This window comes from Lissotriton vulgaris, unplaced genomic scaffold (assembly GCF_964263255.1).
Source record: "Lissotriton vulgaris unplaced genomic scaffold, aLisVul1.2 SCAFFOLD_1389, whole genome shotgun sequence".
NCBI classification, from domain to species: Eukaryota; Metazoa; Chordata; class Amphibia; order Caudata; family Salamandridae; genus Lissotriton; species Lissotriton vulgaris.
In genome coordinates, this window is record NW_028240620.1 from 338,871 (window position 1) to 483,049 (window position 144,179).

General features: G+C 46.8%; 1 pseudogene; it reads right to left on the reverse strand.

The window, feature by feature from the left end:
• Window positions 1-3,052: 3,052 nt before the first annotated feature.
• LOC147672937 (uncharacterized) lies at window positions 3,053-105,442 on the reverse strand (annotated as a pseudogene).
• Between the last annotated feature and the right edge of the window lie 38,737 nt (window positions 105,443-144,179).

Consider the following 144,179-nt stretch of genomic DNA (forward strand, 5'->3'; position numbering starts at 1 on the left):
CAGGAGACCTAATTCTTGCGTGGTTGCACAAATCATAAATGCGCTCAGTAGACGCTGGTATCGGCGACGCCGGACGCGACCCCTGTTTCAATTTCTGCTTCCCCTGATTTTTATTCTTCCAATTCTGTTTTGGAAAATGTGGTTGGTTGTCTTTAGTAGACTTTGCTATCTGAGTCTGCAGTTGAGTTGCCATTTTAGCAAAAGGCTTAACACCCAAACTAGTGCAGCCAATGGTCTTATAAGCCTCCGCAATAATTCACGGTAACGCTCGGGGTTTGTCGACGTCTTGGACAAGGCGCAAAGCATTCAACACCTGAAAGTTAACCGCATCTTCCTTTACATTACAAAAGATGAGATCAGTAACTACGTCAAACACTCCAATGAGCCTCATTCTCAACTCGACAGCCGCCGCCTCACTGTGCTCATCCGGAACATGCTTGATCACAGAGGGCAAGACATTCATAGACGGCGTGCAGAAACACTTCGCATATTCTGCTGCAAATACTTTACCCCAAATCTCACAATCTGTTACCTCTGGCAATAAGTCTTTCTGTAAACTAATTGTGAGAATAATGTGTTTTTCCACAGGAGTGGTATTAGGAAACACTGCTTCAAGTTGGTCAAATTTCTCAGCAAGCAAATAAGGCATATCGTACTTAGTTTGAGGGTGCTTGCCCATTACCGAATTAACCGAATTAACCATGACTGGACTAATCTACATCCCGGCCAGTCCAACTTGTTCCGCTGCAAGAAACATATTGAACTAAGCCCTATGTACCCCAACAAAAGAGGTATAAAGTTGACACAAGTCGTCAATCAGGGCATTGAGATAACGTGGATATGGTGTGAACCCGGCTAAGACTGGTCAAGTGGCCCCAGGAATTGACAAGGGACCTAACCGAACCGGAGTTACGGTGTGGGGGAGGGTGCCATTAAACCAAACACGATGCTGCCATGCTGAAATTGGAATCTCTTGTGTCCTATATGGAGTATAGTTCATAGGAATCGCAGAGTGAGTGTATGTATGAATCCTATCCTCACCCGCATTTATTGCAGGAAACGTGACCCAAGAGTAGAAAAGCTCAAAGGGGAATCAGCACTCACCACAAAGATAACAGACATACCATCGTCTGGTACTCCAAACTGCGTCAGATGACGCCGGAGCGCTGCTCAACTATGCTGAGCTATGTCAATATCACTCATGAGGACATAGAGAAGAAAAACAATTTATATAAATTGCAGTACAACAAAGGGTAGTAATTCAAAATGTGAACCTTTTTATAAATCTCATGCTTGAATTAACCTATAACACATTCGTGTAGGTAGGTTCATCCGTCACGCCTCTTAACCGGAAAAGGTGTTGAGGGTATTGTGGACAGATACGAGCACTAATCAAGACTTTGGGCGCCATGTTGCAGGAATTCTGCTCATGCACAGAACTATGCGCAGGAAACCAGGACCTCAGTGTATTGTGGTGTAAATCCACCTCAGTGCCCAGAACCCCTATCCGACTAGCAACAGTGTCTCATTCATTCTCCGTACTACAGCGAAGCTACCAATGAACAAGCAACTTTGGGACCTCTCAGAAATAGTGGGAATCAAGAACACTCTTTTGTTTTTATTCTCATAAATGTCCACAACGTGAGCAATCAGAGACACTGTATTGTTTAAAATGTTTATTTTAACTACGTGCTCTAAGATGCAGTATCTTTGCTAACATAAGTAAAAAGATGCATAAAATCAATACAATCAACATTGTTACAATTCCATAAAATACAAAGGGAGAAATCATATCATAATGATAGTGGAACCAGATCTATTGTGCCTTGTGTACCACCCTCCCCTTGCTAGGAGCTAGGTATTATAATAATAGAAGATCTCTAGGTTAAAACCGGGAACCCCATACCTTCAATGTCAGGTGAAGTGAATCACATCCCAGATCAGCACAGCTCTTTGTCGATTGAAAGGTTTTTTCCAAGTGCTAGACTCATGCATGCAGTGCAATATTAAAAGCACCTGAGTTTCAGAAATGAGCAGCTGTGTTTGTGTTGTGTCTAGAGCGTGGGCCGATCAACCTGCATCAACAGCACACATTGTTATTTTAACCTTGAACACTTTGTGCAGACTTGAGGTCGCAGTGTGAGTCTAGAGATATGAAAAACAGACCACTCTCATGTGAAGGAAAAGCAAGCAGTTTGTCTTTATAAAAACAGAGACATGTAGTGACATGTGCAAAAGCAGCAATATGGCGTTCTCGCAACTAACTCACTTATGCTAATATAGCAATGTGTGCAGGCAGAATCATATTCATCTCTACACTTTTACGGGTAGCATGAACAGGAACACTTGGATGTTTTTCTTTGTAACTCTTCATCGCCAAATACAAACCACCAGTGTTTCTTTTCTTTTATTCCACATTGAGCTAGTCTCCCAGTGGATTTCCTGTTAAATCACGTTGTTTTTTCTATGTGTACCGAAGTGAACAATCACTGGGAACAGACACTTTCAATATTCTAAAAATCTTTGATTTTTTTCTTTTCTTCTAGTCGAGTCTTCATTCATCTGGTATTTGAATAACCCACATAATTATATACTTGCTCCTGTAATTCCTTCATCTCACAATAACAGCACTGTTCTGCTCCTGTCTATGTCCTCAGATAGGTCAATATTATTGTTATTGTTCTTAAGTTCTTTTTGAATTCACTGTATCACAAGGATTATTTCTAAGTGAGTTAAATGAAGGTGTGTGTTCGCTGAGGCTATGTAGGATCAGAAATTGACAAAAGCTCGTCACACTTTTAGTGCAATTGTAAGGTTTACCCCAGGTGTGTTCGTAATTGGCAAAATCACTTCTGACATTCATTGCAATGCTCATTTTTACTCTGTGTGTGTTAGTTGATGTATCCGTAGGTTTAATAACTGACAGAAGATATTCACACATTCACTGCACCTGAAAGGATTTTCTCTGTGAGCATTAACTGACGAATCCTTAATGCGAAAGATTTCCTAAAGGTACTTCTACACTCACTACAGTTGTATGGTATTTACAGAGTGTGTGCAAGCTGATGTCTACATAGGTTTGATAATTGACTACATTTCTTCACACATTCATTGCACTTGAAGGCTTTTCTTCTGCGTTTGTTCGCTGATGCCTGTTTAGGATTGATAATGGACTTCAGCTTTTCAAGCATTCATGGCATTTAAAAGATTTGTTTGCCCTTTGTGAGCTCGCTGATGATTTCTTAATGCTGAAGAGTAAGTAAAACTACTGCCACATTCACTGCAATGGTAGGGTTTTTCCCCAGTGTGTATTCGCTGATGTCTCTGGAGGTTTGATTGTACCCTAAAACTACTTCCACATTCATTGCAATTGTATGGTTTTTTCTCAGTGTGTATTCGCTGATGTCTCTGGAGGTTTTTTAACTGACTGAAGCTCTTTATACATTCACTGCACTGGTACAGTTTTTCCCCTGTGTGTGTTTTCTGATGTGTGTGGAGGTGTGATAGTACTCTAAAACTACTTCCACATTCACTGCAATTGTATGGTTTTTCCCCAGTGTGTATTCGCTGATGTCTCTGGAGGGCTGTTAACTGACTAAAGTTCTTTACACATTCACTGCACTGGTATGGTTTTTCCCCTGTGTGCATTCTCTGATGTCTATGGAGGTTTGATTGTACCCTAAAACTACTTCCACATTCACTGCAATTGTATGGTTTTTCCCCAGTGTGTATTCGCTGATGTCTCTGGAGGGCTGTTAACTGACTGAAGTTCTTTACACATTCACTGCACTGGTATGGTTTTTCCCCTGTGTGCATTCTCCGATGTCTATGGAGGTTTGATAATTGATTGAAGCTCTTTACACATTCCTTGCAATGGTATGGTTTTTCCCCTGTGTGGGTTCGCTGATGTTTTTGGAGTTCTTGTAACCGACAGAAGCTCTTTACACATTCACTGCAATGGTATGGTTTTTCCCCTGTGTGTATTCTCTGATGTGTGTGGAGGTTTGAAATTTGACTGAAGCTCTTTACAAATTCATTGCAATGGTATGGTTTTTCCCCTGTTTGTATTCGCTGATGCTCTTTTATGGTTTCTAATTGGCTAAAGTTCTTGACATATTCAGTGGAAATGCACGATTTTTTTCCTGACCGTGTTTCCTGAAGGGTCAGCATAGTTAACAAACCACTTGCGTTATTTTCACATTCCCTGTATGTGTGTGATATTGTGGACGCTTGATTTCCGATTTAACAATAAAATACAAGACTCACTAAATACCTGCCACATTCATAATATCAGTTATGGCTTCCTTGAGGGTGATTGAATCTTTAGATTGGATAATGGCTTCACATGCTTGCGGGTAAAGCTTAATCTTCGTTCCGGTAAGTGCAACTTGGGACAATACTCTGTACTTTAGAGAGCAGAACTCCCCTTTCCTTCAGCCTTCCGTTGTTAGGCTCCACTTTGTTGTGCATTTCCCTGGTGCCTGTGGTTTGGCTAGAAAGAGTTAACAATACACCTAGAGCACTGAATGCTGGTCTGTTGCCAGTTTCGATAGCGAAGCACTACTCTAGCCACATCATGATGGTGAAGAGACTTGTAATGTGTACAGCTACTCCAAAGAGTGTCCTGGGGCCAAGCACAGGTCAGAAAAGAAAGTAAATCAGTTTGTTTCAAACATGGACAAAAAGCCAAGTTTTCAACCTTTTTTAAACATTATCATGTTGCTAACAGCTCAAAGCTGAAGAGGGAGTTTGTTCCAAGCTATGGATCCCAAATAGACACGAGACCTTCCTCCAACTCTCATACCAGCCTCATGATCAAAGCTGGTGTTGGACGCTTGTTTATACAGCAGGTGGTTTGTCAGTTTTGTTGTCTTGGTTTTGTTGAGGTCATTTCTTCGTCTTGGGGTGTCGAGGTGCAGAGCTCAGACTCGTACACTCACTGAATTGCCTTTGACTGCGTCTTCCTGGATCGTCCTCTGCCTCTGATTGCACTGATGTTTTTGGAGCTCCTTATGTTTGACAATTTGTGCTGGTTTGATGTGTTATCTTCATTATTCATAATCATTTAAGACTTATTTTCTGTTGGATGTAAAGAAATGCAATATTACTAAATGTAAATGTAAAGAATGTGAATACACAATATTTAACCAGCTGTAGAAGACATCTCTTCTCTACCATATTTGAAATTTAGTAAGGAACATTTTACCATACATGGATATTTCATTAAAACTGTGGTTGAACATGTCACATTGTACTTACTTCTGAAAAGGCGGTGATTTTACCATTATTCACAGAGTAACTTACTAAAGAAAGGGCAGCTACAGAGCACTCGTGCTACAGGTAGAGTTTTAGGTAGATGTACATGGACAAGATTTCATTTAAACAGAACAGATTGTGGAAAAAGAGAGGAATCAGGAAGCGCTGCCGTTAATTCAGTTTCAGAAAGAAGTTACCAAAGGTAGCTCTTCAGTAAGTGTATAACAAAGGTAACTCTTCAGGAAGTATTTAACCAAGGTAACTCTTCAGGAAGTGTATGACAAATGTAACTCTTTAGGAAGTGTATAACAAAGGTAACTCTTCAGGAAGTATACATGACAAAGGTAACTCCAGACACCTTTTTCCACAATGCTTTCCTGTTCACACTGGATCAGCTCCAATGTCAACTCCCGTCTTTACCTAGCAGCTTATTAAGAGTCTTTCTATAAGTGCGACGGTCCTCATGATCGCGGTACTCGCGGTTGCAGACCAACTGCCACCATCCAGGCGAACTGACCGCCGTATTATGAGTGTGGTGGTGGGACCGCGCCCCCGCCAGGATCAAGGATCCTGCTGTGGAAGCGGTCTGCAAACACCCCAAATATGTTGGCAGTGCCGATTCCGACATCGCCGATCATATTACGGTCTGCATATCCACCGTCCTTTTCCCTGGCGGGGACCCCGCCATGAAAAGGATAAAGGACATGCAGGTAAGGGGGCCCTCACAGGGCCCCGGCCGATTCTGCTCCTGGGGTTGCATGCGGGGGGCACGTGTTGTGCCACCCCATGGAATTGCGCCCTTGTTACTGCACAGTATGGCATGCATGACATGGTGCGGGAACGTGCTGCAGGCACTCTTAAGGTGGTGGTATGCTGTTTATACTCTCCAATGAGCCTAATACAGCCGCCGCGAGAGCGCTGCTGCACCGCCCACCCACTCTGGATTTAGGTCATAATCCGGCGGCGGGCTCTCAATGGTCTTGTCAGTCTGCCTGGTACCTCCGCTGTGGTAGTCCCATTGGAAGACCGCCACACTCGAAATAAGCCCCTAAGTCCCCTTCAACACATTTTACAGCCCTCCTACTTCAAGCATTTCTGGATCCTTTAACCTGGAAGACTGGAGCATTATCCCGAGTTGAGGTGGATTTTCTATCAGCATAATATATATCCATCTCCCTTGAACTAGTGCCTGATTCTGCCCTGAAAGACAACTTAAAAAGTGAGTCTTTAGTTCTTCCTAAAGTAGGTAAAGTTAAGATCCTATGGTATTTCAATCAGCAGCTCCTTCCAGGGTTTTTTGTAAAATAGAATGAGGGGTTATTCTAATGGCCCGACTTTATGTTGCGCACACAGATTTGGCAGACAAACATTAAATCATGTAATTTATTATTCAACGATATCAGTCATTTATTCCTTACAGAGAATCCATCACAACCAATAATTTAACTGAAATATCAAGCATCCAACAGATGTGTGCATATTAATAATTGTTTCTGTTTTTCAACATGTACAAGATATTTGACTTATTGTTGTCTGTCTGAAGGCCAGGATGCTACTTTGTGATTCATCAGGGCTTTGGTAGAGCGGGAGGAGGTGTCTGATGTCCACACGTGAAGTCTCATGTCTCCATTCCCATCTTTCTTTTATCCAGGTTTACCTCATTTCATGTCCTTCAGCTCCCTAATCCCCTCGGTCTGTGTACTCACTCAACAGGGTTCATTGTTAGCTGTGGTAGGGGACACACTTAAAGCATGCACACAGCAGATGTCTGATAATGGCCTGATAGAGAAGAGGCCATGGTTGGCAGTATGGAGCTCACAAGCTTCATTTCAGAAGCTCGCCTGGGAGGTACTAACTGAGGAGGTGCACAGGAAGGGGCCTATTAGCTATAAACAGAGAGAGTGCACAGGTGGGTGCTTGTGAGGTATAAACAGATGAGGTGCACATATAGGTACCTATGAGGTACAAACAGAGCAGGCACACAGGTAGGTGCTAATGAGGTATAAACAGAGGAAGTGAACAGGTAGGTGCTTCGGTGACTCGGGGACTATATCTGCTTCTAGGCCCTCTTCCTATAATGCTGGCTCTTGCTCCTTCTACAACACTTGCTGCAGACATGGGGCCTGATTTAGAGTTTATCGGACAGGTTATTGCTTCAAACATGACAGATCCCGTCCGATTATTACAAATGACACAGGATATAATGCACTTTTATTAGGTTGGACGGGACACCTGCCACAGTTATGACGGAATAAACCATCCGCCTAAATATAAATCGGGCCCTTGGCGGACATTGTGTCCAGTGTCCTCTCAGTGTTGGAAAGCATCCATTTTATTAATGGCACAGTATTATCTCACCACTGCTGTGGCTTGCAGTCATAAGGCCATTATGAATGGTCTATGTTAAGTGCCAGAATGCCTGTGAATAGTTGAGCAAGAATGTTTAGGAGGGAGATGGGTCTGTATGATGAGCAGGACTAGGGGGCTTTCCAGGGCCTGTGAATAAGTGTTATTACTGTTTCTCTCTTGGTGTCAGTGGGCTTATCTGTGTCCCAAGATGAGTTGTTTACAGCTTATCTTATTTATGCACAAAGATTTGTAGTTTTTAGGATTCAGCAACTCATTTTACAATGTTTGAAAACAAAACTAGTCAGATGATCGCTGCCAGGTGTACATGTTTTGCATGTGTACAATCACACACTAGTAAATGCAGAGCACGCATGCTTCGCAGTGCCTGTTTGTGAATGAACCCTAACTTGTGAGTAAGTGAGCATTCACAGACGCCAATCTGACACTTTCTGACACTGGAAACAGTTAGAGTTTCACTTCAACAAAATGCGGGAGTAACTCTCCTTCCAGGGTAGGAAGAGAAATGGATCACCCTCTAAACGTGGTGGGAAGTAGTGCTATAAGGTTCATAGCACCATTTATCCGGGCACAACTGGGGAAATGGTACAATGCACTGGGAAAACGGCATGTGATGACAATGTGACATGACATTCCTGCACATGTTTTTACACTTTTTTTGGGCTGTCTGTGTCCAGTTTATCAAGGCTCAGGGTTTAGTTTCAAGTCAAGAGTCATACATTCCAACAAATGCCTTTACCACGTATGCCTTTACCACGTAACACCTTTACCACGCAAGTCTTTAGCATGCATATACCTTAACCATGCATGATGATTTACAACAATGGCTCTGCGATAAACCACCTCAAAACAACTTCATTCAAAGGACGATCCGCCGCACTCTCACTCTGTGTCCCACGAAGACGACACCCCATTGTCCAAGCGCTCACTACTGTTTTATTAATTCTCTAATGCAGCAACACTCAACACACAATGCCTACGCGTTTCGACTCACGCCTTCAACCGAGCAACCCAGTGTACGACAACCACAGTGTTTTTAATAGTTAGTAATTCCTCATTTCGTCCACATTTTCACACAGAAATGTTGACAGTTTTCAGTGTTAAAGTATATAGATGCTCTGTATTTCCAGATTTCATATTTACGTGGGGAAGATAACTGCTTTTACCAGCCCCATCCGAACTAAAGAGATTAAACGTAATAAGGGTTACACGCTGGCTGACCTCCAGACTGCCCTTGGGCTTGACTTTATGGCTGCTCCACCTTCAAGTCTCTGTGGTTCGCAAGTAGCCATCCCCAACGGACAGGGCTCTTAATGCCTTAATATCTCAGCGGGATGGTGTACTTGCTTGCAGCACATACAGGAGATCACCATATCTAATTAAGTTGGCCAAACTTTATGACAAGGCCTAGAACACAAGCAAAGGTAATGCGCTGGGCAGCTTCCCCTACTTAGCTGTGTTCACATTCAGTCCTGTTAGGCACTGCCATGCTCCCCGATGGAACTTCCTGCCACTGACGGGCTGATATTCATTTCCAACTCTAAAGCTGAGGTATTTCACGAATAGAACAATATCCAACGAGTCTTTACTATTTCATACAGCATCCCTCTCGCAAATAACATTTGTTCTCCAGCAAAGCTAGGTGACAGCAGTAGCCAGTGTGTCAGGGGCTCTAAACCAAGAAAGAAATTCCCTCTTTGACCCTTGTTAAACTGTGAAATACAGCAATAATTAGGAGTTCAGTGGGCCCTGGTGCCACTGCACCTGCTGCTCAAATGGAAGCTACGCCTCTAGTTTGAAAGTAGGAATGTAGGAAAAACGATCCGTGTTTGGGATAAATGTGATTGTGAATACATCGAAAATTGCGGGTGTGCTAATGTCATTTAATGTGTTTTTTGTCGGTCAGTCAGTCATAAGCTTTTATTCGATATGCAAGATATCTTATAAGCACATTTAGAATACAAACATTACAGTTTTCAAAAAAAACATTGCTACAAGAAGCCAGTATAAAACTCATTAGAAAAGATAAAAGGACATGAAGTGCCCTTTAATAAATTAGCTAAAAAAAGAATTAAACAGCTACTGACAATCTCTTACAACAAATAAGCCAAAACTGCTTTAAAAATTTTGCTGTTCCACACACTACAGGGGGGGAAGTGTCCGTGGTTAGGATACGCAAGGCTACTAGGTGGTTACGTGTGCCCATATTTCGACAAAGAGGTTTCAGCCAAGAGCTCCTAGGCCTTGCATAATCCGGGCATTCAAATAGGACATGCGCAATGGACTCAACCCTGCTCGGGCAACATGCACAGTTAGGGGAAGTCCAATAAATAAAGGGCTCGGTCAAGGGGGAGGGTGATCATGTCCAGGTAGGGTTCAAAGGCCACAGTATCTTTAATTTGTAAAAAGGCAACAGTGGATTTGCAGTGGTTAGAGTTTGTAATTAGACGCTCTGCAGTCCATTTCCAGTAAAGCGCCTTGACAACTTCTTTTGGAGGGGCTGAAAGTGATGACCAGCAGTCTCCTAGTCCGATCTTCTCCAGAAGCTTTTTAGTTTCTCTTAACCATCTTATCTTAGCCCAACCCCCCAGACTCATTATTTCCCCCAGGGCATCAGCATAGGATTTTAGTTCTTCACCCCTCTAGATTCGTGTCCATAGCAGGAGCGGGCGAAGCTGGGCCTGGTCTTTGATATTTTTACAACCCGTGTCCAACCACACTGGTACAGATGGTGTGCTCAGTGGAATGGAGATAATGGATTTCAGTAGCTTGCTCTCCGCTGTCACTAGGGCGTCCATTCGGCAGTGGCCCCACAGTTCTGCCCCATACAAGGCTGATGTCACTACTTTGGCCTTGTAGATATCAATTACTGGGGTAAGTGATCTCCTAGGTGAGGCCCTGAACTCCCTCATGAGAGCTCCTCCTACTCTCCTATGGTTGAGGACCATTTTGTCAATATGATTTGCCCAGGACATCCTATCCGTGATCCGAATACCGAGGTAATCGAATTTGGCTACTTTCTCTAAGGGGATCGAGTTAAGTGTAGGTGGGCGGCCCAGTTTCTTAGGAGGATTTAGGACTAGGTATTTTGTTTTGTCCACATTTATTATTAAGCCTTTTGCAGCACAGAACTCCTGGAATCGCGTTAGCAATTTCTGCAGGCCTTGTGGGGTCTTCGAGATCAGGAGTGTGTCGTCCGCAAAGAGTAGGGTGGGGATGCGGACTCCTCCGAGACAGGGGGCGTCGGCTGGTTCTTGCTGAAGATGTTTTACCACCCCGTTCACATATAATGAGAAAAGGGTGGGAGCCAAGACACAGCCCTGTCTTACGCCCCTGGAGACTGGTATCTTCTCAGTGAGCTCTCCGTTTTTACCCCAGCGGACCTGTGCATAGGTATGGGTATGAAGGCTAATGAGAAGGGACAAGATGTAAGGGGGTAGTCCCAACTCATAGAGTACCCTCCAAAGCTCTTCCCGGGGGACCAGGTCAAAGGCAGTCTTCAGGTCTATAAAGGCCAAATAAAGACTACCCTTGCCTAGTTCCACCACCTTCCACCCCAGTAGTGCCAGCCTAAACACCTGCTCTATTGTCCCCATACCAGCCCGAAAACCTGCCTGAAAGTCTGATAAGATTTTATTCTCCTCCACCCAATGGAGAATCCTTCCGAGGATAGATTTGCCAGCTATCTTTTGGGTGGAGTCTATCAGACTTATAGGGCGGTAGTTCCCCGGTGTTTCCCTGCACCCTTTTTTGTAAATCGGAACCACCACTGCCCCTTTCCAGGATTCTGGCACTGCCCCTCCCATCATGATATCGTTTAGGAGAGCTGCTATGACCCTTGCCCACTCCGCTGGGAATGTCCTCATAAGGTCCCCCGGAAGGCCGTCTGGGCCCGCTGCCTTACGAGGCGCTACCCAACCTATAACCCCCTCAATCTCTAAGGGAGTGAAGAGATCATAGGCATGAGGTTCAATTTCTCGTGTAAGGTCCATTCCCACGTTCAGTTCCCCGTCTAGAGGGAGGTATAGGGTCCCAAAGTGTTTTACCCAGTTTTGGGGCGGGATGTTGCAGGGTCTCACAGATGCATCGGGTTTATTCCGTGTGCTTATGAGATTCCAAAAGGCCCTTGAATCCCTGATTTTACTAGCCTGGAACAGGTCATCCCAGAATTTGTCTTCCCACTCCCTCCTAGCAAGTTTAAGGGATTTATTATAGGCCTTCCTTGCTTCCTGTATCACACTTCGGGACTTGAGTTTAATCGCCTCAACTAGTCTTGCCTTGTGAACCCTACAAGTTTGGGTATACCAACCATCGACTGGTTTTTTTAATTCTTTGTTACCCGACTTGTTTGGGTACATGGTAAACACGTTAGTTAAGGCTTCTACCAGGGAGACAAAAAGCCCACTCGCTCTACTCACCCCTTCTAGGGAGGTTCCGAGGGTTGTTACCGCTTGGTTTAAAAGGGATTGAATTTCCCCTACCTTTGCCTCGGATAAGACCAGTTTCGCCCATTTTATTCGTCTACCACACGGGGAGACTTCAGACTCATCCGGGGGTGCGGCTACCAGGTTAATATTGTCCCTCTTTAAAGTGCGCCACCACTGGACCATACTTAAGGAGAGTGAATTGTGGTCACTTTCAGTCGAGGGGACCACCTGCATGTCCCTTACATAAGGCCATAAGAATACATCTATTAGGAAATAATCTAGCCTAGAGGTGTGTCCTGGTCTATTGTATGTGTGGGCACCCCCCTATCCGAGGGTGTCCTCCCATTAGCTGCCCTTAAGTTAAATTCAAGGCTCAGTGAGTATATCTGGAGCGCCACTTCTGTCCACCTTCTGATCGGTGGGATTTCTAGTACCGGGATCCCCATCCTGGAATCCTCCTCGTCTTGGTCGAGGGAGACGTCCGAGCCCAAAGGCTCGAACGTACAGTTCATATCACCTGCAACCAATGTACGTGTTTTGTGAGGGGTATTATTTAGCAAGGTCTCGAGGAGAGATATTACAGGAGACTTTCTCCCACCCTTGGTTCCCCGGGCATAAACATTATAAACATTTAAGACAATTCTTCCCCTTTGATCTATTAGGGTGATGTTTTGTATGTCCGGGGAACCTCTGGGAAACTCCACTACTCTGCAGTCTAAAGAAGCCGCGACCCAGATGAGAAGGCCGCCCGAAGGTCACCCTCTCCCTGTTTCCGAGACTTGCGCAGGGGAGGAATAGGAAGAAAATCCCACCCTATGGACCGGGACCAGGCTCCATGTCTCTTGGAAGAGGCACAAGGAGTGCTCATCAACCCAGGCAGTAAAATCCGGTAGAGCCAGTTTTCTTGCAATCCCTGCGACATTCCAGCTGAAAACCTTAAGGGCTAGGTCCGTCACAGCTGGAGTGTCGTTGGGCGCTATAATGCCCCTATCTATGGACCTCCTCGGAGGCATCTGTGGGGAGGCTATAGAGACTCCTATTTCACTTGTGAGGTTTGTTTGGGTGAGTGGTACTCCTGCTGGCTCTACTCTGCTCCCAGTTTCCAGTCAGTGAGGCCCTAATGTCCACAATTGATTCTCCCTGGTACCCCCCGAGACCCCAGCCCAGTTTTGACCAAAAAAAGGGAACCTAAACTTCCTTCAGTTGGGCTAACAATTTGCCTGGGGTAAAAATAAGAAAGATCTACCACCTTAACCCCCGGAGCCCCCATACTTTTAATAGGAGTACAAATCGATGGAACTACTCTTGGGTCTTGGAAGTTTATGATTATACAATCCCCCTCCTGCGTTTTTCTCCCCTGCCCTACCCCACCCACTCTGCAGACACTTAGAATGATACCATCCACACCCAGCGGGATTGGCTTGTTTGCCTTCAGCCAGTGGATACACTTGTTCTTGAGTGATTGGTGATTTTCCACCTGGCCATCCTTTAAAGGAGGTACGTTAACCATGACAGCAACGAAAGGTTGACAGTCTGGTGGGAGGTTTACTGGGGGGATCCGTCGCGCTGGATTACTGGGGACCGTTGAGGGGGTAAAGGGGGCAGTAGATTGGGATGCAGACCTAGGGGCTTTCCCTGACGCTAGCCCGTGTGGTATGCTGCGTGCCCCTGGTTTTTGGGAGTCTTCCGTTTTACCACTAGCTGTCTGTGGCTGCTTTTGTAAAAGAGGCTTAGGCTTATTTTTGTCAGGCTCTAAGTGTGTTGAAGGTCCCTTGTGTTTTGGCCCTGATTTGGGACGGGGAGGAGATTTAAGAGCTGGAATTAATGGACTATTAGGGACAACTTTTTTTAGACATATTGGGGGCTTAGGGTCTCTCTGAGGTGGTGGTTCATTCCCCTTTGCGCCCAAGTCCTTATTTTCAGTCACTCTGGTTATTTGTTTAAATGTTGTTTTGAGTGAGTGAAACCCATCAAGGGTTGATTGCTCTAATTTGTCTATCCTCTCTCCTAGACCCTTGACTTGTGATAGTAACGGTTTCAAGAGGCTGTAAACCTTCTCAAGGATGTTTTCAACTGTTACTAAGTCAGAGAGTTTAGAGACCTTGGCAGTGTTAACGTCTGGGTGTAGCCCCTTGGGAGAGATCTGAACATCCCCGTCTATGTCAATTTCATTCACTATAGGCGTACCCTTATGGTTCTCGTACCCGTTCCAGAACGATTTCTTGCTCTTTGATAAAGAGCGGCCTGTCTCACTAGCCTACCCCTTTTGCGTTTACGTGGTTTTTTGCTTAAGGGCCTATTCTCCTGCCTAGTGTCGGAAGTTTGAGTGTTGGGGGACGCCCTAACTGACTCCCCTTCTAATATAACTATGGAGGGAGTGAGCGGGTTTGGGGACTCAGGATCACTGATAGCTTCGCTTGGGAGATTGGGTGATAATGGTGTGGACAGCTTACTGAGGCCACCATCTTCCACTGTAACTATAGGGAGAAGAGCGGCCAGATTTTCCAGCCTATCTATATTTTGCTCTATGCCAGCCAACTGAGGGGGGTCTGTGAAAACACCAGGCACACTAGGTGGGGAAACAGATTGGACCCGGATACTGGCCGGTGTAAGCGACTGAGCGGCAGCCCCCAGAGATGAACGTCTTGAGGGGAGGTAAACCTCAGATAAACGTCGCTCAGACATGGCGATCTCCTTTTCAATCACCGCCGCCACCCTGGTGATGAACCGGTCCATAGTTCCTATAACAGGGCTCGCGGCATTTGACCCCTTTTCGGCTTCGCTCCTAAGAAGCTTTCCAGAGTGTGTAGACATGGTTTCGGGAAACAGAACGGGCGGACACAACGGGCGTATGTACTCACTGTTAACAGAAGGAAAGGGACGTGGCCCAGCCCAGTCTTGACAGCCCCTGACTGCCACAGACTGCCCGCCCTTTGCTCGGGCTTCGCTCGGCGTCCCGCTCGCGTCCCGCGGAGCGCCTGCCAGAGCGTTAATCAGAGAGTGTTGCAGGTGGGGGGCGTGGCTGGTGGTGGGCGCGTCCGCTCGCGCACCTGTGAGAGCAGGGACTCCTGGATCTTCGAGTCCCTGCTACAACGCCAACGCCAGTTCGATGTTACCCCCAGCGCCTCCTGGAGCCCAGTGCCTAGAAGCAGCTTTCAGCGCCCTGAATCCGCGAAGCGGCACCCGCGGAGCGGGTGCGGCGAGGGGCAGCGGCTGGAACACAGAGGACAGTCCTGGGACGTGCAAAGGCTCCCAACACAGCGCAACTCCACTGCAAACTCACAGGTAGGTGTGTTTTTTAATTTGTAAGGTAGGCTTGGGGAATGCCTAATTAAAAGAGGCTTTCTATCTTCTACGGCAGAAAAGGGTGTACCTACAAAGAAATACACATACAAAGGTTTGCACAGGTCCACAAACACACACACAAAATATGAACACACAGATAAGAGTGGGCGTAGTTGGCGGAGTACCACTACACCGAATTCTGTGGAATTGATCAAAAACTCAGTGAATTCTGCTCCGCAACTCCATTCCGTCTCACCGCAATTAAGAAAACAGAATCCTCACATACCCTTGGGAAAACGACAAGTAACATTATTACATGCTAAAATGTATATAATCATCTCACAAAAGAGAAAATGAAAATACAGCAAGCAGTGAGAGAAGTGATGATTTTGTGGTCCAAGCAGAATCCTTGAACACAAACAGCACACGATGCTGAAATGATTTGGTGGTGGTCCCATCCTCCTAGGACCACCCCAAGCACAGGTATGGGCAAAAATACAATCCCAACCAAAAGGCCCGGCAAAGCATTATGGGACAAAATTCTAAAGTGCAGTGAATATTATAGTATCCAATATCAAAACCCTCCTCAGGGGGCAGGCTCTCAGGCTCAGCTGAGAGCTAATACAATAATATTCACTAAACTCTAGAATCTTGCCCCATAATGCCCTGCTTTCAGCAAGCAAGAGCATTTTTTCTGCTCTTGCTTGTTAGAAGTGGAACACAGTTTGCTGTGGCTTGGCCGGAGCGGTATAGCTCCGGCCAAGCCACAACAAACAGCTATGTCCAAGGGGTGGGCACCCCGGGAAATAGCAGGAGTCTGGCCTGGGGTGCCCAAGGCCATTATTGGCTGCAAGTTCATATTTTCCCCAGGGCTGCAGAGGGGCCATATGTCCCCTGCAATACATTTAACAAAAAAGAGGTGGCAGTCCCTGGGGTTGCAGGGGGGTCTATGTGGCCCCCACACATCAATTAAAATAAAGCCCTTGAGAGGTGGTCCCTGGGTCTCCGGGAAGACCACGCTGCCCCCCCCTTCCAAATTGACAAAAGGCTCAGGGAGGTGGCAGGGGTTCTGTGTGGCCCCCCGCATTATTTAAAATTAAATCCCTGAGAAGGTGGCAGCCCCCAGGTTGGAGGAAGGGGGGTCCGCGCGACCCACGCTTTGTGTAAAGAGAAAGCCCCATGGAGGTGGCGGACACCTGGGCAGGTGGGGAGTCAAGGAGACTTCAGGGAGGTGATGGTTCCTGGGCAGTGGGGGAGGATGTACAGGGCTCGACAAATCCACTCGCCCGCTCGCATTTGAGAGGGAGAATTGATTAGGACGAGCTATTTTCAGGTCCTACTCGCCCTTTCTGACGAGTAGGAAGACAAACTAAACTTTGTACTCTGTCTTTGAAAACGGAGCAAAAGTGACAATATAACAAGATTTAAAGGCATTTTTATTGCTCACAAAGGGAATGAGCAACAAAGATGCCTTTAAATCTTGTTATCTTGTCACTTTTGCTCTGTTTTCAGAGGCGGAGGTGAAGTAGGTTACAGTCAGGTCGATGGGATTTTCCAAGGTACTAGACCTGCAGGACTAGTACAATTTTTCGGATTTTTCAAGCCCTGCTGTGCACGCCTCCCCAACTTTCATTTTTAAAGAAGCCCCGGGTAGGTGATGGACCCTGGGGCAATATTCAGCTTCATGGAGGGGACCTGTGTGCCCCTCACTCTATTATTTTTAGAAATGCCCTCAGGACCTGGCCCACCTGGGCCCAACACAGGAGACCACGCTTTGTTTAACAACAAAAAATTCGGCAGGGTCCACGGATCCTGCTTAAATTATTTTTTTTAATGCTTTTTTGGTCATGCGAGGTCCTTGTGGGACTCCCTTGAAGAGACCATGGGGGTCAGGGTGTTTCTACCCGACACCATTTTCTTTTTTTTAATGTTTTTTTCTGTGACTTGCATCAAGCAGAGTCACAAGATGCCTTCCAACACTTCCTGGTTTGAAGTGTTGGTAGCCAATCAGATCACAGTACGAGATTGGGAGGTGTTGGGGGTCCTCTGTGTCCCCAAGGTATTTCTTTAAATAATTCTGGAACTACTGTACATATTTAAAGAAATCACTAAAAGGCACTTCCCAGAATCAATATCCATTTTCCTGCCAAATCTGGTGTCATTCTGTTAAGCAGGTCAGGGCTGTAGCCATGTCTAAATTTCCTATGGAAATTAACACAGGGAAAAAGCGTTTTGGGGCCCCCCCTTTTTTCTAAGCCCCCGCTTGACAGATCACCCCGGAAAAAAGACAGCAGCTAAAGTGAGTTGCAAACTACTTTTAAAAATTTCACGAGGATAAATGACACCAAAGTTATTGGCAAATGAAAAAACGCTCTTCCTATGTAAACTACATCCTAACTAGAACTACCTATTGGCAGCCGCCTGTAGGTGATACATACACACACATCTGATATATATACTTGGCATTTTGTTGTAAAGGCATGCGGGGAAAACAGTCCAAAGTGAGCATATTATAATATGTTATCAGATGATGTTGTGCCAGTTACTTTGTCTTTAACGACCGCTGTTCTTCCTGTAAGATAGCATTTGTGACCGGGGGGTAGGTTTGAAAAGATCTTTGTGGCGAGCCCGGCAGGATGAAACAAAAGCATGGCTGCTAACTTCAATATTAAGTGGTGTGTGCAGAATAGGAAGGCATGACCGCTACTACGAAAGAATGTGAAAAAGTGAATGAGAGGTGTGGCACACACAAGTCACCACATGTTCAACATACCTACAGATGGTATATGCATGTATATATACTCAAATGTACACAATAAAATTAAACAAAAGAAAACATGTATGCACTCTACTAATCTATTATAGCATACCGGGAGGGCAAGGGTGATAAAGCGGGTAGTCCTGTTCAGAACACTGCTGGCCGGTGACTGCCTGTCTGCATTCTTCTGTGTACCTGCTTCTACCTGGGTGTGAGGTGCCTGTTCTGCAGCACTACACACACACATCTGTGTTGCACTGTTTATTCAGCGTTCAACATTACGTCGTTTGGGTTTTACTAGTATTATGACCTTCTCTCCTGCACAACACTTCATTTAGCAAACAAAATCTTAGGTGCGAGAAAGGGAGCAGGAGAACAAGTCCGTCACAGGGGCAGGGGAAGTAAACAAAAGAAGACAAACATCTGTACCCAGTACACTTGCTGCGCCCTCAGTAGGCACATAATATGGTGTTACTTTCACTATTAGATTAGTTTTATACCAGTTTTTAACTGCACAGTGTTCTTCCCTTTTAAGGCGCTGCCTCGCACCTAAATCAGCCCTAAATTAGTTTTTTTTTAAACTGTATCGTTTTGCACATATCTTATAAAAATGTTTGTTCTGCCTATGTACTGTGTACCAGCAGTAGAGGGCAGGAGGGCAGGATACCGACATGTATCTTCAGCGGTAAACTGGAAGCTACCGGCAGCGGCGTGAGGAAGGAGCTACAATCCTAACCACGCCACACCACAACACGCAGCGACAAATAGAATGCTGTCCGTTCACAAGCTGGTAAATAGAAGCAGATGACGTATGCACATGTCCTGTCCGGGCGCGTGCACATCTCCTGTACCCCTTCCAAAATGAAATTGACGACAATAGATCTCGCCAAGTGAGCAGCAAAAGCGCTGCATCGCTAGGCGAGACCTAAAAAGGACAGTACATCACCCACCCTAAATAAGGTGGGTAGTGTAATGCCCCTCCTTTGATGACACCTACTCTGTTGGCTGTCAGAGGAAGCTTGAAACCCTTAAGGTCTGCCATCCAGGCAGTTTATTCGTTTGTGTTTGCAAAGGATTACCCAAACTCTAAATCAGGTCATAAAAGTCTAGGGGACTGTGCTCTTGTTTGGATAACACCCAGGATTCCAGCCCGGCCCCTGCACAGGCACAGTTCTTTTACCCTTCCGGGAGGAGCTTCAAATGAGTCAAGATGATAACCTTCAGGCCGGCCTCAACCTTCTAGATCCGACGGCCACTTTAGACACTGTTGAACAATGACTTCTCGTTTTGAATGTCCTTCGGTTGGAGGCACCAAGGGCCGCTCTACAATCGTTCTGCTTCTTCAGCGAGGGTGTTTAAACACTGTTGTTCTTCTGCTCGTCTGCTCAGCAACGTTGGCAATAGTTTATGGAGGAATCCAATGGATGTAATATCTCACCCTTTCTCTTTAATCCGGATGTGACACCACTGAGGGGTTAGTCCACTCCTTTGGTCTGAAAGTATTATCCTTTGCTGATGACACACAGCTGTTCCTTAGGCTGAACAGGGATTCTGACAATTCCATCAGCCGTCTGAGGGTTTGCTTGACAGCCATTTACTTCCTGATGACTACTAAATGTATAAATATGAAAAGAGTTCAAACTGAAGTTCTTCTTATTGCTAGAGGACTCTCAACAGGAAAGCCAGAGCTTTGTCCCACACCAGTTGAGCCTGAATAGGTTAAAAACCTTGGAAGTACATTTGACAGCGATGTCTGATTTCTTCCTCAAATTCAAAACATTTGGTCTTCTTGAGTTTTACAACAGGATTACTGGAATGATTCAACAAAACAACTACCCACTTCTGAAAGAGTTGAGGGGGTAAGTGATACTTTTTCTCTCTTGGCTGGACTACCTACCTCAACTTGTGGAAGGCTGCACGGGGAAGACAGCTAAACTTTCAGAATATGCTGTTCAGAATATCCTGGCAAGGATAGAGTTAGGGTGCAGAACTATCATCATATCCTATCACTGCCTCCTTGACGAAAAACAGGTCAACTTCAAACTCCTCTGTCTCAATCTTCAGACGTCTTACAAAGTACAAAGGTGGTCCAACCTCCAGGCCTGACTTGTTAGTGCCCGCACACAACTCCGACACGACTTCTAAGACCCATCGTCTGGGTCCTAAATCATATTCCTCTCGCCCAGAGGGCTGGGTAGGGGTGGAAACCTTCAGTGATATGAGGTTTCAACTATTGTCCTCGCTTATAGAGGGCTGGATGGGGGTGGAGGACCTTCAGTGACCTGAGGCCTCACCTATTGTCCTCTCTTCCAGAGGGCTGGATGAGGGTGAAGGACCTTCAGTGAACTGAGGCATCACCTACTGTCCTCACTTCCGGAGGGCTGAATGGGGGTGGAGGACCTTCAGCGAGTGCAGGTATCACAAACTGAATTTCTTCTTTTTGTCCCTCGACTCAACCCTTCCCTCAGTAAAGTCATAGTGGCCTCAGGAACGACTTGACAACATACTTATTCCGCTGATGTGATGTTCTGTTAGCTTGTACTTTGTCTGCCTGTTTTAATTCTGTCAGTCTATTCTTGGTTCCCCCAGTGCTATGATCACTGTGTCAAACGTACGCTCTGCTGGTAACGTGTTACTACAGCTCCAGGGCCCTGGATCAAGTTTGTTGTTGCTTTGGTGACTGTGGCCAGCTGGGCTTGAAGGATCGTGTGGTTTGTGGGTCACTCACTGCTTTGAGGCCACCGCCAGCAAGGACTTCTGTCAGCCGTGCCTTGTGCAGATCCTCCTTCCAGGCTGAGACTTCTGTCAGCCATGCCTTGTGCAGATCTTCCTTCCAGGCTAAGACTTCTGTCAGCCGTGCCTTGTGCAGATCTTCCTTCCAGGCTGAGACTTCTGTCAGCCGTGCCTTGTGCAGATCTTCCTTCCAGACTGAGACTTCTGTCAGCCGTGCCTTGTGCAGATCTTCTTTCCATGCTGAGACTTCTGTCAGCCGTGCCTTGTGCAGATCTTCCTTCCAGGCTGAGACTTCTGTCAGCCGTGCCTTGTGCAGTTCTTCCTTCCAGGCTGAGACTTCTGTCAGCGGTGCCTTGTGCAGATCTTCCTTCCAGGCTGAGACTTCTGTCAGCCGTGCCTTGTGCAGATCTTCTTTTCATGCTGAGACTTCTGTCAGCCGTGCCTTGTGCAGATCTTCCTTCCAGGCTGAGACTTCTGTCAGCCGTGCCTTGTGCAGATCTTCGATCCAGGCTGAGACTTCTGTCAGCCGTGCCTTGTGCAGATCTTCCTTCCAGGCTGAGACTTCTGTCAGCCGTGCCTTGTGGAGATCTTCCTTCCAGGCTGAGACTTCTGTCAGTTGTGCCTTGTGCAGATCTTCCTTCCAGGCAGGGGCTTCTTTAGTCAATGATCAGTTCAAAGGTCGGGTGAGGTACAACTGGCCTAGGTCACCTTCTTTATTGCAATTCTACTGGTCAATCCACAGGGCTCAAGCTGTGAGATGAAGGACAATCTGGATTTTCTAAGCTCCGTGGTAAATTGAGAGAGTTCTACGCATCAACCACATACTGCGAGACTCCAAGAGCTGAAGCTAGAAATACAATTCCAAGGATGAATCCAACCACTCTTTCCGAACATCCCCTTGAAAATGGCAACTAGTAAACATATTGACTGTACCAGCACAGTGCAGAGAGCTTTTCAAGAACCTCAAGGTACATTGACTTTCCCTATCTGTTGTAACAGAAGATTTTGATCCTTGGTAACATCAAAGCTCTTTGGCCAAGGTCATACATTTTGCAATAAGAATCGAATTAATCCTGCCCAGACATACACCCTCAAGTCAATATTGCATGAAGCTTGGCGGTCTTAGTCCTCAGCAAGCCCTCTGCAAATTGCTGAAATTGTCTTAGACCTCCTGGACAGCTGTGCCAACACAAAGACCAACTAAACACCCTCCAGGAGCTACCAATCGATCTACCAGCACTTGGTAGTCCAATCCAGACTCCAATCTTTAAAACCATCTACCAGCATCCAGGCTCAAATCTATCAACGTTCTCTGTTACCATCTTTGGAACTGCCTGTCTCTGAGATTTATGGAAGCTCCACGCTCAAAGTTAGTTCGTAAAATCCCAATAGACTGGAAGACAAGAACAAATAATGACACACTGCACAGAACTGTATATTATTCAACCATTTTTTCATAACATGTACCATTGTCTCACTTCTGTTGTTTCAACATGGGCGTTTTGCTGTCTGGTTGTCACAACAGCTCCGTTATTTAAAACCTGACTTACCAGTTTGTTTTACATCATACCTACCTAGCTGTTACTATGTTGGACTTGGCTCTTTTTCCCCAAAAATGTTCGCTTTTCGCCCCCCTAATTTAAGGATGTCTCCCCCATGGTAAAGGTTACTGTATAGGCCATGTGTGGTGTGAGACGCCATGTTAATGTGATAATGTGATGCAATGGTGTGCACGTATTTTCCCCCCATTGTGTAAAATGCACCCTGATGAAATGTCGCATTTAAGATGGATGCCATGGCTGTGCGTTGTGCCACCTGATTGCAGTCTAGTCGTTAGGTACCCAGCCATCCCTGCTTTTGGAGGGAAAGCCTGGCACCCAGGGTGCTCTACTCCTCCCCCTGAGCCAGTTTAAACCAGCTTGCCTGAGAATTCTAGAAGGTTTTGGCACTGTCTGGTAGGTGGGGTGTGGGGGTTATAAATAAGGGGAATGTGCTACCATGTGCAGAGACAGAGCTGGGACAGAAACGTGAGGGGACCTGCTGCCAGGGGAGACCGCCACTTGGGCCTGTGTGCTGGACCCTGCAGCCATCTATCACCCCTCTACTGTCCCCAGGGCTAGTGGAAGCCTCACTGCAGGAGTTTAGACTGCTGTTCAGGAGGAGGGCCACGCTGCAGTGGAGGATGGTGTCAGCCTACCGCCCTGTTTTGATGAAGCCCCCACTGGCTGTTGACCTGGCCCAGTAGTGCCTACTGCTCTGTCCCCCGGTCCCCTGAAGAAGGAGGGCCCTCCTAGGTCCCTGAAGTTCCGGGAACCTGTGCCACGCAAGCGCTGCGCCCAGAAGCGCCTAGAATGGAAGGAGCATCTTGGACCCCCCTAGGAGGTGAGGAGTGTTACCCTGGGGCTTGCTGCTGGGACTGTCCGCCCCCCCTTGCGCTACAATCCTCAAGCACCGTGCCTAGAAGAAGCATTGTGGGCCGGGAGAGTTGCTGCCTTTGGTGCACCTGTCAATCGCTATACTGCCTGGAACAGCAAGAAGCATTCAGCCTCCAAGCGCTGGGGCTGGAGAAGCTGTCTGCCCCCTAAGCGCCACAATCCTAAGCGCTGTGTGTGTGGAAGCGCTATTATTTCCCAGAGCGCCGTGACCGGGACTGCCTTGCTGCCCTTCTAAGCGATGTTGCCCCCTTCATAGCGCTGTGCCAAAGTCGCGCTGCAGGCCCTACTCACCGCCGCAGCCCGGGGCCAGGACGAACTGTGGGCTCAAAAGAGCCACGGGTGCCTACCCCGCGTGTGGCTCGAACAACTACCCCCGCTTCATAAATAATTAATCAGCGGGTGCCTACCCCGCACTGGCGCCAAAGCCAAACTCACCACCGCAGCCCCTTGGGCCGTCTGAAGAAGCGCTGTCCCTGGGATCACCGCCACGACCTCGGGGTCGCTGATCAAGGGAGTGCAGCTAGTGACTGGACTCTCGCAGCGGCCCCCGGAGCCAGGAGAGGGCCGCTGCGGCATTGAGGAAGCCGCGCTGACCCTCGCAGAAGCCGGGACGGGCGACATCACGTGGCTGGGGGCGCCGGTGACGGCACCGGCCGCACCCCCCAGCCGCCGCACACATATTGGCTGTTGATGGCACACCCCCTGGAAGTCGCGTGCCGATTGGCTGAGAGGCAAGAAAGAAGCCGGAAAAGAAGCTGACCCTAAGCCCCGGGTCCCCGTGAGGGAGGGGGAACCCAGGTGAGGCCGGAAGTGAGCGGCGACGTTGCGGGGCTCCCGGAATCTCGAGGGTGCCCTGTGGAGAGCGACCGGAGCGGGAGCCAACCCCGCCGGTCTGTGCCCCACAAGAGGAAGCCGCCGGAACGAGCCGAAGTGCTGTTGGGGCCCTGCGGTGGATGGAGAGCCCTGAGTGCTGCCGCGAGTCCAGTGCTGTGCTGCAGGGGCCTGAGTGAGGCCTCGTGGGCCCCGTGTGGCCCGCATAGATCCCAGGAGCTGCCCGGGGCTCTCATGCTCTTAGGAGAGCCCCGCAGAACCCCGCAAGGACATCAGGAGCCCGGTGAGTGGGGGCTCCATTAGACTGTGGTGGGGGTGTCGGGGCACAGGGTCGGTGTCCGCCCCCGGGGACCATCATTTATTCAGGGAGCCCCAGAAGAGGGACTCCCTCGTGCCACCCACACAGGACTGCCTTCGCACCACCGCCCCGCTGGACAGAAGGTAATGGCAGCGATTGGGGGCATTAATAATTTAAGGGTCACCCCATGTAGGACGCCTGACCTGTTAGGAAGGGGGCTATGTTGGAAATGCCTCAATGCTTTACGCCCCGGGATAGGGTTGTGCCGGCAGTAAAGAGTTTGCCTGATCCCATGCCGAAAGTGGAGGTCAGGCTATGACGTTTATTTGCAGAAGGTCCTGCCTAAGGTTTTGATGCCTAGGGTTTTCGTGTTACCACTGATGTACCTAATGTGCTTTTCTTGAGGCTTTTCGTGAGGCAAAAAACCTGGGGGTATGGTTTGATGCGGGTCTCACCTTTGGGCCCCAAATCAACCATGTGGTGGGTATGTGCTTCGGAGTCTTAAAAAGGCTGAGGAAAATTCTGGAACTGCTGCCCACGGAGGCCCGTAAAACCCTGGTACATGCACTGGTGACCGCAAGGTTGGATTATGCGAACCTGCTATGCCTGGGGGCACCTGGGAAGAGTTTTGTTTGCCTTCAAGTGCTGCAGAACGCGGCCGCACGCCTGATCCTCAGGCTGCCCAATAGGGCGCCCTTGAGGGAGGCCTTGCAGAGGCTACACTGGCTCCCCGTGAGGAGCAGAGTAGAGTACAAGGCCCTTTGCACCTGCCATCGTATCTTGAATGGCAGGGCACCTCGGCCACTGCAGAGCCTGATTGAGCCCTATGAACCTGCTCAAGCACTAAGATCTGCGGGTGGGGGACTGTTAAAAATCCCCAAGGTGAAGAAAGCCCGCATGGGTGGTAGATCCTTCAGGTATTTAGAACAAACTTCCGGTGGAGCTACGACTAGAACCGGCAGAAACTAGGTTCCGTGCTAAATTAAAAACATACCCCTCAGTTAAAATCCCAGCTTCCACCTCTCTCACCATAGCGCGGGGACACGCCGGTGTGCGTAACTCAGCGTTTTACAAAATGCCCCTATAATTATTATTATTAATAAGGGTGAGGCCAGATGTTAAGTTGATGCCCCATGTTAAAGGTGATTCTGCCTGCCTAGGCCAGATGGTAGTATTGCGTGCCTGTTGTTCCCTTTTGCAGCAGGTGCTAATAAAAAGTCAAGCTGGGTTTATTCCTAATGTTTTATTTTACGCTTACAGCCTACTGCTAAGGTGATGCCAAGGATTAATGCCTGTGTTTGCCCTGCTATACTGACCCTATGTTTCATGCCAATTGATAACGTTCTTTTTATTTCAGCCTGGAAACTAATGGACTCACCCTTTCCTTGCTTTGGCCTTTTTCCCTGTAAATTATCCCCCTGGTATCCATTGCCCTGGCGCCCGTTGGCGCCCTATTGTGATTACTGTGCATTACTGAGTTTTACCTTTGCAGGTTGGACCTAATACAAAAGTTATTCTTTTTCCAACCAGAAGCGGTGTTGTGTCTCTTTTGTGGTGTGCCTGGTGTGTCATCTGTGCATACTGCGTGGATGCTTCACACATGTCCTCAGAAGTTTGGCCTGGCCGCTCTGCTCCATGCTACCCCCGTAGAATTGGTAACCCCATTTCTAACATACTATTTCTGACCTAAAGAAATCTCCTGTAGACATGTTGTGCTGCCTGTTTCTACATAAATAGTTAATGGACTACTGCTGCAGGAACTGTGCAGTATCCTTGCAGTAAGATACACTTTATTGGGAGCGGGTCGAGCAGATTTGGCTCCCCCCTTTTTCCTCCTCCCCTCAGCTGGTCACCACTGGAGTCCCGCAGGGTTCCTCCCTTAGCCCGCTCCTCTTTAAAATGTATGTTACGCCACTGATATATCTGGCAGAGGAGCTTGGGGCTAAGGTGATGGCCTATGCGGGCGATACGCAGCAGCTGTTTACCTGGGACAAAACATCGGACTCCGTTTCAGCGGCGCAACAGTGCCTATTTTCCATCTTTAAATGGCTGGGCGATGCACAGCTTAAGTGCAACAAACAAAAATCTGAGATCTTGCTTTATGGCAAGTTTTCAGGTGACTTCCGCGAGCAGCTGTGGCCACCTGACTCCCCGCTTCCCCTCTCATCGAGACAGCCCGCAAAAAATCTGGGAGTGTGGTTTGACGAGAGTCTTTCTTTTACAACTCTCATCAAGAAACTGGCAGGATGTTGTTTCGGCCTCCTTAAGACTCTGAGGACTTTCTTTCTGCTTCTCCCTCAAGCGGCAAGAGAAACTGTTACATGTGCCCTGATTTTATCTCGCTTGGATCATGCCAATGCCCTCAATGCTGGCACCCCTGGCTATCTGCTTAAAAAGCTCCAGGTGGTCCAGAATGCGGCCGCCAGACTACTATTGGGCATTTTGGTGAGGAACAGTGTGAGTCTCCAGTTATGATCTCTTCACTGGCTTCCTGTCGCTGACAGGGTCGGTTCAAATCTTTGGTTTTGGCCCACCGTGCTCTCCATGGCTTTGGCCCCCTCTATCTTCAGAGGCGCTTCTCCTTCTACTTTCCGTCTTGTGTGCTCCGATCTATGTCCCTGTGCCTGGCTCGGGTTCTACGCTTTAAGCTTCAGAAGGTGGGCGGTAGCTCTTTTGTGGTGAAGGCTAGCGCAGCTTGGAATGCCCTCCTCCTTGCTTTGGGGTCTATTCAGAACACAGCTGTGTTCAAAAGGAAACTTAAGACTCACTTCTTTGTTTGTTAGCCTCTCCTCGTACCCCTCTGGCATCGCGCCGGGACACTCACGAGTATCCGTGCGTGCTGCAAGTGGATATAACATAAAAAAACATAAAAGGTACTTTGTTAGAAAAGCTGCAACTACTAGAATAATAACATAACAAATGCAGAGCACACAGTGCAACAACACAGACCAGGCACTAGGAGAATCTGATGCAAACAATGCAATAATACAGGTCACACATTAGGAGAATCTGGTGCAAACAAGGCAATAACACAGGCCAGGCACTGGGGAATGTCACACAAACAATTCAATAACACAGGCCAGGCACTAGGAGAATGTGACACAAACAATGCAATAATACAGGCTGTGTACTAGAAGAATCTGATGTATACCATGCAATAACACAGGCCAGGCGCTAGGGGAATCTGATGCAAACAATACAACAACAAGGACCATGCACTAAGAGAATGTGACGCAAACAATGCAATAACAAGGGCCAGGCACTAGGAGAATATGACACAAACAATGCAATAACAAGGACCAGGCACTAGGAGAATGTGACACAAACAATGCAATAACACAGGCTGTTTAATAGAAGAATCTGATGTATATCATGCAATAACACAGGCCAGGCACTAGGGAAATCTGAAGCAAACAATGCAATAACAAGGGTCAGGCACTAAGAGAATGTGACGCAAACAATGCAATAACACAGGCTGTGTATTAGAAAAATCTGATGTATACCATGCAATAACACAGGTCATGCACAAGGAGAATCTAATGCAAACAATGCAATAACAAGGGTCAGACACTAGGAGAATGTGATGCAAACAATGCAATAACACAGACCAGGCACTAGTAGAATCTGATGGACACAATGCGATAACACAGACCAGGCACTAGGAAAACCTGATGCAAACAAAGCAATAACACAGGCCAGGCTCTAGGAAAATCTGATGCAAACAATGCAATAACACAGGCCAGGCACTAAGAGAATCTGATGCAAACAATGCAATAACAACTGCCAGGCACCGGGAGAATGTGACGCAAACAATGCAATAACACAGGCCAGGCACTAGGGGAATCTCATGAAATAATGCAATAACAGAAGCAGTGTACTAGGAGAATCTCATGCAAACAATGCAATAACAACTGCCTGGCACTAGGAGAATGTGACCCAAACAATGCAATAACAAAGGCCAGGCACTAGGGGAATCTGATGCAAACAATGCAATAACACAGTCCTGGCACTAGGAGAATCTGATGAACCCAATGCAATAAAACCGGCCAGACACTAGGAGAATCTGATGCAAACTATGGAATAACACAGGCCAGGAACTAGGAGAATCTGATGCAAACAATGCAATAACACAGGCCAGGCACTAGATGAATGTGAAGCAAACTATGGAATAACACAGGCCAGGCACTAGAAGAATCTGATGCAAACTATGGAATAACACAGGCCAGGCACTAGGGGAATGTGACACAAACTATGGAATAACACAGGCCAGGCACTAGGAGAATCTGATGCAAACAAAGCAATAACATTGGCCGTGTTCTCGGAGAATCTGATTTAAACAATGCAATAACACAGACCAGGCACTAGGATAATCTGATTCAAACTATGCAATAACACAGGCCAGGCACTAGGAGAATCTGATGCAAACAATGCTGTTAGAACCCAGAGTCTCTAATTGGCAACAGTATGCACCTTTGTCAAGTAGGGACCCTTTGTCTACCTCAGAGCAAGGGCGTTTACACGCTGTAGATAACCCCAGCTCACCCCCTTGGTACAAGCAGACAGGCTTATCTCAGAGGCAGTGTGTTAAGCATTTGTGAACACATACAGTAATATAGATGAACCACTACAAACGGACACCACACCGGGATGTATCAACAAGCATTGGAAATGCAATAGGGCTCGCATTAGGAAAGTTTGAGCTATTGGTCTTATAATTTTTTTTTTAATGTATGTGTTATTTTTTCAAATAGTTAAATTATTAGCTTTGTCATTTACAATGCCAATAGTTATAACTTTCGCAAATGTGACACCTATAGCATTTGTAATGCAACATGTTTTGTATTTACGTGACTTAGATTTATTTATATTACAGATAACAATGCTTTTAATTTAATGCACAGCTGACAAATTTGGAATTCGACAATCCACTGCTAACGGACAGGGGGTTAAATGAGATAAAAAGGTATAATTGGCGGGTCAAACTAAAGGACCAAAGAAATAAATAATATTTGTGCAGGAATGTGGACATTGAGAGTCCTTGCGTTTGTGCATTCTCAGTATTATATTATTCTAAAGCACGGGAGACCCTTTGTATCGGTGGTCAGCTCCTGAATGGTTTGAAAGCTGTGAGCAAAAAAAAGGGGAATTCCGATCACAAAGAGCTCCGAGCTGGCAAGCATCTGAGCTAAATCCACCGCTAACTTTTAGTTATGCAGCACAGGCGGATACAAACAGGAGATCCTGGTCTGCGGAAGTCTCTTACCCTTCAATGGCACTGCACAAACGCCGCAGGCGTGACCCTCTGTGCTTTATTTGAAGTGTCAATAAAATGTACAGCAGTGGTATTACTGCACTGTATATACTAAAGTAGATGGCTGCCGGATGTGCACGCGACAACTTTACATATGCAACTGTGTGTGGGCTGCTGTGCTTCTGAAATTTGGTGAACAAGACACAGGTCACTTCCTACGCCTCGCTGAATGCCTGTTCCAAACTAAAAATCACGAGATAACGAAAAAAATACAGGACGGGCGCCGCTGGCTTGTTTGAAGAGCCATGTGTGGATGAGTTTCACAACACGAACATGAGCCATTGTTAGCCAGAAGTCACACATCCTTTCATAAATAAACACAGGGCACAGGCGATCGTGTATACCATGTCCGCTCTGAAAGAAAAGCACTGCACCCCACACGGTTAAATAAATGCAACACCGACAACCGCTTCACTCCCACGGAGGACACACAATGTTAGCAAGCCTCTACTTTTCAAGAGCTCCTCTGTGTCGAGTCGCTGAGTTTCAAGAAGCCCACATGATCACAGCACAAACACCTACATCCTGCAGCAAGCATGGGTTGCCATGGCAGTGTTTCCATTTAGTGCTCTGTGCCTATATTACCGTCAAATGACGGTTGAAATGCAAAGCTCTATATAGGATTTTAACTACTACAGCATGCACGTTTTTGTGCCGATTAGAGGTTTTTCCTATTGCGGGGCTCCCTGTAGAAGGCTACAGATTGAGACCTTACAGCAAGATAGCTTTGAGTGCGTTCAGTGCATCAATGTTTCAGACTTGACATGTTCAGCGTTTCCCTTTCCAATTCCTACTTTCCTGGCCCAGTATGTGCATCAGAGGACACCCTTCCCTTGACGCAACTAAGCTACTGGTTCTCATACTGACATTTGTTTTGGAAAGTAGAGAGTCACAACAATAAGAAACACCAGTGTCCGCTATAACTGATACAAATTCATTACAAACGTTGGTGAAAGAAAATTCATGCAAAAAAAATATTTAACTGATGCAAATGTAAAACAAGCATTGGCGCAGCGCGGCAGAAACGAGAGACACGGCCTAGCGGCCGTGAAACTGAAAGCACAGCCGGCCGGCCGTGAAAAAGCCTTTGATGCAGCAGGGGGCAATTAGGGGAGGAGAATGGCTGGGCTGAGGCAGAGCGCAAAGCCTTTGATGCAGCAGGGGGCGGAGTGGGAAGAGCTGCTGGCGGCACCAAGCTGACGATTTGATGCTGTGCACGCGCATTTTAACTCATTACGCTTGCGCAATGAGTTAAAAAGCACATGCACTGCATGGAATCGCCAGTGGAATCGCCAGTGGTTAAACTCTGGATAAGCCCCTATAGAGCTTCCCCAGCTATGCGCAAGCGCATCAGCAGGCGAGCCCTAAAAATAGGTAAGCTTTATATTATTAACACAAGACCTTAACGGCAAAAATCCACAGTACGAATATGCTTTACGGTTTACTTAAAAATAGGTTCTTAGTTTCAAGTATCTCTGGCAACAGATAATCCCAACAGGAGCTATCGCTTCAACGCATAAAAGAGTTCTCAGGGTACAGTCTGCCTGCGAGGAGCACAAAGTTGTGCCCAGAGTCACAACTAGACTCTCAGTACCTTTAAGAAAACAAACAAAGGCTCTCCTCGGCATCAGGGAGCTGTGATGTCGTGTGGCACGTTGGTAGAGTCGGTTCCTTGCTTCGGGGGAAAGTGATGTGATGGGACCCTAGCTGCGGATACAGGCAGGGGGCGGCTTCGGTCCTTACCGGAGAGGAGGTGGCATTATGGCAGCGCCGGCACAACAAGTTGTTGCTGATGTCGTTGAGTCAGTGAGTGCTTGGTCACTCTTGTCGATGATCAGCTCTGCCCAGATGGCGATCTCAGAGCTGGTTGCTGCCCAGCGGCAGGCGTCGGTCTACGGTGCAAGTCGGAGAAGCGCATACGGTCTCGTGGCCGATGGCGGCAAAGTTAGCTGGCTTGAGTTGCAGAGTTCTTCTGTAGCGGCTGAAACAACAGTTCCATCTTTGCTCAAACAGAAGAGGTGAAGTTGTTGGTATCACTGCGTCTTCAAACAGGAGGCTAGCTCAACTCTATCCCCCAGGGAATAATCGGCAAGATGATTAAAGTTTCTTCCTTGGTCCTTTCTACCTCTTCTTGGCACGAGAGACACCACCACAGGCCAACCCACTACAGCCCTCTGGCAGAGGGGCAGTACATCTCCTGTGGTCTCCAGGTGCTCTTCCTTGGAAGAGGGTTGTCTTGTTCGTTCCAGAGGGATTCCAAAAACCTGGGGTCTGGGCCCCAGTATTTTTACCCATAAATCTGTTGTTCTCTGAGGGCAGAGGGTGCTTTGCCTGGTCAAAACCAGTTTCAGATGCATTCTATCAGTGTGTGTCTTCTTCCTTTGTCGGGGTAGGCCAGTGTCTTCAGACTCACCACAGGAAGTGGAGCCAACATTGTGGAAGATGGCCCAGCTCTATTCAGACCCAGGTGCCTTCTCCTCCCACCACTCTCAGGACAATCAGTCAAGTGCTTAGTGCTGTCACGCCCTACCTCCTGGAGTCCCCCAGCCCTGTCACTCACAAACCCAGACACACAATACGCACGCTAGCAGAAGCAGGCTGGATAGTTAAGCAAGAAAATACCGTCTTTCTAAAAGTGGTATTTTCAAACACAGAATGGTAAAACCAACTTTACTAAAAGATGCATCTTATCATTCTGAGTTCAGGCATACTCATTCATTCATTCATTAATAACTTTATTTCGGTCGATTGACCATAAAAGTGCACATAAAATACATCAGCACGATCAATAAAACAATAAATAATCGTAAAATGTTAAAACAGCATTAAACTAGAAGTTATCAGGATACAAGGATAAAAGCAGTAAATACAACAATTGATTTAATGTAAAAAAAATTGTCTCCTGCGCCACATGCTTAAAAGATAACGTGAGACCGCAAACACAATCGGAGGATGGGTGTCATAGGTTAATATCCTGCAAGCCTGTGTAAAGTGCAAAAATACCAAGTTCACACAAATAGGGGTCAGCCAACATTTCCTAATGGCAGAATAGACAGGACAAAAAAACAGTACATGGGTTACATTCTCTGTTTTATAGTTACATGCAGGGCAAACTTCGATGTTATATTTTGCCCACTTAGATGTAAAAGATCCGATAGGTAGAGTACCATGCCTTAACTGAAGATATAGTTTTCGAGCAAACGGGGGTTCAATTGTGTCCAAGAATTCCTCAATTTTGGATTCAAGTATCACTTGGAGGAATTCAGAAGTTAACCTACCCAATGGTGCAGAGCTCGCTAGCATTTGAGCACTATGCTTGCTTATATGAGAAAGAAGTTCCTTCTTTGATATCCCTGGGCAATAAGTCTCTGGGTTTTCCCACAGATCCGAAAGGCCTAGCCCGGTACTAACCACACGAATGTGCTGAAGCCAAGGGGTCTTTTTGTGTATAAGAAGAGACAAAATCTCAGAGAACTCTGCTCTATACGCGGCCAGTTCGGGAACTGACCACAGCCTCTTCCAGTACATGATTGGTCTTGCACTCTTCTAATGGGACCATGATCAGATCAAGCCTAAGAGGAATCATAGGCATACTGGGCGGTATCCCAACTAGATTTCTCAGAAAAAACTGTTCTGCCTTTTTGAGGTTTGTTGTCTGCTTGTGCCCCCAAAGTTCAGCCCCGTAAATTGCTGCCATTCTCGCCTGGCAGCAATATTTTTCCAGAGCTGGGGACACCGGCCTAAATGTTGACTCCCTAAAGAATTTGCTTATACCCCCAGTGAGCTGGGATAGCTTGAGTGTGGATTTGGCAATCTGGGTGTTCCAATCAAAGTTCTCAGTTAAAGTAACACCCAGATAAACAAATGTTTTTACCCTTTCAAGGGGGGTACCATGTAGGACTGGGTTTGGGCGTACTCGCTTAGGGGGATTAAAAATCATAAACGTAGTTTTTCCCAGATTGATTTCCAATCCCCGGAGCTCACAGAACTCAACAAATCCATCAAGAGTTTTTTGAATGCCAGATGATGTTCTAGACAACAACAATGTGTTGTCTGCGAACATCAGAGCGGGCACTCTACCCGTGACCAGTATAGGGGCATCGTTGTTAACCACACCATTCAAATGTTCCACAAGGCCATTAATGTAAAGGCTAAAAAGTGTGGGTGCCAGCACGCACCCGTGGCGAACTCCTTTTTGGACTGAAAACTGATCTGTGAGTTCGCCATGCCTACCACACCTGACTTGGGCAAAATGATTTATATGTAGCCTAGCTAGTACATTTAGTAAGTATGGGGGGAGTCCCAGGTCTGCCAACACCTTCCACAATTTGACGTGCGGAACCAGATCAAATGCCGCCCGCAGGTCCACAAACACAAGGTAGAGGCTGCTACCCTCCACCTTTACTGTTTTCCAGTACAGGACCTGCAGGCGAAATATCTGGTCTAGGGTAGATGTTCCGGACCTGAACCCTGCCTGCAGTATAGAAAGGATCCCTTTATCTTCGATCCACCCAAGGATCCTATCAAGGTTCACCCTCCCCGTCAGCTTTTGTGAAGTGTCAATTAGACGGATGGGTCTATAATTAGAAGGGATAAGCGGGCAGCCCTTTTTTAGAATAGGGACAATTTCTGCTCCTAGCCAAGTAGGGGGCGGGTCTTCCCCCTGCACAATGCCATTAAATAAAACGACCAGATAGGGAGCCCAAATTTTCGGTTGCCCCCTAAACAATTCCCCCGGCAGTTTATCCAGTCCTGGGGCCTTGTTGGGGAGCAATTTGCCTATGGCTGTCTCAACCTCTGTTAGGGTGAAAGGTTCCACCGAAACGCGGGGCGTAGGGGCTTCAGTCAACTATCCACATTCCTCAGTCCCATTGACGCCCTGCATTTGCTGGGGTTCTACAGAGCTACGAGGCAAGGCGTCAGGCTCCAAAGTGCCATAAAAAGCAGCAAAGTGGTCTTCCCAGATGGAGGGGGCAATATTAGGGGCAAGCGCCTGGGTGTGCCCACTAATGCCAGTGGCGACAATGGACCAGAATAGTTTGGAGTCCTTACTCCTGAGTGCCGATCCCAACTCTTCCCACATTGCGGCTTCCCATTCCCTTTTAGCCTCACGAATTCGCTTTTTATATGTAATGCGATGTGTCCTAATGACCTCGCTATCATTGGTTTTTAATACTGTAAGCAAAGCCTTTTTGGCCTTCCTACAGGAACTATTAAACCATTGAGAAATTGTGGTCCGTATATTATTTGCCCTTCTTACTGGGTACAAGATATCTTTTAGTGTAGCAACCAATTGGTTATGTATTTGAGTTGCCCTACGCAGAGGCCCAGATTTCCCCATCTCTTCGATGAACGGAATAATGGTTTCATACAGTTCTGCAAGTTTGGTGGTCGATGCTTGTAGATCTGCCCATTTAACCCTACGTCTACAGTTTTGTATTATTAGTGGCACAGTATCGGAATAATTAATCATAGTTGGGCCCTTCAACCCGAAACTCCCTGGTTTAAGGGACAGAACTAGGGCATTATGGTCACTGTCAAACCTTTCAATGACCCTAAATTCAGACAATCTATCCCAATGTTTAGCCTCAATAAAAATATAATCGATTATTGAGGTCTGATTTGATCGATTAAACGTGGCTCTCCCTGGCCTGTCAGGCTCCACCCTCCCATTGCATGCTCTTAGCGAAGTAGCTAGCACAAACGACTGAATCTGCAAAACAAGGGGTGTCCATGCCTTGACCTGAGGGGTCAGTGGTGCTGGGATAGCCCAAAGTAGATCTACATCATCCGGATCACCAAAGTTCGGGTCCATAAGGGGCTCAAAATGACAGTTAAAATCACCACCCAAAATTAATACAGTAGAGGGGTCAATCGATTGTATGAGGGTTAACAATGTTTCAATAGTTTTTGACTCAAGACCCCACCTAACTGGCCTTGAATATACATTAATGAAAGCGATGTTTGGCCCATTTGGCAAGATCAACAAAACACACTGAACATCCATTGAGTTAGTTGGAATTGGTGTTACATTTACTCCCAAGTGCGTGCCAACACATATAGAGAATCCTCCCGAGGGTCTGCCCCTGGCACCCAGGCTTGCCAAAATATCGTATGTTGCAAAACCCTGGACTACGCTTTCTTTTAGCGCGCAAGTTTCTTGCAACATACAAATATCATGCAAAGCCATTAGGGAGCCCCACTCTGGAATGAGCAATTTACTCTTAAGACCCGCCACATTCCAGGATAAGATTTTAACTGGAGCTTCAGCCAAATCTTGCTTAGTTAGTTCACAATCCAAAGGACCAGAGAGATTATTGGAAGGAGGGGGGCTAACTTCTACACCTTGGTCAGGCTCACGATTCACCAGCGGCCGTTCGTCAGAAAAAGAGACAGTTGCAGGTAGAATAGTTTGTACTGGTTTCAAGTTTTTTATTAATGGGCAAGTTTTTGCTTTACCAAGTGGGTTGTCAGTAGTGGGTAGCATGATATTAAGGGGCTCCGTCTGTCAATCGCAGTCATCGAAGCCTGAAAAGGCGTTGAATCTATTTGCGACTTCCAGCGGGGTAAACGGCAACAAGAGGTCCATCCTCCCATTTCTATTTCTATGTCTCTTAGATGGTACTGTATCCCACCTGGATAAGTTTTCGAAATTCACAGGGTTGAATACATGCGTCCTATACAGTTTGTTAAGATGTATAGGAAGGTTGGTCTGCGGGAAAGATAGGGACCCGGGCATGTTATAGGGGTCACTAGAGGTCTTGGCTAAAAATATGTCAATTCACAGGGAGCAATTGAATTTCCAGTATTCCCTGGAGACCAATTTAGAATATACCTAACCGCTCTGGGATCTCTAAAATTGATAACAATTAAGTCCCCCTTTATGTCTTTTACTCTGCTTCCCAGCCATTGAAGTCACCGAACATGCAGGATTTCACCATTAATGTTGTAAGGGAGTGATCGATTTGACTAAGCCAATGCATAGTTTTGTTTTTTAACTGGAAAAACCCTTCCCTTTTCCCATCTGGTAATATAGGGACTCCCGTAAGGACAACCACAAAGAGTTCCGCTTCAGGGGATAATTCTACTTGACGGCCCCTGTGGTTACCTACTGAGACGGGGCTAGCACTTCCCCTATCGCCTCGACTTTCTCCGTTATAGGACTTTTTCTTGTCTAACTTCTGTGCTACACTAACACCAAGATATGCCGATTTTTGGACTGGTTTGGGGGGTATTGCCCTATGCTGTTCAGAATTTGTAGGCTTATTGGTTTTATTTACACCTTTATGGGCAATGGGAGTGGGAGATAGCACTATTGCTGGAGAGGATAGTGCCGGCTTCGCAAGGTTCTTAGTTAACCCAGCAGTATTACCAATAGCCAGCTCTAAGTTCTCCAACCGTTGCTCAACCCTCTTCAACCTCTCTATTACAGGTAGAATAAAAGACCTAATCATGTGTTTCAGACTTTCCAAAGGAGCAAGAGACAGTGCTTCCCTTGGCGGACAATGTGGAGAAATGACTAAGCCTGGTGACGTTGGTACAGTAATTATATCAACTTTTGGGGTCGATACAGTTGAAATACGGTCCTTTAAAGCTGGCCCAGTTGTTACAGTGCCCTTCGAAGGTTTACCAAAGTCAGAATGGCTAATCTTCATTCTTTACGGGTCATCACCCCTTTTTCTTCTTTTACTAGGTGGTGGGCCAAAGACTTTAGGCGTCACAGAATTCTTGGTCCTCTTCTTGGCAGTCCCAACTACTGGTATCGATGGCTTGATTGTCACATCAGATCCCATGGAAGAATTACTACCAGGGAGAGATATGACATTCGTATGTAGATCATTGGACACATTGGGTAAAGAAGAAGATGTGTCGCGCAAAAGTATTGGAACACTGGTCCCATGCAAGAAAGTTGAGAAAAATAACATATAGACAGAGTCAATCTATATTAGGAGTGACATGTCCAGCAGGACAGAGGTCTTCCAAAGTTTACTCAATTTACACGTAGTTATATCACACAGAGTACCTTCCACAAGTTAGCCAGTGTGGAACGCAAGCCTGTGCCCAGCACTCACAGAGCGGGTACAGAAGGTGAGTATAGAGAGCAAAGAAGGGCTTTATAAGGCTGTCACGAAGCCGAACTCCCTGACTTGGATGAGCTCCCTGACTCGGACGGACGGGGTGTACCTGCTAACGTTTCTTCCTTTCCACCCCGTCCGCAGGATCCTTTGGACGTTTCCTGGGTTTCCCCGGCTTTGCCTCCAGTACATCTGTCACTGTATCCACCTTCTGTGATGCTGGGGGCGTGTTCTTCGGCATCTCCAGCAGACGACCAATCAGGTGACCGGACGTCATCTGCAACTGTCCAATCGGACGAGCTGGGGGCGTTTAAGGAAGCCCCGTCTTGGATTGGCGGCGCAGAACCTCTGGGACGCCAGCCGAAGCACGAGGAGGACGCCAAGCACGAGGAGGACGCTACGGACGAAGAAGGAGGAAGTACCGTGGAACCGCTTCTGGGATCCCTGGAGCAGAGACTCGACAAGCCAGGAGGCCAACGTTACCACGAGCCGCCCGCCACACTTCCAGGTGAGAAGTGTGGCTCCACAAGGTACGAGGGCGTTTTCAGGGATTGTTTAAATCACGGGGTGGGACGGGGTAGCCTGAGGGTGGTCACTGTCGCGTACCTTGCCGTCCGTCTACACTTACAGACTGCTATAGATGGTGGAAGCACCCTGGTGATCCCTCACTACCCTACCCTCCTCTCACCTGTTGTACATATCGACCCCAGCCCCTAACGTGGCTGCTTTTCTTTTCCTTTTTCCCGAGCTTATCTCCGGACCAGCGACCCTCTCTGGTTGAGTCAAGACAGGGACCGAAGACCCCGGAAGTTCCCCAACGGAGAGATTCCAAGCTTGTGTTGTGTACCCTACTGGACATTGTGTTCTTGAACCCCCTTTTGAGACTACCCCGATACTGTCAAACCGAATAAAAACGGATAAAGATAGACTCCAATTCGTGGCGACTCTCATTCTCCCGACCCCGCTCCCCACAAATGGTGCCGTGACTCGGATCAACCAGTGAACCACGCCATCCGATACAGAATGGAAAATATACTAACCCAAATGGAAGCAGACAGGACTGCGTTTTCCCAAGCCATTCAGACCCAGTCAAATAACATACTAAAATTGGCAGAGGGTCAAACACAACTAATGACTGTGTTAGGACAAGGAAGGGCTACAGCCCCACCTCCAGGCACTGTTGTTCCGCTACAGAAATTTAGTCCAGGAGAGGACCCCCTTGCTTTCTTTTTGAACTTTGAGAGAGCTGCAAGAGCCAGTTCCTGGCCTGGGGATAGGTGGCCTTTCTATTTGGCGCCTTTGTTAGTTGGTGAGGCCCAGGCAGCGTATCAGACAGTGAACCGGGATGGAACCACTGCTTATGCGGTCATGAAACAGTATATCCTCGATAGGTTGGGGGTAGACGAGGAAACACATCGACTTCGGTTTCGTCAAGAAAAAGGGTCTCCCGGGGATTTACCTAAAACCTTGTTTTTCAAGTTAAAGGAGTCTGCGGACTTATGGCTAAAGCCCCATGAAGGAAACATAGATGCCATTATGAACAAAGTGTATCTTGAACAGTTCATCGAGTCCCTTCCCTATAGCACGCAGAGGTGGCTTAAACAACATGCGGGTTTAACGTTTGAGCATGCTATAGAAATGGCGACTTGTTACGCCCGGGCTCAGGGTAAGCCTTACATGAGGGAACCTGAGAAACCCACTAAAGTCTTGCCACCTGTCAAACCTGACAAAAAGTTCCAAAAACCAATACCAGAACCACCAAAGTTGCGGTTCCAACGACCTGAACTTCCAAAATCAGGACCTCAATGTTATGACTGCGGAGAGTGGGGTCATATTGCTCGGTTCTGTAGGAAAAAGAAAGAAAGAGAAGATGAACCCATGGACGTGAGCTATGCCCCGAGGTCCATCCTATATGCTCAAGAAACCGGAACCACTTTCTATGTACGGGTCTCTCTGAACGGTACTAGTATAAGAGCATTGTTGGATTCCGGCTGCAAACATTCAGTTATAAGAGAAGAGCTGGTAGACCAAAGCTCTCTCATTGCGGGGAGACGGGTCAGTATCCGTTGTGTCCATGGGGACGTTAAGGAGTATCCTGTAGCCAAAGTCACGTTGTACACACCTTCAGGGAAAAGCATGGAAGTTGTCGTAGGGGTTATGGCTGGTCTACCCGAACCCATAATCATAGGGACAGATAACCCTTCCTTTAGCACTTTGTTGTTAGATACACTTCACCACTTGTCCCTTCCCCGTGACACCTTGTTAGCCGCAGAACCCTGGGCCAGGGACACCCATTTCAGGACTGCCCAATTGAACGATGCAAGTCTCACAAACGCATGGCAGGTTGCACGAAACGGACAAGATCCGTCCACCAGCAGTTATCTCACTTTTATTGAAAAGAATGGCCTACTTTATAGACTCGCCAAAGCTGACGCTGAACCTCAACTGCTGGTCCCGAATGATTTTCTTGATCAGATATTGTTTTTGGTCATGCTCATCTGTTAGCTGGCCACTCTGGGGTGGAAAAAACGGGTCAGTCCATATTGCGACATTTCTTTTGGCCAGGTATTTACGCCCAAGTCCAAAAATATTGTTCGGAGTGTAGAATATGCCAGAAACAGACCCCCTACACTCCTCCTCCTGTCCCTTTGGTACCCATGCCTATTATAGGGGTCCCATTTGATCGTATAGGAATGGACTTAATCGGCCCTTTGCCGAAATCCTCACGAGGACACCAGTACGCCCTGGTCTTAGTTGATTACGCCACGAGATATCCCAAGGCTTTTCCTCTTAAAGCAGCCACTTCAGCAGCGATAGCCCAGAGGTTAGTTGAGGTATTCTCTCGTATGGGTTTTCCAAGGGAGATTGTTACCGATCAGGGCACCCCTTTTGTTTCCCGTTTGATGCAACAGGTATGCGTACAATTAAACATCAAACACATTAAGACATCTGTGTATCACCCCCAAACAGACGGCTTGGTTGAGCGATACAACGGCTCCCTTAAGCTAACATTAAAGAAATTGTTGTCTGGTGATGGGAAGAACTGGGACCAGTTACTGCCTCTGGCCCTCTTTGTGCTCCGTAGTCAGAAACAGTCTAGTCTAGGGACCTCTCCATTTGAATTGTTGTTTGGGAGACCCCCTAGAACGCTTCTTGAAATCACTAAAGATAGTTGGGAGACTGAGGGAGCACAGGAAGCTGAGGCCCTATTGGATTACACCAGGCAACTACGGAGCAGGCTACACAAACTTAGGACACTTGCTCACGAGCATTTAGCAGTGGCTCAAACCAAACAGAAAACCCTTTATGATTGTGGTACGAAGTGGAGGGTATTGGATGTAGGCGCTTGGGTTTTGATTCTATTACCCTCCTCTACACATAAAATGAGGAAGGAGTGGCAGGGACCCTTCAAAATTCTGAGGAAAATAGGACGCACTACCTACTTGGTACAGTTAGGAAGAGGCAAAACCCAAATGTATCATGTCAACATACTTAAAAAATGGTTAGGGAAACCCCCCCAGACAGCCAATGTAGCATCTCCTGTACCCGATACAAACCATACAGTCAGTGCTGCTCCTATCAATCCTGATCTGTCTGCTACCCAGCAACAAGAAGTTAAAGACCTACTTTTGTCTCATACAGAAGTCTTCTCGGATCAACCGGGCCGTACACACTTGGCGGAACACAGTATTCCTACTCTCCCCAATACAGTGGTAAAACAAAAGCCCTACCGAATCCCAGAGGCAAGACGCTTAGCATTCCAGGCCGAGGTAGACAGTATGCTGAAATCCGGAATCATAGTTCCTTCCCACAGTAACTGGTGCTCACCGGTGGTCTTGGTACCGAAGCCTGACGGTAGTATCCGCTTTTGTATCGACTTCAGGGCCGTTAACCGGGTGTCTAAACAAGACGCATACCCCTTACCTAGGGTCGATGAACTACTGGAACGCCTTCGGGAGGCTCGGTACATCACCACCATAGACCTCACTAAGGGATATTGGCAGATACCCCTTGCTCCTAAAGACATGGAAAATACGGCCTTCTCAACCCCTTCTGGTCATTACCACTTCACGGTACTTCCCTTTGGGTTGCATGGGGCGCCAGCAACGTTTCAGAGGGTCATGGATACACTACTGGCACCTCACTTACACTATGCGTCGGCCTATCTAGACGACATTGCAGTGTTTAGCAAGACATGGGATGACCATTTGAAACACCTTGGGAATATACTGACAAGTCTAAAGGATGCCAATCTACACATTAATGCAAAAAAATTCCGATTTGCTTTCCAGCAGGTCAAGTATCTCGGGTACCTTTTAGGGGACGGTCAGATTAAACCCCAGACCGAGAAACTAGAAGCCATCAAAGGATTACCCTACCCCTCTACAAAAAAAGAACTCAGGGCCTTCTTGGGATTGGTGGGTTACTACCGCCGATTCATTGCTCAGTTTGCTAGTCTGGCCGGTCCTCTCACTGACCTCCTCGGGAAGAACATTAAGTCTGCTGCACTTCCCACTCCTTCTGTTGTGCAGACTTCGGCCTTCCAGGCTTTGAAGGACGCTTTGACTTCTTCCTCTGTTCTCATTTCTCCTGACTTCCTCAAACCGTTCATCCTCCAGACGGACGCTTCTGGGGTTGGTATTGGAGCGGTTCTTTCCCAGGAGGATGAGAAAGGGGCTGAAAGACCTGTGCTCTTTATCAGTCGCAAGCTGTTTCCTAGGGGGCAGGCGTATTCTAGGATTGAAAAGAAATGCCTGGCTGTCCGTTGGGGAGTGGAAAAGTTGAGATACTATCTCGAAGGGAGGCCGTTTGTGTTGTATACGGATCATGCTCCCTTGACCTGGCTCCAACGTAACAGAGGGAACAATGATCGCATCCTGCGTTGGTTCTTGGCCCTGCAGCCTTTCCAGATTGAGGTCCGTCACCGAAAGGGTTCTTTGCAGGGGAATGTTGACTTTCTGTCCCATTATCCGATTCCCCCCGATCGGGTCAATCCTGGGGTGAGATGTGTCACGAAGCCGAGCTCCCTGACTTGGATGAGCTCCCTGACTCGGACGGACGGGGTGTACCTGCTAACGTTTCTTCCTTTCCACCCCGTCTGCAGGATCCTTTGGACGTTTCCTGGGTTTCCCCGGCTCTGCCTCCAGTACATCCGTCACTGTATCCACCTTCTGTAACGCTGGGGGCGTGTTCTTCGGCATCTCCAGCAGTCAACCAATCACGTGACCGGACGTCATCTGCAACTGTCCAATCGGACGAGCTGGGGGCGTTTAAGGAAGCCCCGTCTTGGATTGTCACGCGGAACCTGTGGGACGCCAGCCGAAGCACGAGGAGGACGCCAAGCACGAGGAGGACGCCACGGACGAAGAAGGAGGAAGTACCGCGGAACCGCTTCTGGGATCCCTGGAGCAGAGACTCAACAAGCCAGGAGGCCAACGTTACCACGAGCCGCCCCGCCACACTTCCAGGGGAGAAGTGTGGCTCCACAAGGTACGAGGGTGTTTTCAGGGATTGTTTAAATCACGGGGTGGGACGGGGTAGCCTGAGGGTGGTCACTGTCGCCGTACCTTTCCGTCCGTCTACACTTACAGACTGCTATAGATGGTGGTAGCACCCTGGTGATCCCTCACTACCCTACCCTCCTCTCACCTGTTGTACATATCGACCACAGCCCCTAACGTGGCTGCTTTTCTTTTCCTTTTTCCCGAGCTTATCTCCGGACCAGCGACCCTCTCTGGTTGAGTCAAGACAGGGACCGAAGACCCCGGAAGTTCCCCAACGGAGAGATTCCAAGCTTGTGTTGTGTACCCTACTGGACATTGTGTTCTTGAACCCCCTTTTGAGACTACCCCGATACTGTCAAACCGAATAAAAACGGTTAAAGATAGACTCCAATTCGTGGCGACTCTCATTCTCCCGACCCCGCTCCCCACAAAGGCAAAGCACGTTTTTCTGTTATGAATACAATTGTGCAGAACATTTAAACAAAGCACCATTGAAACACATAGTAATCACGTTTTCGTTTTTTGGTACTTTAAAGGTCGACGGCGTTTCGGACCCCTAGTAAATCATGGGGATGTTGCAACTATTACAATTAGTAAACGTTTTCAATACATTTCTCACATCTTTATAGACAAATTCCTTACCATCTAATGAGTAATCACAAACAACACACGTACCACATCTAGAATGGCCTCGGAGTGGTGGTAGTTGCCAATGGTCATGGAGAGTAACATTTCTCATTGTTGGTAATGCCGCCCTTACTAGCTGATCTTTAAGGTTTTTGTTTTTCTTGAAGGCAAAGAGGGGAGTATCCCAGTTCAAAGGGCCCGAGTTCAGTATGTGCCAGTTCTTTTTAATGCACTGCTTGACATGGTTTGAGATGGGTGAGTAGGTGGTTACACATACCAATTTGTCAGATGGTTGTTTAGGTTTGGGCTCAAGGAGAGTTTCGCGAGGACAGTACAAAGCTCTTTTCATAGAGTTCTTAATCAAGCGTCTTGGGTAGCCTCTTGCTCTAAGTTTCCCAGATAGGGTATTAGCCTCACAGAAGTAATCCTCTTTCTTGAAACAATTCCTTCTCAGTCTTAAAAACTGAAAATATGGCAGGCTATCCCGCAGGACCCTGGGGTGACAGCTGTCATAGCTCAGTAGGGTATTTCTTTCCGTAGGTTTACGGAACAATGAAGTATATAGAGTGCCATCTTGATGTTGAATATTAAGGTCTAAGAATGAGATATTATGCTTATTGTGGGATAGGGTGAACATAAGGCCATGACAGTTATTATTTAGCCAGTGTAACAAACCCCGAAGCTCGTCCAAGGCCCCACCCCAGATAAGAAAAATATCGTCTATATATCTTTTCCAAGTATGCAACCCTTGGTGGAATGGGTTGCTAGGGGACAAGATGGTATTGGTCCCCAGCCAGTCCATGTAGAGGATCGCCAGGGTTGGGGCAAAAATAGCACCCATAGATGTACCCTGCACCTGCTGATAGTATTGTGAATCATACATGAAAAAGTTTTGGGTGAGACAAATCTCCAGAAGCTGTACAATGAACAAAGTGGGAACACGGTGGGGGCTGGGCCGGGTATTGAGGATGCTTTCCAGCACGAGCAAGGAGTCTCTATGGGGTATATTAGTATAAAGAGACTCAACGTCTAGTGTACAAAGAGTCTCAATTTCGGGATCATATGCATGATTTTCAATGAGGTTGATCATATGCATGCTGTCCCTAATGTAGCATTGGGTTACTGGCACAAAGTCCCTTAAGAAATAGTTGACGTACTGTATTGACAGGCTTTTTGGTCCTATTTGGGAGTGATAAAGACTTTAATCTTGCTCACATCTAGGATATGTATTCCTAGCTTGTGTTGGCCCTATTAAGCCCTTTCTTCCAGACCTAGAAGAGGCCATCTATTGCCTATTGGCTTTGGCCTGTCATTTTTGCTTATAGTAGAGGTTGGATCCTGTGGTCCTGACTTTATATTACACATTGGTATGGTTTATGTAGGTACTCTGACAGAGCTAAGGGTTATTTCATCCTTCTCAGGCCTACAAGGCCCAGAACTAGAGAGACTCCATTTTGATGGAGCTGAGAGGCTTCAAGGGAAAAGGTAATATTTTGGTTTTGAGCTGTTGTTCGCCCTAAGCGAACCGGAGAGAACCGGCCAGAGCTGAATCTAATCAGGAAGTGTCTCTGGGCTCAGGTCTCTAGACGAAACAAGCAGCTGGTCACTGTGGGAGCATCTAGCGCAAGTGACCTGGTACATGGGATCGGTGGGAGGAAGCTGCTGGCTGGAACTTTCCATGAGGAGACAGCCTTCTATATTAGTGAAGTGCAGAGGCGGAGTCAGTTAGTTGAGTTGGAGGAGCGGAGTCGAGTTGAGCTGGAGTGGTAGAAGCAGTGGAGTTGAATTGGAGGAGCAGAGAGTGTTGGTAGAGTTGGAGGAGTGGAATTGCAGGAGGAGAAGAGACAGAAAATGCTTGGAACAGAGAGAAGACAAACAGACAGTCAGTGAGCTGGAACTCAAGGAAGCAGTCAGAAGCAGTTACTTATCAGGAGGAGTTGTGAATAGCTGGAGTCTGAAGTAATGCCTTTTAGAAGAGACTGAAGTTATATCGTGGATTAACCTGTGGGAGCAGCTGGAGTTAATTGGACATTTACCCAGAGTGAACAAGCTAGTGGAATGAACAGTTATCAGAGCGGCAGAAACCATTAGATTGAAGTTGGAAGGTGGAGAGAGTCCGTGGGGGAGAGAAATCCAGTGCAAAGTGATCAGCGCAGAGGTGAGTATTCTTAGTATCCCTATAGATTTAGTGGTGTTTCTGATGATATGAGCTTGTATAATGCGAGTTCCCCATCCTCAGGTAGGTACCCAGGTGCCTGGATAGATGGTCCTGAGGAGGGAGGTGGTTACGTTCCGGTTGGGTTGGAGGGGCTCTCAGGAGTTGATCCCATCTGGTCCAAAAATCCAGTCGTTACATCTGGCGTAGTCGGCTGCTTACGAAGCCTGTGTGACCTGGCCATGTGCTTGGATAGTTTCCCATAAGTTGTGGGGGAGTGCCCTAAGCGCCAGTTCCATCTGGCGTAGTCTTGCAGTTTACGAGGCCTGTGTGACCTATGGGCTTGAACAGTTGCAGTGTGAGGAGATTGCAGTACATCATGGCATTTGACTTATGCAGGGTGGAAGAAATGCTTTTCATCTTGGTGTTTGAACTGTAAGGCTTGAAGGGTAACTGTACATGAGGGAGCCAATAACATCTTTGTGATGATCCAATTGTACAAATGTGTGTGAAAAATGCTTTTAAATTGCCCATTATATTGCTTGCTGCGTCTGCTTATGCTGTGCAATGTGAAATGTGTTCAATGTAATATGACTTGTGGAGTTCCTTGTAAATAGCTCCTTGTAAATATGGCTTGTAAATAGCGCCATGTTAATGTGGCTTGTGAGGAGCATGTTCTCATTTTGACTTGCTGTGTTCCTTGTGAATTGCGCCTTGAATATATTCCTTGTGAAGAGCTTGTCATTTTTTGAACTTATTGACTTTCTTGTAAATATGGCTTGTGAATAGCGCCATGTGGTTATGGCTTGGACAGAGCACGTTATTGTTGCGTTAGGTAGGAGAGAGCTGGATCTCTTTCAAATGCTTGGGGGAGTTGTTTTGTAGATGTGCGTACGTGTTATGTGAAAACGTGGAGAGATGAGTTCTTGAATTTCCCATGTACTGCAGTCATCTGGGAATGATTGTGCTTGAGCTGCCAAAGGGTTAATATCTTGTATTGAGATGGCAGGATTTATTTTAACGTGCTGTTTAACATGCATGGTTATGTGAGCTGACACTAAAAGTCAGTGAGTGTTTTGATGAATGATGGTTTGATTTGACTTTCATTGGTTGCTGGGTTCTGCCTATGTGGTTTGTCAGCTTGCTGACGGAATGGTAACATCTTGCGCTGAGAGTAGAGCTGTGTTCATTTAACATTCTTTTTGAAATGCGTCTACGAATTTGTGTGGGTTTGCCTTGGAACTGATGTTTCATGTGTCTGACTCTTAGAGGTCGGTAAGTTATAAATCAACCAGTCGGATTGAGATAAGGGTTTGCATGGAGGGAGCTGTGTTCTTTTAAATGTGCTACTTAATATGTATCCACAGACGTGTGGAGAATTATTTTTGAATGCATGATTTAAAATGAGTGAAATATTAATAAGATGGCCCAGTTAGAGTGCACGCTACGGGCTGTTTTCATTAATTATTTCGTAGAGGGTTTTCCAACTAGAAAGAAATATGCCAACCGGTGTTTTGGAATGATCACAGATTGTGAATAATTACTCTTGCCCAACAGTGCACGGTAACATGTGCTTTTAATTAGTGAAATGCAACCGTGTGTTTTTAAAACAAACGTGTTCTCATTATTATTTTTCCAATGCAAGCTGAACCTTTTTCAAATGCAAATGTTTCTGATATGTAGCAGACCATTGTGTGAGTGTGCCCACATCAGTTAGAAAAATGACTATTTGAAAAAACTGATGAATCTGGCCTGCAGTGCAAAATTATGGTGTTTCACATGTTATTTTCCAATACTAAACTGTAATGTATCTGCTAATATTTTTTCCTTTGCAGCTAGTAGCAGTACTGTATTATTTTAAAATGCTAGCATGTCACTTAATTACGAAAAATATATGCCCTTATTAATTATTAATATTAGGATGCTTTTCGTCAAGTTTTCAATTTAATTTAGTTAGTTCGAGAACAGTGGTTCTTGTTTTGAGTTCCAGGGAATGTGTTTTTTGACCTTGAATTCGCCTGGCTCTCAGAGAAAAGCTGTTTTGTGAAGGGAGGGCCCTTTCCCTCTTGGAGCGCAGAGCAGTGCCTGTCTTGTTATCATTGGCCAACCTCCAATTTCTTTCCACGAACAAATGTTTATGGAAGGGAGGGGTCAAGTCGCTCTTCCTTGCTGTCGGCACAGACAGCTTCATTGCCTTCAGATAAGGGATCCTTGTGCATGCAGAATAATTGGCAATTGGCAGACGCTTGGCCCTTGGAGTTAGATAGATACAGAAGGCCTGGGTGAGCTTCCCTGACTAGAGATTAGAGATGCTTGGACCGAGTGCTTGGCAGCAGCCTTGCTCCTGCAATGAGATCAGCACTTGGCAGTGATTCAAATTACATCACACTGTAGCCTGGCTTCTGCGTATTTTTTTGGAGCGGATTCAAAACTCTGAGCACGAACATCTTTCTGAAGGGAGGGGCTGTCTCACAGAGGATTAGGGTGTTGCTAGGCCCCAGCCCTTCTGGCTGTGTATGAAAAAATTGGATTTTGCCCAAACAAATTTAAATGTATATGATTTTAATTATTTCTTGACTTCAGAATAATGTTTTTTATTAATTAGGATGTTTCTTTCGACAATGAAAAGCACTTGGGGTGCTTTTTAAATGGAAAATGTATTCTTGCTAGATTAATGATACTGGTTTTCTCGTTCTAGGTTGTTGGGTTTTGGTGTTTGGTGTGTGCATCGGCCCACCCCCTCCCACTCCCTTTATTATTTTACTTTTTTGTTTTCATTTTTTTTATGTTAGTTTGTTATTTTTGGAAGATGGAACCAGACCAGACCGGATTGGTGGTGGATGAACGGCGGAGGTTGATGACTGGATCGGAGGAAGTGCTTCCTTGGTACCGGATACAGATGAAGATGCAGGGTGGTGACCTACACTGATGTACCCACAATTGACTGCCTTGAACCCCCAAATTATGCTAATAGAACTCTTATTTTAACTGACCTTTATAGTTGGCTGCCTCAGCGGTCAGGTTCAAACCCCATACAATATCTTTGGATATTTTTTTGACAAAGCCAATAGTAATCTTTTAAAAAAAAAAATTCTAAAAGAACCCCTTTTTTATTAGGTTGTGATAATGTTTCCCACAAAAGGAATTTGTTATGTAATTCCTTGGCCTGCATTATTCCCATGTTTTTCTTTGCAATCACCACGAACAGGCCCCATATGAAAAGATTACCGTCCTGTTCATGTTTTAATGTTTATGCAGTGCCACATGACTGAACTGTTTTATATATATTTTGATCTTAGTCTTCTATGCTATTTTATATTGGTTTATCTTTTACCTATTATAGTTTTCCTGTTTTCTGCAAAACAGTTTTTGCCGATGAAAGATCGATACAGTAAGATTGTAATTTTTGTAAATGGTGCTGCACCCATGTGTTCCACAGTGTGATACAGTGAGAAACTAGGTGCTAACTGTTTTGTGCTTTTATGTATGCACCACATTTAGATAAATTTCTTTGATTCATTACCTGATATGCATAGTGCTACACCAGCTATTTTGTAGGAATGGGGTTATCTTTATTTTCCTGTTATTACACTTTCACTTTTATTGATCCAAGGGTGGTTACCCTAGACTTTCAGTTGTCCTGGGAGGTGTGTCTTTTAGTATGGTTATGTCCTACATTTATTATTAATGTTTGCCCAGACCCTGAGAACCGTTTGTCATGTTTATTTCTCGGATTTCACCAAATTTTTTCTTAAATTGACCAATGTAGGTAGGCCTCATTTAGGCCCATTGTTATTTTCATTCCACATACATGGCCCTACACCAATAGATTTCATGAGTTATCATTAGCTAAAGTTGACCATAGTAGGTAGGCCTCATTTAGGCCCTTTGTTGTTTTATCATTAGAAGTTGAAGCACGTTTAGTTCTTAAGTTGACCGACGTAGGTAGGCCCCATTTAGGCCCCTTGTTGTTTTCATTCAACAAATACGTCCCTACATCAATGGATTTCATCAGTTATCACTAGAAGTTGAGGCACATTTAGTTTGAGGATGCTTTGGTTAGTTTCTGTTGTTATCAGATCAAATCTTAGATATGTTTCAGCATTCAGGTCAAGGGTGCTTTGATTTGTTTTCAGTTGGTTGTTAGATTTGTATTCCCTACATTGAGTTTCAGGTGGAATTTCCTTAAGTTGTCATTCATTTTAGAGAGTTTTTTTGGTTTTTGGATTTGTTGATAGCTTATGTTGATGTTTGTTTACTTGGATGTTGTTGTTTATAGATGTTCGCAAAATAAAGTCTAAGGGTGGAATGTATTGACAGGCTTTTTGGCCCTATTTGGGAGTGATAAAGACTTTAATCTTGCTCACATCTAGGATATGTATTCCTAGCGTGTGCTGGCCCTTTTAAGCCCTTTCTTCCAGACCTAGAAGAGGCCATCTATTGCCTATTGGCTTTGGCCTGTCATTTTTGCTCATAGTAGAGGTTGGATCCTGTGGTCCTGACTTTATATTACACATTGGTATGGTTTATGTAGGTACTCTGACAGAGCTAAGGGTTATTTCATCCTTCTCAGGCCTACAAGGCCCAGAACTAGAGAGACTCCATTTTGATGGAGCTGAGAGGCTTCAAGGGAAAAGGTAATATTTTGGTTTTGAGCTGTTGTTCGCCCTAAGCGAACCGGAGAGAACCGGCCAGAGCTGAATCTAATCAGGAAGTGTCTCTGGGCTCAGGTCTCTAGACGAAACAAGCAGCTGGTCACTGTGGGAGCGTCTAGCGCAAGGAGCCTGGTACATGGGATCGGTGGGAGGAAGCTGCTGGCTGGAACTTTCCATGAGGAGACAGCATTCTATATTAGTGAAGTGCAGAGGCGGAGTCAGTTAGTGGAGTTGGAGGAGCGGAGTCGAGTTGAGCTGGAGTGGTAGAAGCAGTGGAGTTGAATTGGAGGAGCAGAGAGTGTTGGTAGAGTTGGAGGAGTGGAATTGCAGGAGGAGAAGAGACAGAAAATGCTTGGAACAGAGAGAAGACAAACAGACAGTCAGTGAGCTGGAACTGAAGGAAGCAGTCAGAAGCAGTTACTTATCAGGAGGAGTTGTGAATAACTGGAGTCTGAAGTAATGCCTTTTAGAAGAGACTGAAGTTATATCGTGGATTAACCTGTGGGAGCAGCTGGAGTTAATTGGACATTGGCACAGAGACTTTACCCAGAGTGAACAAGCTAGTGGAATGAACAGTTATCAGAGCGGCAGAAACCATTAGATTGAAGTTGGAAGGTGGAGAGAGTCCGTGGGGGAGAGAAATCCAGTGCAAAGTGATCAGCGCAGAGGTGTGTCCAAGAGTGCAGGAGAGAATCTAAGACGAGCTAAGGCACAGACGAGAGAGGAACCCAGATGACAGTTAGAGCAAGACTTCATACCCCTCAGGTGATATCCTTCTGTATTTACAAACCTTAACATTGTCCCTGTATGTCTAATCCTTTTCTTTCAGCGGTGTGTTAAAGTTCCTGTTAGTCATAGAGACCCCGCAGATTTGTGTATGTGTATTTTATGTTTATTGTAATAAAAGATACTCCAGTTCTTAGTGAACTAGTGTGCATGTATTATTCTTATGATAAAGCTAACCTTTCTTCTAACCAGTTGCTGTTGAGCAACTGAAGGATCAAAAGGGAGTAGGAGCGCTTAAATCAGGGAATAACTCTTACACATAGTGTGTATATCTTTTGTCCCCATACAGTGGAGGTAACCTTGTCTCCTAGTCAGGTATTACTGTTTGAACAGATGTTACCCCTGATCAGGTAAGTGATAGTTGAATAATTAGGGAGAGAGGAGACCTGCAACTAAGGGATAAAGTATATAATAAGTGATTCGGCCATCCCATAATATTATTGTAGTAGCAAACCCTTAGTGAATAGTGAGAGAGACTTCCCTACATAGAGACAGAGAGCTGAAGGTATCCATAGGAAAGTGGTCGTCATTGGTAAGTGGCGTTAGTGAGAGCACTGATTGTGGTCAGTGTGTAGATCTGCCGGATTGTGGATCGTGTGTGAATGAGAGCACCGGAAGGACACGGTGTGGAGATCTGCCGGATTGTGGATCGTGTGTGAATGAGAGCACTGGGACTGCAGGCCCGTGTGTAGACACGCCGGATTGCGTGTCGAGTGAGCACTGAGGGAGATCAGTGTGTAAGAGTACATAATCAGAACGGCCCCAGGGTAGATTAGTCTGGACCCATGTGGTCGCGAGACTATGAGGTATGAGTGTGGTGTAGGGCATGGATGTCCTTAGTAATCAGTGAGTATTCTTAGTATCCCTATAGATTTTGTGGTGTTTCTGATGATATGAGCTTGTATAATGCGAGTTCCCCATCCTCAGGTAGGTACCCAGGTGCCTGGATAGATGGTCCTGAGGAGGGAGGTGGTTACGTTCCGGTTGGGGTGGAGGGGCTCTCAGGAGCTGATCCCATCTGGTCCAAAAATCCAGTCGTTACATCTGGCGTAGTCGGCTGCTTACGAAGCCTGTGTGACCTGGCCATGTGCTTGGATAGTTTCCCATAAGTTGTGGGGGAGTTCCCTAAGCGAGGTGGTTACGTTCCGGCTGGGTTGGAGGGGCTCTCAGGAGCTGATCCCATCTGGTCCAAAAATCCAGTCGTTACACGTACACAGCGGCATAAATTACCTCTCGGCGGATGCGCACCGGCACCTATCCAACCCCTGTGGCTAGATTACGAGGCCGAGCTCAATCTCGTACATGCGTACTAGTCTAGACACTTTTGTCTTTACTGTATTTTCCGCATATCTCACGGAATCGCTTCACCATCGACAACGTACGGTCATAGCTGGACCTCCGCAATTCCACCAGCATGCTCGCCCGAATCACCTTATTTTTTACGTCTCTTCTTGAAATCCACACGCTCCTATAGCGGAGATGATCACTATTCACGACCCCCATGGTCTGATAGCAGCATAACTTCACGCAAAGTACCATCCATGCATGGAATCAGTTGGACTACCGCAGTCTTCACCCACACGTCGTGTCTTCACAATTGTCCTTGAATGCCACTTGGTTCTTCACTACGCCTCATCATGGTAACTACAAATCACTTGTTCTGGGAATCCTAGTTTATGTAATGAAATGCTTATATTTTCCTTCCCTTCCTTCTAGGCATTTAGAGGCTATATTATTGTTAAGGCTTTCACTGAAAATGTCCTGATGATGATCCCCATGATTTACTAGGGGTCCAAAATGCCGTCGACCTTTAAAGTACCAAAAAACGAAAACGTGATTACTATGTTTCAATGGTGCTTTGTTTAAATGTTCTGCACAATTGTATTCATAACAGAAAAACGTGCTTTGCCTTATAAAGCCCTTCTTTGCTCTCTATACTCACCTTCTGTACCCGCTCTGTGAGTGCTGGGCACAGGCTTGTGTTCCACACTGGCTGACTTGTGGAAGGTACTCTGTGTGATATAACTATGTGTAAATTGAGTAAACTTTGGAAGACCTCTGTCCGGCTGGACATGTCACTCCTAATATAGATTGACTCTGTCTATATGTTATTTTTCTCAGCTTTCTTGCATGGGACCAATGTTGCATGTACAAAGTATGTTCCCCGAGGTCCCTGCTGACTAATTTGGGGCCCCTTGTTGTTGTAAAATTAGCGCAAAAGTATTGGGACGTTATCAGTAGAAAGAGGATCATCAAAGTCAGTGCGAGAGCTCACATCAGGTGAGGAAGTATGTTTTGAAAGATCCACGGGAGGTCTCTTTTTCATACCTTCGACAGACCGTCGCCGTTAAACGCGGCGCTCGGTCAATACACTCTCCTTATCGAAATCTTGGGCAACCTTAGAAAAATAATTGTCTAGAATACCTTTACTGGTTCCTCCGGCCTTCACAGGTAAGGTTTTTTCAATATTCAGGGCCATGGTCCCACAATCCAAGGATATAAATCAATAGTCCTCACAAAAATGTTAGGGGATAAGCCCAGCCCAGCGTCTTCTGGCCTCTGACGGGCTTGTCCCGGGCTTCTCCCGGCGCTCCCGCGCAGCGTGGTACTGGACCAAACAAATGGAAAATATGGCATTCTGGGGGCGGGGCTCACAGGGTGCGCAGGCCAGGTGTCTACGGCCATGCAGGGACTCCTGGGAGAGTGAGTCCCTGCAGCGCGATGCTCCTCCCCTGTTTTTCCGCCCAACAGCCTCACCGGGACAGCGTCACTACCATCACCGGCAGCGCGATGCGGCACCCGCGAAGCGGGTGCGGCGAGGAGTGGGGGTGGCAGCAAAGCCCACGAGTCTACAGGGCCAAAGAGTCCGCAAGGCCAATACAGGGAAATGCGGCGTCCTCAGGTCAGGTCAGTGTGCAGCAATTGTCCACGCCCACAAAGGAAATGTCCCCGCATACTAAACTCGACTCTCCACCTGGTTCCCTGAGTCAGTTAGAAGTGTAGGATGCTATAACCAAACTGCTCATTCTGGCCTAAGGGGAACAGGTTGCCTTACAATAGTAAAAAACGCGCTCAGGGTGATTCACTACTAGGTGATGTCACACACTCAAGGGCATGACCAGCCTTCTACATACAACGCACCCTGCTCGCAGGTCTTCATTAGGTGTAACCAGCATGCAGTGAAGAGAAGGTTAACAGACCGGTGAATGGTTGCACTCGCCGAGTCACACAGCAGCACCAGGCTGCGTAAGGCACTCCACAGTGGCAGGCCTGAGTCATACTTTACAAGTTGCTCCGGCGGGTGGCACAATTGGTGCTGCAAGCTCACCAGCAGCATTTGATTTACAAGCCCGGGCACCCCGGTACACGATACTAAGGCCTGACAGTAAATAAAATACACCAATCATGGAATCACAAATTAAACACCAAGATTTCAAGGAGCACTTGCACTGCAGCACTGAATGGCAGTGGTGCAGTGCCCAAAGCGTCTAAACCAGCAAACATCAAAAACAGAGGAGGCAATCCATCAAAAAGAGGAAGGGAGGCCCACGCCAATGGTACTAGGTCTAACAAATGCAATAACACAGGCCGTGTAATAGAATAATCTAATGCAATCAATGCCATAACGCAGGCCAGGTACTAGGATTGAAGCAAACAATACAATAACACAGGCCAAGCACTGGGAGAATCTGACGCAAACAATGCAATAACACAGGCCAGGCACTAGGAGAATCTGATGCAAACAATGCAATAACAAGGGCCAGCCACTAGGTGAATCTGATGCAAACAATGCAATAACAAGGGCCAGGCACTAGGAGGATCTGATGCAAACAATGCAATAACACAGGCCAGGCACTGGGAGAATCTGATGCAAACAATGCAATAACAAGGGCCAGCCACTAGGAGAATCTGATGCAAACAATGCAATAACAAGGGCAGGCGCTTGGAGATTCTGACACAAACAATGCAATAACAAGGGCCAGCCACTAGGAGAATCTGATGCAAACAATGCAATAACAAGGGCCAGGCACTTGGAGATTCTGACGCAAACAATGCAATAACAAGGGCCAGGCACTAGGAGAATCTGACGCAAACAATGCAATAACAAGGGCCAGGCACTAGGAGGATCTGACGCAAACAATGTAATAACAAGGGCCAGGCACTAGGAGAATCTGACGCAAGCAATGCAATAACAAGGGCCAGGCACTAGGAGAATCTGACGCAAACAATGCAAAAACAAGGGCCAGGCACTAGGAGAATCTGACGCAAACAATGCAATAACAAGGGCCAGGCACTAGAAGAATCCTATGCAAACAATGCAATAACAAGGGCCAGGCACTAGGAAAATCTGGCGCAAACAATGCAATAACAAGGGCCAGGCACTGGGAGGATCTGACGCAAACAATGTAATTTCAGGTGCAGAGGCTAGCTCTGTATAGTATAGGTACAGATTCAAACCAAGCCATGGTATCTTTGCATAGTTTAAGCCAACACGTTTTCTGCTCCACTAGACTGTAGGTCTTACAGACTCTACTGTGACGGGCATTAGATGACACATGGCACAGGTTCACTGGGTCACAAAGGATGCCTCTGCTCAGGGCTCAAATGGGTTCTTCCTCTCAGACGTTCACAAGATAAACGAGGTTCTGAGTCACTCACATTGAAGCATTCAGCACCGGTGAGTCTGGAAACCTTTGGTGGGAATATAGAAAACCAGCCTAGTGTTTGTAGAAGGGAATATATGCAAAGTGAATCTCCAGAAGCCAGCAGTTTGGTAATAGTCTGTGTAACAGAAAGACTAGATTTCAGAATGAATCCAGATCTAACCGAGATTATTCATGTCCTTGTTTCCCTTCCACTGTCAGTAAAAAGCAGTGCCAGGTGCAGAGGTTACTTCTGCAAACGCCTCCTTAAAGAGAAGTAAAGTCAAAGTAGCACAGAGTAGCAATGTTGACTCTCCCAATCCTTACAGTGTGAGTAAAACGCAGTGCAATGTGCACAGATTCCCTTGTTTAATTAAAACCCATGGGTGTCAGTAATAAGTGGTGCAGTTTATAAATGTTCCCACATTAAATGCCCCTCGTAGTGTGAGTAAAAAGCTGCACACGTATATTCTGTACTTTAAACACTTCTCGAAGTGTACGTAAACATCCATGCACCTTACAGATCGATAGGTACCCCTTATAATATAGTGAAAAGCAGTGCTTTGGACACAGATTTCCTCTTTTGTAAACACCCCTCATTGTGTTTCCTCTGTAAATGTCCCTGGTAGTGTAATACACAGCAGTGCACTGCACACAGCTTTCCTCCTGTTACTGCCGCTCACAGTACAGGTAAAAGCAGTGCAGTACTGACAGATTCTCTCTGTAAAGGCGCCTCAAAGTGTCAGTGAACTGCAGTGCAGAGTGCACAGATCTACTCTTTTTAATACACTCCTCGTTCTGCTGTAAAATAGATTTCCTCCTGTGGTCCTAACACTGCTTCGAGTGCAGTGCTCAGACTTCCTCTTCTGTAAACGCCCCTCGTGATGTAGTAAAGAACAAAGCAACGCGCACAGGTCATCTCTTCTAAAAATACCACACTTAGGGGCCGCCCTTGAGCCACACAATGAAGCGCAAGAGAGACGCAATTCTTAAGTTATATTTATCAAGCCACGCAAGGCCACCTTGCATGGCCCTGCACGGCCCATGCAATGGAACGCAAGAGAGACGCAACTCTTAAGTTATATTTATCAAGCCACGCAAGCCCACCTTGCATGGCCCTGTGTGGCGTCATATGCAGCGCAAATCGCTGTGTTGCGTTATCTGTCCCACTGACGGGTTCCATGGGTGGAGAGTGGGTGTTCCCACGCAACGCCTCTGGGAGTGCGTCAAAATGCTACACCTCCCATGTGAGGTGTAATGAGGATAAATAGCTTTATTTCTCCTTCTTCCTTGCTCCTGTGTGTGCTGGATTCTGCGGCACACATGGGAAGAGCAAAATGCTTCAGGTGATTGCTTTTGTGCAGGAAGGTGCCCCTTCTTGCACAAAAACAATCCTGTTTGCAAGGCACGCACGCTTGCACCATGGTGCAGGGGTGCCTGCTTTGGCACTGGGAGCACATTGTGCGCCAGGGCAGGGAAGACAGGACTGCGCTGTAGAGTGTTAGATACAGCGCATTCCTGCCCTTTCCCCATCACGCAGCGCAGCTAGGTGACTTGCTGAGCTGCGCTGCGTGCCCCTAAGTGTAGTAGAAGGAAGTGCAGTATGGACAGATTTATCACACTGAAGAGTAAAGAGCGGTGCAGTGCGCCCATATTCCCCCTTAAAAAAAAATTATGACCAAAAAAACCATCAGGGCAAGAAGGAACACCCCCTCTCGTCTCCCCCCAAAACGTCCCCAGATAGATGAGCCCAGCTCAGTCGAGCTCCTGGCAGTGATTTTTCATAGTTCCATAAGATGCAGTGCAGTGACAAAGATACCTTACAGTGTAGTAAGATAGATACAGTGTAGAGCACAAATTACTCACAGTGCAGTAAGATGCAGTACAGAGTGTGAAGATTCCTGCTAGTGCAGTAAGATGCAGTGCACAGATCCCCTTTTTACCACAAATGATGCCCACAAACACGCCCAGAGTTGGGAGTAAAGCCCCCCAGGCGCTCCTGGATAGAAGAGCGCAGCCCCCCCCCCTCCGGGCCCCGGATAGAAGAGCCCAGCTCAGCCCCAGGGGCTCCCGTATACGAGAGCACAGCTCAGCCCCAGGGCTCCCAGATAGAAGAGCTCAGCTCAGCCCCCCAAGGGCCCCGGATAGAAGAGCCCAAGTCAGCCCCCAGGGCCCCCGGATAGAAGAACCCAGCTCAGCACCAGGGGGCCAGGATAGAAGAGCCCAGCTCAGCCCCAGGGCCCCCAGATAGAAGAGCCCAGCTCAGCCTGTAGTATTGGGGTTCCCAAGGCCTACATGCTCCGTAGATAACCCACTTACATTCAAGAACTGTTGGCACGGAAACTGTAAAATTCAAAGAACAAGTTTATTAAGACCCCATGGGGTGGTGGTACATTCCTACAGCACCCTTCGGTAATGCAAGAAGTATCACACCGAACATCGGTGTGACTCGGTCTTTTATACAATTTGCAGGTAATAAAAGATAGGCGGCACAAAGTTACAAGGCATTATGTACATATATGGTCATTTTCTGGAACACAGCCAGCTCATTGGAGGGTTACAACCCCGCTGGTCAGTTTGGCGGCACATTCCTAAGGGGTGACTGGTCAGTGGGGACTGCGCATGTACAGGCTTGACCAGTGCTAAAAATAGCCTGTTGCTGGGCAAACTCAAGTGGTCAGTGGTTCGGACAACGGACTAAAGGGCACGCTAGCCACGAGGCCGCTTATGGTCTAAGATGGCCCCCGTAACATCCAAAATGGCGTTTTCGTGTATAGCCAAGTTAAGCGGTAAAACGTGTAGTTCAGCTAAGCGCTAACACGGCCATGGTCGAATTACAACAGACGACCCTTTTAGCGTTTAGCTGAAGCTACCTCATAGTGAACATAATCAGGGTGTTCGTCCTCAATATCTATTAACATTATTTGAGTTACTTCTTTATGAAGCATCATGTGGTCATGGGCAAGAGCTCGTCTTGATGGTACACAAGCTGATAAGCACATAGAACATAAAGCTGGGCCACATTGAATACATAAGCATACGAAGAACAGTATCCCCACAATAATACAGAGAATCGTTAGCAATTTCCAACCCCAAGCAGTAAGCATTGACCAGAACCATCCTGAAAGTGTCCAAGTTCCATTGTCCGGATGAATTTCAGCAGCTATCTTATGCAATTTGGAAATGGCATCATAAACAGATGGTGAATTGTCAGGTATATAAACACAGCAGCTACTTCCGATAATTCTGCATGCCCCCCCACGGTCAGCCAAAACTACGTCTAACACCATCCTATTTTGGAGCGTGACAATCCTAGAAATCTGGAGTTCTTCAGTAATATTCCCAAGTGCAATGGCAGTATCATTGGCTACGGCCTCAACAACACGTGTCAATCGTCGTATTTTCCGACTTTTCAACGCGGCCCCCACAAAAGAAAACAGTCCCAAATTGAAGTCCACATATTGCTGTAAGGCAGTATCGGTCTGGTCGATATCGTCCAGAACAACAGTCCGTTTGACACGATTCAAAACAAAGTCGTGGTACAAAATATAGTCATTATGATACATTGGTGGGGCAATGAATACAGGGGGTAGTACAAAAGATACATAGCACGTGCCTAACCATCCCAACGGAAGTTGATGATAACCTTTCGTTCCACAAATGAAATAAGTATTACGAGATGCTACAAACGATATGCCATTCGGGCTATCAAAGGTAAGTGTGGTGTTGCATTCACTTTTCCCCACCGGTATTGAGCCTTTATTTCGTATGCACAAATCAGCTTTAGTACCGATAACATTAATGACATGTGAGCTAGATACATTGATATTTCGTTGATTGCTGTACACACGCGGGGCAGATACATTGTCGGGCCGGTACTCCTCCCATTCAAATCGAGTACCCTCAGCCCGTGGAAACCCATCCCTGTCGTGATAACAAACTTTATTCAAACGAAAAAGCACCCCCCCTTTTGTTGGCCATCTCAGTGTGAAGAGGAGAGTGTACCAGGCATTACAGGATCCATTATGTGAAAACGGGAGTGGAATGAGTGGAGTACCCCCTTTCTTCTGATGCCCCGGCAACATCCCACACACCCAGCAATTGGATGTATTTGTCATATTATGCGTGTGATGCAGGATCTGGATAAAACTATTATTCAAGTAAGTCTGTCGGTGCCGTTCTTCATGATAGGGTAAGGTGAAATGAAAATGTTCAGATGGGGCCGGGGTAGTCGGCAGCAAATGTTCACGTGCAGGCACCACAAGTTCAACTACCCAGGCTATCACAGCTATTACCACAATGGTCAAGACAAAAAGGATGGCACCAAGTATTCGTTTATCTCGTGATGCAGTGGACGCCATAGTTCAGAAAGTTCTTAATGTCTCAAATAGTTCAAATTGTTCACAAAGTCTCAAATACACATAAGTGTATACCTAAAAAAAGAAAAATACGGTGCTGAGCTCCGAGGTAGCCGTTGTTTTTTTCTCCGGGGTCAAGACGGGTGTCGCTACTCTTGGCAGAACTGATCCCCCCCCCTTGAGATTCCCGGCTTCCGTTTCACAAACCCCAGAGCGGTAACCAACCAGTCTCGAAAACCAAAAAAATCTTCTTATCGTGGCCGCAGATTATAACGCTCTCGTCCAGCAACAGTGTGGTCCGGGAAGGCTCCCTCAACTTCGGCCGATGTCACAGCTGGGCTCTTTTCTTTCTCCAAAATTTCCTTGTAGTCCGTTAACACAGCAGGATTCACCAGATCAGGAGAGACACGACGGCAGTGAGTTGAATGCACCCACCGCTTCCTATTGGTCACTCGTACTGCTGTCCGGGTCGCCAGAAGGACCTGCTCAGGGCCCCGCCACCTCGGCTCCAAACTGCTCGCTCTCTCAAACGACCGGATCATGACATGGTCGCCAGGGCGAAGATCATGGCCCTCTCCAGTAGAGTTGTCAGGGAGCGCTTCTCGAACCTGTTGATGAATAGAAAGCAAATCATTTGTTAATCGTGCCAAATAATCGTTCATCATTATACAAGGCACATCATGTATTAATCGCGGCTTGGGCACCCCCCAGATATTCATAGGGCGACCAAACACCACCTCATATGGTGTGGGGCCAGTTCGCGAGTGGGGCACTGATCTAAGAGAGAGTAATGCTAGCGGCAAAGCATCCGGCCACTTCAACGACGTAGATGCTACAATTTTAGCCAGTTTGAGTTTCAACGTAGCATTATACCGCTCAACTAGACCTGCCGACTGAGGGTGGAACACAGCATGAAACTTCTGCTGAATCCCTAACCCCTTTAGTACATACTCCACAATCTTCCCAACAAAATGAGGCCCATTATCGCTCCACAAAAATTTGCAAACTCCAAAGCGAGGGAAAAACTCCTTAAGCAACACCTTAGCCGTTGTTAGAGCTGTATTGTCTTTCGTGGGGAAGGCCTCAACCCATTTGCTAAAAGCACATACCACCACTAAAACATACTTCAGATTGTTGCAACGCTCAAGCTGGATATAATCCATTTGGAGTACCTCGAATGGTGCGGAAGGTGGAACGAACCCTCCTTTCGGAGTATGGGTCCTCTTTCCAGGATTGTGTTGCAAACATACCAGGCAGGTCTGCACTACTCTCTTGGCAGTATTAGCAATCTCAGAATGTTCCCAGACTCGTGTTAGCAGTCGAGTGATTGCAAGAGCTCCCACATGCGCCAACCCATGTGCCATCTGAACCATCGCTTGCAAGTAAGCTGCAGGCAATTTCCATTTCTCCATGTCCTTGCTTCTCCAACAACCTTCATCATCTAGCACTCCATCTGCTGCCCATTCCGCAAGTTCTGATTCAGTGGCTGATTTCTGAATGTCTAAGATTTCTGCTCTAGCATCGCTCCATCGCTCAGCCTGTGATTGTGTCACATACATGGGGGAGTCAGTTCGAGACATAGCCGTTTGTCTCGCTATGCTGTCTGCGAAGGCATTTCCCTGACCCACCTTATCAATGACCTTTTTATGGGCGCTACATTTTATTATCGCTACTTTCTTTGGACAAAGCAACGCGTTTAGGAGATCACGCACTAGTTCTCCGTGCATAATGTGTACTCCGTGTGAAGTCAAAAACCCACGCTCTCTCCAGAGTAGCCCGAAGTCATGTGCTACTCCGAAGGCATACCGGCTGTCCGTGTATATGTTCACACATAGGCCAGCACTCAACTCGCAGGCTCTTGTTAAAGCTATCAGCTCTGCTGCCTGAGCCGATTTCTGGGGTATCCGTGCTGTTTCTACCACCGTTTTAAGTGTCGTGATCGCATAGGCTGCGGAAGTCGTACCATCTGGCAGCCTCAAACACGATCCATCAACCCACATTTCCCCATCCACATCTGGAAGTGGCATATCCTGCAAGTCGACACGACCCTTTGTCTGTTCCTCGGTCAGGAAAACACAGTCATGATGTTTTTCTTCCTGACCCTCCTCGACCGGATAGGGCAATAAAGTGGCAGGGTTCAGGGTAGCACATCTTTTCAGTGTCCTTGCTAGTGGGCTTGCAGCACTGATTGTGCTACCCACACTTGCAGCCTTGCAAAAGCTTCTCAGGCCTGCCATTGCAGTGGCTGTGTGCAGTCTAGTACTGCCATGTCGACCTGGCAAGTGCACCCACTTGCAGGCCCTAACCTTTCCTCTTCTTACATGTGAGTCAACCCTAAGGTAGGCCCAAGGTACCTCTGTGGGCAGAGTGCAGTGTATGTGAAAGGGAGGACATGACCTGATGTGTGTGGCGTGTACGGATAGTGAAATACTGCCAATTTTGTTTTTCACTATTGAAATGCAATCTGTCCTATAGGATAGAATGGGGAGTTTACTTATAACACTTTATAGGTATAACCGCCCATGGAAACAAGATTGGAAAATAGAGTTTGGTATGCCTGTACTCAGAATAAAGAGATGCATCTTTTAGTAAGAATGATTTTTATATACTGGGTTTGAAATGTGGATATTTTCTTGCTTAGCCATCCAGTGTGCCGCTGCTAGGTTTGTGTATTGACTGTCTGGCTTTGGAGTGACAGTGGCTAGGGATGTGTATTCTGTTAAGACAGCCACTTGGAGGGGTGAGGGGGGGTGAGGCGTGTCCTGGCTTTCCAGGGTGAGTCAGGGCTAGGCTGAATAGACCTGGGCTCCATTCAGAGTAGAGGGAGGAGATTCCTTTCACATCTAAATGGGCCTGGTCTGCCTTGGACAATACTGTCTCTACCTTCTGCCAGGAAGCTGCACCAGAGAGGACAGAACTGGTTTGGGCTGGGCAAAGAGTTTCTCTGCCACCAGAGAACAAAGGATTTTGTGTTATAAGAAGTGGGGTCCAGATCCCAGACTTTTAGATCATTTCTGGAACTCAAGAGGAACCTCTGCCAAGAAGAAGAGCTGAGAAGACTGAGGGAGAAGTACTGCCCCTTTGCTCTGAGCTGTCTGGGGTTGGTCTGCAGTAGCAGTTTCTGCCAAGGCGAGGATAAAGACTTTGCTGTGTGCTGTGTCTTCTGCTTGAGGAATATCTCCAAGGGCTTGAAGCAGAGCTTGCCTCCTGTTTTGAAGTCTCAGGGATACAAAGATTTCACCACCAGCTCTGCTGAACATCCTTGCTGGGAGTCTGAACTGCCAAGAGGTACCTGTGGCTGTATTAGGCCTCTGGAGGTTGTTTCGCTGATGGGAGCTGGAAAAGTAATGCAACTTCAAGAAACGTGACGCATCCGCACCTGTTTCTGATGCATCACTGAAGAAACCAACAGAGCGGCTGCCCATGACTTGAGAAAGCACCACACACCGAACTCCATGCACCGATCTCTGAAATCAGAGATAACCACACCGATTCTGATGCAGGCCCTGCTGTGTGGCTCAAAGAACCAAGGCATCATGGGACCACGGCTGGAGAAATCAACGCAGTGTTGTTGCCGCTGCCACAGTGAGAACTGATGCATCCCCGATCCTAGGGCATCGCATCTGGTCGCCACGCCTGCAAGAATGCTAGGGCCGCACAGTAAGAAACTGATGCATTACCTCCCCTTCAGTAAGGAACCAACTAATCACCGCCCCTGCGTGGCAGTAAGGCAGCAGTGCATCACCTCCCCTGGAGTAAGAAACTGATGCATCACCTTGCCTGGGCATAAGGAACCGACGCTTCACCTTGTCTGCAATAGTTTTTGTTTGTGCGCGTGAAGCACCAAAGGTACTTTATGTGAAAAGTGTTGCATCTGCAATTTGCTTTGATTAGAACTTTTTCTACCTTTTGAGAGTCATATTTTTATTACTGTATTGTGGATTTGTGTTATTTATGTCTTGTTTGGTTTCAATAAAGATTACTTATTTTTCTAAACTGGTGTGGTGTCCATTTGTAGCATTTTCACTGTATTACTGATTGTGTGCACAAATGCTTTACACACTGACTCTGAGATACGCCTGTCTGCTCATGCCAAGCCACCAAGGGGGTGAGCAGGGATTATTTTAGAGGTTTATAACCCTTACCCTGACCAGGAAGAAGGGTTCCTACTCAAAGGTGCAAACAATTGCCAACTAGAGACCCTCATTTCTAACAGGGAGATTACTGACCTAGACCAGATTAGTCCGCTAGGAAAGAGGGAGGTGAATGCACATGAAACCGACACCGCTCACCTGCTTCAACATCCAAGAACCACACTAAAGTAGAAAATCCACATTATTGGATGGACAGGGTAGTTATATTCACAAAGCAGAATATATATGACTTGGGTGACAAGGCTGGGCAACTTTGTACGGGCTTCCAAACAAAGGCCATATCTCAAGCATTTTTCCTTCGATTGTATCTGCTGAGGATCAAGGCCAAATGGCGAACACAGATATTACAGAGAGACATTCTGCCACTATTACGAAATAATATATTCTTGTATATATCCCCCTCCTGCTGAACTTCAGAATCCCATCCTAAGAGATCTTTTGGTGTTGGCACTGTCTTCAAGACATTTGCCTCCCTAGTGTGAGAAGTTAGCCTGGTATATGATGTCACTAGTTCTAGTGGGCACCTTGCACCAGTCTAAATCGACCCTTATTGATGGTGGTTGTAAAGTCAACCTTATAGACAAGCTATCCTAGTGGTAGCATGGACCAGCAGTCTTAGGCTAAACTCCAAAGAGCATGTGAAGCTGTTTGTTTAACCAATTATAATCCCTTGAATAACAAATGAAAGGACACCACACAAGGTATATATCAAATATATATGTATTTATTTCTAACACAACCCTTCTGGACTCTTTATGAGGTCAGAGGCAAATGTACATCACAAGTTACTTAATTAGCATGTGATAAGTTGCACAAATACAGTTTTGCCCTAGGGGCCTCACAAACCATGTACTAAAATAGTGGTATAAGAGCCACTACAGAAATAGTGGATAGGCCTAGGACCTGGGGAATCGCTGGGGCTACACTAGACAACTAAAGGTTAGGAAGTAGGAGACCCACGGGAGACGTGTGCAGTGTCTAAACACAGTCGCGAGTTACCATTGACTTAGAATGGGAATCGAAGAAGTTACAAAAGTACAAATTAAGGAGACTTCCGGATGGACTTGGATGGAACCCTTTTAAACTAGGACACTTCGAGAGTCAAGACCCACGGGAGCACCGGAGTACTCGAGTTACATCACCCAGGGAAGCCGGTGCATAGGTGTCTTTTCGTGTCGGGTTTCGTCGTTGTTTTCTATGGAGATCTGCAAAGAAGTGCTGCAGGCGACCAGAGGAAAAGTGTCCAGGTGGATCCAAGGGTGGATCAAAGATCTGAAGAACCTGAAAGCAGAGGAGACAATGTCTGGGTCACTAGCCAGTGACCAGGAAGGAACCAGGCGATGTTGGGTGATTTCAGGTGAAGATGCAAAGCTTGTCTCTGCAGCCACGAGGACCAGGAGGCATCGACGACAACCAGGAGCTGGATTCGAGCTTTCCCAGAGAGGATCTAGTTGACTGCAGTGTCGGTATCCGGATTGGACCCAACAAGCCTTGGCAAATTCAATCCACGCAGGAAGTGAAGATTGGCTTCGAGTCAGACCAGCAAGGTCTGGGGAGCTTCTCCTTTGCAGGGAGGCTGGGTCTTCTCATACCCCAATGCACAACTGCGAGGGTACCTCGGGAGTTGGACAGTTAGCAAAATGCAGGATGTTCAGGGTGTCCAGTCCCACATCTCTCGTGTCCGCCACGGGTCTCAGCTTTACTGTGGATGTGGGTCGGAGTCTGAGAAGACTGGAAGTCCAGTTCATGTGTTGCTGAGTTTTTGGGTTCCGGCAGGAGCGTCGACAAAGCAAATGGGCATGTTACTGGTGGTGCCTGTTTTTACAGGGTGATCACTCCTTGACCACAAGGGAGATGTCTTCATTCTTCTAGTCGGTATAGAACATCGAAGGTCCAAGAGTTCTGCTTCAAAGTTTCAGTCCAGGATAATCTAAAGTCCTGGGGACACAGCTTCAATACTTATACTAGGAAAAGGGGCTGGATTACCTGCTAGGTCTCTCCTATGGGTGGACCTGGGAAGGGGCTGGTTACACCCCTTTCACTTTGTCCAGTTTTGCGCCAGAGTGGGTCTGGAGTGCCCCAGCAACTGGTTTGAACCGGGCTATGCATGGAGCACCTTGTGTGCCTCAGGCAGTGTCTGGAAAAGCAGCTTTTCAATGCAGCCTCCCTGCCCCAATACACTAAAGCCTGTCTGGGGAGGTGCTGGCACCTCCCTTGACAGGAAACCTATTGTCCAGGCCTCTCCTGCCGGAGTTTCATCCAGCAGCAGGAGGTCAGACTCGTGTCTGTTGCAGCAGCATCCATTTTGTGATGCTGAGGCTCTGTTTAACTTTAACCGGGTAAAGCAGTACTTACATGTCTTCTCCCTCTGGAAGGGTGGAATGCTACCCCCACCACCAGGATTGGTGGGGGGTGGTATTCCAAAGTGTTTGACACCTTACACGACATGTTTTGATAAAGCCAAACCAAAGTTAGCATTAACCGCAAGGATTATAATGTACTTAAGAGTATATGGTATGGCTATATCATAGAACAGCTATAAGGAGATGGTTCCGAAAGCTGCAGAGGGGCTCAGCTCATGCTAGGATTGTTAAAGCCTGCCATAGGAGTAACTTATAGGTGCATATGTGTCTATATATAAGGTAGATATAGATATACTATATCTAAGTAAGGGATGATTACACCACCTTACCCAATCTGAGTGATCAGCCTGTGGTGTCAGTTTAGATGGCCAGCCAGGGGTGGCATAATACATGCTGCAGCCCCTGGTAGGCCTAGGGTTCACCTATGCCCTGGGTACCTACAGTACACTATACAGGGGCTCACAAAAGTGACCGAGTAACCAATCTGGTGTGTACCTAAAGCACATGGTATCAATTTAGAGAGAGAACAGCTGGGCCGTGGGTCTGAATAGCAGGCCCACAGCCACACTAAAGTCGAAAACACAGAAAATCACAGAAAAAAGTGGGGGTGACCATAGGAAGCAGACCCTACTCTCCTAAAGTCTCCCCACTGTGGTTCAAGTACAAAGGTCTGTACCCACTGCAATAAATGACTTCCTGAAGCGTGCGGAACAAAAACTTAAGAGACCCACCACTAAGACCGATAGTTTCCACACGAGGGAGCCTACAGGAACCCATTGGGCAATTCTTAGACAAATACATGCAACCAACAGTAAAACAGATGACCACGTATATCAAGGATACTTCTGATTTTCTAGTAAAACTTCAAACAGTGGAAATCATACAAGAAGAGCGACTGTAACTATGCACAGCCCTGTATCCCTGTACACATCGATTCTGCACGCTTCAGGGATAGAGGCAATGGAGCAAGCGATATTAGCTACAAATCTGAACCCACCCATTCAGACCTTTTTGATGGAATTGATGGTATTCACTTTATACCAAAGCTATTTCAAATACAAAGAAAACTGGTACCAGCAACTCATGGGCACTTCGATGGGCAATTGCGCTGCACCTGTGTACGCAAACATCTTTATGAAGGCATATAAAGAAGAGAACATCCTAGGCAATCCCAATTGGCAAACTGATACCAAGCTTATAGTAAGATATATAAATGACATCTTCATAATTTGGAAAAATACAAGAGAAAAATTAGAGGAAGCATTGTCACAACTGAATATGACAGATGAACAATTTCAATTGACATGGGAAATTTCCGACAAGAAAATTACGTTCTTAGACGTAGAAGTTACGCTATCAAAAAAAGGGTTAGAGACAGACATCTATAGAAAGAGCATTGACAAGAACAATGCATTGCATTACAGTAGTTTTCACCAGATCGTGCTGAAACAGCATCTCCCTACATCACAGATGATGAGAGTTAAGAGGATCACGTCTAACCCATCGAAAGCTATACAAAGAATAAAGAAAAAGGGAGAGAGATTTGCTAAGAGAGGATACCCCTAAACAACCATTACAATGGCAAAGAAACGGGTGAACCAGATGAAGCGAACTGATTTACTAAAGGAGAACAAGTCAAGTCAAGTCAAGTCATAAAATTTATATAGCGCACTACATACCCAGAGGGTTTCAAGGCGCTTAGGAGGGGGAGGATGTTTATTTGTCAAAAATCCACGTTTTAAGCTGTTTTCTGAACGCTAGGTGATTCTGGGTGAGGCGAAGGTAAGCGGGGAGTGAGTTCCATGTTCTGGCAGCCAGGTAAGAAAAGGATCTGCCTCCCATGGTGGTCTTGTTGATGCGAGGTACAGTGGCGAGGGCTTGGCTGGAAGAGCGAAGTTGGCGGGAGGGGGTGTAGAAGGACAGTCGAGAGTTGAGGCAATCTGGTCCGATGTCGTAGAGTGATTTGTGTGCGTGGGTAAGCAGACGGAAAGTAATTCTCTTATTGACGGGTAGCCAATGGAGGTCTTTGAGGTGACCAGAGATGTGTTCGTTGCGTGGGATGTCTAATATGAGCCTGGCTGAGGCGTTTTGGATTCGTTGTAGTTTCTTCTGAAGTTTAGCGGTGGTACCTGCGTAGAGGGTGTTTCCGTAGTCCAGTCGGCTCGTGACCAGGGCATGGGTGACTGTTTTCCTTGTTTCGGTGGGGATCCAGCGAAAAGTTTTTCTGAGCATGCGAAGAATGTTAAAGCAGGAAGAGGATACGGCGCTGACTTGTTTGTTCATAGAGAGTGAAGAATCCAGGATGACGCCAAGGTTCCATGCGTGGTCTGTCGGGATGGGTGCATTTCCGAGGGCTTCCGGCCACCAGGAGTCGTCCCATGCAGAGGGGGATTTACCTAAAATGAGGACTTCTGTTTTGTCTGAGTTCAGTTTCAGACGGCTTTGTTTCATCCATTCGGCGACTTCTTTCATTCCTTCGTGTAGGTTAGTTTTGGCGGTGCTGGGGTCCTTGGTGAGAGATAGGATCAGTTGAGTGTCATCCGCGTAAGAGATGATGTTGAGGTTGTGTTGGCGGGCGATGGCCGCGAGGGGGCTCATGTATATGTTGAAGAGGGTGGGACTGAGTGAGGATCCTTGTGGTACGCCGCAGATGATATCAGAGGCCTCGGATTTGAATGGTGGGAGGCGGACTCTCTGGGTTCTTCCGGTGAGGAATGAGGTGATCCATTCCAGTGCCTTTCCTTGGATTCCAATGTTTCTGAGGCGTTGTAAAAGGGTGCTGTGGCAGACTGTGTCGAAGGCTGCAGAGAGGTCGAGGAGGATGAGGGCGACTGTGTCTCCATTGTCCAGTAGAGTTCGAATGTCGTCTGTTGCTGCGATGAGGGCGGTTTCAGTGCTGTGTTTGGCTCGGAAGCCAGATTGTGAGGGGTCGAGAGATTTGTTGGCTTCGATGAAGGCGGCGAGCTGGTTGTTGACAGCTTTCTCGATGACTTTGGCCGGGAATGGAAGAAGCGAGATGGGGCGGTAGTTTTTGAGTTCGGTGGGGTCTGCTGTTGGTTTTTTCAGAAGGGCGGTGAGTTCAGCATGTTTCCAGTCATCTGGGAAGGTAGCGGAGTTGAAGGAACAGTTGATGACGTCTCGGAGGTGTGGAGCTATGACGGAGTCTGCTTTGTTGAAGATGTGGTGAGGGCATGGGTCTGTGGGGGATCCAGAGTGGATGGAATTCATCAGGCGGATGGTGTCTTCAGTGGAGATTGGGTTCCAGGCGTTAAGGGTGTTAACGAGGGGAAGATGGTCGGCTGATGGTAGGGTGGGTTGGCTTCCGGGTTGGTTGTCAAAGCTGTTGTGGATGTCAGCAATCTTGTTGTGGAAAAAAGAGGCTAGGGAATCGCAGAGGGTTTGAGAGGGGGTGATGTCGTTGGAGTTGGCCGAGGGGTTGGAAAATTCCTTGACGATGTTGAAAAGTTCCTTGCTGTTGTGGGCGTTGTTGTCAAGTCGATCCTTGAATGCTGTTTTCTTGGCTTTTCGGATCAGTTGGTGGTGAGTACGGATGGCGCTTTTGAAGGCATCTTTGGTGTTGGTGGATGGGTCTTTTTTCCAGGCCTTTTCAAGGGAGCGGCACAGTTTCTTGGACTTCTTGAGGTCATCGTTGAACCATGAGGCCTTCTTGAAGCCAGGTTTGTGTTGACGTTTTTTCAGTGGTGCTAAGGAGTCGGCGGTGTTGGATAGCCAGAGGGTGAGGTTGGAGGCGGCTTCGTTGGCGTTAGAAGAGAGGGCTGGGGAGGTTTGGAGGAGTGATGTGGAGATCTGGTCGGTGGTGATCTTGTTCCAGTTTCTTTGTAGAGTTGGTTGGAGGTGGATGGTGGGTTTCGGCTTGTTGTAGGTGAAGTGAACGCAGCTGTGGTCAGTCCAAAGGAGATCCGTAGTGTGGCTGAAGGAGACATGGTTGCTAGCGGTGAAGATGGGGTCGAGTGTGTGACCTGCGATGTGGGTGGGGGAAGTGACCAGTTGTTTAAGTCCGAGGTTGGCGAGGTTGTCCAAGAGGGTGGCGGTGTTGCGGTCGTTGATCTTTTCAAGGTGGAAGTTGAGGTCTCCCAGAAGGATGTAGTCTTTGGAGGGGAGCGCGTGTGGGGTGATGAAGTCCGTGATGTCTTCACTGAATTTTGCGCGGGGTCCTGGTGGTCTGTAGAGGAGAGTGCCTCGGAGTGTGGTTTTGGGGTCGATATGGATCTGGAAGTGAAGGTGTTCGGAGTTAGCGAGGTTGGCGTCAGAGCTGGTTGAGATGCGGATTGATTTCTTATGGACGATAGCGATTCCTCCTCCTGTATGGTCGGTGCGGTCCTTTCGCGTGATCTTATAGTCATCCGGGATAGCGATGGCGATGTCAGGGGCGGAGGAAGCGTTCATCCATGTTTCCGTTAGGAAGGCGACGTCAGGAGAGATGGTGTCTAGTAGGTTCCAAAGGTCAATGGCGTGCCTGTGGACCGAGCGAGTGTTGAGAAGGATGCATTCTAGGTGGTTGGGGTCGGTAATCTGTGTTGTGGTCGCAGCGGAGATGTTATCAGTGCCGCTAAATTTGCAGGAGAGGCAGGAGAACGGTCCATGGAAGCGTCCCGGAGCGGCTTGGACGCAGTTGGGGGCGCGACCGGGGTTAAGGGCTAGGAGGGTGGCAGCATCGAAGGTAACGCGGGGGTGCTGGGCAGCGCGAGAGGCAGGGGGTCTGGCGCTGGGCGCGGTCCAGGCGCGGACGGGCGTAGACGGGCTTACCTTTGGCGAACCTTCGGCGTGTACGTAGCGCGTGGACGCTGCGCGTGGGGGCATTGGCCATAAATGGAAGGTGGGGGGGAGGGGCGAGGGCGCTTCAGCTGGGAGACGGGGCGGGCAAAGGACGACGACAACAACAACAAAATGGAGGTGGAGGGGTCAGGGCGGCAGGAGCGCTAGGGGGGAGACGAATGCTAATGAAAAAGCGGCGATATGACAACACAATGAGCAACAGAGTCACACGCTAGCAGAAACGCACTTTCACTGGGCAAATCGGTAAATACAGTAATTTAAAGGTCAAAGCGGCAGTTTCAGCAAGCAGCGGTAATGAGGGCACACAGCAGGCAGAAATAGTGAGATGCAGGCCAGGTCAGAGCGTTAACGCTGGAGAAACGATACCTTAGCAGCAGGGAGCAGGGAGCGACCACTCAGCTTGGAAGCAGAGAGTGAGTCACGGCGCTTCCTGGTGTGGGCGCGCTGTTTGTTGTCTGTGGGAGGGCGCTTCAGCTGGGAGGCGGGGCGGGCAAAGGACGACGACAACAACAACAAAATGGAGGTGGAGGGGTCAGGGCGGCAGGAGCGCTAGGGGGGAGACGAATGCTAATGAAAAAGCGGCGATATGACAACACAATGAGCAACAGAGTCACACGCTAGCAGAAACGCACTTTCACTGGGCAAATCGGTAAATACAGTAATTTAAAGGACAAAGCGGCAGTTTCAGCAAGCAGCGGTAATGAGGGCACACAGCAGGCAGAAATAGTGAGATGCAGGCCAGGTCAGAGCGTTAACGCTGGAGAAACGATACCTTAGCAGCAGGGAGCAGGGAGCGACCACTCAGCTTGGAAGCAGAGAGTGAGTCACGGCGCTTCCTGGTGTGGGCGCGCTGTTTGTTGTCTGTGGGAGGGCGCTTCAGCTGGGAGGCGGGGCGGGCAAAGGACGACGACAACAACAACAAAATGGAGGTGGAGGGGTCAGGGCGGCAGGAGCGCTAGGGGGGAGACGAATGCTAATGAAAAAGCGGCGATATGACAACACAATGAGCAACAGAGTCACACGCTAGCAGAAACGCACTTTCACTGGGCAAATCGGTAAATACAGTAATTTAAAGGTCAAAGCGGCAGTTTCAGCAAGCAGCGGTAATGAGGGCACACAGCAGGCAGAAATAGTGAGATGCAGGCCAGGTCAGAGCGTTAACGCTGGAGAAACGATACCTTAGCAGCAGGGAGCAGGGAGCGACCACTCAGCTTGGAAGCAGAGAGTGAGTCAACAAGAAAACTGATGACGTCAAGATGGTAGTAGTATCTAAGTTTTCCACTTCAAGCACAAACTTCGAAAGAATAATCAGAAGGCATTGGCCTATTCTGAATCTAGAACCCGACTTCAATTCTACATTCGACAATCCACCCCTTTTCACTCACACCAAAGGGAAGAACTTAGGAGAGATACTTAAGTGAAAAACAGAAAAACCTACAGTATACAAAGGAACCAGACCATGTATGCACATTTGTCAACATCTTGGCTCGGGTGTTCGTTATTGTGATGCTCAATACTGATCGGTTGATCCACACCAAAGCAATGTTCATCACTACTCTCTATGAGCATCATTTAGATTACCCCCATGTTTTCAATCGCAGTTTTTTGTTCACTTTCTGTTTTTTTCACTTTCCGTTTTTTTACTCTTCTTGTTTTTAATTCTTCTTTTCACCCAAGCGTTTTTTATTTGTGTTTTCCCAACACACATTTTCACATACATTGTGGCCTATACAGTACGGCATTACATGCATAGTAGTATTTTTTTGAGTCTACTACACCCGACCAAGTGTAGTCTATTGTCTAGTTTCAGCCATCACGTGACCGGCCACAAGCGTCCAACCAGGACGGCTCGTGTCTCAATACACAGAGGTTTAAGCGCTCGCGTCATCACGGCTTCACGAAAACTGGCTACTGGCACGGAGGCTTAGAAGAAGGGACGCGACGCTTCTCGAAGTAAGTAGCAACTGCAACCTTTTTTTGACCATCACGTATAGCATCGGGTTACAATGTATTTTAACGCGATCTGACATGTTTGCTTTCAGGTACGTTTTTTCACATCGGCATTGTATTCCAGACAACTACATTGGCATGTAGGTTTTCGCCTAACGCGTTTTTTCGAAGACAGAGTACACAACGATTACCTTTTTACAAACACACGGCACATTGTTTTATTACGTTGGGCTAAAATTCACAATTTGTGTTACTGGTACCACTCACATTGCTCACGAGTGATTCACTGTTAAATAGAGCACTTATTCGTTGATGACATTGCACAAACAGACCGCAAGGTAAATGTATTTTTTTTAAGCCTACTACACTCAACCAAGTGTTGTCTATTGTCTAGTTTCAGCCATCACGTGACCGGCCACGAGCGTCCAACCAGGATGGCTCATGTGTCAATACACGGTATTTTAAACACTTGCGTCATCACGGCTTCACGAAAACTGGCTACTGACATGGAGGCTTAGAAGAAAGGACGCGACGCGTCTCGAAGTAAGTAGCAACTGCAACCTTTTTTGAGCATCACGTATAGCATCGGGTTACACTGTAATTTAACGCGATCTGACATGTTTGCTTTCAGATATGTTTTTTCACATCGGCATTGTATTCCAGACAACTACATTGGCATGTAGGTTTTCGCCTAACGCGTTTTTTCGAAGACAGAGTATACAACGATTACCTTTTTACAAACACACGGCACATTGTTTTATTACGTTGGGCTAAAATTCACGATTTGTGTTACTGGTACCACTCACATTGCTTACGAGTGATTCACTGTTAAATAGAGCACCTATTCATTGATGACATTGCACAAACAGACCGCAAGGTAAATGTGTTATCTTTTTTGATTTATAGCGATTCTCCCTGAGGAAGGGCTCTATGCCCGAAATGCATAGGATCTAAAGCTAGATGCCATATGTCATGTGAATTAATGAAATGATAAAATAATTTCATGAATAACAATTTACAATGATGAAAACAAGAAATTGAATAAAGATTCGAATTTCAAATTGAGAAGAAGGTGTGCACAAGGGGATGTGACTAATGATCCATTAGAAAATCATCATCTTCCCAGCTTTCAGAGACAGGCAGACTAGAATCAGAAAGTGAATCATGGCAGAACCCAGAATCGATGTACAAAGGTTTGGGGCCCACTCCACGAGACAGGCCATGGCGTCTAAATCCATCCAAGTAGCTAGTAGATTAGAAGACATTTTGATTGCTGTGGATTGTGTCGGGCTCACCTGAGGTCTCCGCAGGGACAGGAGGCAGGAGTCAGATGAATAAATCCCAACTTCCCTCTACCACTTGACCGCCCAACAAAGTCAAAGCAGTGCCAGTGAATAGGGGGAAGAGGGGAGACAAGAGAAGGAGAGACAGGGCAAGTCCAGCACACATTTAACACATCAAAAGCTCCACTGGGATTCGGAAGAATTCTTGCGAACAGAAAGTTACATTAGCAGTTGGATAATAGGCTATGATCAAGCATACAGAACTAATGGTCTGTTAAATATTTTACCTGGAAATCTCCCCTCTTCCGCTTGTGTCCACAGGTAAAAATGAATAGAATAGGGCAACAGGTGCAATGTTCCTAAACATAGACAAAGATAATGTTAACACCTAATCACACCAAATCACAGTAGGATACTTATGTAGTATAGTAGTTGCGTGTTTTACCCCCTAAAATATGTGAGGAACATGTAATGCATGGTGGCTTCAAAAGAAAGTATGTATTCTATGGGTTGTTAACAGCACAACCTTCCTAATGACCAACATAAATTTAATATGCAGCCACCTAAAAATTAAGCCAGCCGGTCTGTATAGCACTCAAAGAAGGAGTGTAAATGACTGAGAAATCCTATTAACTAAGCATGAGGACACTGTGCACGAGTCAAGAATATAAGGAAAATGCAGATGCCAAAATGCCACAGAAAAGAGCCCCTACACAGCAAGCCAAGGGAGCCTTAGGGGGGAGGAGGGCGGGCCACCTGACTAGCGCTAGCACGTTACCACCAAACAAGTGAAAGTTCTTCACAAAGGGGATGAAAGAAGCGAGGAGGGTCAATGGAGGTCCTCGTGCCGCCTTTAAAGAGTTCAGTGATCGGGAGCAGAAGAAGGCACACAACAACTCTCGAGGAGGGAAGCAGGAACCAGACACGACACGCCAACGCTGTAACTCGGGACCCGGAATAGAAGGGAGAGACCCGGAAGTGACGACGCATGAAGGCAACAACTAGAACGCGAAGCTTCTGTATTCCCGAAGCGTTGCGTTTTATACGGGCGGAGCTTCACCTCCCCTTTTACTGCAGCGTTAAACTCGGGCTCGGGCACAACCATGACGGATTGGTCATCAGAATCAACTTTTAAGAAGTTTTATTTCAAACTTATTTCAGATGCCACAGTTTTGGTGGTAAGTAAGCTTTAAACATGCATAATCCTCGGATCCAGTTGTGACATAGAAAGAAATATTTCCTAGCTAATAAGAAGGAAAGTTGATTCGATTAAGGACACGGATGAGGGGAATATCGCACATGTAGACATCAAGGAGAGAGCTCCTTGCCCTACCTAAGATGATTTGTTTGACAGTAATTAATGCTAATCAATGGTTTAATTGATTTTGGAAAAGTAATTTCGTCTTAGTCTAATGTTTATCATTCATAGTTGTCGGCTGCAAACTTGATAATGGATGCAAAGATTCAACTGTTGGTGTGAGAAGTCATTGTAGAGAACAGGATAATGTGTGTCACCTTTCTATTAAGAAGGAAACAATCATAAACTCAAGTAGAGCATGCAGTAAGGGTTAACTTCCTCCAGAGAAGAAGAGGGACAGGAAGGGATGTCACAGTTATATATACACACAAAGGACTGGTATATGATTGGACAATGGTTGTTATGGAGACACTTTCCCTGTTGGTTCATGGGAAATGTAGTTAATGCTGTTTTTTATTAAGATGCTCTTTAAAGGCGCTGGATTAATAAAGTAACAAAAGATATGCATAATTGTCACCTTTGTGTACTTAGAATCTAAACTTTCCTTTTCTACTACTGCTGCTGGTGTTGAAAGCGCATGTTTCAGTCTGCATACCAAACAGTATTAATGAAATAGAAGACGATATTTGAGAGCTCATTTACAACATTTGCTAATTCTGCTTTCTACAGCAGAAACTATAATTTCTATGACAAAATAAACAGCCTCTTTTTGTTCCTTTTTACATTAAATGTTTTGCCAGTTTGATGCAATCAAGATGTCTTCAGGTGTGCCGCACTTTTGTCATAAGTAACACTGTTAGCGTTCTAGTTGTTCTTTAGAACACTCTGGGAGGCTGCAGTAGAAGACATGGGAATCAGCTGACATTCGCTGCTCCTGCTGGAAGTACTTGATTTACTGAGAATGTCAGACTTTATTCTCACATGGCTGAGAAAGACAGTGTGAACTTACAGGAAACATGCTCGCATTTTAGCTTCTGGAGCACCTTCTATAACCACGGTGAGAAAATCATAAGAAAACTGTTTTCTCTCAAACATGATTTATTAAATACCAGCAGAGGGTCAGCATTTTTCGCAGGGTAAAATGAGGTTAGAACACACCACATTCCTACAAAGATTTATAATGTAACTGTTATCCTCCTTTCATTGCAATGGGCTCCAAGTCCAAGAGTCCTGAAGCGGCTGCCACAGCATGTTGTCCACGTTGTGGCCAGTCAATAAAGGAGTGGGGTTAATTTCGGGTGTGCCCACTCTGCCCCCTTACATAATGTATTTATTTATTTACAGGACTCAGGAATTTTATTCAGGTTGAAACCAACCAATCAGGATTGACTACGGCCTCTTAATGTGGTCAATCAGAGCACATCTAGACACCAACTGCCTATAAAGAAAATTATTTTTGGCACTTAATTTCTCAACAACTACTTATCAAATTTACAACAAATCACAAAAAAAAAGCTAAATCTGCAGATCAAAATCTAGCTTCCTGACACATTTGGTGCAATGCTGTTCAGCAGTTTTTACTATAGCCTTGTTTTAAAGAAGTCTATGGAAATTGTAAGGGGATTTTGAGTTTTGGGACCCCCTATTTTTTTGTATTCTCTTGACGGATCACCTAGAACCTTTCCAGGAAGGAGCAAAAATGAGAGGCCAGCTTGTTTTTATAAAATGCCCTATGGTGGGCCATATCCTGGGGGATAATTAACTTCATAATTAGGAGAGGGGAGGTGCATATGGCCCACCCCGACCGGTAATGGCCCCGAGGAGGGGGGTCCATGTGCCGCCCTCCACTCCCCAGCCATCCAAACTTTCTTTTTTGATTTTAATAATCTTTATTCATTTTTTGCCCAAATCAACATACAGCTGTAAATACAACATATTAAAATATGTATTGCAGTACATCTGCATTTGCATTTTTGTGCCGGCTAGGTGGGGGGCGAGACATTATGTTCTACATTACAGATATTGAACGACGACATTGATTCTCTTCAAAATTTGTTGACAGATGTCACTGTATAAAGCTGCGCCAAAACATAATACGAGAAAAAAACAAACCATAATGCCACTTAACTAGATTGCCTGCCATATAATTACTATGAACATGTTGCCGCTAAATGTGCTGCTCATGCGTGGTGCGAGTTACCGGGGTTCTACTGTGGTGTTTACTACAATAGTGATAAGATAGAATAGGAATTGTGTAGTGCAAATGTTGTTTAATGCGAAGGTGTAACCGGGTTTCCCCAAAGGTATGAGCCTGCTGTGTCTGTTTGCTGCGCAAGCTTGTACATAGCTTGACGCCCATCTTATGTGTATCCCCCAGCATAGGTGTACAGAGTGTCCTAGACACATCCTCTGGTGACAACGTCAGCGCTGCCAGTGTGTCACCCGTTAATGTGTGAGGCGTGAAAGCTAGATTGTACAGTGGTTATGTAGTGATGCCAATCTACAGGTTGTGTCCTAGACAATGGGCGTGGGGTCTGGGATGCCAGTATCTCGTGTTCGACCACCAAGGCTCGCTGGAGGGTGATCAGCCAGTGTCTGGTTGAAGGGCCCATCAGGGATTTCCAAGCCATTGCCAGGGTGAGTTTGGCCAAAACCAGCGCCAAATCCAGGAATTTGTTGAGATTTTTTGGATGTGCATTACGTTTTCTGATGCCTAGCAAGTAGTGCGCTCCCTGAGCCGGGATTTTGGACCCCGTTGCTGTTGTTACTATCTCAGACACTTTTCCCCAGTATGTTATGATGTGAGAGCACGTTCAGACCATGTGAACGAAGTCAGCATCAGGGGTGGCTTTAGGCATGTGCAAGCTGTGCACCTGCACAGGACCACCAAACCCCAGGGGCCACCACACCAATATATATCCTTAATATAATAATCCTTCAAGGAAGGACACATATTTGCGTGGCGGCCCCTGGCAGGGATTTGGCAGCCTGTTCCACTTCCAAATACCCTGACCTACCCTCTTCACTGGCCTCCGCACTCCGCCCCATCCAGACCCCCTCCTCCGGGGCCCCCTACCTATGCTCCCTGCCCAGGGCCGCCATGAGCCTAGAGCCGCCCCTGTCAGCATCCGCATCATTACATCTGGGACATATATCAATGGAGGTCGGGTAAATTCGCTGCAACCTGAGCTGTGTTAAGTACGTATGATGTAAATAGTTGAATTGAGTGAGTTTTAGTCTAGCATTCATTGAGATGGTCTTGGGGTTCTCTATGCACTGCTTCCACTGCTTGTCTGTTATTTAAGCGAGTGCGCCATTGTCCAGTATTCGCGCAATGGGTACAATGAGGGGGCTGTGTCTATTCTAAAGGAGGCATAGATGGTCTTAATAGCTTTCCTGCCTGTTTCATGTGTCAGCAGTGTCTGGAGGGCTTCAGAAGTTGGGGTTACAGTGCTTATGTCTCCCCAGAATCGTGTCACCTGCTCCATTAAAGTTGCATTGAGGAGGAACGTTCCAGGTGATACACCATAATCATCTATCGATTATTTATTTATTTATTTTACAGATTTGTAGTGTGCATGGCTGCCCATAAGCGTCCCAGCGCTAGTGATGGAGTGCATTGACAACATCGCTGTGGAAGAATAGCCCATGAAGAGAGTGAAGAAAGGAATGGATTAGGGGAACAACCATCAAAGTGTTAATATCGCATAGGGTGGAGACAGTAAATAGGTCTCCACCCTATAGGACCGTAAATAGGTCACCTCAAGTTGTCAGGCCGAGTGCCTGCCAGTCGGTCAATTCTGGGCGCTTTAGACCGGTATATGTCCCTGGTAATGTCTCAATAGGGAGGTCTGGGGCATACGGCGGGGAACGGCGTTTGGGTATTAGGTATTTTTTTTTTTTTTATTAAGCCAACAAAATCAACATACATTTAAATTACATTGATTAATATGAAAATGAACATAATCCCAGGGAGAGAGCAGAAATAAAAGAAAAACAAGATATGTTAGAAATGGGGTCACCAATTATACGGGGGGTAGCATGGAGCAGAGCGGGCAGGCCAAACTCCTGAGGACATGTGTGAAGCATCCACGCAGTACCCACAGATGACACACCAGGCACACTACAAAAGAGACACGACACAGGGTTGGAAGTAAAAGAATAACTCATGTTTTGTCTCCAAACTGTAAAGGCAAACACAGTAACGAGGGCAATGAATACCAGGGGGGATTATTTACAGGGAAAATGGGCAAAGCAAGAAAAGGAAAGTAAGTCCATTAGTGTCCAACTGAAATAAAGAGAAGGTTATCAAATTGACATGAAACATAGGGTCAATAGTGCAGGGCCAACACAGGTATTAATCCTTAGCATCACCTTAGTAGTAGGCTGTAAGTGTAAAATATAACATTAGGCATAAACACACAGCAGGACCTGCATCCGCGTCTCCTGTGAAAAGAAATATGCGGCACCTGGCATTAACATCTGGCATAAGGTGGAGCAGGCCTAAATCATGGGGCAGGAACCCATCAATCAGGGGCCATGAAACCTTTAGCAGCATACAATAAACATTAGGAGCAAAAGCGCATCACACCTGAACAGGTAACCTGAAAACACTAGGCCTCAGCCGTGGGACATGTCCGCATGAAACAAGACATTAGGCAGGAAAGCACAACATGCATAAACTCATAAGGCCGCATTTCCTCCCGGGGCACAGCATCAACATTAGGCACACTGGTGCAGGGGCAACATTACCATGCCTGGCACCTTGCATAGGGAGGCCCTTAATTTACCAAATAGTCACCCAAGGGCTTCATCAGTGTCCTTGTCCAGTTTAGGACGCCTTATCTTGCTAATTATGGCCAACGGGGCACATCTACCGCTTCCCCCGGGGAGGGGCTGCTACGGGGCTTCCTCTTCTCTCTTCGGGGACCCGCTCTCCTCTCTGGTCGTCCTCCCACCTCCCCGGGGAGTTACCTGAATCTTCGGCCCTCCTGGGGCCCTTGCGGCGGTTTCTGGAAAGGAAGAGGGCTCTTGCTCTACCCAGAGACCTCCAATGTGTCCCACACTGTTGGGGGCCGGCTATGGGGCACCGCAGGGCTACACTGGGCCCGCACCAATGATAGGGCCAGCCCGAGGGTGTAGCTGGGCGGAGGGGGCTCACACTCCTCAGGGCCCCCCTCCGTGTCGATTCTCTGGCCGGTTCGGGCTTCTCCCGGCATCGGCCAATCAGAGGCCACTTCTACCTGATGAGGTGCCGGCCGCGCTGTGATCGGCGGCAGACAACCAATGGCCGGGCAACAAGGGCGGGGCATGGCCGATGACGCGGCTGGGCGCCCCCGTCACGAGACGGTGGATCGGGGCTTTGAGGCCTAGCGCGGCCCACTCCGGCCCTCTCCTCACGCCGGGGAGTGCGGCGGGAGCAGCAAACAGCAGCGGCACTCCTCTCAATACAGCACCGGGCCACGGCGATGATTTCTCAGCGGCGATGAGGGGTAGGCACCCTCTTATTAATTATTCATTATGCGGGGTAGGCACCCGCCAGGGACCAAAAGCGGGCCAAAACGCGGGCAGACCGGCGCTGGTCAATTATAGCGCCTAGGGGCCACAACAGTCACAGGGCACAGCGCTTCAACAGGCAACAGTGTGCAGGGGTCCAGCGCTTCTCCAGGGGCACAGCAGGGGAGCGCTGGAGAGGCAGCACAGCGCTTTGGGGGCCAGACAATCAGTTCTTTTGTGGGACACACGGCGCTCAGCACACACAGCGCTATGAAGGGGCACAGCATCAAGATTAGAGCGCTTGGCAGGCAGCACAGCGCTTCCAGCAGACACAGCGCTAGGGAGGCGGACAGTTCCAGCAGCAGGCCCAGGAGTCCCAGGGTAACTCTTCTCACCTCCTGGGGGGTCCAGTCCACGGCGCTCCTTCCCTTCCAGGTGCTTCTTTGCACAGCGCTTGCGTGGCGCGGGGTCCCGGCAGCTTCAGGGACCTAGGGGGGGGCCCTCCTTCTTCCGGGGCCCGGGGGACAGAGCAGCAGGCACTACTGCGCCAGGTCAGCAGTTAGTGGGGGCATCATCAAAACAGGGCAGTAGGCTTTCACCATCCCCACTGTAGCGTGGCCCTCCTCCCACACGGCAGCCTGAACTCCTGAAGTGGGGCTTTACTAGCCCTGGGGACAGTAGGGGGGGTCCTAGATGGGTGCAGGGACCAGCACACAGGCCCAAGTGGCGGTATCCCCCGGCAGCAGGTGCCCTCACATTCCTGTCCCAGCTCTGTCTCTGCACATGGTGGCACATCCCCCTTATTTATATCCCCCTCCCAGACAGTGCCAGCAGCTTCTGGAATTATCTGGCGAACCGGTTCAAACTGGCTCAGGGGGAGGAGTAGAGCACCCTGGGTGCCAGGCTTTCCCTCCAAATGCTGGGGTGGCTGGGTACCTAATGTTTAGACCGCTAACCTACCGCAGTCAGGTGGCACAACGCACAGCCATGACATCCATTTTAAAAATAGCAGTTAACCAGGGTACATTTACACAATGGGAGGAATTGTCAAGTGCTCACACCATTGCATGACCTTACACATTAACATGGCGTCTCACACCACACATTGCCTGTACAGTAACCTTTACCATGGGGGAGACATCTCAAATTAGGGGGGCGAAAAGCAATATATTTTTGGGGGAAAGGGCCAAGTCCAACAAGATATATATTTAGAAATGGGTTACTGTAGGTACTCTACTAACGCGCCCCAGATCTTGGCGCCCGGCCGGCATTTCTGAGGACCTTTAAGAGCATAAAGACTACATTTCAAATTACATATCGCATACAGTTTACCCCTCCACATTTCAAAAGATGGTAGCTCTTTATCCCTCCATAATGTTGTAATACATAATCTTGCAATCACCACAGATATAAATATAAAATATCTAAATGTATACATCCCCTGTAAATCTACTTCTTCCTCCACTACTCCAAGCAGCATCACAGTTGGAGAAATCACTACTCCCACCCCCGTCAACTCTGTCAAAAAGATCTCAATCTTATTTATAAACCGTCTCAAATCTGGACACTCATAAAACTGCTTGATTGAATTCACATCGAGTGCATTTACCTTCATTTGAGCCCCCCCATCGAGAAATTTTGGCTGGCATGTAGTAGAGATCATATATAGTTTTGTAGTGTTGCAACTTGAGGCTAGAAGAGAGGAGGAGTTTTTCTGCCAATGCCAATGACTGCTGTAAGAGATTCTCTAGCTGATTTAACTTAATATTCCATTTAGAGTTCTGTTTTTCCAAATCATCCCCTTGTAATTGTACAAGATTCTGGTATAGCATACCAATCCTCCCTTGTTTCTTTACTGTTTCCAACAGCTTACTGTGGAGAAGGGGTATGGGCGGACCGGAATAACAGGCGTGGAGGCCGGATATAGTGCACTATGGTTAGCGATTATTTTATTAAAAAGTAGCCAAAAGAGAGTCTGGGTGAAACTAAAACAAGGCTGTAAAGGCAGTCACGGATGGGTTGTGAAGGCTGGGTCGTCAGGTCGAGGGTCTGTAGGGGCGTGATGATCCGGTGTATATCCTCTTCTGGGCTGAGGTCGTCTGGTTGCCGGAAGAGATACTGGTGTTCCTCGGAGGCATGCAGGGGAGAGAAGAAATGGGCAGTTAGTCCTTATCGAAGAGGACTACTGAGCACTGGCACCCACACCGGGGAAGTGAAGGAGGCGAAACTGAACGTGAGGAAGGTCGGTAGGGTAGGTAAGGACAAGGAAGAGAGAAGAAAGGAAGGGTAGCTGGTGATGTAAGTGAAGGACTTAGTGCTCATGGTCTCTATACAAGGTGACAGTGAAGACCTATACAATATACAGTGGTGCGTGGTCGTGGGGCAATCTTTACACTATTTACAACTACTTACTAGGGGAAACATGGAGAAATGGTAAAGTGTACTCACGTGCACCGCCGCAACTCTCATCCGAGTTGCGGCCGCTCTCCAGCCACCTCCTGAGGACGCCACCAATCTTCGGTCCAGCAAACAAAACAGGTGATGGACAGAATGTGGATCAATGTCACACATTCACCCCAGTCCAAAGATCTGGGCCCAAATCCATCATTTTTTTGCACTCCACACCACCCTGGGTTAGACAATGGTGATATGCAAATCAGCTCTGACCCTGTGCCCCATGGGAACAGTCCAGTCCGAACTACAAAAGCCATGTCCTTCCCAGAACGGAATCAAGCATCCGAGGACCGGACCGGTTTCGAGGTAACACCTCTCATCAGCCCGGCTAGCTTGACTCCAGTGGTGTGGAGTGCCTGGGACCCACGTCTGAGCATCCCCAGCACACTTATGGCGGTATTGCAAACAAAACAGGTGATGGACAGAATGTGGATCAATGTCACACATTCACCCCAGTCCAAAGATCTGGGCGTAAATCCATCGTTTTTTTGCTCTCCACACCACCCTGGGTTAGACAATGGCGATATGCAAATCAGCTCTGACCCTGTGCCCCATGGGAACAGTCCAGTCCGAACTACAAAAGCCATGTCCTTCCCAGAACGGAATCAAGCATCCGAGGACCGGACCGGTTTCGAGGTAACACCTCTCATCAGCCCGGCTAGCTTGACTCCAGTGGTGTGGAGTGCCTGGGACCCACGTCTGAGCATCCCCAGCGCACTTATGGCGGTATTGCAAACAAAACAGGTGATAGACAGAATGTGGATCAATGTCACGGTAGCTTGTTTCCTTCCAAGTGAAAGAATTGGCTTGGTAGTTTGGTTTGCCCTGTTCCCATGATACACTGGGCCAGGGTCAGACTAATTTGCATATAGCCAGGTTCTGTGCTGGGATGGTGCAGTGAGCTAAAAAACGGTGTTGGATTAAGCGCTGATCTCTTGACTGGGTGAGAGTATTCTGCTTAATTCAGAAACTCTGTCCATCACCACCCCATGTTGTTTAATTATTTTGTCCACCATAAGCGTGGAAGGGTATACTCAGACGTGAGTCCCTAGCTCATTGCACCATCAGGATTCAAGCAAGCCGGGCCGAAGACGGCTGAAATGCCAGAAACCGGTCCCCGGTAGCTTGTTTTCTTCCCAGTGAAAGAATTGGCTTGGTAGTTTGGTTTGCCCTGTTCCCATGATACACTGGGCCAGGGTCAGACTAATTTGCATATACCCAGGTTCTGAGCTGGGATGGTGCAGTGAGCTAAAAAACGGTGTTGGATTAAGCCCTGATCTCTTGACTGGGTGAGAGTATTCTGCTTAATTCAGAAACTCTGTCCATCACCACCCCCTGTTGTTTAATTATTTTGTCCACCATAAGCGTGGAAGGGTATACTCAGACGTGAGTCCCTAGCTCATTGCACCATCAGGATTCAAGCAAGCCGGGCCGAAGACGGCTGAAATGCCAGAAACCGGTCCCCGGTAGCTTGTTTCCTTCCCAGTGAAAGAATTGGCTTGGTAGTTTGGTTTGCCCTGTTCCCATGATACACTGGGCCAGGGTCAGACTAATTTGCATATAGCCAGGTTCTGAGCTGGGATGGTGCAGTGAGCTAAAAAACGGTGTTGGATTAAGCCCTGATCTCTTGACTGGGTGAGAGTATTCTGCTTAATTCAGAAACTCTGTCCATCACCACCCCCTGTTGTTTAATTATTTTGTCCTCCATAAGCGTGGAAGGGTATACTCAGACGTGAGTCCCTAGCTCATTGCACCATCAGGATTCAAGCAAGCCGGGCCGAAGACGGCTGAAATGCCAGAAACCGGTCCCCGGTAGCTTGTTTCCTTCCCAGTGAAAGAATTGGCTTGGTAGTTTGGTTTGCCCTGTTCCCATGATACACTGGGCCAGGGTCAGACTAATTTGCATATAGCCAGGTTCTGAGCTGGGATGGTGCAGTGAGCTAAAAAACGGTGTTGGATTAAGCCCTGATCTCTTGACTGGGTGAGAGTATTCTGCTTAATTCAGAAACTCTGTCCATCACCACCCCCTGTTGTTTAAATATTTTGTCCACCATAAGCGTGGAAGGGTATACTCAGACGTGAGTCCCTAGCTCATTGCACCATCAGGATTCAAGCAAGCTGGGCCGAAGACGGCTGAAATGCCAGAAACCAGTCCCCGGTAGCTTGTTTCCTTCCCAGAGAAAGAATTGGCTTGGTAGTTTGGTTTGCCCTGTTCCCATGATACACTGGGCCAGGGTCAGACTAATTTGCATATAGCCAGGTTCTGAGCTGGGATGGTGCAGTGAGCTAAAAAACGGTGTTGGATTAAGCCCTGATCTCTTGACTGGGTGAGAGTATTCTGCTTAATTCAGAAACTCTGTCCATCACCACCCCCTGTTGTTTAATTATTTTGTTCACCATAAGCGTGGAAGGGTATACTCCGACGTGAGTCCCTAGCTCATTGCACCATCAGGATTCAAGCAAGCCGGGCCGAAAACGGCTGAAATGCCAGAAACCGGTCCCCGGTAGCTTGTTTCCTTCCCAGTGAAAGAATTGGCTTGGTAGTTTGGTTTGCCCTGTTCTCATGATACACTGGGCCAGGGTCAGACTAATTTGCATATAGCCAGGTTCTGAGCTGGGATGGTGCAGTGAGCTAAAAAACGGTGTTGGATTAAGCCCTGATCTCTTGACTGGGTGAGAGTATTCTGCTTAATTCAGAAACTCTGTCCATCACCACCCCCTGTTGTTTAAATATTTTGTCCACCATAAGCGTGGAAGGGTATACTCAGACGTGAGTCCCTAGCTCATTGCACCATCAGGATTCAAGCAAGCTGGGCCGAAGACGGCTGAAATGCCAGAAACCGGTCCCCGGTAGCTTGTTTCCTTCCCAGAGAAAGAATTGGCTTGGTAGTTTGGTTTGCCCTGTTCCCATGATACACTGGGCCAGGGTCAGACTAATTTGCATATAGCCAGGTTCTGAGCTGGGATGGTGCAGTGAGCTAAAAAACGGTGTTGGATTAAGCCCTGATCTCTTGACTGGGTGAGAGTATTCTGCTTAATTCAGAAACTCTGTCCATCACCACCCCCTGTTGTTTAATTATTTTGTTCACCATAAGCGTGGAAGGGTATACTCAGACGTGAGTCCCTAGCTCATTGCACCATCAGGATTCAAGCAAGCCGGGCCGAAAACGGCTGAAATGCCAGAAACCGGTCCCCGGTAGCTTGTTTCCTTCCCAGTGAAAGAATTGGCTTGGTAGTTTGGTTTGCCCTGTTCTCATGATACACTGGGCCAGGGTCAGACTAATTTGCATATAACCAGGTTCTGAGCTGGGATGGTGCAGTGAGCTAAAAAACGGTGTTGGATTAAGCCCTGATCTCTTGACTGGGTGAGAGTATTCTGCTTAATTCAGAAACTCTGTCCATCACCACCCCCTGTTGTTTAATTATTTTGTCCACCATAAGCGTGGAAGGGTATACTCAGACGTGAGTCCCTAGCTCATTGCACCATCAGGATTCAAGCAAGCCGGGCCGAAGACGGCTGAAATGCCAGAAACCGGTCCCCGGTAGCTTGTTTCCTTCCCAGTGAAAGAATTGGCTTGGTAGTTTGGTTTGCCCTGTTCCCATGATACACTGGGCCAGGGTCAGACTAATTTGCATATAGCCAGGTTCTGAGCTGGGATGGTGCAGTGAGCTAAAAAACGGTGTTGGATTAAGCCCTGATCTCTTGACTGGGTGAGAGTATTCTGCTTAATTCAGAAACTCTGTCCATCACCACCCCCTGTTGTTTAATTATTTTGTCCACCATAAGCGTGGAAGGGTATACTCAGACGTGAGTCCCTAGCTCATTGCACCATCAGGATTCAAGCAAGCCGGGCCGAAGACGGCTGAAATGCCAGAAACCGGTCCCCGGTAGCTTGTTTCCTTCCCAGTGAAAGAATTGGCTTGGTAGTTTGGTTTGCCCTGTTCCCATGATACACTGGGCCAGGGTCAGACTAATTTGCATATAGCCAGGTTCTGAGCTGGGATGGTGCAGCGAGCTAAAAAACAGTGTTGGATTAAACCCTGATCTCTTGACTGGGTGAGAGTATTCTGCCTAATTCAGAAACTCTGTCCATCACCACCCCCTGTTGTTTAATTATTTTGTCCACCATAAGCGTGGAAGGGTATACTCAGACGTGAGTCCCTAGCTCATTGCACCATCAGGATTCAAGCAAGCCGGGCCGAAGACGGCTGAAATGCCAGAAACCGGTCCCCGGTACCTTGTTTCCTTCCCAGAGAAAGAATTGGCTTGGTAGTTTGGTTTGCCCTGTTCCCATGATACACTGGGCCAGGGTCAGACTAATTTGCATATAGCCAGGTTCTGAGCTGGGATGGTGCAGTGAGCTAAAAAACGGTGTTGGATTAAGCCCTGATCTCTTGACTGGGTGAGAGTATTCTGCTTAATTCAGAAACTCTGTCCATCACCACCCCCTGTTGTTTAATTATTTTGTCCACCATAAGCGTGGAAGGGTATACTCAGACGTGAGTCCCTAGCTCATTGCACCATCAGGATTCAAGCAAGCCGGGACGAAAACGGCTGAAATGCCAGAAACCGGTCCCCGGTAGCTTGTTTCCTTCCCAGTGAAAGAATTGGCTTGGTAGTTTGGTTTGCCCTCTTCCCATGATACACTGGGCCAGGGTCAGACTAATTTGCATATAACCAGGTTCTGAGCTGGGATGGTGCAGTGAGCTAAAAAACGGTGTTGGATTAAGCCCTGATCTCTTGACTGGGTGAGAGTATTCTGCTTAATTCAGAAACTCTGTCCATCACCACCCCCTGTTGTTTAATTATTTTGTCCACCATAAGCGTGGAAGGGTATACTCAGACGTGAGTCCCTAGCTCATTGCACCATCAGGATTCAAGCAAGCCGGGCCGAAGACGGCTGAAATGCCAGAAACCGGTCCCCGGTAGCTTGTTTCCTTCCCAGTGAAAGAATTGGCTTGGTAGTTTGGTTTGCCCTGTTCCCATGATACACTGGGCCAGGGTCAGACTAATTTGCATATAGCCAGGTTCTGTGCTGGGATGGTGCAGTGAGCTAAAAAACGGTGTTGGATTAAGCCCTGATCTCTTGACTGGGTGAGAGTATTCTGCTTAATTCAGAAACTCTGTCCATCACCACCCCCTGTTGTTTAATTATTTTGTCCACCATAAGCGTGGAAGGGTATACTCAGACGTGAGTCCCTAGCTCATTGCACCATCAGGATTCAAGCAAGCCGGGCCGAAGACGGCTGAAATGCCAGAAACCGGTCCCCGGTAGCTTGTTTCCTTCCCAGTGAAAGAATTGGCTTGGTAGTTTGGTTTGCCCTGTTCCCATGATACACTGGGCCAGGGTCAGACTAATTTGCATATAGCCAGGTTCTGAGCTGGGATGGTGCAGTGAGCTAAAAAACGGTGTTGGATTAAGCCCTGATCTCTTGACTGGGTGAGAGTATTCTGCTTAATTCAGAAACTCTGTCCATCACCACCCCCTGATGTTTAATTATTTTGTCCACCATAAGCGTGGAAGGGTATACTCAGACCTGAGTCCCTAGCTCATTGCACCATCAGGATTCAAGCAAGCCGGGCCGAAGACGGCTGAAATGCCAGAAACCGGTCCCCGGTAGCTTGTTTCCTTCCCAGAGAAAGAATTGGCTTGGTAGTTTGGTTTGCCCTGTTCCCATGATACACTGGGCCAGGGTCAGACTAATTTGCATATAGCCAGGTTCTGAGCTGGGATGGTGCAGTGAGCTAAAAAACGGTGTTGGATTAAGCCCTGATCTCTTGACTGGGTGAGAGTATTCTGCTTAATTCAGAAACTCTGTCCATCACCACCCCCTGTTGTTTAATTATTTTGTCCACCATAAGCGTGGAAGGGTATACTCAGACGTGAGTCCCTAGCTCATTGCACCATCAGGATTCAAGCAAGCCGGGCCGAAGACGGCTGAAATGCCAGAAACCGGTCCCCGGTAGCTTGTTTCCTTCCCAGTGAAAGAATTGGCTTGGTAGTTTGGTTTGCCCTGTTCCCATGATACACTGGGCCAGGGACAGACTAATTTGCATATAGCCAGGTTCTGAGCTGGGATGGTGCAGTGAGCTAAAAAACGGTGTTGGATTAAGCCCTGATCTCTTGACTGGGTGAGAGTATTCTGCTTAATTCAGAAACTCTGTCCATCACCACCCCCTGTTGTTTAAATATTTTGTCCACCATAAGCGTGGAAGGGTATACTCAGACGTGAGTCCCTAGCTCATTGCACCATCAGGATTCAAGCAAGCCGGGCCGAAGACGGCTGAAATGCCAGAAACCGGTCCCCGGTAGCTTGTTTCCTTCCCAGTGAAAGAATTGGCTTGGTAGTTTGGTTTGCCCTGCTCCCATGATACACTGGGCCAGGGTCAGACTAATTTGCATATAACCAGGTTCTGAGCTGGGATGGTGCAGTGAGCTAAAAAACGGTGTTGGATTAAGCCCTGATCTCTTGACTGGGTGAGAGTATTCTGCTTAATTCAGAAACTCTGTCCATCACCACCCCGTGTTGTTTAATTATTTTGTCCACCATAAGCGTGGAAGGGTATACTCAGACGTGAGTCCCTAGCTCTTTGCACCATCAGGATTCAAGCAAGCCGGGCCGAAGACGGCTGAAATGCCAGAAACCGGTCCCCGGTAGCTTGTTTCCTTCCCAGTGAAAGAATTGGCTTGGTAGTTTGGTTTGCCCTGTTCCCATGATACACTGGGCCAGGGTCAGACTAATTTGCATATAGCCAGGTTCTGTGCTGGGATGGTGCAGTGAGCTAAAAAACGGTGTTGGATTAAGCCCTGATCTCTTGACTGGGTGAGAGTATTCTGCTTAATTCAGAAACTCTGTCCATCACCACCCCCTGTTGTTTAATTATTTTGTCCACCATAAGCGTGGAAGGGTATACTCAGACGTGAGTCCCTAGCTCATTGCACCATCAGGATTCAAGCAAGCCGGGCCGAAAACGGCTGAAATGCCAGAAACCGGTCCCCGGTAGCTTGTTTCCTTCCCAGTGAAAGAATTGGCTTGGTAGTTTGGTTTGCCCTGTTCCCATGATACACTGGATGAGAAATAAACAAGGACCCCCTGGGTAGTAAGGTACGCAGACTCCTAGGGCAGGGTAAAGACCAATGTGGGAAAAAATTCCTAGGCCATCAGCAAGGTTAGTGAACAATTAGTCTAGACTATACAGAGAAGAGAACAATAGAATGTGAATATATATTAAAAATATATGTTTAATTTACATAGATAAAAATCATATAGAAACTACAACAAGTTGAAACTATATGATGCAATAAAAATGACATAGACAAATTATATCCACAATAAATGCATAACATATAAATCATAAACATGTTTATGATTTATATGTTATGCATTTATTGGCTGATGGCCTAGGAATTTTTTCCCACATTGGCCCATGATACACTGGGCCAGGGTCAGACTAATTTGCATATAGCCAGGTTCTGAGCTGGGATGGTGCAGTGAGCTAAAAAACGGTGTTGATTAAGCCCTGATCTCTTGACTGGGTGAGAGTATTCTGCTTAATTCAGAAACTCTGTCCATCACCATCCCCTGTTGTTTAATTACCAATCTTCGGTCCAGCAGTCCTCCTCTTCCTCCTCCTCGTCACGGGTCTTCGGCTCTGCTCCGCTCACCACCACTGGTTCCTCGCTTTCCGCTGCCTCCTGCCATGAGTCCGCTGCTCGGAACGCCTCTCCTTCCTCGCCGACGGCTTTTCTGTGTTCCGAGTTGTTGCCTTTGGATTCACTTCCGGGGTCATGGCTGGTCACTTCTGGTCCTTCAAAGGCCGGTATGCATCCGGGGTCAGGTGAGTCTTCTTCCGGTTCATCATGCCGTACGGCTTCTGCGGGAACCTGCAACGGGAGAGAGAAAGGTGGGGACCTGGGTGACAGAGATGCAGCGTGCCCGGACTTGGAGATCGGGGCCCTCATACTCAAAAGCCGCCCCTGGGAGGTAAGGGCGGATTCTTCTTCACACTTACTTTTTATAGTAAATTTTTATACATCTCCTCTCTTTTGTATATAATCACAGATTTGCAGATATTTAAAAAAAGTCAGTTTTAGAAAGATCATAATTGGTTGTTAATGTAGCATAGGTCTTACTTCCATTATAATCCACTAGGTCCCCTAGAGTCATTAATCCTTTCCGCCTCCACCTAGCCACAACATTGTCAGAAAAAATAATAGAGGGTAAGACTAAAGATGAAGTAGGTGTATAATAGTTACATTTATAGAACTTCAACAATTTCCATACCTGTTTCCATACTTTAAGCGCAGCTTGCAGCACCTTAAAAAGAGTTAGGGTATTACGTATTTTGACTAGGCGTTTTTAGCCCTCAATTCTCTGGAGTGGGGTTTTAGAGTCTGATAGCCATTCAAGCAGGACTGATTGCAATAGCGCCATGGCCCAGAAGTTTAGCTCTGCCAAGTTCTTCTTTGCGAGTCAACGCATGGGCCCCTAGAGCTGAGCGGCTGCGTAGTATAGCTCGTGCTTCGAGTGTGCTACCCTTACCCTGGAGTTGCCACATATCAAAGACACTAATAATGACCTCAATTCTTTAAATACCTTCTGTGGCGGTCTGTAAGTGAGGACGGTGAAAAAGTATAGAAACCTCAGGAGGAGGAGCCTCTTGGATATTGCTATCCGGCCCAACAGTCATCCAAACTTAAGGGGAGAGGACACATGGCCCCTCTCCCTGACTGATTTCAACCCTGGGGACCAATACTCTCAGGGCCTAGCTGTCCAAACCCCTGGGGCCCAGCCACAATTGTAATGAGGGGGGAGCTGCGCAGCCCCCCTCCCGGGCCAATTTCAGATCTGGGGGACCCATCCCCAGGGCACGAAGCAAAAACACGGGGGAGGGGGCATGCAGCCTCCTTCCCCAGGTCAATTTCTGTCCCGGAGATCCCATTATTGGGGCCGGACATAAAAGCATATGAGAAGGGGGCCACAAAGCCCTGGGGATCCCATTCTTCAGTGCCAGCTCGGCTATGCCCTGTGGTGCCAACCCCCAAAGCATAGCAGTTTCCCTGCCCACACTGGTGCGGACATGGAAACCTGTGTTGGCTCTCGCTTGGTGGGAGTAATTTTAAAACCCCTACGAAGCAAGAGCAAATGCCACGTCTGCATCCAGCAGGCGGAAGCATTGAAATTGCTCCTGCCTGCTGGGAGCAGACTTCACAATTCTTTCCCTGCCCGCTGTGAATTGGGCCTAGAAACAGTTGAAATAATTGCTCCCGCACACAGGGAGCTGCATTTTTAGCTGCTCCCTGCAAGATGGAGCAATGCTGGTTCATGCCGGATGGGAGGGGCCAGCTGAGGCAGTGCCCTAGGCATGCACTGCTAATTACCCCACATATTACATCACTCATGACATCTTCTATGACATCATTGATGATATAATTTGCAGTGAAATTATTGATGAGACAACTATGCATGGTGGACGCGCAAGCTATAGTTAGCTTGGGGCACAAGTTATATTTTCTTGAGATAACTCTAACTAGGACTGCTAAACATTTATGGTTTGTGTGTAAATTGTGAACCTAACTAGAACATCCCTGTAACCTTTGATTTTTCAGTGAAAAAAAAAGAAAAATATATATATATATATAATATATATAGTTAAGCACCCATAGAACTATGGAATTACTAGCCCCTCGATGAACCTATAACATTCTCTTTTACAGGTAACATATGGGAAAAGCGTAAGCAGGTCTTACTCAGTAAACATGGTGGAGTAGCTCCATAGATAGCCTTTGGTAGAACGGAGCTTAGAAAAATAGCCTCTCGTATTATGGGAAAAAGCGTAAAACACTGAGCTAGTCTGAGATCTAGAAAGAGAATCATTCTGGATTATGACCTTTGCAGGAGTGTTTCAACAAAAACCAAAACCTCAAATAACCATAACTTTATAACTGCTGACCCTTCACCTCTACATGGTGCTCTTAGGTTTATGAGAAGCTCTTTGTACTGAACTCCATTCCACAATAATTACTATCAATAATTGTACAGTCATGCATTGATTCCGTCCTATAACCAGTTCGAATTTGGTTGAATGATTGTTTGTAAATAAGAAACGCATAACATATATGTATGCAATTAATCTAACCGCTAATCATTTACACTGGCCAGCGGTGACCAAGATGCAGCTCGATGATAAATACTTCTGTTATATACAATTCATCTAACTGCGACTCATTTACACAGCCAGCGGTAAGCCAAGATCCAGCTCGATGATAAACACCTCAGTTATATACAATTCATCTAACTGTGAATGATTTACACGGGCCAGCGGTGACCAAGATACAGCTCGATGATAAATACTATTGTTATATACAATTAATCTATCCGTGACTCATTTACACAGCCAACGGTGAGCCAAGATCCAGCTCGATGATAAACACCTCTGTTATATACAATTCATCTAACTGTGACTCATTTACACAGCCAACGGTGAGCCAAGATCCAGCTCGATGATAAACACCTCTGTTATATACAATTCATCTAACTGTGACTCATTTACACAGCCAACGGTGAGCCAAGATCCAGCTCGATGATAAACACCTCTGTTACATACAATTAATCTATCCGTGACTCATTTACACAGCCAACGGTGAGCCAAGATCCAACTCGATGATTAACACCTCTGTTATATACAATTCATCTAACCGTGAATCATTTACACAGCCCAGCGGTGACCGAGATACAGCTCGATGATAAATACTTCAGTTATATACAATTCATCTAACCGTGACTCATTTACACAGCAAAAGGTGAGTCAAGATCCAACTCGATGATTAACACCTCCGTTATATACAATTCATCTAACCGTGATCCAACTCGATGATAAACACCTCTGCTATATACAATTCATCTATCTGTGACTCATTTACAGAGCCAGCGGTGAGCCAAGATCCAGCTCGATGATGAACACCTCTGTTGTATACAATTCATCTAACATTACTCATTTACACAGCAAGCGGTGAGTCAAGATCCAACTCGATGATTAACACCTCTGTTATTTTTTTTTATTTTTTTTTTTAGGGTTGTAAAGCTTTATTTCGACATTTTTGTCTTGAAGCCATAAAAACATTTTAAGGATACATTCAATTACATTCAAAAAACATGATCACTAAAAGTACAATAACTACGTCTGTAGTACATCAAGGGAAGTATCGTCAAGGGATATTTACACTGGAAGTGGAAATACATTACTAATTCACTATGAATATTTAACATGCCAAATACAATCAATAGTCAATTACAGAGCCGGATTTAAAACATAGCTACATTGTATAAATAATTAAAAAAGCCAGTAAATTAAAAAACATACTTTTTATAAAAACTTATGAGTTTAAAAGATTTCCTATAAAAACAGGACTGCGGGGTATCAGACCCTATGTTTTGACCCCAAATTTCTTTCTAATCAAGCAGACACTGAAGAGGTACCTACTGACTCCAAAAGCTACCAGCTGAGAGGTTGTAGATTTAAGTATCCTCTCTGCCTCTTTGTATGATCTTAAGCCCAAGTTTTTGCAAAGAGGTTTGATCCATTTCATGCGTGGGTATTTGTACACCGGGCAAAAGAAGAGGATATGGGCCTCATCTTCTTTATGTTTGAGATCACACAGATTACAAATATACAGCTCATTTCCTGTGCTTTGTCGCCACCTACAGGTGTTTGCATTTAATTGTAAAACTCCATATCTATATTGTAAATATACAGTTTTAGCCAGTGGTGGCTCAATCTCATCCATAAACTGCTCAAACATGGGTATATCCTTAAATTGCAAAAACTTTAAGGTTAAGGAACCAATACCAGAATCATGTAAATGTCCACTATTAACGTAAGACCAAAAAGCAGCTTTTGCCTGTTCTTTGCAGTTAGATGTCAGTGCCAGTGGGTTATTCCAAAAATGTAATAATCCTATTTTGGTGAACCAAGTTGATATGTGTCTCAGCCATTTAATTGAATTAAATGTATCCAATCCCTTGATTTCCAGTAATCCAAGTCTATAGTGAACGAGTTCCAGGGTAGACTATAATCATACCCAGTAAAGCAATGGCTTTAAACAACATAATAAATCTGTATATTTTATATTAATATCCAGATATACGGGAGTTAGGGGCGTTCTTAGGGGTAATCTCAACAAGCGCCTAAAGAACACATTTTCATCTATATCAAAAGTATTTTTTTAATATGGTCCCCATATCTCTGCCCCGTATAGGGCTGCAGATTGAACTTTAGCTTTGAATACTTCCATCGCCGGGGTTATGGCTTTGGAAGCACTCCCTCCGTGAATTTTTAAAATAGGAAGAGAACTATGTTTATATATCAGCCTGCTTTTTTCTAATTGGTTCTTCCAGGATATTTTGCTGTCTAGCCTGATGCCCAGGTAGTCAAAGAACTCCACATACTCTAATTTTGTGTTTTTTAGGACTAGGTTCTTTTCAAAAGTTTTTGGGGGATTAATGGCCATATACTTAGTCTTTGAAGAATTAATTTCTAGCCCCTTTACTTCGCAGTAGCTATAGAATTGATTTACTAAATTTTTTAGTCCTTTAGGGGTTTGGGATATTGAAATGGTGTCATCAGCAAATAACAATGCTGTAATTGCCTCATTGCCCAATTTTGGAGAATCGTGGTTACATTGTGCCAGGAAAGGTGGGATGTCATTCACAAATAAGGAGAAAAGGGTGGGGGCCACCACACACCCTTGCCGTACCCCCCTTTCTACTGGTATAGCCTTAGTCATTTCTCCATTTCTTCCCCAACTTACTTTTGCAAAATTATCTGTATGTAACTTTATGAGGATTGTTAACAATTCGCCCGGAACACCCATTTTCCTCAGAGTATCCCAAAGAAGGGAGCGTGGAACAAGATCGAACGCCGCACGTAGGTCCATAAACGCTACGTAAAGGCTGCCCTTCTTTATTTGTACATATTTCCAGCAGATGCACATAAACCTAAACACCTGGGGCCTCATTTATGAAAAGTGACGCATTGCTGCGTGAAAACAGCGATGCGTCACTTTTCACTGCGCACTCCTTGCGACACCAATGATGCGTCATATTTAATGTATGACGCATCATGGCGCAAGGACTTACAGATACGTCAGTATTTCTGACGCATCTGTAAGCGCAAAAGTGACGCATGGCTGGAGTGTGTCACAAAAGTGACGCAACTCCAGCAATGCATCCTTTCACATGGGGAAAGCCCCATGTGAAAGGGCTTGCGTCAGTCTTACGCCTGCTGTGAGGCAGGCGCAAGATTTTGACGCAACAGCGTCCTAAAAGTGACGCAGTGAAATCTCATAGATTTCACTGCGTCACTATTACGAGGCTTTTTGCGGGGGAAAGCCCCCTCTGCATACATCATACCTAACACAGGTATAATGTGGCGCAGGGGTTTAAAAAGTGACGCATCTACCTAGATGCGTCACTTTTTAAATATGGAGCAACGAAGCGCATTTTTACACCGCTGGTGCGTCACAAAAAGTGACGCACCGGCGGCGCAAAACTGACGCAAGGCCTTCATAAATAAGGCCCCTGGTCAACAGTACTTGTCTTAATTCTAAACCCCGCTTGATATTGGGAGAGGATTTTAGATTCCTCCATCCAGTCTAAAAGTCGATTTAAAATATGCCTGGCAAAAATTTTCTGTAAAATGTCGATTAGACTAATCGGTCTGTAATTGGCTGGATTATAACGGTCCCCTTTTTTGAAAATAGTAACTATTTCCGCCCCCTTCCACGTCTCGGGGATCGAGGTCCCTGCCAGTATTGAATTGCACAAAAAATTGATGTATGGGCACCATACTTCAGTGTTATGAGTAAATAAGTCCCCGGGCAATTTATCAGGGCCAGGTGCCTTACCCGCCTTAGTGGCGTGTATTGCACGTAGGGTCTCTTCTTCGCTGAATTGGGGTAAACCAGTACACAAAGACAGGCTATTTCCCTGTTCATTGGTACCCAAACACACATCTTCCGAGTCATATAACTTAAGAAAATGGTCACACCATATTTCCTCGTCGAGATAGTAGTCCATATTGGATCGACCTATTTTGGTTTTTTTAGATATCAGACTCCAGAAGGTGCTTTGGTCATGCTTCCTAGCTGCATTTAGGAGATCTTCCCAGACTGAGTTTTCCCATTCTTTTTTTGCCCGGAAGAGAGAGTTGTACTCTTGTCTGCACTCTCTTATCTGCATCTGATCCTTAGACTTGACAGCTTTAATTAAATTACCCGTCGCTAGGCGACACTGTTTGTTATACCATGGGGTTTCTAATTCAAGCTGCCTACTTTTATTACTTTTATCATTACCACATGTTTTACTCAGAAGAGGGGTCAGGGATTCTACTAAATGGTAGTGCATGTTGAGAACTTCCTGGGAGCTCAGACACAAATTATTATATAAGGAGATTGTGTCTTAAAAGGTATAAATACCGGCCAGTGTCTCTTTTTTCGCTAGAATATATGGCCACTTTACAGCTCTCCTATTATTGGAGACCTCAACATCACCCGCCTCCCTTGTAGGCTCTATTTCGGCAAGCGGTTTCAAAAATAAATTAGAGTGTAACCCCAGTTGTAATGGAAAATGGTCGCTTTCAGGCCTATTTTCAACTCGGAAGTCCAACAGTAAATACCACAGGTTAGTCGTAACCAGCATAAAGTCAATGAGTGATTTGGAAATTCCCTTACTATATGTATAATTTGCAGGTTTATCGGAATCAAATCGACCATTACAGGCCCTTAACTCATTTGACATGGCTAGTTGGAAGATCTGTATAGCTGCCACTGAACTTTTGACTGTTTTTACACTATCTAGTGTGGGGATACTGTGAGCCCTGTCTTCATCTTCTAGTAGATTTTCAATCCCCAGTACAGGTTCGAATTGACAGTTGAAGTCCCCACCAATTATAACTTGAGGATTTGATTCTAGTGTGTCCAAATACGAACTCAACTGTTCTACAACCATGGATTCCTTGTTATGTGGGTTGGGCCTGTTGTAAATATTTATAATGTACACAACCCCCATTTCCTTCGTAATCACTTTTACCCCAAGCAGATCATTGGAAGGGAGGCAAAGAGGCAGAACAACAACATTCAGGGTTATTCTTACCCAAATTATTAAACCCCCTGACGGTCTACCTCTTGTAGACGGAATTTCCCCACAGTGAAAAGCCTTGTAACCAAGTCTATGGATCATGTCAATTGCCCAGGTTTCTTGTAAGAGTATGATATCATGCTCTTCCATGAAAGAATTCCAAATACTATCACAAAGATTTCTCGTTACCCCTGCAATATTCCATGACAAATTTTTTACTTCCGACATCGTTTTAAATGATTCTGTACTACTAGGAGAGTCATTCATGACTATGTATACATTTGGTAGTTCCCCCCTGTTTGGTCGAACCGTGGACCCATTACTAATAACTGATTCTTGGCCTTCCATACATGCTAGGGAAGGCTCATTTTCGCCCGAGACAATAAACACATCTACAGGTGCCCCACTTGTGCGTTCTCCAGCAATCTTAGCAGGTGGTAAACCAACCCATTGGGTTTTGTTAATTTCGGTTTCAGGAGCCACTGTACATGATCTAGCACACCGGCCCGGCAAAGCTTCCTTAGGTGGAGAAAAAAGCTTTTCCCCGGCTCGGGACTCTCCATCTTGTCAACAGCCCCACCATGACCAGTTTGTGTCCACACCCATATTCTGCGGCGGCATTCCACCACCCGGTGTTGGAGGATCAAAAAACGAATACCTACTACTCCTCATAGCCTCGTGGGGTAGACCTCTATTGCTTGGCACTGTTTGCTTTGGGTAGAAGTAACTAAGATCACAAGTTCCAATTCCTGAATATCCTCTCCGTTGTTCTTGGCTGTACACACGGTGGGCTACTGAAGGATCTTTAAAATTGACCAAGATACAGTCCCCCCTTATATCTTTTGGTCTAGTGCCCAACCAATTATCTCTTCTGACGTGTATAACCTGACAGTTAATAGTGTGGTGTAGAGGCCTGTTTTCTCTGAGCCAATACAAGGTCTTGTTTTTAAGTTCATCATAGGATTCCTTCCTGTCTTGTTTCAAAGGAGGAACCCCAGTAAGGACTACCACGTAGGGATGGCAGCCAGGAGGAAGGTCAGCATTTGGAGCATGTATTGGCCCTGTTGGACCTATGTTACAATCGGGTACTGATTTCTTAACGTTGTTAGCTTTGGTGTTTTCGCTAGCACAGTTGGCACTGCAATTAGTAGTGCCTGCCCCTTCGTCAGTTCTCAGTGCCCTTAAGCTTTCAGTGATTGTAGGCACTTTCTTACTTATTGGGGGATCAGGTTTCCCTTTGCGTGGTGCTGGTCTTGGAGGGGCAGCAGTTGGTAAATCTGCAGTATTTTGCAATGCCACAAGAGGGGCTGGTGAAGAGCCCCCCTGTACAACAGGGCCTTTTTTCTGAGTCGGAGCCTTCTCTTTCCTTGGTTGTCAGATTTGCTCGGGTGGGTTTGTAGTTATCGGGCTTGTTTCTCTCCTTGGCACATCAGCCCCGATTTTTGTGTGCAATTTAACTAACGATTTTAGTGCGAAAAAATTATCTAGTGAGACTTGTTCGAATTTGCCCAGGCGATCCGAAAGCCCTTTTAGTCTTTCGACCACATTAAGAATCAGAGTTGACATTAAAAGTTGGATCTGTTCCATTAAGGGTTTGTCTACAGGTGGATCTTTTAAGCGATTAACCTGGTCAGTATCAAATTGACAACTGTCTTGGACATTTGAAGGTTCCACCTCTTGTTGGTCGCCTCCTTTCTTAGTCTCAGTCCCTGTAATTTTACAAGGAACGCCCTCTTTCGCATAGTTTCTCCGTATTCTTTTGTAAGCTTTTGTTCTATGGCCCTTACGCGGAGTAGCTGGTCTTTTCCTTTTTGATGCTACACAGTCTGAGTTTACCGGAGAGGCTAGTAGCTGTTGTGGTATAGGTGCTTCATGTATCACTATCGTAGGTAGAGTGGGCGATATTGCTACTGGTGAAGCTGGATGATCCGGCACCACAACAGCACTACTTGGGCTCCTATTTACCACCTCAGGGTCGGGTAGAATTTCAAGATTTTCAGGACTTTCCCTGAGCTCGATTGCACAGGGCTGCATATTGCCTGGTGTAGTATTTAGCAGGGGTACCGCTGGGTTAGTATTAACGGGAGATATAACCTGTGCCAGTGCTCCCAAAGAGGAGCGCTTGTGTTCAAGGTATTCACGCGATAATCTTCGCTCTGCTAAGATAATCTCCTTCTCCACAACAGAAACTGCCCTGGTTATAAACTGGTCCATAGTGCCTATTGTGCCTATTGTAGAGTCGCCCCCTCTCCTCGTACTTCTTCCAGAGCGAGTTGACATGGGTGTATACCTAGACATATAATATTATCAACAGTTTGCCCGGTCAATATATCTAGTAAAGTCTGCGTTACCGTGATCTGGTGCTAAGGGGGTGGCCCGTCCCGGCCCCTGCTGGCCCCGGACGGCCACAGACGGCCCGCCCTTTGCCCGGGCTTCGCTCGGCGTCCCGCGAGATGGTCCCCCAACAGATTTTATAGGTGGGATGGCGGCTGTGGGCGGGGCACGCATGGGGCACTGACCGATGTTGGTTGGTCACGCAGGGACTCCTGGGAGAGTGAGTCCCTGCCAAGCAACTCCCCTGCAGCCTCTCAGCACCTCAATGAACTTGAAGCACGGGAAAACAGGCAGCGTCGCTGGGCAGTCCTCCCACGCAGCGGCTCCAGGGAAGCGGGAGCGGCAAGAAGTAGCGCCGGAACAGGTACAGATAGGCAAAGGCATCCACAAGTGTCCTCACAGCGTCCCAGGGAATTTCAGAGGGTCATGCAGGTGGGCTGCTCCGGGGTCCTTTTCACCTGTTTGCCGGCTGGGGCGGGGCACGCAGGGGGCGCTGACCGGATGTTGGTTGGTCACGCAGGGACTACTGGGAGAGTGAGTCCCTGCCGCGCAACTCCCCTGCAGCCTCTCAGCACCTCGATGAACTTGAAGCACGGGAAAACAGGCAGCGTCGCTGGGCAGTCCTCCCACGCAGCGGCTCCCGCGAAGCGGGAGCGGCAAGAAGTAGCGCCGGAACAGGTACAGATAGGCAAAGGCGTCCACAAGTGTCCTTACAGCGTCCCAGGGAATTTCAGAGGGTCACGCAGGTGGGCTGCTCCGGGGTCCTTTTCACCTGTTTGCCGGCTGGGGCAGGGCACGCAGGGGGGCGCTGACCGGATGTTGGTTGGTCATGCAGGCACACCTAGGAGAGTGAGTCCCTGCCGCGCAACTCCCCTGCAGCCTCTCAGCACCTCGATGAACTTGAAGCACGGGAAAACACGCAGCGTCGCTGGGCAGTCCTCCCACGCAGCGGCTCCCGCAAAGCGGGAGCGGCAAGAAGTAGCGCCGGAACAGGTACTGATAGGCAAAGGCGTCCACAAGTGTCCTCACAGCGTCCCAGGGAATTTCAGAGGGTCACCTCTGTTATATACAATTCATCTAACCGTGATCCAACTCAATTATAAACACCTCTGCTATATACAATTCATCTATCTGTGACTCATTTACAGAGCCAGCGGTGGGCCAAGATCCAGCTTGATGATAAGCTCCTCTGTTATATACAATTAATGTAACCATGACTCGTTCACGCAGCCAGTGGTGAGCCAAGATGCAGCTCGATGATAAATACCTCTGTTGTATACAACTCTTCTAACCGTGAATCATTTACATAGTCAGCACTGATTTAAGACCCAGCTCGATAATAAACACCTCTGGGGATGGGGCACTATAATGGATGCATTTACAGATACGACAATGGACATTAGCATCGCTTCTTCCACGTCAGGGCTTGAGTGGTGAATGCCGTGCACTGTAAGCAGTAACCCCAACAGTTACAGCTCACATTCTGCTCCTTTCACTTCTTCCACGTCACGGCTTTGGGTGGTAAAGGTTGTGTACTGCAAGCAGTGACACTGAGAGTCACAACTCACATTCAGCTTCTTTCAATTCTTCCGAGTCAGGGCTTGGGACGTAAATGTTGTGTATTGCAAGCATTAACTGTGAAAGTCACAGCTGACATTATTCTCCTTTTACTTCTTGTGCTTTTGGACACTGTTCTCTGGCCACTGTCACTGAACCATCAATGTTGTACAACGCAACTAAACACCACAATCAGCAGTGACTTTTCACCAGTGTGTGCTTGTTAAATTAGATCTTCTTGCAGGGACTCAGTCCAAGTGTGATGAGTTAATAGGTTTTATCACTTATCCCTAAAGTTAGCTGTAGATACCCTTCTGAGTCCAAGCATTGTTCATAGTGCTGCTTGTACAGGTAGCATGAACAGGAACACATGGATGTTTTCTTTTTAACTCTTCTTCACCAATAAAAACCACAAGTGTTTCTTTCCTTTTATTTCAAATTGTGCAAGTGCAAGTGGATTTCCTGTTACATCATGTTGTTTTGCTATGTGTACAGAGTGAACAATCACTGGGAACAAACACTTTTATTATTCTACAAATATCTTTGTTTGTTTTCTTCTTTCCTTCTAGTGGAGTCTTCATTCATCTTGTATTTGAATATCCCACATAATTATATATATTTTTCCTGTAATTCCTTAATCTCACAATAACTGCACTGTTCTGCTCCTGTCTATGTCCTTAGATGAGTCAATATTATTGTTAATGTTATTAAGTTCTTTCCAAATTGACTGCATCTCTAGGATTATTTCTAAGTGAGTTAAATGAAGGTGTGTGTTCGCTGAGGCTATGTAGGTTCAGAAAATGACAAAAACCTGTCACACTTTTAATGCACTTGTAAGGTTTACCCCTTGTTTTTTCACTGAGGACTCTGGAGTCCTGATAATTGTCAAAATCTCTTCTGACATTCATTGCAATGCTATCATTTTTCCTCTGTGTGTGTGCTAGTTGATGTATTCATAGATGTAATATCTTACGGAAGATATTCACACATTCACTGCACCTGAAACGATTTTTCTCTGTGTGGATTAACTGATGAATCCTTAATGCGGAAGATGCACTAAAAGTTCTTCTACACTCACTGCATTTGTATGGTTTTTACTGAGTGTGTGTACGCTGATGTCTATATAGGCTTGATAATTGACTAAAGCTCTTTACACATTCACTGCGCTTAAATGGCTTTTCTCCTGTGTGCGTTCGATGATGGATGTGTAGGATTGATAAATGACTAAAGCTTTTCACACGTTCAGTGCATTTAAAAGGTTTTTCCCCCATTGTGTGCTTGCTGATGATTCCTTAATGCTGAAGAGTAAGTAAAACTACTGCCACATTCATTGCAATGGTATGGTTTTTCCCCTGTGTGAGTTCGCTGATGTCTTTGAAGTTCTGATAATTGACTAAAGCTCTTGACACATTCACTGCACTTAAACAGATTTTCCCCTGTATGAGATAGCCGATGAATCCTTAATGCTGAAGACTCTATAAAACCCCTGCCACATTCACTGCAAACATATGGTTTTTCCCCATTATGTGTTCGCTGATGTCTTTGTAGGTTTGATAATCGGCAAAAGCTCTTCACACATTCATTGCACTTGAATGGTTTTTCCCCTGTGTGTGTTCGCAGATGAATCATGAGATTTGAGGAATCACTAAATTTACTGCCACATTCATTGCAATGGTATGGTTTTTCCCGTACGTTTGTTTGCTGATGTCTTCGGAGATTTGATAATTGACTGAAGCTCTTCCCACATTCATTGCACTTAAATGGCTTTTCCCTTGTGTGTGTTCGCTGATGTCTTTGTAGGTTTGATAATCGCCTAAAACTACTTCCACATTCACAGCACTTGTATGTTTTTTCCCTTGTGTTTTTTTGCTGATGTCTTCGGAGATTTGATATTTGACTAAAGCTCTTCCCACATTCATTGCACTTAATTGGCTTTTCCCCTGTGTGTGTTTGCTGATGTCTTTGTAGGGTGGATAATAGCCTAAAGCTACATCCACATTCACTGCACGTGTATGGTTTTTCCCCAGTGTGTGTCCGCTGATGTCTTCGGAGGTCTGCTAACCAACTGAAGCTCTTCAAACATTCACTGCAATGGTAAGGTTTTTCCCCTGTGTGCGTTCACTGATGTGTTTGGAGGTGTGATAACCGACTGAAGCTCTTCACACATTCACTGCAATGGTATGGTTTTTCCCCTGTTTGGGTGTGCTGATGCATATGAGGATTTGATAGTTGACTGAAGCTATTTACACATTCAGTGCAATGGCACGGTTTTTACCCTATATTTGTTCGCTGATGCTCTTTTAGGAGTGACTAAAGTTCTTCACACATTCAACAAAATTGCGTGATTTTTCTTCTGTGTGCTTTTGCTGATGGTGCTTCAGTAGTGATGACACAATAAAGCTCTCACTGCATGTGTATGATTCTTTTTTCCTGCTTAGTGTCTCAGGGTTGGATATATATTTGTCTACATCACATGACCGTGATTCCTGAAGGGTCAACATGGTTGATAAACCACTTGCGTTATTCTCATATTCCCTGATGTATGTGGTATTTTGGACGCTTGATTTCCGATTTAGCAATAAAATTCTAGACTCACTAAATACCTGCCACATTCATAAAATAAGTAAGGCTTCTTTGTGGATGATTGCATCTTTAGATTGGATAATGGTTTGCATGCAATGGTAAAGCTTCATCTTCCTTAAGGTCGGTGCAAATTGGGACAATACTCTGTGCTTTAGGCAGCAGAACCACTCGTTCCTTTTCCCTTCAGTTGCCTGGATCCACTTTATTGTGCTTTTCCCTGGTTCCTGTGGTTTGGCTATAAAGAGTTTGCAAAACACCTAGAGCACTGAATGGTCGTCGATTGTCATTTTAGAAAGCTGAGCACTGCTCTAGCCACTTCATACCAAACTCATGATCAAAGCTGATGTTGGACGCTTGTTTATGCAGGAGGTGGTTTTTCAGTGTTGTGGCCATAATTTTGTAGAAGGCATTTATTTGTCTTGTGTTGTGGAGGAGCAGAGCTCAGACTTGCACAGTCACTGAATTGCCTTTGACTGCTTCTTGCTGGATCTGTCCTCTGTCTCTGATTGCACTGATATTTTTTTAGCTCCTTATTTTTGACTATTTTTGCTGATTTGCTGTGTTATCTTCATTATTCAATCCGTTTATATAAGGCTTATTTTCTGTTGGATGTAAAGAAATGTAAAATTACTAAATGCAAATGTAATGGAATGTGAATACACAATATTTAACCATCTGAAGAAGAAAGACATCTCTTCTTTACCATATTTGAAACTTAGCAAGGAATATGTTCCCATACATGAATATTTCACTAAAGGTTTTGTTGCGCAGGTCACATCTTATTTACTTCTGAAAAAGAGGTGATTTAACAGTGTTCCGAGAATAACTTACTAAAGAAAGGGCAGCCACAGAGCACTCATGTGCTACAGATACAGTTTTAGGTAGATATACATGGACAAGATTACATTTAAACAAGACAGATTGTGGAAAAAAAGAGGAATCAGGAAGCGCTGCAGGTACTTCAGTTTCAGGAAGTATCTACCAAAGGTAATTCTTCAGGAAGTATACATCACGAAGGTAACTCCAGACTCCCATTTTCAAAATGCTTTCCTGTTCACACTGGATTAGTTCAAATGCCAACTCCCGCCCTAACCTTGCTGCTCATTAAGGGCTTTATTACGAGTATGGCAGCCCTCAGGACCGCCGTACTCAAGGTGGCGGTCCGACTGTCAGCACCCTGGTGGTCTAACAACTGTATTATGAGTGTGGTGTTGAGACTGCCACAAGACCTCTGCCAGGATCAAGGGCCCTGCTGCACCGGCGGTCTGCAAACAGCCTGAATATCTTGGCAGTGCTCATGCCGACATCGCCAAGCATATTGCGACCTTCATATCCACCGCCCTTTTCATGAAAAAGATGGTGGACATGCAGGAAGCCATTACTGTTTCTGCCCCTGGGGGTGCATGCACCCTTGTTACTGCACTGTGTGGCATGCACAACATGTTGCATGCCACACATGTAGGAACATGCTTCAGGGGCTCTCACGGCGGCGGTGTGCAGTTTAGGCTCTCCTATGAGCCTGTAACAGCTGCCGTCGTGAGACTGCTGCCACACTGCCTGCCCACCCTGGATTAAAGTCAAAATCCAGCAAGCCAGCTCACCATAGGCTTGGCGGTCTTCCTGCCAAACTCGCAATAAGGCCTTAAGTCCCCTTCAACACTTTCAACAGCCCTCCTGGTTCAAGCATTTCTGGATCCTTCTAACCTGGATGACTGGAGCATTATCCTGAGTTGAGGTGGATTTTCTATCAGCATAATATATCCATCTCCCTTAAACTATTGACTGATTGTGCCTTGAAAGACAACTTAAAAGTAAGTCTTTAGTTCTTCCTAATGTAAGTAAAGTTAAGGTCCTGTTGTATTTCAAACAGGAGCTCCTTCCAGGGCTTTTTTGTAAAACAGAATGAGGGGTTATTATAATGGCCCATCTTTGTATTGTGCACACAGATATGGCAGACAAACATTAATTCATGTAATTTATTATTCAACGATATCAGTCATTTAGTCCTCATAGAGAATCCATCAAACCAATATGGGGTGCCGTTCCCACTAAATCTGCACCCTGATCTTGCTTGGCCAGGGATTAGGGATGGCGACGCAATAACTTATGACACACAGTGGGTCGGTAACAGGCAGGAAGCTCTGATACCAGCTATTTTTAGCCCACTGGGCAGACAAGATGACGTTGTCCCAAAGGGGCTATTGCTCGCTAGATTAGCATTCAAGGATCACCGACATATTCACATCCGTCCACAACAGCCCCTCAGAGATCACTGAACAGTGCAGGGGGGTGAAACTTTTAAATGTGTATTTAAAGGAAATTGGCTGAAACTCCGTGGAGATCGCAATATACAGTCACAAAGACAGGAACTCCCAAATCTCCATTTTAAAAGAAATTCTAAATAATTGATGTATAGAAGTATGTTGTAGCCCAACCGTGTAAAAATTCTACTGAAGATTTAACGTATTTATATAAGTATGCAGTAGTACTATTATAAATGTCATTGGTTTAATGGTTTTTGTTTTTAAAAGACTGATCACTTGAATAAATAAGTCTACACACAAGGACAGAGCACAGAGGTCGCCGTCACCAGCCATGGTTCCTCCTGAAGCCCTTGTGGTCCGTATTCAATAGGCGGAAAGGGCAGTGAGGGTGACAAGACAGAAATGAGGAACAGCAGTACAGATACGAGAGAGAGGGAAAGCCAACGAAGAAGGAGTGTGAAGGAAGGAAGAGAAAGGGCGCCTGAAGAAGGAGAGATCCTTGCATTTCCCTCCCGGCACGTAAGCAAGTGGCCTGGGCACTGATCTCATCCCGGTTAGACTACTGCAATGCTCTCTACCTGGCTAGCAACAAGACTGTAATAGCCAAACTACAGCTGGTCCAAAATGCAGTGGTAAGATTGATCCTTGATAATCCTAAATCTCAACAAGTTTCGGCAGAGATTCTGAAACTCCATTGGCTACCTGTGACAAACCTTTTACCTTCAAACTTTATGAATCGTTCACAAGGCACTGCATAACATGGGGCATGGAGATATTAAAGACATGTTTCAATGATATATTCCCTCCAGACAGTTTCAATCCTCAAGTCAAAATCTTGTAATTGTTCCTAAATACCGAAAGGCAAGGTGAGGAGGCAGAGCCGTTTCTGTGGCCGTATCAAAGCTATGGAACTCCCTTTCCCGTTCCATCTCCAGTCTTCAGCCTTCCACCCCATTTCGTAAGACCTTAAAACCTGACTTTTAATTCTGTCATGGATGCTTCTGGGCTTGAGAGCATGGGATTTCTATTTCTATCTTTTTTTCCTTGTTTGCTGTCAGCGCCTTGACGCCTTTGGGCATTTGTTTGCGCTCTATGAATCCTTTTCATTTCATATAATGTTAGAGAGACGTCAAGACGAACAGGAACATGGAAAAGTGAAGAGGGTGAACAAGGAACACCAGGAGAACGCCAGGCATAAACAAGCTATTGAAGGGCAAGAAGAACAGATAATGGGACTAGAAATGGAGGCAGTGACAAAAATGTCAGACTTATGAGCTGCAATAATGCACTTAAAAAGCATTGTGTGTTCAGAATGGGAGGATATGTAAACTGAGCTCTCTTTGTGTTGTTGTTTCAGTTATTAAAATCATTTCAGTTGTTATTATTATTGTCAATGTATAATTATTATTGCGTACACTAGGTTTCGCAGGAAGAATCAAATTAATAAGTGTGTATCTGCTCCTGGGAGCCACTGAAGACTTCCAGGAGCACGCAACAAACAAGGTCCTGTCTCATGCCCCAGTGTGAGCAACACTCTTGGATAAACTGCAGCAAAAGCAATGCAAGCTCAGGATAAATGCTAGCGCGGTACAGTATCTTGCAGGCACTGAAGAATGCATGGCTCAGCAGTCTGTCTGCAAAAACCCTAAAGAGACATGCATGACTCAGCAATCAGAGCACACATATATCTGAAGGATGCATGGCTCAGCAGTCTGCCTTCAAAAACCCTAAAGAGGCAAGCATGACTCACAATCAGAGCACAAATAAATCTGAAGGGTGCATGGCTCAGCAGTCTGTCTGCAAAAACCCTAATGAGGCATGCATGACTCAGCAATCAGAGCACAAGTATAGCTGAAGAATGCATGGCTCAGCAGTCTGTCTGTAAAAACCCTAAAGAGGCATGCATGCCTCAGCAATCAGAGCGCACATATATCTGAAGGATGCATGGCTCAGCAGTCTGTCTGCAAAAACCCTAAAGAGGCATGCATGACTAAGCAATCAGAGCACACATATATCTGAAGGATGCATGGCTCAGCAGTCTGTCTGCAAAAACCCTTAAGAGGCAAGCATGACTCAGCAATCAGAGCACAAATATATCTGAAGAATGCATGGCTCAGCAGTCTGTCTGCAAAAACTCTAAAGAGGCATGCATGACTCAGCAATCAGAGCACAAATACATCTGAAGGATGCATGGCTCAGCAGTCTGTCTGCACAAACTCTAAAGAGGCATGCATAACTCACAATCAGAGCACAAATAAATCTGAAGGATGCATGGCTCAGCAGTCTGTCTGCAAATACCCTAAAGAGGCATGCATGACTCAGCAATCAGAGCACAAATATATCTAAAGAATGCATGGCTCAGCAGTCTGTCTGCAAAAACCCTTAAGAGGCATGCATGACTCAGCAATCAGAGCACAAATATATCTGAAGAATGCATGGCTCGGGGGGCGTGGCCAAGATGGCGACGGAGTGAGTCGCTCTCTGCGTTCCCTCCGGCGCCGACTTCAGCAAAGCACCGAATAGCACCCCCGGGACCGTGCTTTGACGGGTGGCTCTGTTGCACAGGGGCACCGGAGCATAGTGGCTACGTTCTGGTGGCAGCGCTGGTCCCTCGGAGCGTCCCGCGAGGAGAGGCGCGCTCTTGGAGCGGAAGAGGTGGAGGGCCTGTCCGACGCCGGACTGGCGTAAGCGGGAACGCCGACCGGAAGTGCAGGCAGAGCGGACGCCGCAAAGGAATGGAGGTCGGCCCGATGCCGGGAGCGGGACCTCAGTAGCCGGCGGGATCCCCGGAGGTCGGCATCTGCCCCGCGGCCCCCTCCACGTGTGTCAGGTGTGTGGAGCTGCCGCCAGGGGCTGAGTGCGGATCGGAGGAGCGGAGGCCCGGCGGAGCGGGAGGAGGTGAGCGCCTGGAGGCAGCCGGAGGGGGCTCAGGGCCGCGAGCTGGCGCACGGAGGGTGCCGACTGAGCCGGGCTGCTGGGCAGGACTTGCGACTCTGCGAGGGGGTGGCATTGAGCTTTGGCCGAGTGCAAGGACGGCCTGGTGCAGGTTGGGCGGCCCCCCCTGAGTGGGTCAACTGAGGATTGCGGCCGCAGGTAGCCTACGCTTGCAGGACACCCTGGACGGCGGCGGCCTGTAGTGGAGGGGGAGGCGAGACACCTGGAGTCGCAGCTGCGGCCAACAACCGGAGTGAGGCTCGGCTTGGAGGGCCTGTGTTGAGCAGCGAACCTGAGCGCCATAAAATCGGGGAGCAGTGGCCCGGACACGTGAGGCGCTCTCTGGTCTTGGGGGCACGCGCACCGCTGAACTGAGACCTGGTGGGGGCTGTCGCAAGACCTGAAGGGCTGGCCGTGAAGTGGAGCGGACCTGCTACAGCGGCCCTAGCACCTCGAAGAAGGGCACAGGGAGGCCCGCAGTGTGGAGCGGGGGGGGGGGGCCAGCCTCGGTCACCTCACCTCGCAGACGGCGATTGACGCAGTGGGTTGTGGTAGCCGGCAGGTTGTGATCGGCCTGGGGAGACGCACACGACCGGCCTTGTGATGGCGAACAACCAGAGGAGGGGGAAGACCAACAAGGATGGCCTGACCAGGGGCTCCCAACTTCCGCCATAGCCTGGGGCGAGCTCCTCCTCCACGTCGGGGGATGGTGAGGCGCCGGTCACTAAAGCATTTATGACTGAGCTGTTTGCTTCCATTAAGGATGACATCTCAGAGCTGCGGTCCCAGCTCGCGTCGGACCTTAGGGAGGTGAGGAGAGACCTGGATGGGGTTGGCGAGAGGGTAGCCACCCTAGAGGACCATGATCTTAATCTGGCCAACGATGTCCATCAGCTGCAACAGGATGTGCTGCGTCTTAGGGAACAGAACCTGGACCTGCAGTCCCATGCGGAGGACCTGGAGAATCGCTCCAGGCGGAACAACGTCCGTATTAAGTCGGTACCATGGGACGGGGAGTCCGGCGACCTGAGAGGCTATGTCCTGGCGCTGTTCCAGCAGATCTTGGGCGACGAAGAAATTACTGATGTCAAGATGGACAGGGCCCACAGAGTTGGTCTTCCTAGGCGCGGGGGGGGCCCTCCGCCGGACATCCTGGTCTGCGTCCACGATTTTCAGTTGAAAGAGCGCATTCTGAAGAAGGCCCGGGAGGCTACGTCTATCCAGTTTCGTGGGCACCACCCCCAGCTGTACCAGGATTTGGCAGCTTCTACTCTACGGAAACGGCGTGAGTTTAGACCAGTGACTGCATTTCTGCGGGACCGCAACATTGCTTACTCCTGGGGCCACCCGTTTCGCATCATATTCCGTTGGAACAACAGGCTTGAACAGATCAGGTCCCTTCAAGTGGCAATGGATCTACTGGGGATCGACGGACCGGATGCTTCGCCTGGCGATAGGAGTCCCTCCGCAAGGGGCCGGCGACGGTCCCCCTCCTGGCACAGGGTGGGCGGGGAGGGGGGGAGGAGGGTGCCTGACAGGACCACCAGCATGCAAGAACGGGACGACGCGGTGGCCTCGGTTGCCACCGCCACGCTGTCTGCCTCTCAGCTTGGTTCCGGGGCGGCGTGATTTCTGTAGAAGGATCTGGCTGGCGCCGGAGGGGCGCACCCCTGCAGGTATCGTGGGTTCGTAAGTACTTTGTGAGAAGACGCCCAGGTACGAGATTTGTGGGGGACATCGGCCGATGTCTCCTCGCCATCCCGTGGAGGACTCTTTTGGACTTTCGATGGTTTGTGAGGGGGTTTCCGGGGGGGGGAGGGTCTTGGAGGGGCTGTTTGGGGTGTTGGGGTTGGGGATGTGGGGGGGTGTTGGTGGTGACGCGGTCGTGTTGTGGATAATGTTGTGTGGTGGTGAAAGGGTGGATGGGAGGTGCTGTTGGTATGGGAGATGCGAGGAGGGTAGGCATGGGACTAGAGGTTGGGACAGTGGGGCGGAGGGTTGGCGGGAGCCTGCTCTTAACACGTGTTGTAACCGGGGCATCTTTCGGCAGGGGTGGTGGGCATGCCCCCGAGTTGTAGAGGATTCTTGTTTTTTGTCTCACGATGCCTGTTAGCCTAGGGACCTGGAATGTTAAGGGACTGAACTCTCCCCAGAAAAGGCAGAGGGTGTGGAAATATATAACGGACCACCAGTTAGATATAGTGGCTCTGCAGGAAACTCACCTTACGCGCGCAGATGAGCTGCGTCTTAAGCATAAGGCGTATCCCCTAATATACAGGTCCTCTGCGTCCACAAAGCACAAGGGGGTGGCCCTCCTCTTCCATGCTTCGCTGCGATTTCAGCCTGTGGCGATACGCACGGACAGGGAGGGCCGCTGGTTGATGGTGAAGGGGCTGGTTCAGGGGAGGCTCTGTACCTTTGTTGTGCTGTATGTTCCTAATACTGGCCAGAACAAGTTTTTGCAAGGCTTATTGCATAAAGTGGGTGATTTTGTTGAAGGGCAGTTGTTCCTCATGGGAGACTGTAATTTGGTGTGGGACGGGGCGCTGGACTGTTCTGGCGCTCGCAGGGCGGATACTGGTGTGTTCTCAGAGATGTCACGACAAAAAGTTGCGGAAATGGGGTTGGTTGATGGGTGGCGGTTTCTACATCCAACGTCCAGGGATTACACGTTTTTTTCTCATGTATACCGCTCATATTCGCGATTGGACCATATATTCATTAGCCAGGCTCTTAGAGGAGATGTCCTTGACTCCACCATACTGCCCCTCTCGGTCTCGGACCACAGCATGCTGGTACTTACTCTGCGCTGGTCGTCGGCAGGCACCGGGCAACGGAAATGGTATTTCCCGGCTTCGGTGCTTCGGGACGAGGCTTCTGACAAGGCGCTGCGGTTGGCCATTAGGGAGTTCTTTGCCCTCAATCCACCGTCTGACACCTCAGTAACCAACACGTGGGATGCCTTTAAGGCGTCCGTCAGGGGCACTTGCTTGGGCCTTAACGCACAACTCAATAGGATGCGACGCAAGGAGAGGGAGGCCCTGGAGGCTGAATTGGCTTCTCTCGAGCAGGCGCATAAACTCAACCCCTCGAGGGTGACTCTTCGGCCTCTCACGGCGGTACGGGGGAAACTGAGGGCCCATTACAGTAACAGGGCGGAGTTCACCCTAATGCGGCTGGGCCGACAGTCCTATTCTTGTGGTAACAAGGTGGGGAGGCACCTGGCCCGACAGCTTCGTGACAGGCGGGAACGTGAGTACATTGGAGGGATCCGCGACTCAGCTGGACAGCTGCAGCATCGGGACGAGACGAAGGCGGCCATCTTCGGTCGCTTTTACTCGGACCTATACAAGGGGGAACAGCTGGAAGCGGCTGCCCAGAAAGAATACCTGGGACGTCTGCCCCTTCCGCAGGTGTCTAAGGAATGGAACGAGCTCTTAGGGGCGCCGATTACCAGGGAGGAAGTGCTAGCTGCTATTAAGAACTTGAAGCTCCACAAGGCGCCTGGCCCGGACGGTTACACTGCTGTGTTTTATAAATCCTACGCTTCCGAGCTCTGCGACTTCTTGGTCACCCTTTTTAATGACGTGGCCACCTCTGGTTCCTCCACTGGCTCCCTGGCGGAGGCGATGATTACGGTCTTGCCAAAGCCGGGGAAAGATCCGGCACAATGTGCCTCCTTTCGCCCGATAGCGCTTCTTAATTTGGACGCCAAACTATATTCGGCGATCCTGGCGCGTAGGCTACAAGACCTTATGCCGGCGCTAATCCATCCGGACCAGTCTGGCTTTATCAAGGGGCGCCAGACGCATGATAACACACGTCGGGTGGTGCATCTCATAGAAAAAGCGGAACGATTTCGTATACCGGCGGTCCTAGTGGGCCTGGACGCCGAGAAGGCCTTCGATAGGGTGGATTGGGGGTTCCTATTCAATACCATGACTGCCTTTGGTTTTTCGGAGACCTTCATCACTATGGTGAGGGCTAATTACTGCTGCCCCCGGTCCCGGGTTGCGGTGAATGGTCATATGTCAGCGTTCTTTGCTCACACTCGAGGCACTAGACAGGGTTGTCCTCTGTCCCCCCTGCTATTCGCGCTGAGCATCGAGCCGCTGGCGATGGCGGTGCGGGAGCATGGCGGGATCCGAGGTTTACCATTCGCGGGGGAACAGCATAAGATTTCGCTCTTCGCGGACGATGTCTTGTTCTCTATTACTGATCCGGAGAGCTTGCTACCCTGCATCAGGGAGGTCTTGTTGGAATTTGAGGGAGTGGCAGGCTTTAAGGTCAACTATAGCAAGTCGCACATCCTGAATCTTACCCTGTCGCAGGTCGAGAGGGACCGGGTGCGGCCGCTGACTCCGTTGGCCTGGGCCGCGGGTTCGCTTGTCTATCTGGGGGTTCATCTGACTCCGACGGTGGGCGGGCTGTTCCAGGCCAATTTCCCATCTTTGCTGGCTAAATCCCGGGCGGAATTGGACAGGTGGAAGCCAAAATTTCTGTCATGGCTGGGCAGAATCCATGCCATAAAGATGGTCCTCCTCCCTAAATTCTTATATTTGTTCCAAGCCTTGCCTATCCCCATGGGCAGCGATTTCTTTCGGCGGCTCAAGACTTATTTATTGCGTTTCGTGTGGCAGGGGGGTCAGGCACGGGTCTCCTATGCAGTTCTCCGTCGACCGAGATCAGAGGGTGGGGTTGGGCTCCCGGACCTGCAGTTATATTACAAAGCGGCGCAACTGAGAGTCTTGGTAGAGTGGTCGCAACAGACCTCCGAGAAACACTGGCTCCATATGGACCGATGCGTTGCCGGTAGGTCAATCTGGGACCTAGCCTGGAAACCGAAGAAGGACCGCCCTCTCAATGCATATATCAGCACTCCCACCAGCACGGTGTTGAAGGTGTGGGACTCGCTAGCGGGAGATGACCGTTGGACCACGTTCCCTTCACCGTTTACGCCCTTGCATTACAACCCAGCTTTCCCACCGGCGCTACATGATCGGCCGTTTGCGGTGTGGAGGGAGGGGGGGTGTCGGGCGTTGACCCATTTGTTCCACGGTCTGGACACCCTCACCTTCGCTAACTGTATGAGAGATTATGGGGTCCCCCAGACTGAACAATTCCGGCATGTTCAGCTGCTTCACTGGGCTACGTCACCTGGAGTAGTGGAAGCGGCTACGAGACCGCCGACGCCGTTTGAAGCCTTTATATTGCGGACGTCTGCCATGAAGGGGGCCATTTCCTTCATTTACCAACTGTTGCTTCAGTCGGCGGTAGCTCCTCGACCTCGTTATATGGGGCAATGGGAAGAAATGCTGGGGCGAGATGTCTCGGACGCGGAATGGTCGGCGCTATGGCGCGACTTGACGACCTTTAACCACTCCCTGCACTTGAGGGAAGCCCACCTCAAAACGGTCATGCAATGGTATATGTGCCCGACTAGGCTTCACCGCATTTTTCCGGGGACCTCAGATAAGTGCTGGAGGGGTTGCGGACTTCTGGGGGACTTCCGCCATATCTGGTGGGACTGCCCGGTGATCCGTCCGTACTGGGAGGAAATACTCTCCCACATGAAGGACATATTGACTTACCCCATTGATGAATCTATGGCCTGTGTCCTGCTGGGGCTGCGTGACCCTGGCCTTGTTTATCAGACCAGGGCAGATAAAAAGATTTTGTGGCTTTGCCTCGGCGCAGCGAAGCTCACACTGGCGGCGGCCTGGAAGAAGAAGGAGGCCCCGGCGGTCTCATTGTGGCATGCGCGACTGTGGAGGTTGCTCAGTCTGGAGAGAGTGGCGGACATCTTCCTAGGCCAGTATAAGAATTTCCGATATCAGTGGGGTCCTCTGGTTGCGTTTCTTTCTAAGGGGTTACCCTCGGCCGTTTGTCCGGCTTCTCTGAGGTCGATGCACCTCTTTCAGGTGTAATGTGGATATGATTGAGTGTTGAGTGAATGGCGTCACCACCGGGGGGTGGGGAGGGGGTGGGTCGGGAATGTTGGTTGTTTTGGTTTTTTGGGCTGTGGAGGATCTACGAAATGTTTATCTGCACCGCTTGTATGAACTTAGAGGTCTGGGGTCCGGCACATTGCAGCGCTGGTCATCTTTGCTGGAACGACCTCATGACAAGCTGGTAGAACACTGTGTACAGTGGTCCTAATAGATATGTTGTCTCGAGCCGGGACTGGATACGCTTATGATATGGTTTGGGTCACTGCTGATGTGCGTACAAAGATTTTGCCTTGAATGTGAGTACTGTGCGGGTCCCCCGCAGCCCTTTGTTTATTCTCCTATGCAATTCAAAATAAAAATTTTACAAAAAAAAAAGAATGCATGGCTCAGCAGTCTGTCTGCAAAAACCCTAAAGAGGCATGCATGACTCAGCAATCAGATCACACATATATCTGAAGGATGCATGGCTCAGCAGTCTGTCTGCAAAAACCCTAAAGAGGCATGCGTGACTCAGCAATCAGAGCACAAATATATCCGAACAATGCATGGCTCAGCAGTCTGTCTGCAAAAACCCTTGAGGCATGCATGACTCAGGAATCAGAGCAGAAATATATCTGAAGGATGGATGGCTCAGCAGTCTGTCTGTAAAAACCCTTAAGAGGCATGCATGACTCTGCAATCAGATCACACATATATCTGAAGGATGCATGGCTCAGCAGTCTGTCTGCAAAAACCCTAAAGAGGCATGCATGATACAGAAATCAGAGCACAAATATATCTGAAGGATGTATGGCTCAGCAGTGTGCACTATCACACTGTTGCATTGCATGCAGGCAGCAGGATTCTAGCATCACAAATATACTCTATGTAGGAAGAATGAGAGGCGATTTCTGTGAGTGCATGCACAAAGTTATGCTGTGCAAAGGTCGTGCACGGCTCGTCTGTGTGCTCACAACTGTGCTGTGGAGGATACAAACACAGCAAGCATAGCTCAACAGTCTTGTGCACAACTGTGCTGTATTGGATCCATACAAGATGTGTGTGTGTGTGTGTGTGTGGGTGTGTGTGGGTGGGTGTGTGTGTGTGTGTGTGTGACTACCGTATGGGTTGAAAGCAGGATGGCGCAACAGTGTGCACAATTGTACTGTGTTGTAGAGTGCACAACTGCACTGTACAGCAAACCAGGTAGGAGTTAACGGTGTGCAGAACTGCACCATACAGGAAGCATTCAAGGCGTAACTTAATACTCACGCAGCACAGCAGTCTATATGAAGCATGTATGGTACTAAAGTGTGTGCACAATTGTACTGTGTAAAAAGAAAGCATGGCTCAGCAGTATGTACCATTATAAGTAAGGGGGGTTTACCCAATATAGTCACTGGGACCTGGGTTTAAGTAGCACTAAGAAAGAGGGGTCCCAGTAAACAAACTAGAGATTCAAAGAAAACTCTAAAAACAAAATGACTTTGCGAAAACTAATCAGGTACAATTGTTATTTAATCACAATGTAGACACCGCACAAATTCAAAACGCATTTTCATATAACATTATACATACAAATTGAAGTACCCCGGAGTGGGAAGGGGAAAAGGAGTGCAAAGGTGTATGTGGAAGGGTAAGTGACATAAAAACGGGGGCCAATTGGCCACACATTTAATAATTATCAAGTGTTCAAACTTTGACATAGAAAACCCAAAGGTTAAAGAACATCAATACTCAATAACATGCTCCACAGAATGCAGTAATGTCATAATGTTGGGGTGAAGCTGAGATAGATACAAAAAGTCGACGTTTCGACCCCTAGGTGACTGCAGGTGTCAGTTAATGCCTTGCGGTGGGGTCTTCATCAGGACACGGGCGGGGCAGGGAACAACGGCACAATATGATGAAACTCAACAGTAAAGGTGGCAGATGTGCAGAGTCTGGCCCAAGTAGAATGCGTATCCAACCATTTAAAGGGAGCGTACTTGGCGCCTACGCGTCAGACATATGGTTGCAGAAATGTGATAGGTATCACGCTTTGGAGAACGAAATAGCGTCGTCATTCATAAATCCAATTCGGCATCGTTCTCAAAATTTAAGGAGAGATAATTTCAATGACGGCCTCAGTCATTCCTAAGATACGGGCATGGAGGCGAGTGCGGAGTGTATCCAATGTGACAATCCCAGGGAGCTACGGACGCTAATGCTTAGTGTCAGCAGTATGTAATACAGCAAAGTACAGTGAGCATGCAAGGTACTGCAGTGTGCAGAAGGGTTACAGTAAATGAAATGAGCTTGACTTTTATAACAGATAATCAAACAAATATGGAGAGAACACACGGTTTAGTAATCCAAGCATGATTAAGTAGATACTGCTGGTTATAGCAGAAATGTCACAGCCAAACCATGTGTGACTACCCAGATCCTAGATGCCTAGAAAACATGTACTGCTCAGTACTTTATTTTGTTCCTGTGTGTGTCAGCACAAAGATTAGGTGTTGGATGCTAACCTCTGTGTTTGTGGGATGTGCATGCACCGCTGTGTGGCCCACGTCGTCAGTTTGGTTGCTAAAAAGCGTACACTGCTCTCCTATCAGTTTGCGGACCCTGTCCACGCAGGGATTTACTTTGCACTCAGACAGCGGATCTAACAGAGCAGAGAGGTCACTGCAAGCCCTAACAGCAGCAAGCACCTTTCACCTCTGTTCACATGCATCACAAGCAAGTACTTCCCCCCCCTAAGCACACGGTCATTGAGAGTGAAAGCCCAAGTGCCCTGTCTGGGCTCTGCCATAAGCACATGCAGACTTGGATGCAAATTGCAACAATTACCTGGGGGCTCCCATGCAGCTCAGCATGTAGAGGGGGCCCAGGGGCTGAAGCATGGCTGAAGCGGGGTTGACCTCTGACCATGGAGGAGAGCACTGCAAGGTGCTGCCGCGAGACGGTCACGCTGCTGAATCTTTTTCTTTTTAATTACTTAAAATCTAATCAATGGATTTGCACCAAATTACAAAGAGAGATCTTTGTGGACCAAGCTCTAGCTTGCTGCCAAATGGGGAAAACGCATTTTGGAACCACGCTTTTTCTCAACCTCTACTGACAAATGACCCCAAAGCTTTCCAGACAGTAGCTGAATTGAATGGTAAACTAGCTTTAAAACGTTTGTAGACTCGTCAAATGGAGCCAAAGTCATTAGCAAAACAGGGGGGCACTAGAGGGTGCATCGCAAGATGGCCGCTCGTTAGACCTGCTTTGTCAGCCGAGCTCAAGATCCGGCAATTATCCTTGGAATCCTGGCCGCTATCGGCCTCAAATTGCTGTATTAGCCTCCCAGACAGTGGCGGACTAAAGTGGTTGGGTTTTGGGAAGAACCGCAGCGTATTTCCAGAGATATTGGCATGTGAGGTGTCAGACTCGGCATGGACAGTATGGCGGCTCCGGGCGCGTTCGGTCTGGGCGCTTAAGGTAGGCCGCAGCTGGCGATGGGAGGGCTGGAGGTACCGGGGCTGTGTGTGGATTTCTGGCCCGGCTCGCGGTGTGCTGTGTGGTGGCTTTGGGGGGGTGGGGGCGGCGACGCTCAGCGGCCTGTATTTCGTGTACTGGGGTGCTGTGCTATCTGGAGGGCCTTGCCTGCGCGGCTTGTTGTTGGCGGGGCTAGCTTTCATCTGTGCCATGTCTCTGGACCTCGCGGCCACCGGCGTGGGACTGCGGGCCTGCTGCGAGCTGCTCAGTGGGCCGGTTTGCGCACTGGGCTTCCGCCGCTTAGCGAGTGAGTTCGACCTGCGCACTACCATATAATTTGCTGGTGAGCCTCACCGCCGCCATTGGTCCAAACCTTTTGCGACTGTGGAGGATATTGTGTTGTCTTGTGGGGGCGGCCACATTGAATCGGCTCCAGTTGCGGTGCGCCCAGGGAGATCGCTGATGAGCTATGTGATCCTTGGTACCAGCCTGCGGAATATAACCCACTGAGTCTGCCCTATCGGAGCTGTCCGTACGGCGCTATATTGGCGAGAATCCACCCTTCCACATCTGGGCCTACCTTCCCTGCCAGCACTTCAGCTCAAGGACGTAGACCGGCGTGGCTGACTATTGCGGCCTAGTGCTCTGTCATCTCAGCAGACATAACACAGACCTGCGGCACTGGCCGTTTGCTCCGATATTACTGTCACCATTGGTGCGTGTCTTTCTCCCCTGCATGCTGCTGCAGCGTGGCTACTCTGCTGGCTGCGCCTTTGGAGTTGTTTGGGGACTACAGGGATTTGAACTGGTGAGGAGCAGATGACTCATTCACGCTGCTGTCTACGAGACATCCCAAGTTTCTTGCAGTTGTTTGACAGTACAGTTGCTATCACAGGGCTGCATCCTGGGACACCAGTCCGTTTTGGACACAGTAACGACCATCGCAGCATAACCACTCCAGCTGCGGGGCGTGCTACTCTGGGTGTGTATCATGGGAAAAAGCCAACCTCGCCTCACATTTGAGCCTCGGAAGGCCGGGAGAGCAGCTCAGCATGCGGCCTCAGACTCAGAGACGGACACTCCCACAGATCATTTGACAAACATAGACAAGACCCTCATTGCGGTACAGGCCAGCCTACAATCCATCGACGGCAAGATTGACCACCTCAACCTTCGTATGGATCACATGTTATCCAAGCTGGACAATCATGCGCAGCATCTGGGGGAGGCTGAGACGCGCATCTCAGATGCAGAAGATGGGTTGCAACAGGTCACTCAGAAAACGACTTCTATGGAGAAGGTCCTTGCTGTTATTCAGGCCCGTAATGAGGATTTGGAAGCCAGATTGCGCCGCAATAATGTGCGCATTACGGGCCTGCCAGGATCCACGTATATGTGATGCCTAGAGACCTACTTGGAAAAGCTCAACAGTGATATCTTTGGCTGGGAGCAGTTATCGCAGGTCTTCATTGTGGAGTGTGCCCATGGCTCACTGGCTGCAAGACCCCCACCAGGTGCCCCACCTCGCCCATTATTGCCTGCCTATTAAATTATAGAGATCAGGATGTGATTTTTCGCCTTGCCAGGGAGAGGGGTACCATCACACATGATGGAAACACCCTTGCTTTTTACCCCGATTTTACAGTGGTAGTACAGGAGGCTCGTCGGGAGTTCCAGCCTGCAAAGAAATTACTCCTGGCTGTGCAGACTCCGTATGCTATGCTCTGCCCTGCCAGGTGACGTGTGGAGAACAGCCGGAAATACAAGATCTTCACCTGCCCGAAATCAGCTCTAGACTATGCAAAGACTGTGACCAATCGCAATCGATCCCCCAGGGCCACGGGAGATGCAGATGATGGAGGTACGAAGATACAGCTGCAGCACGAGGAGGACGCTGACACAACGGATTTGCAAGAGTGCATTGTTTCTGATCCCTTATCTTTGATGTTGCTTTATGTGCAGGGTTGCTGGACTCTTGTGGGGGGGGGGCTGGTTGCTCCGGAATTGGTGGCAGCTGAAATGGGAGGGGGGTTTTCTGGGGGGAGGGAAGGAATTAAGGGTTGTTCATGTGGCCAGACGACTATTCGTTCTATCGATGTTTGCTTGGGTTTTTTTCTATATGCATCCAGGACAAGTGGTAGATTCTGTAAACGATATGCTTCATTTTTACTATGCATGGTAACAGTGTGACTGTCCGCTGTTTAACATGGAATGTGAGGGAGTTAAACTCACCGAAAAAGGACCGTCAAGTTCTGGCTCACTTAGATCGACACAATATCAGCATTGCCCTCCTGCAAGAAACACATTTGACACGACACACAGATCAGCAAATCGGGGCCCGCAGGGCTGGCTTTCGTCTTGCCACCTCTTATTCCTCTTATAGTCGAGGGGTTCTTACACTGATTTTATTTTATTTATTTAGAAAGTTTTATATAGCGCGACCTGGCTACTTTATTATTAGAACCGCTTGTTTCATTATGGAATGCCTCTTTACAATTAGGCCAATTCCCCTCGGCCTGGAAAGAAGCCTTGCTGGTGCCTATCTTGAAGAAAACAGATGCTGACCCCACACAATTCTGTAATTATCGGCCTATTTCCCTCCTTCCGAAACCAGCGAAGGTTCTGGAGAATGCCGTCCAACTCCAACTTGCAGAATATCTCCAGACTAACTCCCTACTCCATGACTCCCAGTCCGGTTTCCGGGCGGGTTTCAGCACGGAAACGGCATTACTAGAAGTATCTGAGACGATTTGAGAGTGTGTGGATAAAGGCGAGGAGGCCATGTTGGTCCTCCTCGACTTGTCCGCCGCTTTCGATACGGTGTCGCATCAAATACTTCTAGATCGACTAGAGCAGATTGGATTGAGTGGTTCTGCACTACTGTGGATCACTTCTTTCCTCCAGGGTCGATCTCAGAGGGTTCTTCTCAGACCTTTTAAATCGGAGTGCAAACCTCTTACCTGTGGAGTCCCTCAGGGCTCGGCCTTGAGTCGTTTATTCTTTAATGTCTACCTCGCCCCGTTGGCCAGGGTAGTGGAGGCTTGCGTAGTCAGAGTGATTTCCTATGCTGATGATACACAGCTAATATTCTCCTTTAGAGATCACTCTGACTCCAGCCTCTCTAGTTTTCGCCACTGCTTGGGTGAAATCTGCTCCTGGATGGCTTTGAACCATCTCCGTCTCAATACTGACAAGACGGAAGTTCTGTTTTTTAATCAAAAAATGACAATACCCCCCTCACTTTGGTGGCCTACAGTTCTCAACCCCCCCCCAATTCCGGTGCATTCTGCTCGTAATCTGGGATTCCAGTTTGACGATACGCTCTCTTGTAGCCCACAAATTAATAAAGTCACTGCCGCCTGCTTTGGAAAATTAAAAATGATGAGAAAAATCTTTCCATTTCTGCCTATGGACGCGCGCAGAACAGTTACTCAGGCCTTAATAACCTCACATTTGGATTATGCCAACAGTCTGTACGCGGGGCCCCATTGTACCAAATTGAACGCCTTCAAGCAGTCCAAAACGCTGCGGCAAGACTGATTGGCAATATCCCTTTCCGACACCCGATCTCAAGGTTTCGTAAACAGCTCCATTGGCTTCCTATAGCCTGCCGCATTAAGTTTAAAATACTTACTCTTGCGTTTCGTGCTCTGAACGGATCTGGACCCGAATACCTGAGAAAGAGATTGACATTATCTCACTCAGTGAGAGACCTACGGTCCAACAGTCTTCGTCTTATGGTGGTGCCACGTTTCCGCCGCGCCCGAATGGGTGGCAGAGCCTTTGCTGTCCTTGCCGCAAAACACTGGAACAGCCTTCCCTTAGACCTCCGATTTGCCCCATCTGAAGCACTGTTCCGTAGACGCTTGAAAACTTGGCTATTCTCTTCTATTTAGACAGGCCCTCCCTCTTCCTGCTGACAGTTTTTAGCGCCGGGACACCCCCGACGGGGGTAGCTGTGCGCTTTACAAGAATCATAAATAAATAAATAAATAAACGTGACCCTTGGGTATCAGAGCGCTTCACAGTAACACATACATGAGGTGGTTTTGATATACAGTTCGCATTACATTACCATATAATGAGTGAGGTAGATAGGTATATAATTATACCGTAAACGTAACACATTAACATGAGGTAGTTAGGTATAAGTCAAAAGGGGATAGATCCTAGAGTATGTACAATTGTTTGCTAAAATTAGGCTAGTACTAAACTCGGGATTACAATTCGCAATACATTACCATATAATTAGTGAGGTAGATATGTATATAACTATATCATAAATGTAAGACATTGACATGAAGTAGTTAGGTATACGTCAAAAGGGGATAGATCCTAGAATATGTACAATTGTTTGTTAAAATTAGGCTAGTTCTAAAATCGGGATTACACCTTTCTATATAATTAGAGTCTGCGTCTTTCTCCTGGTTGTTAAGTATGTTATTCTACTAGCCTACTATACTGTATGTTGTATTCCTGTACTAATAGTTCTAATAGCCCATCGTACACATACTGACTCTGAGGGGCGATATGCTATTGTACATGCTACATTGGCAGGTAAACTGATCACCATAATCAACTGCTATGGTCCAAATATAGATGACCCTGGGCTGTACGAAAACCTTTTAGCACGACTGCGCAGCTGGCCTGATGCTGCGATCATATGGGGGGGGGGCTTCAACATGCACTTAGACCCCAGAAAGGATAAGTCTAGTGGTAGGGATGGGCACTCATCGCGAGCAGCACAGGTGTTAAATGCCGGACTGGAAGAGCTCGGCCTGTTAGACATTAGGAGGCATAGACATGTGGATACAATTGCCTTATTTGACAATGCCACAAACAAGCGGCTATAAATCTCTATCTTCGGCCTTTTATCATTTTGCTTTATGCAGACGACATGCTTCTTTTCATCTGTGAGCCACGCAATCATCTAGCACCGGTACTGCGTAAATATCCTCGATTTGCTCGTTTCTCTGGGCTGTCTATAAACTGGGCAAAATCGGTGATACTGCCTTTGACTGTCTGCAAGGAGCCACATGAATTGGACTTCCCTCTTGTATGGGCGTCAGAGTCGGTCAAGTATCTAGGAATCTGGGTACACCGTAATCCAGATATAGTCTTTTGGGGAAATTATGGTACGGCTATTACGTGGCTGGAATACCAGATAGACAAATGGATTTGCCTTCCACTTTCTCTCGCAGACCGCCTTGCTCTTATAAAAATGGTGATGCTGTCAAACTTCTTATATTTATTTAATAATGTACCTAGCCCCCTTACTCAACATTTTTTTTGTAACATTATGATCGTTGTTGCTTCATTTGTTATGGGGTGGGAAGAAGGCGCGAGTTAGCTGGCAGACTCTTCTTCTTGACTACAAACATGGGGGCTTTAATGCACCTGATATCAATTTATACTACTTATGTGCTTAGGCACACAATGCACATTTTTGGTTCACACATCACAACCTCATTCCTCATGTGGGGGCGGTTCACTGGGATGCACATCCCATTCCGCTAAACTCTATCCTTACTCATAGCCGTCATCTCACCCCGTGACAAAATAAATACAGTCAACTCGACGATTGCGGCATGGCAAGCACTAGGTCATCTGGCCGGTAAATTACTCTTATATTCGCCACTGCTCCCTGTTGCTTATCATGCGGACCTATCGGTGACGCATGAGGACGCATGGCTCAGGCGGGCATTGAAAAAATGCAGAATCTATTCCCTAACGTCTCGTTTCTGACCTCTGCGGATACAGAATATATCCAACATCAAACCCTGTTGTATACTATTATGCTGCATAGGTTGAGAGGGACATTACAGGTTTACTTTCCTACCTTTCCTACGGAGCCTCCATCATCAATGGCTTTACATACCTTGCTAATTTGCCCACTAGGTGCGAGCTTGTCACTAAACTATACCAGGCCGCCAGGGTGGATAGGATACTTCTTGAGGATAAGAGTTTGAATAAATGGAATGAGAACTTAGACCCGCCACTCTCTAGTGAATATTGGGAACATTGCTGTGCTTTAACAGAGGCCTCACATCTAATGGGAATCTTCGCATCATACATTTCAAGTTTCTTCACCACATTTATCACACACCACATCGGCTTTTTAGATATGGTCTCCGAGAATCAGATAGGTGTACCACCTGCAGTACTTCTGGGCCAGATTTATGGCATCTAGCCTGGTCCTGTGACAAGGTACGGACGTACTGGACCACAGTGACCACTACATTGTCAAAAGTTATTGGTATTACCTTGTTTTGCTCACTCCAGGTATGATTATTAGATCTGCTTCCCCTTTTAAAAGGTGCTATAGGTAAACTAGCATTGCTCATTGCTAAGAGGAGGGTGGCAATTGTATGGGACAGTAAACGCAACCCCACGGATGCGCAATGACTTAAGGACCTCCCATACGGCAGGGAGAATCTGATGTTATATGCGGAGGAGCTACCTGTAACCTCCCGGCCACAGGATATCTGGGAAGCCCTATTAATTTATTTACGTTCCATTGCTGCACATGATGCCTCTGATACGGAATCTGTTTAAGTGCTAATGTTGTCTATGAATAGGATGTAGTCATGGTAGAAATGTTGCAACAAATGGAATCTACCCTGCTATGCGTATTTAATATGGCCTCTTTCCTTTTTTGTTATTGTGTTGATGATGTTATCCCTTTTTGTTAGCCTTTTATTGTCCGCACTGTCCTTATATTGCATTATGGTCGATATGTATTGTGATGCATTGTGAAAACCATAAATAAAACTTTGGGAACAAATATTTAAAAAAGTTATTAGCAAACAAAAAAAGATCCTAACTATAACTACCTACTGGTGACAGCTATATATATTAGCCTAAGACCACGACCACCGAGGACAGAGAACAGCAATGTTTCAAAAAATCAATCAACAGGAAACGAAAGACCAGGCGGTGGGTCAAAGGTCAAACAAAGCAAAAACACTTGCACACAGAGAAACTATCGACACAGATGAGTACACACACTGACACAGAAAACACAGTAATCATTCTAACTAAAATGGAGCTTTCACCTGAAGAAAAACGCATTCTTTCACTTGGCCTCATGTTCTGCACCAAAAACAATTTTGACTATGCCCAGGCCAGAATAGATCTCTCCCACTTCAAAAACACTTTTTTTCATACAGTAAAAAACGCTCTGATACTTGTGAAACGGAAACTGACCCAAATTCACTAACAGTAAAAGATATGGCCCTGCTACAAGACCTTGTGAACATGGAAGACACACTTATGGGCACATGCATCATTGTTACATTTTGCGATTCTTTATTTGCGAAAAATAAGGAATCGCAAATAAAGAATCGTAAAATGGGATGCATCAATTAATTCGCATAATTTTTTCGATTCGGTAAAAATCGCAATTCTTACCGAATCGCAAGGATTATGCAAATTCTTATTTGCGAATTCGCAATTTAGAATCCCTTCCCATTGATTCCTATGGGCTAAGAGGCCCATAGGAATGAATGGGAAGGTATTTTGAAATTGCGATTAGCATTTTGCAAAACGCAATTTCAAAATGCAATTTCAAGGGTGCACAGGGGGGTTCAAAGGACCCCCCCTGCACCCCTGAAACTTACCTTTAAGTGCAAGTTTCACACACACATGTCCAAAGGACATGTGTGTTTAACATGAAACTTTCAAAAATGCATTTTTGTGCATTTTTGAAAGTTTCGGTAAATTAGCATGAAGTTCAACTTCATGCTAATTTACCCCTTCCAAATTGCGAATTCGCACAAAAAAAAGAATCATGCATTGCATTTAAGAAATCTGAAATTGCGATTTCTTAAATGCAGTCGCAATTTTAGAAATCGCAACATGGTTGCGATTCCTAAAATTGCGAAATGCATGATGCATTCCAAATTAGTCAATTGCATTCGCAAACTGCCGAAAATTGCGATTTGCACCGTTTGCGAATGCAATTGGCTTTGATGCATGTGGGCACTAATCCTGAAACAATAATGGAATTCGCTAGAACATCAGGACTTGAAACATCCAGCACCACCAAGACACCTTTCAAACCAAGATCCACATTTATGCCCATGATGCCCAAAAATGACTTGGATATTTTCGCGGAAAATGTCACGAAGGATCTTAAAGAATTGGCATACAAAAGTAGAAGACATTTTGTGACCAGTAATCAGAATAAATGACTAAATACAATGAACTGATGAATAAAATCAAACAAAGACAAGAGGTAGTGGTACACTGGTCAAATAAAGGTGGTAATGTCGTCCTCTGGCCCCAAGACAAGTACAACATTGAAGCCATCAAACAGCTGTCAGGCAAAGTATGTTACAGCCGTGTGAGCCCCAACATCATAGTAGGAATTAAAGAAAGATTTCGCAAAGCGTTCTACGACTGGAAGAGCACAGGTCTACTCACCAAACAAGAATTTGGGTATCTAAAGTGCGATTATCCTGTACTGCCCCAACTGTACCTAATTCCCAAAATTTACAAGGACCCTGTGTGCCCACCCGGAAGACCTATAATTGCTGCAATCGGCGGACTCCTGGAAAAAACTTCCAGATACATAGACCATTTCCTACAGCCACTTGTGAAGGCACTCCCAGCATACATCAAGGATACAGGGGACTTCCTCAGAAAAATTTATGATGTAAAATGGGAAATGGACTACCTGCTTATGACCCTCAATGTCAATACACTCTATACGAGCATAAGACACACTGATGGTCTCAATGCACTACACCACTTCTTAGGGAAAGGACCTATGCCCATGTTCCAGCATTCTCTGATGATTGTTCAAATGGCTGAGTTCAGTCTTGACAACAATGTGTTTGTGTTTTATAATCTGACTTACAAACAACTGCAGGGCACGGCCATGGGTACTTGCTTTGCCCCCAGCTATGCTAATTTGCATATGGGTTGGTGGGAGGAGCAGGTGCTCATGGCGGTGAACTCTGCAATATTTGCTGAAAATGTTAGAATGTACGTCAGATACATCAACAACATTTTTATACTGTGGAAAGGGTCCAAAGAGAGCACTAAAATCTTCGCTGATGCGATCAACCATAATTCATTGAATCTCAGTTTCACTAAAGAAGTGGGTAGGTGGTTTGATAATCACTGCAGAGCAGCACGTCTAGATCTGGGGGAGGCAATAAGGAATAGGGATCGTGCTGCAGTGATTAAGCATAGGAAATTGTACAAAGCAGCCATTTATCGTGCAAAAAAGAAATGGGATGAAGACCATTGGGCCCAACTAAAAGAAGCCTCCGATAATAAAGATTCACTGTTATTTTGGAAGATCATCAAGTGGGGCAGTGGTGCGGGCCCAGCGAAACCTGATAATAATGTACCAGTGGGTTCCTGGGTCGATTATTTCGGGCCCCAGTACGCGGAAAGTAATATACCCGTGATAGCTGAAGATATAATCCCGGCCTATGCAATAGAAGATCTATTCTCCCTCAGTGAAGCAGAAATTGCCATCAGCTCTGCTAAATGTGGGAGGGCGCCCGGCCCGGATGGTATCCCCCCTGATATTTTTAAACATGATGTGGCGAGATGGGCGAGATACATCCTACTTGTAGCAAATGCCCTAGCAAAGGGGGCAGTGGTGCCTGATATTTGGAAAGGAGCAACTATTATCCCCATCCATAAGAAGGGCGATCGCTCACTGCCTGCAAACTATAGGCCCATAAGCTTAATAGCCACTGTACAGAAAATAGTCGGAAAAATGGTAACAAACCAGCTAATGGACTGGGTAGAAGACAACAGCGCCCTCTCCCCTTATCAAGCGGGATTTAGGCGAGCCACTAGTACCATTGACCAGGTCTTTCGCTTCACAATATTGAGGTGGAAAACCGTTGTGCTGGGAAGGGGCAGCCTGTATGTCGCGTTCGTCGATCTGCGGGCTGCGTTCGATCTAGTTCCCAGGCACAAGTTATGGTCGGTGCTCCAAAAGCTGGGGATTCCTGCAGAACTTCTTACATTAATTATGCAACTGCACGAATCCAATTTTGCCAGAGTACAATGGGGAGGAAGTAGCGAGACAACAGTGGACTTCCCTGTGGAAAGGGGTGTTAGGCAGGGCTGTTCTATGGCCCCTCTACTTTTCTCGTTATTCATTAACGGGATAGTTGAGAGAATGCTGAGGGCTAGCGTCGATGCCCCCTCGTTGGCGGACACCAGGGTTCCGATCCTGATGTTCGCTGACGATACTCTTATTTTGTCCAAGACTCCCATGGGGCTGCAGCGTGCAATAAGCATTTTGATGCCTTTTGCATAGAGCATGGGCTTGAGGTAAATGTAGGGAAAACTAAACTAATGGCTTTCTCTGCTGGGAGCAGATGCTATCCTAAGATAACCCTAAACAAAAGCAGGCTCGATATAGTTAATGAATTTACATACTTGGGTGTGCAGATTGCGGGGGGGACTGGTTGGACGCATCACGTGAGTAAAGTAGTCCTAAAGCACCAGCAGCTATCAGGTGCTTTAAGGGGGGAACACCGCAAATTAAAAACAAAACCTATAAAACCAGCGCTGACAGTGTATGACGCGAAGGTTTTGGGTGCAACCTTATATGGCGCTGAGCTATGGGCTTGGAATAGTCTGATGGATCTTCAGACCTCCGAGAACAAGTTCATGCGCGGGATTACTGGACTTCCGCAGAGCACCCCTCTGATCCCATTGTTTATGGAGCTTGGTAGACGCACGATTACAGACAGAGCTCGATTGCGACCAGTTCTTTACTGGAGACGCCTCTGGACGACTCCAGAAATAAGACAGTATGCGGAGGGCTTTTTGTGGATAATCAAGGAAGATATCTTCCATAAGATAAAATGGTTAAAACATCTTAAGACCATGTTGGTAAATTTAGGGTTTTCCAATCTTTGGTATAACCCTGAGGGAGAAACCTTCCCAAGCAAAGAAGCCCTCAAAGAGCAATACTGGGGTTGGGTAGGAGGCAAGATGCTGAATGACATCAGGGCAGATTCAATGTCTGGTCGTTTTTTGGAGACTAAAATTTTACCTGTCCTAGAAAACTATTGGGATAACATCACGGTACCACTGGACAGGAAACTCATTTTCCAGTTAAGGTCAGGATCTATCCCCCTTAGGAAATTGACATCTGGTTGGCACAGACCCACTAATAGCCTATGTCCTTCATGTGAAAATGCCGAGGAGAGCATAGGACATTTTCTCTTTTCATGTGAAGCCTATGCGAATCCAAGGAGGAAATGGCTCTCGCCGGTATGCAAAAATCTGGGGACACGCGATAGTTCCGTGGCCTTAAGAATCCTATGTACAACTCATCAGGATTCGATTGTCATGGGTGTCGCCAAATACATGGGTTGGGCTTGGGCGATAAGACGACGGTCTTTAGGGGATTGCAGGTAATTCGTTATTCCTTTTAATAAACTTTTATTGGTATAAATTGTTTTATCTGTAATGTTGTATGAGCTGCACTATGTTTAATGTATTTTTATCCTGTAATATGTATTTTGTGTAATTGTTCTGATTTTATGTGCTTTTATGAGAATTGTCTCGAATAAAGCTTATACAACAAAAAAGAATCTCAGTTTCACCTGTAACACAAGCAGTACTAGCATACACTTCCTAGATCTAGAGGTACACATTGAGGGAGGCCAACTGCAGTCTAAAACATTTAGGAAACCCACTGCAGGCAACGCCATATTGCATGCGCACAGCTTTCACCCGACCTCTCTCAAAGAAAGAATACCTTACGCCAAATGCCTACACATGAAGCAAAACTGCAGTATCACCAGCAGCCTAGAACAAGCAACAGGGAACTCTGTGACAGATTGTCGCGCAGAGGCTACAGTCAGGAAATGCTCACCAAAGCCAGAAATAAAGCAGTCAATAAATCACGCTGTGAGCTGTTAGACTTGGAAACCTGCACCAATGTCACTAACACAGAAAAGATACATACTAGCATACAGACACCAAGACTGATAACAGGCTTTAATGCTTACCATGCCCAAATCAGAAAAAACGTAGACAGACACTGGAATTCTGTTAGAAACAACCCTGTTATCGGAGCTATTTCCAGTAAAAATCCCCAATTCACGTTCGGGAGAGCTAAATCAATGAGGCACGAGATAGTGAACAACACTCCTTGCAAAACCAAGGCGAGTGGTACATGGTTAAAATCACCCAAGGGCTTTTTCAAATGTGCCAAGTGCAAAGCCTGTAAACACTATGTAAATACCAAGGAAGTCACTTTACCCTTTAGACAGTCACCTTACATCATCAGAGGGTACTATACATGTAAATCTGATTTTGCTGTATACGTCTTGTCCTGTACCTGTGGAAAAATGTACGTGGGCAGTACCATCCATCAAGTCCATGTACGCATCGTACAACATCTGAGAGCTATTGCAAATAACGACCCCACATATCCTGTTGCACGACACATCAATACAGCGCACAGTGGCAGAGTGCAAGATATTTCATTCTATGTGGTAGACACCATCCCCAAGAACCCTAGAGGAGGTAACAGGCTACTGGCACTTAGAAGGCTGGAATCGCGCTATATCATTTTGTACAATTCTAAAATTCCCAAAGGGATGAATGCAGATGAAGCACTTACTGTTCATTCATGAGGTTACTCTCGCTGCTTGTCCCGCTTCTCTCTTCAGACACTGCAACGTCAGGACACACCTTTTCTATTTTTTACTTTTCATTTTCCACTTCTATCTTACAACTTTAACTACCCTGTGACATCTCACTCTCACCTTATACACAGCGCCCGCCCACTTCACTTTTCCACTAACTAGCTGTGCCATATTTTTGACAGCTTAATCTCCTGTCTCCTTATTTTTAATTACATCAATTCTACTAGCTGCCTTTTTATCTTCAGCCCACTTGGGCAGCAGCGCATGATCGTCCTTGTATTACTCACACATAAGCACTTTGACTGGTTGTAACCACACTGGTCACTGTATCTTAGGCAAACAAGTCATTTTCTCACAGGCAATTCGTGTACATACGCACAACGCCAGTCTTATTTTTGGCCGCTAAGTTTAATTGCTTTTGACTCATTGCCAGCCCACAGGGGCACCCGGTTGGTCTCCTACTATGGGTGACCTCTTTGACAGACCTTAGCACCCAGCTCTCACATTTAGTTTTGTGTGGTACAGATTATTGTGACAATCCGCAAAGGCACTCACCCGCGGTATTCCACTTGATAAATGCCAGTCACCGGCATCTTCAGCGTTTTGAAGACAGCAACCAGTGTGCAATTCTCTTCGAGACAGCAAATTGTCAAGCCTGCCCCCATTGTGTTAACTTCACCTTTCTTTTGTTTAAAATACTGATGCAGAGCGGAGACTGGCGGGCGCATAAATGTTTTCTTTATCTCCACACTTTAGAGTTTCGTTATGTCACACATGCATCCTATTGCTCACTTTGTTTAATGTTTATTTTATTTTTGTAAATACTATGCCTACAATACGTTTACATTGTTATTGTTATTTAATTTTATTTGTACTGATAATGCTGACATCAAAAGTAGGATTCTCTGTTGTTTATGCACTGTCATGCTCTTAATGTAGTAGGAAAGTACTATGTCTATGGTGGTGCTCGTGTGGTAACCAAAGCAACACTGACATGAGTGAAGTGTATTTAATCTGTAAACTAGTGTGTCCTAGACATAGTGACCAAGGCGGTACGCTGCCGAAACGCGTCTAGCCTTTGTTGGATCATTAAAAACTTTGTGCCATTATTTCACTGAGTCTGTGCTTGACTGTCCGCCGCCGCCAGGACTGGAAGAGAATATATATATATATATATACACACACACATACACACACACATTGGGCGCATTTTCTCGCACCCGTAGGGTCCGGGGACACATAGAAGGGATCTAACCTGCAGTGACTAAGGTGCGTTAGGTATTTACACCCACGCCACGCAGTATACGGAATACACATGGCGAATTAAATGTTAAAGGAGCGCGAAGCATCGGCTCGTAGAATCTTTAAATCGAAGTCATCTGTGAGAGGAGACAGCACCGCCGATGTAAGTGATGCCAATGGCACAACCGGCACTTTGAAACAACGAGGAATTACACTGGAAAAAATGAGGAAAAAGGAAATCAGTGATGGTGGGAAGCCACATCGCTTCAAAATTACCTGGATGTAAACAGGATAACGAGAGGCCTGAGAAACTTTATAATCCCCACATTGGCTAGTCCTAGACCTGAGCTACTGAAGGATTGGACAGAAAATACTAATGCATGCTCGAATACCATGCTCAAATCCTGTTCAGGAGTGCATGGATAGAGCATACGCAACTAACAACTAAAATCAAAGGCATAATGGATGAATTTGAGAAATAACTAGATCATGAAGCTGTTAGGAAATACTTAAGCTAATTGAAGAATGCCTCAAGACCCATGAAAAGGATGAAACAGAGCGCAAACTACGCAAGTTCCTTCGGGGTGAACTGGATTACTCAGCAGGAAGGATTCTGACATTTGCCAAAACCTTTGATAAAGCCCGCCAACAAATTTCTAAAGATAGAACACTAGGAGCAATGGAGCAGAGAGTATCAGAATCAGGCAGGGACCAGAGCTCTGAACTCAGATCGTTGGAAGACCTAAGAAACAAGATGGCACCAAAGATGTCTTTTTCCGAGGAACTTTGGATGCTACAGAAAGAAAACAAACACGTATTTCAGGCAAAACAAAGAGGCAGAGGAAGGATCACAAAAGTGAAAGCCAGAGAAGAAGGCAACGAACAAAAACAAAGAAACAGCGGCATGGGAATACGGGGCCAGCAAGGAAAGAACAAGTAATGGCAGTACAATCGAAGAAAGTAATGGTAATAAACCTCTCAAAAACACAATTCTCATATGAGGACATTGAGACTCTTAAACTTGGACTATCCTTTTGTCCTACATCACAAGTAAATTATGCACAATTAAGGATCGATTTATTTAAGTTTGTTTGGAAGTTGAAATTTTACAAAATGCATGCATTACGTCCAAACAGGGTAACAATGGATGTGACAACAACAACCATTTCTCCCCAGACTGCCTTTACAATAAGAGACTTTGTTATGTTATGTTAAAAATATTTCTTAAGCGCGCTTACACCAGGCGGTTTCATGGCGCTGAGAGAAGAAGAGCTAAGACGTGGGCACTTATTGGTATGCTTGAGAGAATAAAAGAGTTTTCAAGAGAGTTCTGAATTTGGTGTAGCATGTGAGCTCGTTAGGAAGGGAGTTCCAGAAGCGGGGGGATCAGAAGGAGAATCTCAGACCGTCATGCTTTTTCCGTCTGAAGGTGGGAATGGTGAGCAAATGAAGATGGGAGGAGAGGAGCTCGCGTAACGGGGTGTAATGCTGAATCCGGAAAAGAGATTAAAGCAGGGGCTTGGTCGGCGAGAGCTTTAAAGGTGGTACAGCCAAGTTTGAAGAGACAGCGTTTGGCTACCGGTAGCCAATGCAAGCTCTTCATCAGGGGACTAACGTGCTGGTGTCTGGGTTTGCGAAAGATGAGCCTAGCTGCCTGATTTTGTATGAGTTTCAGGCGGTGGAGTTGGTATGCCGGGATGCCAACATACAGAGCGTCCGCGTAGTCGATGCGGGAGGTGGCAAGGGCCATAATGACAAGGATGAGAGCTTCCTTGGTAACGAATCTGCAGATTTTGCAGATTCTGCGGAGGTGGAAAAAGCAGGAGGAAACTACTGCATTGATTTGGGGCTTAAGCGATAGGTCGCTACAGATGATTACTCCAAGGCTCTTTACAGAATTAACTGGGTGAGCAGCGGAGCCCAATGAAGGCGGCCAGAAGCTGGGATTCCAGGGGTTGGCGGAACCTCCGATTAAAACCAGCTCGGTTTTATCGGGGTTGAGTTTGAGTTGACTAAGGTACATCCATTCACTAATAGAAGTCATGGTGGTTTGAAAGTCTGTGATGGAAGTGTTGGAGGAGTCAATGTTAAAGACCAGCTGGAGGTCGTCAGCATAATTGAAGATTGTGGCAGGGCTGTTGCATAGAGACACGATCAGGGGTTGCATGTATAGATTAACAAGGAGGGGCGAGAGGGCCGAGCACTGGGGCACCCCACAGGTTAGGCTATTTTTTTTTGCCGAAAAATTATTTAGGCGCACTGCCTGGGAGCGCCCGTCAAGGAAGGAGATGATCCATTTAAGGGCCATGCCCTGGATGCCGGCGTTGCTGACACGATCGATCAGGAGTTCATGATCGACCCTGTCGAACGCCGCTGAGAGATCCAAGAGTACCAGGGTCTGGGGGATGTTATTGTCAGCTCCATTCCTAAGTTCGTCCATTACTGCCAAAATGACGGATTCCGCGGAGTGAGCGGGCCTGAAACCTGCTTGCCAGGGATCAAGAAATTGAGCGTGCTCAATAAATGAACTGAGGCAGTTCGTGACATGGGCCTCCAGGATTTTGCTGAGGTAGGGAAGCAAGGAGATGGGACAAAAACTGCTTAGCACCATGGGGTCTGCATTAGGCTTTTTTAGTATAGGAACAACCGTGGAAGGGTTTTTACAAACAGCAGGAAGGGTGGAGGGGGAAGTGGGGATAGGGATATTGTTTTTAATAGAGGCAATTTTATCTATGAACAACAAATTTAGAGAGTCACATAGTATTTGTGAAGGTATGGATTTTTGGGTAACTCTATCAGGTTGAGCAAGCTCATTGACAATTGAGAATACGTCCTTGGTTTTTGTAGAAGAATTTGTGATTTTTTGGGAGAAATAGGCCGATTTGGCCTTGATAATGGAGTCTTTATAGTTTTTTTGTAAGGCGGCGTATGTCGCTCTCTCCCCCCCCCGGGCATAGACTCTGCACCAACGGCGTTCTGCCTGCCTAAGTGCTAGTTTTCCCTTTTTTAGAGTGTTAGAAAACCAGCGTTAGGCCTCATGGGGTTGTTTGAGTGAGATTTTTCTCAGGGGGGCTACTTTATTGCTGGCTACTTCTAGCCAGCTGTCGAGATTTGAAGCTTGAAGGGAGATGGGAGTCTGATCTTCTCCGTAGGGGAGGGTAGCAGTTAGAATAGCATGGAATTCATCTAAGTTAGCTCGTTTCTAATTCCTAGCCAAAAGATTGCTGGTAGGGGGTGGCATGGTAAAAGGAGTATCAGTTATGTTAAAGGAGATACAATGGTGACCATGTGCAGGGAGAGACTAGGGGTGGGGTAATTTCTAGGTTAGAGGTCCAGACTTGGTCTAATGTATGCCCTTTAGCGTGTGTGGGCTTATGCACGTGTTGGGAAAAATTCATGCCCTTTAGACAGTCCGTGAACTCGACCGAAGTGGGGCTCTCACGTGTGTCTGCAGGCCAGTAGTTAAAGTCACCAAGGATAATAACCCTGGCATGATTGATGACTAATTGTGAGATAAGGTCGCTAAGAGTTGAGGAAACAGAGGCATGTGGTCCGGGGGGCGATACAAGAGAGCACAGATGAAGAGGGATTTGGGGGAGACGAATTTTAGAATAAGACTGTCTACATGGGGTAGAGCACTGGTTTGGAGGGAGGTAAATTTATGTTTATGTTGAATGATGGCTGCCACTCCACCACCAGGCTTACCTGATGCCCTGTTAGCATGGAGTATATAGAAGCCCATAGGTATTGCTGCCAGGATGTCGGGGTTAGAATCGGCGGTGAGCCATGTTTCTGACAGGAGTAAAATGTCTGGTTTGTCTGAGTCCAGCATTTGAAAGATATCAAGCTGGTGCTTTACCATTGAGCGGGTGTTTACATAAATGATGGCCATAGGGCTTGTAGCCTGGGAGCAGGGGGTGGTAGATGCCGGCGGTTCCAAGGGAAGGCTACGCGGGGAATAAAGATCGGAGGGTAGGTGGTTAAAGTGCAGAATTCCTTCTGCTTTTAAGGCGGCTCTGATGTTGGGGCTGATGGGTCAGTTGCCATGTAGTTTTTGGAGCTCGCAGGAAGTATAGGAGGAACGATGGGCATAGTGAAAGGCTCCTGGTCCCAGCCGGTTGCGGACGGGCACAGACGTGCTTGCCTCTGGCGCGCCCGCTGCCCATGTCCGCTGCACGTCCTGGGTGAGTGCCTGTTTTTGTATTCCCAAGGTACTGTGGAGGGTGTGGTCGGGGGGGCATGGCAGAGGGGGCGTGTCACTCTCGACTGGTCTGCCCTCCACAACAAACAGCACCAGCTGCGGTGGAACGGGCCGGAGTGGGAGGCGAGGGCAAAGAGGCGAGAAAAGGACACCGTTGAAAACAGTCTTCCTAGTCAATCAAGAAGTAAGTTTCATTGAGACCTTGAGATATTACAAACACTACACAGTTTAGAAGGTATGGAGGAGACCACAATCATATCTAGAAATTCCAATGACTCTCTAGATCCCACTAATATTGACTATACTAACAACATCCTAGGTATCGACACAGGGGGTACTGAGGCGACGAATTTTAGAATGCCATCTAGTTCCATACCCCAACTACCCCAACTACCCAAAGACAATATTGACGTGTTCTCAGACATAGTTGCAGAGGACATTTTGAAACTAAGTAGAGAACACTTGAAACAGAGTAACTTGAACAAGAGACAATGGAACACATTAACTGAGTTACTGAAAGATCAGACAATAGTCATTAAACCCTCCGACAAGGGGGGCAACATATTGATAATGTGTAGAGAGAACTATGTAAAAGAGGGACTCAGACAGGTGAGCAATAGCATCTGTTACGTTAGAACTGACAGGGAATATTTACAAAATGTAATTACACACTATAAAGAAAGACTACTGGAGTGGCATTAACATCAACTACTCAGTTGGGATGAACTACAAGTTCCTAAGAAATTAAACACCTACCATTTCCACACTCTACCTGTTACCACAGGCCCATAAGGATGCACCAAACCCACCAGGTTGTCCCATTGTTTCCCCAAAATTTTTTTATTTTTGAGAATACCTATGTAGATCATTTTCTGGCACCATATGTACAGAATTTGGATTCCTACATTAGAGATAGGCAAGACTTCATCCAAAAATCCAATAATCTGTGTTGGGACAAGGAACGTTGGATAGAGTCCTTAGACATGGAAAGTCTATACACTAGTATTAGGCATCAAGATGGAATGAATAGCTGTAAATGCTTTCTCAGAATGATAGATGCTAAGGTACTACAACACACACAGATGATCATGGAAATGATCAAAACTTGTCTAAAGGAGAGCATTTTCCTCTTTGAAAATACATTGTATAAGCAAATACAAGGAACAGCCATGGGGACATGCTTCGCCCCCAGCTATTCCAATCTTTTGGTGGGCTGGTGGGAGGAGCACGTCCTATGGAATCAAGATCAGAATAGATTCATTGGTCAAATCAGTGTGTGGCTCAGATATATTGCCAACGTCTTCCTCGTTTGGGAGGGGAGCGAGGAAGACCTTAAAATCTTTTTATCTGCATCAATAACAACAACATTAATCTGAGGTTCACCATGAATTACAGATAGGAAACAGTGTATTTCCTTAATATATGAAAGTTTCACTAAAAATTGGCACACTCCAGACTGATCTCTACAGGAAGAACACTGCTGGCAACTCGATCCTCCTTGCGGATGTATCATCCACCAAGCTACTGCTGGAGAATCCCCTATAACAAGTTTCTCAGAGCCAAAAGAAACAGTAGCACCAATGAAGGCTATAGGAGAACCAAACAGGACATGCTAGATCGCTTTAGTGCCAGAAAGTATCCTCTGAAAAGCCTTATAAAAGCTAGCATAAGGGCTGATGAAAAATCGAGAGATTAACTTTTACAAGGAAAACCACATATATCAAAGGAACCTGACAAAGAACCGATACGATTTATCACCAAGTTTACATGTCAGACAAACAAATTATGCAAGATCTTAAAGAGTAGATGGGCAATACTAACATATGATACCACCTTGAGACTGAAGATAGGCAAATACACTCAACATCACTTTTAAGAGAAATCTTTCCATAAAAGACATGTTAGTACACAGCCATCTCACAAGTATTTATTTTCTTTTTTTTTATCTAAAAGGTAAAGTGAAAAGCGAAAAAGCATAGGCCTTAAATTTTAAACTTGACTCAGATTGTCCAAAATGTTGTCTATTGACACTTATCCTCATACATTGCCAACTTCTAGTATCATTAATAATCAACAAAATTCTGAAGTCATTTTGAGAGTTTACCTCCTCAGCCTGTAAACGTTTTATTTTTATTTTTCCCTCCCCCCTTCACCCCCCCAATGTGCGGAGAATCCCCCCTCCCCCCCCCCCTCCCCCCTAGCTCTTACCCCAGCCGGGGAAGAGCCAGCCCTCTGCATCTGCTGCCGCTGGAAGGGCAGCCTGTGAAAACAGGTCACCTTAAGAGGCCCCCACCCTCACCTTACTTATCATCAAAGCAGTTTATAAATGAGTGCATTTAAATGAACTAAGAATAGTTGGTGTAGATTGCTACATGTAGTGTTAGACTAAGTTTGAGTAAACCCCGGTATAGCCAATGTTTTTTGAACATAGAGAATTCTGATTAGAGATGTTCCTCCAAAAGAGCCAGTATCTGAGTTGTGTTAAGTCTTAGTCTTACACTTGTTCTTGTTTGCGCCAATATCAGCTAGGTAAGCTTCTGCTTCCTTTATATCTGTAAAAAAGTGTGTACGTCCATCTTTGATTACTTTAAGACGTGCTGGTTCTTGGAGAAACGCTTGGCCTCCATGAGTTTTAATCGGGTCTATTAGTTTGCGTAGCATCCATCGTCTATCCATTGTCTCTTTACTAAGGTCCGAGCGAGCAAATATTGAGATATCTCCAATAGTTACAGGGGTGTTGGGACGTGCTCTCTGCCATATAGCTTGTCGAAGTAAAAAGTTTCCAAAGAAGATTAGGAAGGGACGTGGAATTTGGTTCTCTCTATTTCTTTGTATCAATGGAAGGCGATGAGCTCGTTGGATTTGTGAGTCCCAATCCCAATCGGCAAGATCGGGAAAAGCTTTCTGACACAGACCCACTAAATAGGCCCTTGGATCAGATCCTTCTGTTCCCTCCGGAATACCAAAAAGTTTTAGATTTGAGCGTCTCTGCCGATTCTCCAAGTCTTCAACCTTTTGTTGGAGTATCTCAAGTTGAGTCTCATGTTTATCGGCTGCAGATGCTGTTTTTGTGCTTGCTTCCTCCAGCGTAACCACCCGTTGTTGAAGTTCCTCAATGTCTTGTGAGATCCCCCCAAATTTAGTAGTAAGTTCTTGTAAGGACAGTTGTACTTTGCAATTATCCTCCCTTAGTTGTAGATAATGCTCCTGTGCTTCTGCCCGTTGGTTGCCCAATAGTTGCAATATTGCATTTAGTGGAAAAAGTCATCTGTCTCTTGTCTTTGATTTAGTTTTTCTTTGGATGCATTGGTTTGTTTATTTGTCTCCATTCTAATGTAGGAGAGTGAAGGTTCAGAAGAAGGGCCTCCGTGGGGAGGGGGGGGGATAGTGATTGTCGCTGTTGTAGTAGCAGTGGAAAGTGGGCAAGGTTGCGACTTATCAGCTTCTATCATAAGTGGCTCCACTGTAGATAATGATGCTTGATCCAGTGGTCTATCAGTAAGCATGGGCGAATTTTGCGAATCTCGCGTTCGCGAATTTTGCGGATTTGCAAACTCGCAATCCGCAAAATCCGCGAATTCTCGCGAATTTGCGGATTTTTTTTTTTTTGTGTTTGCGCGGGTTTCTGCCAGTTCGCGAGGGTTTTGTACAATGTCGCAAATTGCGAACTTACCTGTCGGGTCGCAAGTTTCGCGAACTTGTTGTTTCTACGTGTCCAGCCTGTTTGGGACACTCTTCTTCATCACTGCCACTCTCTGTCACCACTGCCACTCTCTGACTACTCATGCCACCCTCTGGCCCACCCATGCCACCCTCTGTTTCATCACAGCACCCTCTGGTTGTCCAGTCAGTGTACATTATTGTGGCAACGCAAGCACACCTTCCCTGCCTCAAGTGACCTGAATTAATTTGGGGCTGATTAATGTGTCACAGAATATTTTTTTAGCTGGCACCTGCTTCCTTAGTGCTTCCTGATTAGTGAACTTTTGCACTTGCTAAGTGCTTTCATTGTTGCAAAATTAGTTACAACACCTGCCCTGCCCCAACTGACAATAATGAATTAGGGGCTGATTAATGGATTTGAACTGCCAGCCTGGCTCCTGCTTGTCTCCCTTAGCTGTAATTCAGGACCTTTGTGGCATATGTGTAACTATTCTGAGGTTCAGAGCAGGGTCACATAATAGTTGCAACTGGCAACTGAACTCTGGAGGGGCCCCTCAGCAAGCGCTACAGGAAATGGCTACTAATGATGAGCCTGAACTTTTGAACCTGGTAAGTAGTTTCAGTTTTGATTAGATCGTATTTCTGCAATTTTGCACTTATTCGCGGGGCGCGAAGTTGTACTGGGAAGCCGCGAACTCACGCGAACAGTGCGAGCAGTGCGAGCAAAATCCGCTGCTCGCGGATTTGCGGATTTTGCGGGAGATTCGCGAATCTCGCGGATTGCGAATTTCCCGAAAATCCGCAAAATCCGCGAGCGAAACGGATTTTCCGCCCACACCTATCTATCAGTAGAAGTGTTAGGTGATAGACTGGGTAAGATAATTAAGGGGCAGCTTTCTGGGTTGGTAGAGCTAGCAGTGTTGTCTAAGATTTCCTTATTAGAGATTGGCTCGGTGAGGCACGCCCCTGATGGTCTCTGAATCATATTTTTAACCAGGCCTTTCGCTTCAATCCATCTTCTTAACAGACTTTTGTCCTGTAGGGCCATCTCACAAGTAACAGATAAACTTGGGTACAACAGAGTTGAGGTTTCAGAAAATGCGGTCACTGCAAGGCGTGCAAATTCAGCACTAGCGTCTATGAGATTACCCTAGACAGGATTAGGAAGAAACACTGTATCACTAAACCAATCACATGCGAAACAAGCTATGTACTTACTATATGTAATCATGTGCCCATGTGACAGATGAAATATAGGGTTAACTACCTTTCCCATACAAAAGCGTATACTCGAACATTGGTATGCCATCACAAATGCAGACATGAGCTACAGCACAGCACAACACTTCAAGGAACACCGTGAATGAGACTGGACCAAAGCCAGATTGTTTGGCATTGATACAGTTGTGAAACACACTAGGGGTGGCAACAGAACTACTGCATTACGCAGAATGAAATCTAGGTACAAACTAGAAGCAGGAAGTCTCGCTCCACATGGTATGACCAGGACGAAGAGCTTTACACACGCTTGTAAATTATAAGCTCCTATGTGTAACTCATTTTTGTTTTCTTTTGCTCTTACTAATTGTCACAAATGTATATATTTCTTTCTGTAGACATATCACATTTATCATCGATATTATTTCCGCCTCTTATAATGGTTTTCGAAGATGCAACACGAAGAAGGCTGTACTTAGGTTGTACTTATGTCACGCTGGTATGCTAAATCATTCTTTTTCTCCCTTACAGATATTTTGGAAGCTTCCATGCACATCTGCTGGTAGCGTTAAGGAGACTATAGAAGGCGACCAACGTGTGGCAACACCCTTTTTTTATTTACAGAGGTGGAAGTACGATTTAGTTTCATTTGGGTCCGATACCCTTAAGCACAGCAGCTTTTGTTTGTCTGTTTTGAATTAGGGCACTAGACCCTAACAAAAAATTGTTTATCGAAATAAAAATATAATTCAGAAATGACCCAAACATAGATGAACGACTGTCATAGAAACTGTACTATACTAATATATG